The sequence below is a fragment of the Trachypithecus francoisi genome, unplaced genomic scaffold (assembly GCF_009764315.1).
Source record: "Trachypithecus francoisi isolate TF-2019V2 unplaced genomic scaffold, Tfra_2.0 Lachesis_group12, whole genome shotgun sequence".
NCBI lineage: Eukaryota > Metazoa > Chordata > Mammalia > Primates > Cercopithecidae > Trachypithecus > Trachypithecus francoisi.
This window is the reverse complement of record NW_022681457.1, coordinates 106,176,433-106,318,514: the sequence shown is the minus strand read 5'-3', so window position 1 is coordinate 106,318,514 and position 142,082 is coordinate 106,176,433. Positions and strand designations below refer to the sequence as shown.

General features: G+C 51.4%; 1 protein-coding gene across 4 annotated transcripts; it reads left to right on the top strand.

Moving 5' to 3' along the window:
• Window positions 1–21,920: 21,920 nt before the first annotated feature.
• PAX7 (paired box 7) lies at window positions 21,921–139,878 on the top strand. Of its 4 annotated transcripts, none has more exons than XM_033229351.1 (9): window positions 21,921–22,767; window positions 25,360–25,595; window positions 26,192–26,321; window positions 27,281–27,415; window positions 83,275–83,474; window positions 91,829–91,994; window positions 94,589–94,791; window positions 127,031–127,277; window positions 135,845–139,878. In XM_033229351.1, the coding sequence occupies exons 1-9, from the start codon at window positions 22,683–22,685 to the stop codon at window positions 135,958–135,960; spliced, it is 1,518 nt and encodes a 505-aa protein (XP_033085242.1). In that variant the 5' UTR covers window positions 21,921–22,682; the 3' UTR covers window positions 135,961–139,878. The 4 variants fall into 4 exon arrangements, with proteins under 4 accessions (XP_033085242.1, XP_033085245.1, XP_033085244.1 ...); XM_033229352.1 differs by having other exon boundaries at window positions 22,600–22,767; window positions 27,287–27,415; window positions 135,845–136,054; XM_033229354.1 differs by lacking the exon at window positions 135,845–139,878 and having other exon boundaries at window positions 27,287–27,415; window positions 127,031–127,529.
• The last annotated feature ends 2,204 nt before the right edge of the window (window positions 139,879–142,082 follow it).

Here is a 142,082-nt window from a genome sequence, read left to right as displayed (position 1 = left end):
TTTGGTGTGTGGTTTGCACTTTCTTTTGTAAGTTATTTTATCCTCTCAAAAGCCCCAAAAAACAAAAAAAGCATGTATGTAAAGAAACTGAGGCTCAGCTAGGTGATCCTGTGAGTAAATAATGAAGCTAGAACTTACAAAACAAGTGAAATGTCACAGACTAAATGAACCATATTAACCTGCTTAGATGGGCAGTAGTAATCATTCTTAATGTATTCATCTTAATTAACCAATTAATCCCTACAGCAACCTTTTAAAAACATAACACCATTTCCTTTTTAAAGATGAGAAAACCCAACATCCCCAGCCAACCTGGTTGACTAAATTAGATAGTCTCATCCAAAAGCCACTGGATTAATTCTGTCATCCACACAGACTAAATTATCCAGATGATTGGCACATGTGAGGTGGTCTCATTTTTCAGCAAGCCGTCATCAGGATGTCCCCTCCACTTGGCTGCTTGATGGATTACCAGACTCCAAGTGGCAGAAACAGATATATCCAGGCAATGGATAAAGGGAACAAAGCCACGAGAGGAACAAAGTACTCATTCATGCTACAACATGGAAGGGCCTTGCGAACATTACGCTGGGTGAAAGGAGCCGGCCACTAAAGGATACAGCCGGGCATGGTGGCTCACGCCTGTAATCCCAGCACTTTGGGAGGCCGAGGTGGGAGGATCATTTGAGGTCAGGAGTTCAAGACCAGCCTGGCCAACATGGTGAAACCCTGTCTCTACTAAAAATACAAAAATTAGCTGGGCGTGGTGGCAGGCATCTCTAGTCCCAGATACTCAGGAAGTTGAAACGAGAATCACTTGAACTCAGGAGGCAGAGGTTGCAGTGAGCCAAGACCGCGCCACTGCAGTCCAGCCTGAGTGACACAGTGAGACTCCATCTCAAAAAAAAAAAAAAAAAAAGAATATATATTGTATGATGCCATTAAATAAAATATGCAGAATAGGCAAATCTAGAGAGAAAGGAAGTGATTGCCCAGGGCTGGGGGCAGAATGAAGAAGGATTGCTGTGGGGCTGGGGCTTATTTCAGGGTGGATGAAAATGTTCTAGGGCTAGGCAGCAATGATGGCTGCACGACACGGTAAATGTACTCAATGCTGCTGAACCGTGCAGTTTAAAATGGTATATTTTATGTTATGTGTATTTTACCACAATAAAAAAAAGTGTAAAATAAGAAAGAAAGAAAAAAAGAAAAGGGCCAGGTAAGGTGGCTCACACCTGTAATCCCAACACTTTGGGAGGCCAAGGCAGGAGGATTGCTATAGGCCAGGAGTTTGAGACCAGCCTGGGCAACACAGTGAGATCCTGTTTCTACAAAATAAAAAATAGGCCAGGCATGACGGCTCACGTCTATAATCCCAGCACTTTGGGAGGCCGAGGCAGGTGGATCACTTAAGGTCAGAAGTTCAAGACCAGCCTGGTCAATATGGTGAAACCCTGTCTCTACTAAAAATATAAAAATTGGCTGGGTGTGGTGGCGCACACCTGTAGGTGTTGAAGCCATGAGAATTGCTTGAACCCGGGAGGTGGAGGTTGCAGTGCACTACAATCACGCCACTGCACTCCAGCCTGGGTGACAAAGTGAGACTCTATCTCAAAAAATATATATAAATAAATAAAATTTTAAAAAAACTTAGCCAGGAGTGGTGGTGCACTCCTGTGGTCCTAACTACTGGAGAGGCTGAGGCAGGAGGATCACTTGAGCCCGGGAGTTTGAGGCTGCAGTGCGCTATGAGCATGCCACTGCATTCCAGCCTGGGTGACAGAGTGAGACCCCATCTCTAAAAATGATAATAAATAAATAAAAATAAAAAATAAACAAAAGAAAGAAAAGGCACAGCCAATCTCCCTCTTCTGGGCCAGGAGACAACATGATCATCTTTTTCTTTCTTTTCTTTCTCTCTCTTTAATATTGAAATATTGTTGGCACAACAAACCAATCGAAAGAAGGAAGGAAGGAAGGAAGGAAGGAAGGAAGAGGGGAGAGAAGAGAGAGAGAGAGAGAGAAAGAAAGAAAGAAAGAAAGGAAGAAAGGAAGGAAGGAAGGAAGGAAGGAAGGAAGGAAGGAAGGAAGGAAGGAAGGAAAGAGCGAGCCAAGCCGAAACCGCTGGAGCAGCTGAAGTCTCGCTTCAGCTTGTGGAGCATCAACAGGTCCAAAGGGTGCTCCGATTGGTCCGTCAAAGGGTTATTTTGTCTACACAATACGGTGCAGCTGGTTCAAAGTTGGATTTTTGTTTTCATTTTCCCTCACTCTGGCTGGATGCTTTACCTCGGTGAATAAGCAATTTGAGAATGACTGGGGAAAAAATAATATTTTTACTCAAGTCCTGGTTTCCAAATTGCCCAATTAATAGAAGAAGGGGAAGTCCTTTCTTTGAAGGATCTGGCCTGAAGCATTTGGAGCCAAAGTGAGTTTTGGTCCCACCGCAAACGATGGGAAAATGACTCAACAGGAGGTCTGCCCTGCTTCACTCCTCCCTGGGGCCAAGAGAGGGAGTTTCTTATTTAGCAGGTGTACGGGGGGTTATTCATCCTATAGGAAGGGAAAAGCAACCTACAGAAATCCCAGTTGAGAACGGCTAATGAAACTGTGTAACTCCATACAAGAGAATATGATGTAGCTATTAAATACGCTGCCTGCAAAAATTAAAAAAAAAAAAAAACTAAAGACATGAAGAAGTATTTTCACATAGACTTGAGTGAAATAGCTCTTGAAACTATAGTACAATTGCAAATGTAGGGACAGGGGAAATACTAGAAGCAAACACACGAAAATGCAGGGCTGATTCCCTGGCCGGTCTTTATTTTGTTCTACATACGTTGCAAAGAGTGAGTGTGTTGCTTTTATAATCCAAAAGCATTTTTTTTTCCAAATATTTTCAGGGAATATCAAGGATCAGCCTTCCCTTTGAAATGGCTTCCAGCTTGCAAATAGCCTAAACTATTCTTCGCTTTCTGCCTGTAGCTGCAGCCGCGGTAGGGGAGATTGCAGATCACAGGCAGAGAAGCGGCTCGGCTGGGTTGCTCCTGGCCACCTCCCAAAGATGCTGCCTTTGCAGAGAGCCAGAGAGAAATCCGACCCTGGAGAGGCTTGGGTTGTGGGCTTCTGGGAACACATAGCCTCCCACCAGCACCAGAGCTCCTTTCTCACAGAGAATCCGAGGGTCATTTTAGATCAAAGTTGAGGCAATTCTTCCTGGAATCTTCTTTCTAATGCCCTCCATTTGTGCCTCCTCCCTCTTACTGGTTGTGCGTCCTTAGGCAAGTCATTTGTACCACTTGCCAGTAAAAAGAGCCAGTTGTTGGCTGGGCACAGTGGCTCATGCCTATAATCCCAACACTTTGGGAGGCCAAGGGGGGTGAATCACCTGAGGTCGGGAGTTTGAGACCAGCCTGGTCAACGTGGCAAAACCCCATCTCTACTAAAAATACAAAAATTAGCTGGGTGTGGTGGCAGGTGCCTGTAATCTCAGTTATTCGGGGGGCTGAGGCAGAAGTACAATTTGAACCCAGGAGGTGGAGATCGCACCAGTGCATTCCAGCCTGGGCAACAGAGCAAGATTCCATCTCAAAAAAATAAATAAAATAAGCCAGCCATGCTGGCTCACATCAGTAATCCCAGCACTTTGGGATGATGAGATGGGCAGATCACCTGAGGTCAGGAGTTCAAGACCAGCCTGTCCAACATGGAGAAACCCCGTCTCTACTAAAAATACAAAAAAATTAGTCAGGTGTGGTGGCAGGCGCCTATAATCCCAGCTACTTGGGAGGCTGAGGCAGGAGAATCACTTGAACCTGGGAGGCGGAGATTGCAGTGAGATGAGACTGCACAATTGCACTATTTATAAATAAATTAATTAATTTAATTTTTAAAAAAGTGAGTTGTTCCAGTGAGGTTCAAATAAGCAAGTCCTGGGGCTCCAACCCTGCCTGGGGTGTGAACCCTGTATCCTGGCCAGTCTGTTCTGGTTCTTCACCTCTCTGGATAGTCCTATAAGCCAGACGCTCTCTACCAAAGAGGAAATGGGATGGGCTCAAAGAGGTGAAGCCTCCCGCCCAAAGTCACAGAGCTAGAAAACTGCAGAGCCAGGATTCGAACCCAGATGCCTGGCCGCAGAGCCCAGGCTCTTTTGAATAGTTCCTCATTTTCATGTCCACATTGTCCCTCTGACTACACAGCAGCTTGAGGACTGACACCACATTTGGTTCAGTCAACATTTGTGACGAATCTCTAAAAAATGATAATAACACAGAGACACATATCGTAAGTCCGGGCATGGTGGCTGATGCCTGTAATCCCAGCACTTTGGGAGGCCAACGCGGGTGGATCATTGGCCAACGTGGTGAAACCCCATCTCTACTAAAAATATAAAAATTAGCTGGACATGGTGGCGGGCGCCTGTAGTCCCAGCTACTCAGGAGGCTAAGACAGGAGAATTGCTTGAACCCCGGGAGGTGGAGGTTACAGTGAGCCAAGATAGCACCACTGCACTCCAGCCTGGGTGACAAAGGGAGACTCCATCTGCTTTTCATACTTTGCTTCATTTAATCCTTTCATCAGTCCCTGAGAGGGAGCTATTATCATGCCCATTTGATAGATGGGCAGATGAAAACACAGAGAAGTAAACTGACTCACCCTACATCACACAGCTGTGGAGTCAGGAGGACATGAAGCCGAGGGTATCTGATATGGTTAAGATCATCAGCTTCACAGCTTGGGTATTGCAGTTGGTGTCTACATAGGACCAGGGATGTTAAATTCTACACTGACGGTTTACCCTGGGTGCTTTCAGCTAACAGAGTCACCATAAATCTTGATCCCTGCTTACAGCTGGGTGGCCATGCCCTGGGCCAGAGTGGTTGGCATGTTGAGTCTCCCCTACTAGACAGAGACTGTGAGAGCAGTGAGTCTGCCCAGCTGTGGCCAGTGGCCAAGAGCCAACTGTGGATTGGTGGACATCGTGGCCCAGCTGTAGATCAGCGGACACTACTCAGCTACAGGAGACAAGAGAAGATGCTCTTTTCCTTGCAGACCACGGATGTGGCCCACGGAGAAAGTGTAGGTGTTCACTTGCCAGCCTTCCATACATCATGGCGCACCCAGAAACTGATACGCTTAGAGACAGACAAGACCACTTGCAGCTGTAGGCACCTGGCACAGCCACCTGCTCCCACCAACACATTTCCGCCTCAGGTTCAGGGGATCTACATCTTGGCATAAGAAGTGGAAGGCTGGGTTCAGGGGGATCCCTCTCCCTTCCCAACCCTTTAGAATTTACTTTTCACTCTAAGGAAAAATAAATAATTTACCTCAGAAAGGCTTTTAAAGGAACTCCCAGTTCATCCCAAGGAAGTACTGTTTTAACGTAGATTCCCAGCTTCAATGTAAAGACATTGGTGCCCATGGGTAGATGAAAAAATGTGTGACTCTGCCATGAGTACATTTGAATGGCCCATAGCTTGCAACTTGCAGCAATCCAGTATCAGTCAACACTTTTTGTTAATGTATCTTTTAGAGAATAAAGAAAACTGATAAAACTGATAAAAGATAAAACATATCTCCATGAATCTTCTCAATAATGCCCAGCTCCAGAAATTCAGAACAGAATAGAATTTCCAGGTTTCAAATCATGGATGCAAGCTTAGGGACCATCTGACCTCATCATTAAACAGAGGAGCACACCGAGGCCCAGAGGGGAAGTGACTTATCCAAGGTCACAGAGCGAATTTGTGCTGGAGCCCAAGTGGGTACCCAGGCTCCCCGCGGTTCTCAGACCAGCACTGCCCAGAAAGGTACAAGAAATAAAAGTCATTGTCTACATTGCAAGGAGACAAATACAACTTCTCCATCCCCAAGGAGAGCGAATGGACGGAATCTTTACAAGCACAATTGCCACAAAAAGTTTTCAAAGACTTTCCTAGCCTAATATATGTAAAGAAATCTTTGGAGAGTCATTCCCCATTAATCAGCTGTCAGCAGTGTTCTGAGGGAGGGGAGGGGAGGGGAGTTGAGGATGGAGAACACTAACTCATTTCCCAGAGCCTGTCTTCAGGATTTCAAAAATGAGTTTAGCAGAGCCAGCCACTTTGGGGGCATCTGAGGAAATGAGAAATACTTCTAACACCCTCAAATGCTCTCAACCCACATAACGGTACCTGTGATTTAGTGACTCTCACACTTTAGCATGCATACAGATCTTCTGGAAGGTTTGTTAAAACAGATTGCTGGCAGGGTGCGGTGGCTCATGCCTGTGATCTCAACACTTTGGGAGGCCTAGGTAGGTGGATCGCTTGAGCCCAGGAGTTGGAGACTAGCCTGGGCAACATTGAGAGACCTTATCTTTACAAAAAATACAAAATTTAGCCGGGTGTGGTGGCTTGCACTTGTAGTCCCAGCTACCTGGGAGGCTGAGGTGGGAGGATCGCTTGAGCCTAGGAGGCAGAGGCTGCAGTCAGCGGAGATCGTGCCACTGCACTACAGCCTGCGTGACAGAGGCAGACCCTGTCTCAAAAAAAACGAAAACAAAACATAGACTGCTGCCCACACCTTCTCCATCCACCCAGAGTTTCTGATTCAGTAGGCATGGTGTGGGGCCTGAGAAGTTGCATTTCTATCAAGTTCCCAAATGAGGCTGATGCTGCTGGTCCATGGCCCACACTTCGAAAATCACTGTTTTTTGCTCTTGATGCTGTTTGGATGGCTCAGACAAAAGGGTAAAAAACAGTTTTACTAACCTGGGAGCAGAATCCCACAGAAGTTGGGCACAGAACTCAAAGTCAAGCAGACGTGGCTGGGACTGGAGGTCTGCTGTAGACTGCAGGAGTCCAGCCTGGTTGCTGTTCTTCCCTGGTGCTTGGCTCCGGGGCTGACACACTGTGGGTGTCCAATAAATGTGTGTTTCTGGGTGCTGTCTTTGCTTTTAGGTGGACGTAAATTACACCAGTGCCTCCCACTCCCTAAAAGGAAGGAAACGGAGAGATGACACAAGAGTCTGTGGAAACATCAAGAGTGGCCATGGCTCTCTTGGTTTTTCACTTTGACATTGGTTGAGGAGCAATTAGGTGCTGAAGCCCGAACGTGGATCCAAAGTCCATTTCTTTTCATTGTAATAATTTTCACATGGGTGTTCTTATTTTTTAAAGTTGTAACCCTCGGCCAGGCACAGTGGCTCACGTCTGTAATCCCAGCACTTTGGGAGGCCGAGGCGGGCAGATCACAAGGTCAGGAGATCGAGACCATCCTGGCTAACTCGGTGAAACCCTGTCTCTACTAAAAATACAAAAAATTAGCCAGGCATGGTGGCGGCGCCTGTAGTCCCAGCCACTCCGGAGGCTGAGGCAGGAGAATGGTGTGAACCCAGGAGGCAGAGCTTGCAGTGAGCCAAGATCGCACCACTGCACTCCAGCCTGGGCGACAGAGCGAGACTCCGTCCCAAAAAAAAAAAAAAAATTGTAACCCTCACCGGGTGTGGTGGCTCACGCCTGTAATACCACCATTTTGGGAGTCCAAGGTGGGTGGATCACAAGGTCAGGAGTTCAAGACCAGCCTGGCCAACACGGTGAAACCCCGTCTCTACCAGAAATACAAAAATTAGCCGGGTGTGGTGGTGAGCGTTACTGGAGAGGTTGAGGCACAAGAATCACTTGAACCCAGGAGGCAGACGTTCAGAGAGCCGAGCTCGCCACTGCACTCCAGCCTGGCAACAGAGCGATACTCCTTCTAAAAAAAATAAAAAATGAAAAATAAATAAATAATATATATATTTATATATATAATAAAATAAAATAAAATTGTGACCCTCATTATAGAAAATTTCCAAAATGTTTGGAGGCAAAAAGAAGAAAATAACTGGCCGGGCGCAGTGACTCAAGCCTGTAATCCCAGCACTTGGGAGGCCGAGACTGGCGGATCTCGAGGTCAGGAGATCGAGACCATCCTGGCTAACAAGGTGAAACCCCGTCTCTACTAAAAAATACAAAAAAAACTGGCGGGCGTCTGTAGTCCCAGCTACTCGGGAGGCTGAGGCAGGAGAATGGCGTAAACCCAGGAGGCGGAACTTGCAGTGAGCCGAGATCCAGCCACTGCACTGCAGCCTGGGCGACAGAGCGAGACTCCATCTCAAAAAAAAAAAAAAGAAGAAGAAAATAACTATCCAGCCTGGGCGACAGAGTGAGACTCCGTCTCAAAAAAAATAAATAAAAGAAGAAGAAAATAACTATCACCCATAACCTCACTCCTTAAGAGTACTTACTCATCATTTGGGAATACATTCTTTGGGTGCTATTTTTCCACACAGAAGTATTTTTTTTCTTAAGTAGAATCATGCTGCTTGGGAAGTTGCCTTTTTTTCACTCTATGTTCCATGAGTATTTTTGCAGGTCATGAAATTTTTCCAGGTACAAATTCCAAGGGGTAGGATATAGTTCCATTAAGAACATAGACTCAGCCAGGTACAGTGGCTGACGCCTGTAATCCCAGCAGTTTGGGAGGCTGAGGCAGGCGGATCGCTTGAGCCCAGGAATTCAAGACCAGCCTGGGCAACATGGTGAAACCATGACTTCTACAAAAAATGCAAGAGTTAGCTGGGCGTGGTGAGGCACATGTGTAGTCCCAGCTACTCAGGAGGCTGAGGTTGGGGGATCCCTTGAGCACAGCTAGGCGGAGGCTGCACTGCGCTGTGATTGCACCACTGCACTCCAGCCTGGGCGACAGAGTGAGACCCTGTATCAAAAAACAAAAATAAAAATAAAGAACAAGTATGTAGACTCTGAAGCCAAACTACCTAAATTCACATTGGCATCTGCCACTTACTAAATAAGGGAAGTTGGACAAGTTACGTAACTTCTCAGTGTCTCCGTTTCTTCACCAGTATAATTGGGATGATAGTATTTGTACTTATCACAACAGTTGCTAAGAGAATTCAATGAGCTAATCTATGTAAGGCATTTAGGATGGTTGCTAGCATGAAGCTGAATTTCTGGTGGAATATGGGTTATAGCCTAAAAACACCACACATTATTGCCTCTTATTATGTGTCCTTGTAATGGCCTGGAGTATTCCATTATATGGATGCTTCATAATATATCTGTCAATATCCTATTGTTAGGAATGTTTACTTTTTTCCAGCTTTCCCTTTTAGAAAAAAATATTGTGACGTACTTATATCTTGGCACATATGCGTGTAAATTCCTAGGCATACAAAGTGATGTACTGAGGATGGTTCTAAACATTTCTAGAGCTTTTGAAACATACTTGCTAAATTGCCCTTCAGAAAGCATAGCAATTTACTCTGCCACACAGTGTATGAGTCACACTTTCCAGACCTCTCAGTCATCCTGGTAGTACCATTCTCTCCTTCACAACTGCCACTTAGATGGGCGGGGCATGGTATCTCCTTGTTTTAATTTGCTTTTCTTTGAGGTTTCTGGTAAGCCAGACCATTTTTCATATACTACCAGCCTTCGAGTATGTCTTTCATAAAGTGCCTGTCTACGTCCTTTGCCCAGAGATTGTTCATCATCCTTATTGATTTGCAAGTGCTCTTTATATAGCAAAGATATTAACCCTTTGCAGCGGAGGCATTGAAAGCTTTTAATCTAGTTTGCCATTTGCTCTTAATGTTATTTTCAGTGTTTTTTTCTCCCCCTGTGTGTTACTTTGTTTGCCTCAGATCCCAGTCAGGGAAGCCATAGCCTCCTCCCCCTCAGCATCTTTCCTGCCCAGCTCCACCAGCCTGGGGCCCTTTTAAGTCTGCAGCCTGGGGCAGTCTCTTTGATTTACTGCCCCCTACATAATGAAAAACCCCAGATTGGAAAGTGGTCTATCAGGTCTTTCCAGAAGTCTAAGACGACCCCCAAATCCACTGGGTTCCTACCCCTGCTGGCTGCCTCATAAGGTCACAGGTCATAGGTCATCACGCCCCAATGACCCCCAAAAAGGGATAACTCAAGCCCCCTGGTGAAAACAGTTGATACCAGCCAACAGGTTTGGCTGCTTGCTTCTCTAAAGTTCCCTGATAATTTTCGGTGGAATGTAGGTTATAGCCTAGGACTGCAAGAGGAAAAGTAATATTCAATTTTTCCTACAGGATCCTTTTTTATCCTTTTTTCCAAGAGGATAAAAGATAAGAGATGCCCCTGACTGAGCCCTGCTAAGTGCCAGCTGCTCTACATGCATTACCTCTGCAGCAGTCCCCACAAGCTAAGTGTCACTGTGCTCGTTTCTTAAAAGAGGAAATGGAAGTTCAGAGAGGTTAAGTAACTTGCCCCAAGAAACCCAGCTCCTGAGAGTTGAAGCCAAGATTAAAATTTAGCTCGTCAGATTTCAAAACCTGTGTCCTCTTCCTGAGCCTTACTCACTGGACTTAACCCCTGTCTTTGCCACATGTTTGTTTTATGACACCAGAAAACCCGTTCACCACGTTAGTCCCCAGTTTTCCATCATCTGGGGATAATAACAGCTTGCCTCCATACCATGTAGTATCAAGACAAGAGCCAAGTTTTTTAAAAAAAACATAGACATGAAGACTCCATAACTGTAAAATGAAAGCTTACCTTTGTCAAAGGTACAAATGGCACCTTCGTAGATGAATTCTCGGAATATAGCTGTTAATTCACTTACAACCTTACAACTTGTATCAGTCATATATGGTCAGATATTTACATTTACAGAATGGATCACCAACCCCCCTTCCCATTCCCACAAATCATTTTCATTTATTCAACAGATATTCACAGTTTTCCAGGTCCTGTGGGAGAGAGGACTGTCTGTGACCTTAAGGAGTTCGCACCGATACACAGATGCACACACATACACATACATGCATTCTCCATTCTCACCTCCATTTGAGTTTTCCTTTACAGTGTTTTTTTTTGTTTTGTTTTGTTTTTAGACAGAATCTCGCTCTGTGGACCAGGTTGGAATGCAGTGGCACGATCACAGCTCACTACAACCTTTGCCTCCCAGGTCCAAACAATTCACCTGTCTCAGCCTCCCAAGTATCTGGGACTACAGGTGCATGCCACCACGCCCAGCTAATTTTTGTATTTTTAGTAGAGACAGGGTTTCACTATACTAGTCAGTTTGGTCTCGAACTCCTGAACTTAGGTGATCTACCTGCTTCAGACTCCCGAAGTGCTGGGATTAGAGGTGTGAGCCACCGTGCCCAGCTAGAGTATCTTTCTCTTCCATGGCTTGAAACCTCTTGACTCTCCAAGGTCTTAGAGACACAGAATCCCTGGGTTCACATGAAACTGGTTCCCTAATGAACCCGGCCTTCCTAACACATGGCAAACCTGTGTTCACCTGAGTCCCCGTACCTGGGGGTGCAGTCAGAGCAGGTGTGGCCCTACCCTTTCAGAACGTGGCAGCTAGCGGCCAAGTGCCAAGGCTCATGCCTGTAATCGTAACATTTTGGGAGTCCGAGGCGTGCGGATCACCTGAGGTCAGGAGTTCAAGACCAGCCTGGCCAACATGGTGAAACCCCTTCTCAACTAAAAATACAAAAGTTAGCTGGGTGTGGTGGCAGGCACCTGTAATCCCAGCTACTTGGGAGGCTGAGGCAGGAGAATCACTTGAACCTGGGAGGTGGAGGTTGTAATGGGCCAAGATTACACCATTGCACTCCGGCCTGGGCGACAGAGTGAGACTCCATCTCAAACAAACAAACAAACAAACAAAAGAACATGGCAGCCAGAGCCAACCCTGCATTTGCCCTGCAGATCCCATTCTGCAGACGCAACTCCAATCAATGTCCTTCAGGATCCAACTGTATCTGCCCAGCAAATGAGACTCTTTTTCTCTTTGAAACCAACATTACCTGAGTCCTTAAGGATAATCTCAAAAACATGATGTTGAGCAAGATAAGCTTCAGAATGGTGCCTAAAGTATACCATTACATAAACTGTAACAACTGTTTATTTTAATATACATATGTAGCAAAAAATATGGGCCAGGAGCAGTGGCTTTTGCTTGTAATCCCAGCAATTTGAAGACCAAAGCAGGAGGATTACTTTAGCCCAGGAGTTCAAAGCCAGCCTGGGCAACATAACAAGACCCCGTCTCTACAAAAAAATTTAAAAATTAGCCAGGTATGGTGGTGTGTGCCTGTAGTCCCAGTGATTTGAGAGGCTGAGGAGGGAGGATCGCTTAAGCCTGGGAGATGGTGGCTGCAGTGAGCTGTGTGCATGCCACTGCACTCCAGCCTGGGCGACAGAGACCCTGTCTCAAAAAAAAAAATTATAAAAGCATGTACATTAGTTTCCTGTGGCTGCTGTAACAAATTCCTACAAACCTGGTGACTAAAAATAACAGAAACTTACGCTCTTACGGTCTGGAGGTCAGAAGTCCTCAATTACTATCAAGGGGCTGAAATCAAGGTGTCAGGTCAGCAGAGGGCGCTCTCTCCGGATGCTGCGAAGAATCCCTCTCTTGCTTCTTCCAGCTTCCAGTGGCTGCCGGCATTCCTGGACTTATGGCCACATCACCCAGTCTCTGCCTCCATGGCCACATTACCGTCTCCTGTTCCATCTGTGTCAAAGCTCCCTTTTCTTCCCTCTTATAATGACACTTGTGATTGCATTTAGGGGCCGCCAAGAAAATCCAGGATAATCTCCCCATCTCATGATCTGTAACTTCATCACATCTGCAAAGACCTTTTTTCATTTGAAGGTAACAGTTACATGTTCCAGGGATTAAGACCTGATATTTCTAGGGGCCATTATCCAGGCTACTACAGAATGTAGAGAAACGACAGATGCCACCTTAGTGACTGTGCTTCCTTCCGGGGAGAGAAGAAAGGGACTGAGGCACGAAAGGGGTACTCGAGGGTGTTGACTGTGGCCCTAAATAGTTAATGGTAAACATTTATTAAAATAAATAAATAGCTTAAAATTTTAAATTTTAAGCCCTGCTTTCTCCTAGTTATGCAACCCTGGGCAATTTATTTCACATCTTGGGACCCTTATCTCATCTGTCATATAAGGATGCCGACTTGTATGAGAATTAAATAATATAATGAATGGAACATGCCTAATACAGTGTCCGGCTCACTGTGAGTACTGGGTTACCATTATGATTATTATTATTTTTTAAAGACAGGGTCTCACTCTTGTTGCCCAGGCTGGAGTGCAGTGGCATGATCATTGCTCACTGCAGCCTCTGTCTCCCAGATTCAAGGGATTCTCATGCTTCAGCCTCCCAAGTAGCTGGGATTACAGGTGTGTGGTATCACACCTGGCTCATTTTTGTATTTTTACTAGAGGCAGGGTTTCACCATGTTGGCCAGGCTGGACTAGAACTTCTTTTATTTTACTTATTTATTTTTTTGAGACGAAGTCTCACTCTGTCACCTAAGCTGGAGTGCAGTGGCACCATCTCAGCTCGCTGCAACCTCCGCTCCAGATTTCAAGAGATTCGCCTGCCTCAGCTTCCCGAGTAGCTGGGACTACAGGCTTGCACCACCACGCCCAGCTAATTTTTTATTTTTAGTACAGACGGGGTTTCACTATGTTGGCAAGGCTGGTCTTGAACTCCCGACCTCAGGTGATCCACTCGCCTCAGCCTGTCAAAGTTCTGGGATTACAGGAGTGAGTCACCGTGCCCGGCCAGGCTGGTCTAGAACTTCTGACCTCAAGTGATCCACCTGCCTTGGCCTCCCAAAGTGCTGGGATTACAGGTGTGAGCCACTGCACCTGGCCCATTATTATTATTATTGTGGTGGTGGTTCTACCTTTCTGAAATTGAGGAGCATTTTCTACAATGCATCTGTGGGTGCCAGCGTGTGCATATGGGCACACACACACACACACATGCAAGCACACAACCCTTTCTGAGCAAGAGAAATAAGTTTTTCTGCTCCAAGCCCTGGTTTCTGAAACTCAGCATTGGTACGGGGGTGGGTACTCAGGCAAGCTGGAAACTACAATGGTGGAAGCGGGGGGAGCCCTTTGCAAAGGTACTTTTTGATCTGCTCTAACTGCCACTATAGAGAATTAGATGGAATTCATTTTTATGATGAAGGAATTAATGGCTATGGAGAGAATCGGGTTCAGGTGGAAGACTTGAATCCAAAGGAGGGAATAAAGCCTTGAAATTCAAATGAAAAATTATTATATAAGCATAAAGGAAACCTATTTTACACCTGTAAGACTAAATGTATAAATATGAACCAACTGCTCCCTCTGGGAAATGGGGATTGTGCTTTTAATTCACCTAGACAAATATGCAGTGCATTCTCACTTCCACCTATACATTTCAATGAAGACTGGGCACCCGCCAGGGGCTCCTGAGTACCCCGAGACTGGCCACCTCCTTCCCCAGGCTAAGCACCTTCTGGCCCAGCAAAAGCCTCTCTGGCTTCCCCAGAACGCCCAGAAAGCAGGTGAGGCTCTCTAAGCTGCAAAATCCTTGAGCAAGGTCATCTCAAAGGCTCCCTCTTGGCAGTAACATTCTCTGATCCTACAGTCCCACACCCCCACCAGGACTCCCAAGGCAGTATCTAAAATCTCACAGTCATCAGAATGTTTCAGCTTCATTCATTCATTCATTCATTCATTCAATAATGCCTCTGAGCACCCACCACACTCCAGTCTCTGTGCTCAGTGCTGAAGATCATCTGGTTTACAAAAGAGAAACTGATGCTGCAAGAGAAGAACAGAAGCAAGAAAGAGCTTTGAAATCTAGGAGGCCTAAGTGAAAAATCTCTTCCTGGCCAGGCACAGTGGCTCACGCCGGTAATCCCAGCTACTTGGGAGGCTGAGGCAGGAGAATCACTTGAACCCGGGAGGCAGAGGTTGCAGTGAGCCGAGACTGCACCATTGCACGCTAGCCTGGGCAACAAGAACATAACTCCATCTAAAAAAAAAAAAGAAAAGAAAAGGAAAGAAAAATATCTTCCATACTATCTGATAACTCTTTGATCTTGGACTCATCTCTGAGCCTCCCTGAGTCTATTTCTTCCTCTGTAAAATAGAGATGCTGCTATCTTTTACTTGGGGTAGCTTTGAGATTAAGCAGACTCACTGTCAATTGTGTGGCACAGAGTGGGCATTCAAAAATTCTAATTGTGAACGTGAGTATCCAAGGTCAAAGAGTAACATAAGCATCCAACTTCAAGATCATTCAGCTCTTTACTGTGCACCATCTGTGTTCTTTCAGACACTGAGCTCCGTCCCAGAATTGCAGAGATAAATACAAAAAAAAAATCCCAGTGGCCAACTATCAAGGAAGTGGGAAACAAGGAGGCCAGCTTGCATTGAGTGCCAACCAACTGTAGACCAACTATGACACTAGGCGTTTTCACCCAACTCATCCGTGCTGCTTCCGACAGTACAGATGGCCATGTTTTGAGTTCTGTTGGAGCACTGTTCACCATGCATATATGGCCATGCACCCTAGTGGTGCTCCAAGGGACAAGTCTCCAGTTAACCTGTGAGGACACCTTAGCACACAGAGAGCAAGCCAAGGTTCAATGTACTAGGATCATTCATTCATCCATTCATTCACCCAATGACGTTTATTGAGCATCCATTATGGCACATAGGATACAGGGATGAACACACAGAACAAGTACTCTTGTCCTTGTGGAGCTTCCATAAGCTTCTACCAAGTCCATCCGTATGCTTCTCCTGCATGTGGGAGAGGAAAGACCCCTCCCCGTCGACTGAACCATGATAGGGGAAGGAGCACCCCAGGGAGAGAAGGAAGCAGGAGTCCTGCAAACCAAGCAGGAGACGTGCAAGCAAGAAAACTCAATTCCATCAGCTTCCTCTTCTCAACAAGCCAATCTAAGGTGGAATACAGGCAGCGTTTGATCTTTTCATCCTCATTTCCATCCTGCCTCAGCCCTGAGAAAGCCTGGGGGCCTGGAGGCAAAGTTCGCCTGGGCTCGTGGGCTTCCCTGGAACTTGTGCACAGCCCAGAGCGCCAGGCCAGCCAGCTCACTGGGCTCACCACTTCCCTTTGATTGTTTAATGAAAGTGCTTTGCAGGTCCTACAGATGCTCTGCTATGATAAGGTAATTGTCCAAGGGCAACGTCTACAACCCATTAATGCTGGACTTGGTGCAAATTGAACTTGGAGAAGGCACCTCGGCACCGTCTGACACTTGGTCTTTTGTTCCGGCAACTGGGAGTTTGGGAGGAGGCTTTCTTCCCGAGGCTTCCAAAGGGTGCTAAGAAAGAGAAATTCCTGTTACACATGCCCTACCTCACATCTCTACATGAGCATATGCACTTGTGTGTACACACATGCACACATGCATGTAAGTAAATATGTAGGCGCACTCACACTCTCTTGTGTACAGGCTCTTGTATACTCTTTTTTTTTTTTTTTTTTTAGACAGAGTCTCGCTCTGTCGCCCAGGCTGGAGTGCAGTGGCGCGATCTGGGCTCACTGCAAGCTCCGCCTCCCGGGTTCACGCCATTCTTCTGCCTCAGCCTCCTGAGTAGCTGGGACTACAGGCGCCCGCCACCGTGCCCGGCTAATTTTTTTGTATTTTTAGTAGAGATGGGGTTTCACCGTGTTAGCCAGGATGATCTCGATCTCCTGACCTTGTGATCCACCCACCTCCTCGGCCTCCCAAAGTGCTGGGATTACAGGCGTGAGCCACCGCGCCCGGCCAGCTCTTGTATACTCTTATATAGGTGCACACTTGCTCTCAGCCTCACATATTCATATGAACGTATCCCAATACACCTTCATCCTGATACATTCCCTTTAAACCACTGGGACTAGACTGGGGCAGGCTGGCAGGGGAGGAGGGGCATTCTCTTCTTCCTGGGTCTTTTTCCACTTCAGAAATGGAAAGGAAAGATGGATTCCCAGGCACGGGCAGAGAGGAAAAGGCTTTTACAGATATCAGGGACCACTCTGTAAAAATGGCTTTAACCACATCTCTGAAAGCCAATAGAAAAGCGTTAGTAGGAGAGGCAAGTGCAGAGAGAAGAAGGAAGAGGAGTAGGAGAAGCACCTTGGCCCATCCTGAGTCTCCTTCTAAGCTTCAGCCTCGCTTGTCTTTATTTCCAGAACCTCAAAAGGTAAAAGGCTCCCAGGACCAGCCTGACAAAGAGATGAAGGGAGAAGAAGGAAAAATGGAGGAAAAGAAAGCAGAGAGGAGGAGAAGAGGAAGAGAAGGAGGAAGGAGAAGAAGAAGAGAAGGAGAAAATAAGCAGACATGAGAAACAGGGAGAAGGAAGAATGGAGGAAGGAGAAGCAGGGAGAGGAAGAAGAGGAGGAAGAGGAGGGGAGGAAGGAGAACACGAGGAAGAGAAGGAAAAGAGATGAAGAGGGGCCGGGCACCATGCCCCACGTCTGTAATCCCAGCACTTTGGGAGGCTGATGGGGGTGGATCACCTGAGGTCAGGAGTTCGAAACCAGCCTGGTTAACATGGTGAAACCCTATCTCTACTAAAAATGCAAAAATTAGCTGGGCCTGGTGGTGAGTCCCTGTAATCCCAGCTACTCAGGAGGCTGAGATGGGAGAATTGCTTGAACCAGGAAGGTGGAGGCTACAGTGAGACAATATCACACCACGGCACTTCAGCCTGGGGGACAGAGTGAGAGCCCTGTCTCAGAAAAAAGAAAATAAAAAGAGGTGAAGAGGAGGAGAAGGCAAAAGAGGAGGAAGAGGAAGAAAAGGGAGGAGAAAGAGAAAATAGAAGAGGAAGGGAAGGAAGAGGAAGAGAAACGGCGAAGGAAGAGGAAGAGAAGGAGAGGAAGGAGGAAGACCAGGAAGAAGGAAAGGAGGAGGCTCACCCGAGAGCCCACTTAGCAGTAGACCTGGGAGAAGCCTGGTTATTATTACCGTTGTTGTATCTTTACTGATGCTGTTCTTGTCCAGTTCTTGAGAACTGGAATCCAATGCATACTATTCCGTTTTTCTGGGGAAAATGAAAATGTCAAGCAAGATTTCAACTTGGTTTCCTTTTCGTTCCTATTCACGTTTGGGCAGATTATTTCAAGGTCACCCCTAGAAGAGTCCCACTTCTTAAAAGAAAAGCACAATAATAAAAGGTCGGTGCTTCCTGGAAATGTAGTGCTGAGGAATTCCAGTCTCCGAAACCTGGAAGAAGCCTCCCGAGAGTCCTTTGTTCCTGGATGTTCAGTTTCCCTCCCCACCCCCACGCCCACCCCCTCCTCTGTCATTATCAAACATTTGAAGACTGAATAATTCCATTTGTTGATGTCTTTGGCCTCCTCTAGCAGAGCGGAGCAAGCTAGAGCCTCTGAAAATGCAAAAGGCCCCCAACGAAATCAAAACCCCTGGTTTTCAAGGTGGATTTATCACCCTTTAAAGGAATATTTATTGGGTAATCGCTTTCCAAAAGTGCTCATGACACAGGGGTCTGAAATAAAGAGCGTCCTCTCCCTTGGGCTGAGGGAAGAGGCTGTTGGCCACTTGGGTGCAGGGAGGAGGGAGCCCCTTTGTGGCCTATGTCTTGGGAGGGAGCAGCCAGAAACAGGCCAAGTTTCCCCAGCTGAACTCAAGCTGGGGTCTTGCTTCTGTACCCTGGGCCTACTTATTTCTCTCCCATTTCAATTGGGTTTGGAAGATGCCACTTGGAAACTTGGGAAGAATTCCTATTAGCATTGTTGTTGCCCTTAAGAAAAGGGAAAAGGAGGAATGCAGGGATTTCAGACCAGACAGGGTGAGCCAGAGATAGGAGACAATCATCCAAACCAAATCACACTAAGATGGGAATGCTTCCTGGGGGATTAGCAGGCTGGACTGGGCGGGAGATGCATCCCCAGACCAAGCAGAGAAGGAGCATCACTTCCCGAAGGTCTTTAGTCAACCTCATCCGGACCAAAGGATCTTCCCAGGGATGCAGGTCTGAGTTACAGCCCAGAGAGCAACGGAGGCCCATGCATACCTCAGGAAACCATGGAGATGGGAGAGGCGGTGACAAGACAGACAGTCCCAGAGAAAAGCCGCTGGGGTGACGCCAGAAAGGCAAGGAGGAAAAGAGAGAGACCAAAAGAACAAAACAGATGGAGGAGACCATAAGATAGACTGAGGGACACAGAGAGACAGGAAAAATGTTTGTGTGCGAGAGAGAGAGACAGAAAAAAAGACAGAGAGAAAGAGGGTGAAAGAGGGAGAGGAGAGAGAGGGACAGAAAGAGGGGTTCAAGGGCTAAAGGAAAACTTTCTGGAACAAGTCCTGCCCAGCCCACACACTCAGAAGCCCCTCACAGCCTCCCTCACAGCAGCAATTGGAGGTCTTAGGAGTTGATTAAGCCTGCATGGGGGTGACTTTTTCTAGACAAGGGGTTAAGCAAAGGGAAATGAGAGGAGGGGACGCTGCTCTCCCCCACCCCCCGCCACAGTTCCCAGGTGAACCCCCCTTTTCCCCTGCTGGATGTGAAATCGCCATTTCACCCTGCCACACTCCTTAATTGTTGCAAAAATCATTTGTGAAATTGGTCTCCAACAGGCAAGAACGGCCACACTCATTCCAACAGACAACACTCCCCTCAACCCTTCCCCCTGCAGGGGCCCGTGGAATCCCGGAGCTGCAGAAACGCTGGGGGTCTGTGTCGCTACTGGGCCTGCCACTGTTAGGTCTTCTGCGGGGAGGGTGAAGGACCACGCTGTGGGCGAGATAGCCCCAGTGCAGGACTCCTGAGGTTCTGAGGGTCCCTGGCAGCAGAGGTGTCCAGCTGTGCACTCGCCCCACTCGGCTCAAGATGCTACATGAGCACTGGCCAGAAGAGAGGGAGCCTCCCACCCTCGGCACGCCCTGGAGGTCTTTTCCCACTCTGAGAATTAACCTAAACACACACTCACACATTCCTGATGCACGCTTGGAGCCATACCCAGGCAACATGGAGGTGACCTCAAAGCAGAAATACAGACATGGACCCTCACTTAGAAACACACATTTATCGTGACCATCCTGGCTAATACAGTGAAACCCCGTCTCCACTAAAAAATACAAAAAATTAGCCGGGCGAGGTGGCGGGCGCCTGTAGTCCCAGCTACTCGGGAGGCTGAGGCGGGAGAATGGCTAAAACCTGGGAGGCGGAGCTTGCAGTGAGCTGAGATCCAGCCATTGAATTCCAGCCTGGGCGACAGAGCCACCTACACCCTGACACACAGATCCAGGCACAGGCCTATATTCACACGCAAGCACACTGGCATATTCCACAAATACAGGGAAGAAGTGCTTTCAAACCTTCCAGGCAAAGAGGACAACTAGTGACGAATGAATGGATGAATATGCAATACACCTAATACATATGTGTGTGTGTTATATGTGTGTATGCATAAGTGTATATGATACAAATATATGTATATATACACATAGAGAATATAGATTCACCTATGGAGGTCAAAGCAGGCCAGGTCCCCAGCAAGGCTGGTGATATAAGGGGTTGCCATCTTCCCTGGGCTTAAAGCTTGATCTCCCAATCTCTCCTGGGGGAGGGCCCCATAACTTGGGCCACGCAAAGTACCCCGGTGTCCCCCTTCCAATTCTAAAGTTACTTGGCATCTCCTTTCTCAATTAGAGACAGTGTGAACTTAACAAGTTTTTCAGCAAGGCCCCCATTCCCAGAAGGCCCCACCAAAACCTGATGAGCCCCTTGTGCTAGGAGAGTGGGGAGAGGAGGGAGATCTGTCACATGCTGAGAGGGGCAAAGGTCACAGGTGAGGCAAAGGAGAGGGATGGGGACACCCTGGGGCCAGCCAGCAGTGAGCCCCCCAGGCTAAGACAAGGCTGACCCCACTGCCAAGAGAGGGCTGGCAGGGGGCGAGTTTGAGGGCTGGGTTCATTTTATTGTATTTTGCCTCCAGCGTAGGGCCGGAGACGCTCTTTCCCCTGGGAGACAAAAGGCCTGCAGTTGTGGCGTCCTGCCCCGCTGGGAGGGCGTTTCGCCCCCAGGACTCCGTGTCCTGAGATTGAGGCTGCTGGTCACCCTGGCTTCAGAGAGTGAAGAATTCAGGAACCTCTGATCTCCCCACCCTGACTCCCGATCATTCAATTGGGTCGTCCCCACAAACCCACCAGCAGGGAGCTCAGAGTTGTACCAAGTCTTGACAAGCTCCCTCCCTCCCCTCTCCCACCTCTTTGGATCCCCAGATCCTCACACCAGCACCAACTCTCTGTAAACCCAACTACCTGCTGGAAAGGAGTTATGGGCCCGGCCTGGGGGCCTGAGGAGGACGGCAGCGGCTGGAGATGTCTGCACGAGGCGGGGCTGGAAGGGGAGGAAGAGACCTGTCCCTAACACTTGGCAGACCCACTTTTCCAAGCCTCGGAACCAGATACGGTTACTGGGGGCTTCTCAGAGCGGCAGGAAAGTAGAGTAAGAACCGGACACCGGGGCTCTGACATTACACAGAAAAAGTCAGAATTCCTCCCTTCAAGTCACCCTAGGCCGGTTCCAGGGGAGCCTCACTGGAGGAGTTTCAGAGGATATAAGACGGGGGAGAAGATGAGAAATAGGGCAGACTCTGCCCCTGGGAGGCCAGAGAAAAGACCAGACTCCAGAGAGGCGCCGGACCGGAGGCAGACATTCCCATAGAGCCGGGACTCCGAGAGCGACCGTGGGCGACCTGGGGGCCGGGGACTCGGCGGATCCGGACCATTCATCAAAGGAAGGCACTGGGACAAAGTTGGCCTCCTCCCCTTCTCCCCCAGCCCCCAACTTGCCGGGATCGGCTCCCTCTGTTTTCACGGCGGTTCAAATTCTCCCCCAAAACGAGGTCGAGCCGGGGATTAGAAAAGAGGGAAAAAAATATTCGTTGGCGATTTCTTTTCGTTATTGGTCCTCCGCTCCCTTGTGCCCTGGCCCCCTTCCCTCCTCATGAATAAAAGAAAAGTCCGAACCTATCAGATCGCGTTCACTGCCTCCTCCTCTCCTCCTCCTCCTCCTCCTCCTCCTCCTCGTACTTCGGTGAACACTTTTGCACAACTTACCCATCTGATCACTCGCGCCCCCTCGCTTTTCCATTTCTCTTTCCCCAACCCCGTCACCCCTGTCGCCTCCGTCCAGCCCCGAAACCCGAGGAGGCTCCTTCTTCCGTCTGTCCCCGGGTCTCCTAGGGGACTAGGGGTGTGAAAGCTGGTGTGAGGGAGAACCGAGTGTGGTCTGGAGAAAGAAGGCGTGGAGAAGAGGGAGGGAGCGAGAGCGAGAGAATAAATGTATAAATAAATACGAGAACGAAATCCACTCCGCAGTCTCCGGGCTCGGAAACTTTGGCCCCGGGCGCGAGAGCGCGAGAGCGCGAGAGCGCGGCGCTCGCCACTCCGAGGCTGGCGGCCCCGATTCCGGCCGCGTCCCCCAGGCCCCCCTCCGCCGTCGGGCCTCGTCTCTGGGTTCTGCCAGGCGCATCAGCCCGCACAACTTCTGGCCGAGCCTAGCCGGCAGAGGCGGACTTGGGGTTGGAGTGTTTGTTTGTTTGAACTTCCTCGTCGTCGCCACCTTCCCTCCCCCCAACCTCCGCCTCCACCTCACCCCCCTCCCCAGCTTCTGGACGCGTTTGACTGCAGCCAGGGGTGGGGGGTGGGGGTAGGGAGTGTGTGTGGAGGGGAGGGAGAAGAGGTTAAAAAAAAAAAAGAAGACGAAGAAGACGGAAAGAAAGAGATCGCAGCAGGGGTGAAGGGAGCGGACGGGAAGCGATTTTTGCCGACTTTGGATTCGTCCCTGGCGTGCGCAAGAATGGCGGCCCTTCCCGGCACGGTACCGAGAATGATGCGGCCGGCTCCGGGGCAGAACTACCCCCGCACGGGATTCCCTTTGGAAGGTAAGAACGCCCAGGCTGGCCTCGCCGCGACTCCGCCGCCCGGAACTCGGGTTCCTTGGAGAGGCTGCGGTCTCCAGGGGACGGTGGCGGCGCCGGCAGTAGCTGAGGGATCCCGTTCTCTTCTGGGTCCCAGTCCGGGCGCGGAACCCAGGAAGTTTCTGGGACTCATACTTGTCCGCTTCTACGTGGGTTTCACTGACCGGCGGCCTTCGCTTCGCAGGTCGCGAGCTGCCGGCCTTTACCCGCAGGGCTGAACTTATGGTAGATTTGGACTCCTAGTAAATATCAGGTCCTGGTGAATTTCAGCTCTTTCCACTATTTCCAGGCACTTCCCTGACAATTTCTCGGCTCTCCAGACTCTCTGGCTGCCGGCTTTCTACTCTTGAATTATTTTTTTTCCACCCCGGGATTGGTCTTCCAGTCCTTTTTATTTCGAACCACCTATCATGGGTGATACTTTATATGCCTCAACTACCACGGCTATTTCTTCCGAAGCCACACTCAAACACTCCTGCTTTTCCGCCTGGAAACCAACTAATTGGAAATAATAATTAGTAACGATTTTCCCCCTAAAACTTTTTACTTGGACTTCCGCACTCTGGAAATCTCCCGGGAGAGAACCTCTAAACGGCGAGGTTTAGAGAACTTCTCAACGGCGAGAGGGGCACGGCAATGTCCAAACCAGGGGAAAGATGATTTTGTAAAGCGTCCTTCCTAAACATCCAGCGCCCGCCCGGGGAGAGCTGAGAGGACGGGCGGCGGCGAACCGGTCCCGGCTGGAGAAAAGGCTGGGAGCGCACAGCCGAGAGACCCGCTCCTGTGTTTTTGTTTTCTTTTTAAAGTAATGGAAGGCCTCAACCTGTCACTGAGGGATCATTTGGCTTCTGAGAGTAGGTAGCCTAGAGTGTCACAGAGAAGTCGTTAGAAATACGTGCGACTTTTTTTTTTTTAATTACTCTTCTTGTAATCGTATGAGTCCCTGGCGCGTGAGGAAGGGGAGAGAAGGCAGGGAGGGGGTGGGCGGGCTGGCAGCCTGCGATCCGGTAGGAGCTCCCTTGGGCAGCGAGACGGCGCCGGGTCCCTGAATTAGACAGAGGCGAAGAGAGCGGCTCCGTGATCAAGTGCGCGCCGGCAGCCACGCAGGCGGGAGAGCGCGCAAACCCGGGGATTTGCAGCGGCACTCTCCTGTAGCGAATGCAAGTAAAACAGGCGGCTGAGGATGCGCGGCGGATTAGAACAATATTTGCCCAACATGACGCAGAATACTGAGGAGAGCCGAGTGCCGGTCGCTAAAGAGGCTCTTGAATATAAAGTTGGGCGCTCGAGAGCTCTTGAGCGCTAATGGCATATCCCGCCACGGAGACCGAGTGACTCTGACTTTGCGACGCACGATTTCTGATTAAATCCGAGGGTGGCTTCAGACACCGACTTTTACAAAAAGAGGTGGGGGGACCGGGAGAGCAAGGGAGGGGGCGGTAGGAACGGCCCAGCAGCGGAGCCTCTTCTCCCCTCCTCCCTTTCAATTACAGTCAGCTCCCTCCACTCCTGCGGCTGTGAAATCGTTCTAATCTTCCAGATCTCCGCAGCCGCTGAGTCCCCAAATTGGGGGGATCGAGGCCGGATTAGTGCGCTGGGTGTCCCCCCAACCTTCTGTGAGGAAATTGTGTAGACTTCGCATTAAGGCGACCAGGGCGTTCTCCCCTCCCCAGCACACACCAAGGATGCCTGTCTTCCCGGTTCCCAAAGTCACCCCCACCTGGGGACTGTGTCCCATCTGCCTACCAGCCTCGCAGAGCCTGCAGGCACGGTTCATGGATTTGTGAGGCCAAGTGAACTATTTAATTTAGGGGCTTTGGGGCAGTGGTGTCCTAAAATGGTCCCAAAACGAAATTAGGACTTCGAGGGTGGTTAGAAGCAAGGGGAGTCACCCAAGGGACAACCAGGTGCCCTTGGAGGCAGCAGCCAACAGCATATGTCACCAGTCCCTCGGCTGTGCCTCAGCTGTTCCCTGGGACAGTTCCACTGCTCTAGCCAGAGCTGTAAGTGTAGTAATCAGTCAGCCCTTTCTAGCCCCTGACAAACTGGATCATTCATGACTACCAGGAGTGTAGAACTGACCAGATGAGCCACATCACACCCGTTATTGGCCTCTCCAAGATGCAGGCCGGCCTGCATCCCAAGCTTCAGCCTGAGGGACAGAGAGTCGTTGGTCCCAAGATCTCTAAGGCTTTACCAGCCTGGTGGCTCTGCTGTCTCACCTCCGTCTCTCTCCCTCCCCTTCTGAGCAGCATTCGAATCCCCCAGGTGTGTCCTCATCCCTGGTAGTGTGGCAGGAGTTGGGGGTCACAGCATCTGGGGAGATTCTTGCAGCGGTGACTCCTCTATCCATCTCTGCAGGAGATTTCCTAGATTTACGACAGTTGTTTCTCAAACTACCTCCCTACCAAAGCCCCAATGTGAGGACCACCAGGATCGCTGTCTGAGGTCTTGGGGCTCAAACGAACAAAACTGGAGTCAGGGAATGAACTCAGTGTCTGCTCTCCATCCTCACCCTGCGCCTCTCTTATTCTGCATCTCCCCTCCCTTCTCCAGTGTCCACCCCGCTTGGCCAAGGCCGGGTCAATCAGCTGGGAGGGGTCTTCATCAACGGACGACCCCTGCCTAACCACATCCGCCACAAGATAGTGGAGATGGCCCACCATGGCATCCGGCCCTGTGTCATCTCCCGACAGCTGCGTGTCTCCCACGGCTGCGTCTCCAAGATTCTCTGCCGCTACCAAGAGACCGGGTCCATCCGGCCTGGGGCCATCGGCGGCAGCAAGCCCAGAGTGAGTGTCTTTGCCACAGAGGCTGGCAACTGGCTTCCCATGGTCCGGGGGTCCTGGTTGTGGCCCCTCTTACTACCTCGTGTCATCCAGTGGCACCAGGCTGTAGGAAAGTACAGCTGGAGAGTGTCTCCTACTCCCAGGTATCCTCCCATTGTTTTCCTATTATTTGAATTTCTCAGAGATGGAGCTAAGTAAGGTCTAGCTTGTCCAAGACCTTGAGGCCAATGAGCCATTCCTGGACTGTCCCCACATTTGCCTCAACCCCCGTCACCTTCCAAGACCAGAAGACATCTTCTCTCAGTCTTTCCTGAGATAATGACGGGGACCCTGGGGGTCCTAAGTAGAGTTTTTTATTGCCTATCCTTGTCTCACCCCCACCCACCCACACACACACACACCAGCAGACCCCCAGCTGCCTTCCTGGGAGCCAGGAACCGGTTTCTTGAAAGGATAAAGCCAGTCTCTTGGGGGATGGGGGGACACACGGTAACCAGAACCACCAGCCTGGTCTAGGGCTCTTAAGAGGTGATATTAAAAGTATTTCCCTCCCCCCATCCCATCTTTCCACTCCTACTCTCCCACCTCCACTTCTGAAGCAGGTGGCGACTCCGGATGTGGAGAAAAAGATTGAGGAGTACAAGAGGGAAAACCCGGGCATGTTCAGCTGGGAGATCCGGGACAGGCTGCTGAAGGACGGGCACTGTGACCGAAGCACTGTGCCCTCAGGTGAGAAGGCAGCTGAGCCGGCAGAGCTGGCCCAGAGTGTGGCCAGGGCTCCAATGTGGAGGGCTGGAGGTGGGAGAGAGGGGAGGGGAGATGATGGTTGACTGGGAACTTACTGAGAAGTTGGGAGGAAAAGAATACAGAAAGGCAGAGAGTTAAGGCATAGGAGTAAATCATAACAGAATAGAATAAGATGGAAAGAAGGAATAGGGAAAGAAAAAAAAGTTAAGAAAGAGGAGAGAGAAAGAAGAGAGAAAGGAAGGAAGGAAGGAAGGAAGGAAGGAAGGAAGGAAGGAAGGAAGGAAGGAAGGAAGGGGCAAAGAGTTAACCTAGAAAGTTGGATGATAAGAGAATCCCCCTGGAGGCTTTCTCAGAGAAAACGGCTTTAATAGATGGATCTGTCCTAGGAGGGTGGATGCCCATGGGCTTCCCTGGACCACCATCTCAGAACTATCATTTCTGCTCTGTCGCCAACACCAGCCATTTGAGTCCTAAATGTGGAGGTCCCAAACCATACTGCCTGTGAGAGAGAAAGTGATCTGGTGTGCGTGTGTGTGTGTTTGTACATGTGCATTCAGGCATGCAAGACCAGGATGCACACCTGAGTGTGGGAGTGACAGCAGGAGCTGGAGAGACTCCAGGGAAGCCCTGGGACCTCTCAGGGGTGTGGGTGAAGTGCACCTAGGCAGGTGTTAGTGTAAGGCACAAATGCTTGCAAGCATCTGCATAGGAATGCACAGTCTAACTACCCTGTGAGTGCCCGGGGTGTGAGTCAGGCTTCTCCAAGTGGGTGCTGGTTATGGAGTACGTGTCAATGCCTAAATGCCTGTGTGTGGAAGAGGGATGAATGGATATCTGTAAGGAAGCAGGAGGCTTCCTGACTTTCTCCCAGGGGCCCAGGCCACCGCTCGATCCTCTGCTCCAACAACTTATACTTGCTCTTTTGCCTTTGAATTTCTGAGGTTTAGTGAGTTCGATTAGCCGCGTTCTCAGAATCAAGTTCGGGAAGAAAGAGGAGGAGGATGAAGCGGACAAGAAGGAGGACGAGGGCGAAAAGAAGGCCAAACACAGCATCGACGGCATCCTGGGCGACAAAGGTAGGGAACTTCCCGGGACTGCGAGGCCCCAGCCTGGGTTTTCCCACGGTCGGGTGTGCGGGCCAGTGGTTCGCTCCCGCCGCCGGAGCAGGCGACCAGAACTCCAACGGGGAAACTCTCGGGCTGCGGGGCAGCCGGGAGCCGCTCAGGCTTTGCCGACAGCGCCCCCTCGGTGCGCACCCCCGATGCAGGCTAGATGCGAAGCCCGCGACTTCTTTGCGCTATGGAGGCCGGGCGCGGATGGCCTGTGAGTCCCGGGAGAGTCTGGCTGCGGGGCCGTGCGCCTAGTCTACCCGAGTACTGCGGGGAGTGCGTCCTCTCGCGCTGGCGTTTTGGCTGCTACTCTCGGCGTCGATCAATTATTTATAGGAAACTTGGGCAAGGGGGCGGGGGGCGGGGGGCAGGAAGGGGGGAACGAGGAAGGAGGAGCCGGCCCGCGGCTCCCTAAATGAATTTGTTAACCAGACCCGCACACGCTCTCTAAACGGTCCCTTGAAACCCCGCCTGACAGTTGACTGACCGCTGCAATCAATAAAAATTAGCTGGGGCCGCCGTTTGACTCAGCCCGGCGTTGCCAGGGCGGACTGTGGGACAGAGGGTGCCTTCCTCTGTGGCGTGCGCCGGCGGGGCTGGGAGTGGAGGCCAAGTTCCCAGATGCCCAGGGTCGGAGGATCGCTGTGGGGGAGATACTCAGGCTCCACACACCCTCTCCCCATTCTTAGCACGGCTTCCGCGGGCAGGCTGGAGTCTGAGCCCCGCGCCATGCTTTTTCTCAGGATCAGCTAAGGAAGGCGTTTAATTTTCAAGCGCCCGCAAGCCCGGGAAAGGGGATTGTGCTTTTGTCTCTTGACGGGAGGAGGTTTCGAGAGAAAGAAGGGAAAGTTCTTCCTCATTACTCTCTCCCCTTCCTAATTGCCCTCGTAGTTCCCCTAAGTCTCTTTGAGACTTGGTAAGTGCACGTTAAGGGGTGACAGGGAGATGGAACAGAAACAGAAATGGAAGACCCAGAGTCACAAAGACTGAGAGTTAAAAGAAAAGGCCCCAAACACACACTCAGGGAGGCGGCAGGCTGAGGGAATCGGAAAGACGGTGGCCATGGGAAACCGCAGACTGATTGCTTTGGAAAAAGTGGCCAGTGCCCTGGAACCTGAGAGCTTGCAAAGAGCCTGTGTTGTTCCAGTTTCCCTCCAGAGGTTTCTCCTAGCACCCCTCTCCTCACGACCCAAGCACTCCCAGCCCAGGTCTCTCTCCAGTTCTCAGAAGACCCTCGCAACCTTGAAGATGAACTTCACAGACAAAGCGGGCTTACTAAGACAACTCCCATCTAGGCCCAGCCCCCACAGGCGTGGTTCGAGGAGGAAGGATAGGGGGCCGGGCAGCCCTGTGCCAGAGCTGCCTAGGGTGAAGGGAAGGGGCGGGCTATTGACACACAGGGCCCCTAGTGATGCCGCAGTCCCGTCCCAGACAAAAGGGCGAGGGAAGAAAGGGAGTGAGCTGTGCCGGGCGCCCCGCTGTGCCAGGCCTGCCGAGGGGCCTCGGGTCTGCGGCGGGAGGCAGCCCTGCACTGTCAAGCGGTCCTTGGTTAGGCCAGTCAGCCCAGAGCCCTGGGACACCTGCCAGGGGACCCAATCTTTATTTCAGTTTCCACTGGAAGGAGACTAGATGGACTTTTTGTAGGCTGTGCAGGGGAGGCATGGAACTTGAATAATCTTTCCTGGACAAATAATCTTTCCTGCACAACAGACAACTCTTCTGAGAGTTATCCCAGGGAGAAGCAGAGGAGGTTTGGTTTTCCTTGGAGAGACTTTAAATGTGTTTGCACGCAGGGAGTATACTTAGTTCAATCTTCGAGGAAGCACAGATAGGTACATTTCCTCTGAGAAAGAAGGGAAGGGAAGGAAAGGAAGAGGATGGAAAGATCCTGCGGTGTGGAGGATTCCTCTGATTTCAGGAAATGCGGGGGCTTTCCGTGCTGGCCTGGGCTCACCACACCAGCTAACAAACCACTTCGCTGGACAGAGGTTTTCCCTGCAGCAGGAAGCACCACGTCTCCAAGGGTTTAAGCGGAACCTGTGCCAGACGCAGGAGGCTGAGGACACAGATGCTGAGTCTAGAGCAGCTGAAGAAATGAAACGATCTGATGCAGTGAGCCTGGTGTCCAGAAAGTCCCGCAGTTTTTGCGTGACGGTGGGTGTGCTGGGTGCAGTGATTGTGCACTGAATGGCTGTGTAAGCGCAAACATCTCTTGGTGTGACTGTTTACCCGTGGGCCTTTGGATCTGAATGCTGTAGGTCATATATCTGTGCAAGTGGAATTCAGCATAGGTGTGCAGGGAGCGTGTAGATGGGTGTGAATGGGCAATGTGATGGTGCAGATGAGAGACAGCCATCTATCCATCTGTGAACAAATTGTGTCCGTTTCCTATTTGAGTTCCTGGGTCAGTCAGCAGGCACCCCTGTGAACCCCTCATCTCTCTCCCAGGACCCAGACATCAGTTTCCTGGCCAAGTTAAAGGTGAAAAGACCTTCCAATCTCCATCCGAGTCATTCAGGTAGGGAGAGGCTGAGATGCCCCATGGCCAGAGCAGGGGATGTTGTGCACACACACAACTTTGTTTTGGCTTCTTGCTCTTGAAAAATGCTTTCTCTGGGGGAGTTGCCCCTCTCATGGCAGGGAGCCGCCAAAGAAGGGGTTTAAGAGCTCTCCTCTTTAAGCACTAAAGAGAGATCCCTCCCTGAGTCCGTTTTTTCCTATCGTCCGCTTGGCATTTAATAATGTTAAGACTTATTAGAGCTGGTAATGAAAACTGGGACTGCTGAATAGGAAACTGTGTTGGAGAGGGGTGTAATAGCTTCCAGGCATGGTAAGAAACTATTTATCCGCAATCAGTTCTCACTCTCAGAGTTTGAAGCACAAACGTTAAGTTGAAGGGTTTTAAAGCAGATTAAATTGAGCTTTTATTTCTGTGCACTTTCATCTCTGCACAGCTCACTCCTGCTCCCCTTGGGCTGATATTCATGAGGGCTGTTCGTTTTTTTTTTTTTTTTCTCTTATCCTTGTTAAGACTGAGTTATTAGGATTGTTGGTTGTGAGTATTCTCAGACCTCTGCCGATAGGTGCTTGCCCCAGCCAAACTCGGCTCACCTGGAGAGGGAAGTGGACAGTTCCTTGCCCCCATGCACTTAGACTCCCTCCTCTTCACCCCTTTCTCTGAGGATCAGGGGATAGACAGACCAGGGACCCAACAGGGAGGGGATTTGAGGAGAGAAGAGAAAGGAAAAGATTTTTCACAGAATCTGAGCTCAGAGAGATTCTTTTGGGGAATTTGGTAGGGGTTTGCAATGGGTCAAACCATTCCTCAGTGGGAGCTGAGGTAGTGAGTGTGAAGAAATAAGCAATAATATAAACAACAATAACAGCAGTGACAAACAGCAAGAACACCAAAGCTGCGTGCATCAGTGCACCAGTGCACCAGCGCACCAGCATCTGACAGTGCACCAGCCAAAACTGACTGGATCGGACGAGGGGCTCCACTTTGTTCTCCAGGATGGAAAGGCCAATGAGGTTACAATTAATATGAAATATAGGAAAAAGTTACAATGTGAGAAAAAAGAAGCAGTAGTAGTGGAGGCAGCATTTTTCTGGGGGTGGGGGGGGAACCCTGGGAGTGTCCAAGTCCAGCTGGAGAATGTGTAGACTTCCTGGGTGTGAAAGACCATCTGAGATGGGGGGAGGGTTGGCGAGGAGGGCATGTGAGGCAGATTTATTTCTCTGCATTTTTCCTTTATTTATTTTTAAGGCAGCAAACTTACAGGTGTGGAGTGGGAAATGACGGGGAAGGATCGGAAAGGAGGGGAGAGCCCGGAGTGTGGGTTTTAGACACTTGTAAAAGGAGGTGGGAAACAATTTAATTTGGCAGCAGCGATAGCTGCTAATGCGGTTTTCGGTCGTTTGCTACACTGGAGGAAGCTGTTTTGATTGTGTGTACAAGGACCTGCCAAATTTAATTAGGCTCCGGGGGAGCCAGTGAATAGGGGAAGGGGGGCACGGCTCCCCTCAGCCCACACCATTTTTTCGGCTTCACACCTGGAAGGGACATTGTTTACGGGATCTTCGAGAACCAGGAAGGGGCGGGGGCGGAGAGGGACAGGAGCCTTGGAAGAGGGGGCGAGGGAGGGGAGGAGGATAGTCCATTTATCACGAAACAATCTGCATTGATTTAAACCAACAAGTTCCCTCCTCTGTAAATGTGTGTTTAGAGAAAGGTAATTGACACTCCACCAAATCAAAGGATTACCCCGGGTTGGCAATCTAATCAAACAGAGTCCAGGCGGGATTTGAAGCTGTTCAGAGTGGGATCAGCTTCGCATAATGGGGGCTCGGAGGAAGACGGGAGGGTGTCAGGCAATTCCCGGCTTTAGACAGCGCTCGGCGGTGGATATCCAGTGCGACCAGAGGGAGAGAGGGAGGGGGCGCGGGAGGGGCGCTCCAGGCCGGGAGCTGGGGGGGGATGGGGCGAGCTGAGAGGGGAGTGCGGAGCTGGGAACGTCCCGGCGGAGGGGGCTCCCGGCGAGGGGCCGAGCCCACACTGGGCTGACAAGGCTCCCCTTTTCTTCCCTCCATCCCCCCAACCGAAGAAGAGGGGGGGAGGCGGGAGCAGAGACTAACAAGGAACAACAATGAGGAGATAACTATTACAAAGGCAAACACTGGCGCTCGCGCGCTCGCAGCCCCAGAACCCGCGGTAAATAAACAAAGTCTGCAAACTGTTTGCTAGATAAACTCGTGCCTAAATCGAGTGTGACGGGCAAGGAGAGAAGAGACAGAAGGAGATAAGGTTGGAGGGGGAATGAACGAGCATAATCTAATAGAAGACATTCAGAAAACAAACTTTAAACAAGGGAGAACAGGCGAGCGGAGGGCAATTATCCGCCCCAGAGAGCAGGGGAAGCCGTCGGAGGTCTGGGAAGGCGTGGAAGGGAGGGGACTGGGAGCTGCGGAAGAGCTGAGTGTTGGGGGTGCCTTTGGGACTCCGTGGGGAGCCAAGAGGGGCTCCCCAGGGCGCGCAAGAAAAGAGGCTCGGTTCCCGGATTGAGTGAGGTTCCCGCGCTCAGCCGGTCTTGGAACGCAGGCACGTCTAAACCGGGTGGGGTCCCCCGCTGCGAGGGCGTGCGGGTTTTGTGTTCCCCTCGGGGCACGCACCGCCACACATCGGCTGTTTCAAGGCGTTTGTACCTAAAAGGCTAGTGTGCACGAGGCAGCGGTTAAAGGAATTAGATATTTACCAGTTTGAAATAAGCCTGGCTAAGAAGAAGAGAGAAGAGAGAGACATTGAAAAGATGAGGCTGAGGGAAGACTTCAAACGAATTCATCATTTGGAATGGTGGAGGGGAGATTTACTAGACAGTATTGGGAAGTTATTTAGATATTAATAACACATTTTCCTGAGGCGCGACCACGGCAGCCATCTGCGCTGCTCTCGGAGCTATTTGGCTGGGTAAAATATGGGCGTCTCAAATGTTGGGAAGAGATAACGCAATCAGGCTAACCCTGGTCCTAAGACTGCATCGCAGCGTTAAACCCGGATTAACCTCCCCCCCAACTCCCGCGGCCCCCTCCCCTTTCACAGCTTTCCAAATTTTCAGTGGAATTTACATGGAGGGATTTAAAAGCACATATAACAGTAGCCTTAAAGCAGTAAGGTGATTATTTGGGCTTTTTTTTTTTTTAAGAACGTCTTTCTGAAAATGATAGTTGTCACACATTACATTATATATAAATAATATTATATAAAAACATATTTTTATACAGGAAAAGAGGGCTGAGCAAATGAGATTTCCTTCCAGGTTACCTCTTCGGAGTTTCTATTTGCCATCATTCTATCATCATCAATAAAGTTGATGAGGCTTCATTCTGTACTGTTGGGCAAGAGCGCCTAAGGACATAAATGCAGTGTACAAGGTCCTGGCTCTGGCCCTGGAAGCTCAGAGTCTAAGACCAGACAGAACTCACAGCCCTGAAAAGACAGTGCCTCCTTGAGGGAAGGGTTTCTGCACAGAGGAGAGACCCCCCCAAACAAAGCTTCTCCAGAGGCTGTGGGGCCTTGAAGGCTATGACTAAGGAGGGGGGGCACATTCCAGAAATTCCAGAAAAAATATCTCTTCTCTCCCTTCCATTGCAGACTAAAGGGGTAATTAGGAAACTCAGGATGAGGGTAAGAGGCGCTTGGAAGACTGGTACGCCCCCCTCAGTTTTTGCTGTCCGGGGCCTTCCGTCTTCTTTTCCCCTTCCCCCAACTCTGCCTGAAAGAGGAAAAGGTGGAAATGGGGTCAGCGCTTTCTGACCTGCTCTGGAGCGATTGGCCCCGGCTGGGGTCGGACAGGGGGAGGGAGGGAGGGAACTCGCGTTCCCAAATCGAATCAAGGCAGAACGGTGACCTAAGGGGGAAACTTCGCCATTAGTAGATAGATCTCTCCAAAACTTCAAACGAAGTGGGGTGGGGGAGAGGTGAGGCAGGGAAGGAGTCCAGAAGAGCGCAGGGGGAACTACCAGCATGCGAAGGGGAGGGGCCTGGAGGAGGAAGAGATGGGGTCGAGGGCAAAGGGGAGGCGGGGGCCAAAGGAAGGGGTGTGGGTAAGGGGATGCGAAGAGAGGGGGTCGGCTGCACTTGGAACTTCAACCCCTGGGAGAGGAAAAGCCTCTGCGGGTCCCTGCAGCCTCGGGAGGGGTGAGGGGAAATTGCGTGTGCCCCAAGTCCAGCTCCGAAGAGGCCCCGAGGGCATTACAGGGCGCCTTGGGCACGCGTGCCAGGCCCCGGTTTGGCAGCCGAGCTGAGCGAGGGTGGATTGTGAGGAGCACTGGGGCCGCCGCGGGGCTCTGCGTGTCGGCTGCCAGGGAATTGGCCGATTTCCCCAGTCTGAGGGTCAGCGAATGGACCTTTCCATGGCTTGGTCGCCCTGGTCCTGGAGGTGCGCTGGGCCTGAGCTCCGGTGGAGACCACGGGAGGGGTGGGGAGAGGCAGCGGAGACAGAGAGCCACAGAGGAGGAGAGAGCTAGAAAATTCAGAGTGAGAAAGGCTGAGCGCAGCAGAAGAGAATCTTGCGTACAGTTTGAGGACGCTGAAAAATGCGGAGGGGCCGAGGGAGGCGCGGAGCAGCAGGAAGAAAGACAAAGAGATGCAGAGTCACCGAGAGGCTGGCCCTGGGACGGGCGGATCAGGAGAGCCCGCGGAACCTAGAGACAGACAGAGCCCGCGGGAGAGCATTGGCGGAGAGGGCGAGCGCGCAAAGCCGGGCAGCGGCGAGGGGAAGGCGGGAGGCGGGCGAGCCTCAGCCGCCCTTTTGATCCTTCGCGACTTCCCCTTATCAGAAGCGCTTTCGGTGACATCGGTACAAAGGCAGTTCATCATATTACAGCACGTCCCGGCGGCTCGCTGAGATCCTGCCGCTTAATTAGAGGCGAGCGAGCTGGGCTGGCGGGGCGGGAGGCAGGCCGACCCGGAGGTGGGGGCCCGGGTTCCGTGCTCCAACCCGGGGCGCTGGGCAGGGGCCAGCCCGCGTGCCTGGCGGTGTTGGGATGTGGAGTGAGGGGGAGGCCAGGAACTGCATTCAGAGCGTCGCTAAATTAACAGGATGGCCCGGGCTTCACTGCCCGGAGAGTGAAGCTCGCCGCCTTCCAATTTAGCTGCCGCCCCTTCTAAGTTGTCGGCCTTGGAAAGGGATGGCGCTCTGGCCACTTTCCCCGCTCCCAGGCTGTGAACGCTGAGGACTGGAGGGCGAGTAAGGGGGAGGGAGCCCAGGGCGAGCTGAAGGCTCAGTGCAACTCTGGGTCCAGGTCGCACCCACCGGCCCCCGGCGGCTGTGTTCCATCCCCTCCTCCGACCGCTTTGCTCTCCATCCGAACCCAGGTGTGCGAGGCTGGAGCAATTGAGAGGGGCAAAGTGCATCGTGGTCGAGGTTCTAGTGTCCATCCCGCCCGCAACTCACTAGCGATATCACCCTAGACAACCCACTAAACCACTTTGGGCCTCAGTTTCCTTCCATGAAAAAAGAGAATTAGCTAAGACAAATGTTGTTATCCTTTTAGGGGATCCTGGATCCTTTTAAGAATAAGCTAAAACCGAAAAATAATTTTAAAACTTTGCCATTTACATACTTACGTACTTTCATACAGGCATAATTTTTCGTCTGGTATAAAGGGGTCTTTGGGGCTTCTGGAGGCCACACCCCATTCAGAACCTTACATCTGCCTGCTTCCTGATGACTCCAGTATTCTCCAGGGAGCTTCTGATTCCAGGATCAGGAAGCTTAAAATGAGGAGATGGGGAGAAGGGGCACTGAGATCCTGCCCTTGGTCTGGTCCTTGCTACTTCCTCCCCTCTCCAAAACAGAGAGGAGAGCTTCTCCCCCACCCCACTTGGTTACTGGGAGGGTCCTTTGGGAAGCGTTTATATGCTGATGTAAGCACGTGTGCTATGCTCCCCTTTTACCTATACCACCCAAAAGAGAAATTTTCCTCTGGAGTGTATGTGTGTGAATGTCTTCCTTCATTCTGCAAAAATTTTGTTGAGCACCTACTAGGTGCCAGGCGTTGTATTAAGTGACCTCAAGAAGGTCCCTGCCCTCATGGAGTTCTGAGCCAGGCTGTGCAGACAGAAAATAAGCCCACAAATAAACAGATGTGTATCGTGGATGTATTTGTTGTGTGTTTACCTGGATATCTTTGTGGGCTTCCCTCTTTGCAAGGCTGTCTTGTGTCTGGGTGTTTGTGCATGGTTTGTGTGTGTGTGCGCACGTGCATGACAGCAGAGTGTGTTTGTGGGGCTGGGGCAGAATTTGGCAGGCAGCCCCCAACTGACCTCTGGAGTGGCCCGCGTCGGGGGACTGGGCCTTGCTTCGCCACCGTTGGAGGGAGAGGCGGAGGGAGGAGCGGCTGGACTAAGGAGCCTCTTGCCGTCACTGCACTCTTTGTCTGACACCAGGAAAAGACCGAAGATCAAAGAGGCCCCCGGGCCGGACAGAAAAAGGGGTGGGGTGGCGGACACGATAAGTAGCTCAGAAAACTCCGCCCTCAACTTTTCTGGGTCCTTTCCATGGGACCCAGAGCCTCCAGAACCTCATACTGGGTGAGTGGGCAGTGGGCGATGGGTTTTCTACAGTCCTAAGCCTCAGCGAGGGCGACAGGTGGAGAGGGACAGCTACGGCTCCAGGCTCCAATTCAGACCTAGGTCTTTAGGTGACTGGAGAAGGGGGAAAGAGAGCAACATTCAGAAGTTTTGTGAGGTGTGTGTGTGTGTGTTTGTGCTGTGTGTTCTGTACACATTTGCAGGGAGATTGTGGGTCCGGATCAAGCCTCCTGGTTTCCTGAAAACTTGTCTTAAAGTCTGCTCTGGCTTTACCTGGGCTGCAGACTTGGGAGTTGGAAGGAGTCAGGAGGAGTCCTAAGGAAGCTTCTGGAACCTCTTGTTCTCAGTGGAAACCTGCAGAAGCGCCTCCCTCTCCCGCACTTACTTGTAACCACAGATCTAACTCAGGAAGCTGGTCTCTAGGCCACCTGGCAAGGTGCTTTCCAGACTTCTCGCGTTCCCTCACTCTGCAGCTCTCCTTCCCGACTGGACTTCTTGAGTTTGAATTCACCCTTCCGAGGGTCTAAAGATACTGTAGAAAAAGAAAGTCCAATTTGGGGGCATATACCCCATCTTCCATTCTCCTGCCTCCCGCTGCCTGCAAATGCCAAAATTCAAAGTGCCCACCCCTCCCGCCTTTTCGATGGGGGAAGATTCTGAAAGACTGAAGAATCCCAACATCTCTGGGATTTGTTAGAGGTCCTCGGAATGAGCCCTAAGAAAAGAGGCCTTGGAACTTCCTTTAATAAATGGGGCTGAACCTCCTTCTCTCTTCAAATTGGGTTCTGGTTGGGACTTTTTCTCTGGTGGCTTGGTGGCCCACAGAGGGGACACAGAGAGGTTCGCCCAGAGCTGCCTGTTACAGGAGATCACTGCTGTAAATGGCCCCCTTTGCGTCGACCCTCCTTCCCAAAGACCCGGTCTTTTCCGTTTCGGCGGTGCCTGAGCCTCAGTTTCCCTCTCTGATTAGTGAGGCTAAGAGCCGCTCCTGGTCTCCCCAGGCAGCAGGAAATTAGGGCCGGGAAAGCGGTTTGGAAACTGGTCAGCGGGTGCAGGCGGGGAAAGGGTGGGAGGCGCCAGGAGTTTGTCCTCCTCCCGGGCCGCCCCCTCCCCGCCGCCCTCTCGGCGCAGTCCCCGCTCGCGCCTCAATGGCCACTTTAGAAATACAAACAACTTTAGAAATAAAGTAACCAAACCCCCGAAAGGGGCTTTGAAGGGGCGAATGCCTGGTGGCGCTTTACTATGGTGTGGGCCGAGGCCCCGGCCTAATCCTGCTTTCATTTCCACCGACGGCCGCGGGGGAAGCGCTCCCGGCCTCCCGGCCCCTCAGGAGGCTGATTAGGCCACAAAGAGCCCCCATTATCCCGAGAAGAAAACCGGGGGGCGGCGCGGGGCGGCGCGGCGCGGGGGGAGCGGCCCGCCCGCGCCGGGCTATTGACTTAGTGGATGAAGTCAAGAGCGGGCACGCTGGAAGCCCGGGGATGGGGGGCGGGGGAGGGCTGGGGCCTTGGGCGGGGGATCCCGGAGGTAGGATGGGGGGAGGGCTGGAGGGGGAGGGGCGGCCCGCGCGGGAAGGGGCGGGTGACGGAACAAAACAGGACGCACAAAACCCACAACAAAACCAAGCTCCGGGCGAGGGGAGCCGGGCCCTGGTGCGGGGCCTCGTCTGCTGAGCTTGGCTGGGTCGGCTGCCCGCGCCGGCCAGCGGAGGGGAGGGGGGCAGAGGACCTGGGCCCCGCCGCCCCTGCCGCCTGGGCTGAGTTGCTTACTTGGGATGGGGTGGTGGAGGAAAGGAGAAAGTTGCAGCCGTTGGACGGTCTGTCGCTAAGTGCTACATGGCTTGGGCACGCGGCTCTGCGGCTCAGGCTCTCTCTTCCTCTTCTGTGACCCCAGGGAGCTGGGTACAGAGGTCTCCAAAAGTCACCCCCACTGTGGCGGCCTGCAAATCTGTGATCACAGCTATGGAGGATGCTGTAGAGGAGATTCCTGAATTGGGGTAGCAGGGAGGGGGGAAGGAGGCAGGGGATTGAAGGAGAAAGACCAGTACCCTGGATTCTGAAAGATCTGGGTAACTGAGTGAAGCATTCTAAGAGCCTTGATGTCCTCTTCTGCAAAATGGGTTCATGGACACAACCTCAAAGTAGGCTAGGAAGTGTAAGTGCTATAATTACATAAAGTACAGGGTAAACTGAGAGGCTGGAGAAATATCACTCCCCCATCCTCTTCTGCCTCGTTGTTTCCTCCAGGGCTTCTTTCAATCACTCACCTATGACTTGAGAAATAATAGGGGGCTTGGAAGAAATGGGCTGTGAATCCGTAAGTGATCACCAAATGTGGGCACAGGTGGGGTGGGGGCAGATGCTCAGCCAAGTGCAAATAAATAGTATCCCTCCTGGTCTACGGTTCTATACAGGAGACATACGCCTGCTCTGTGGGCAGCTCCTCATTCAGCAGAAGGTCAAGAGAAGAAGGTAGAAACAGAGCCAGTTCCTGGACCCCAATAGACACTGTTCTGTGTGTGGAGGGACTTCCCTTCCGGATGGCTTCTGTCCCCACAGGCAGAGGCTAGGCAGCCTTGACTGACAGGGTAGGGAGGTGGGGGTGAGTGCTCTGGTTTGAGGAGATAGTGAAAACATCCTCCAGGTATAAAGGAGGCAAGTGAGGGTATGTGACACAGGCTTCTACCTGACTGGCCCCCAGTCACCTCCCCTCCCCAACCAGAGCTGTTTTCCCCACCCCCAGCCATCTCCCAGAAACAGGTCCTTACTCCAATGATTTGGAAGTTCTTTGAAGGCAACATCACTCTTCATGTATTCACTCTACTACTTTATTTTTGTCTTTTTCTTTTTCTTTCTTTCTTTCTTTCTTTCTTTTTTTTTTTTTTTTTTTTTTGAGACTGGGTCTTGCTCTGTCACCCAGGCTGGAATGCAGTGGTGTGATCACTGCTCAGTGTAGCCTCAACCTCCCAGGCTCAAGCGATTCTCCCACTTCTGCCTCCCGAGTAGCTGGGACTACAGGTACGCACCACCATGCCTGGCTAGTTTTTGTATCTTTTTGTAGAAACAGGATTTTGCCATGTTGCCCAGGCTGGTCTGGAACTCTTGGACTCAAGTGATCCTCCCACGTTGGCCTCCCCAAGTGCTGGGATTATGGTGATGAGCCACCATGCCCAACCATTCCACTACTATTTATCAAGCCCTAGATAGTGCGGGATGTGGAGGAGTGATGGACTCACCGAGCCAAGAATGTACCAGAAGGTGTGGAGATACCAGCTAGGAGGTCAGAGCTGTGGGAAAGGAACAGAGAGGTACAGAGGGGCTGGAGAGCAGAGGATGCAAGAAGACATGGTTAGGAGAGGGCTGCCCCAGCTGGAGATGGAAGAGGAGGAAAGCAGCCCATTCCCAGACTCCCCTGACTCATGCCCAGGGGTACTGAGCCTGTTACTGGCTCCTAGGTTAGTTCAAGGGAACTTGGAATTCCTCTGCAGGCTGAGATTACAAAGGGTGGAGTCAGACTCAAACAGGCCTTAGAGGTCATCTGGGCATTTTACAGATGGAAAAGCTGAGGTCCAGAGGGAGGGATGTGAAGGAGGCCAAAGGAGGGAAAGGCCACTCTGGTCTGCTGGCAGTTACATGCAGGTACAGGAGCAAAACAAACTGGCAGCAGCTTTGCCCCCAGGAATTAGGAAGGCATGGAATAAGGACAACCACAGGAAATGTGGCCTTTCCCCATCCCGGCAGTTCATCACCCTTTGTGTTTAATGTGACACATGCCTTAAAGTTCTAATTCACAGAGGGGGAGACTGAGGCACAGAGATTTGATTAGCCCAAGGAAGTAAGGGGAGGAGGGTTCCCTTCTAACAGGCTCTGCAGGACTCTGACACCTTTGCCCTAAGAAACCTGAAGGGCAGCAAGAAGCTCCTCTTCTTACCCCATCTGGACAATTGCAGCCCCTAGTCCCATCCCCCGTTCTTCAAAAACCCCAGATTCTCAGGTCCAAGGGAGACTGTGGTTCAAGCCATTACCACTTCCACCCCACCCCACTACCACCCACACTCCCAGCACCCATAAGCACCTACTGGGATCTTGAGCCCTGCTAGATGCCACAAACTTGGCCTGCTGAAGGTTGGTCTGTCTGCCATGCTGGGAACAGTCCTTTTCAACAGCAAGGGAAAATGAAGCTCAGAGGGAAAAGAATCACAGATTGTGGTTAGGGTTGAAATTCAGATCCTCATGTAAACGGCCCCATGCAGAGGCCCTAGCCTGAGTACTAACTGCTGTGTCATTCTGGAAGAATCGCTTCGCTTCGTGTCTCTGACCCGTGGTCCTTTTGTCTGAACAATGGGCAAGGCAGGATCTGCTTAGTGGTTTTCAAACTGTGTTCCATGGAGACAGGATTCTCAGCCTCAGGGACCAACCTTTGAGCTGTAATACTCTGGGCATGTGTTCAGTGGAGGGGGAGCAGTGAAAAAACAGCCTGGCTCCCTATGGATAGAGGAAACTCCAGGGAGGCAGGGCTTTGTCCTGGGAAGAGCAAGGACCACTTCGCATCCAAGGCTACTCTGGAGGAAGGTGAGGGGAAGAAGCTCTGTATACTCCTGGAATCAGAGCCCTCAGGCTGTGGTTATTGGTCTTCAGAGATAAGGTGATAACTGCTTATCTGGTGACAAATGATTATCCTCCTCTTCGACTCCTCTGATTAGGGAACTTTCTCTCCTGGCTGGGCGGTCTCTTTGGAAGAAGGGCAGAGCTGGTCAAGAGACACTGACATCTGCCTCTTCAGTCCCTGCCCGGCTTGCTGTGTGACCAGAAAGCAGTTACACACTCTGTGCTTCATTTTGGGGCCTGGTGGAGCAGTTGGGTTGCAATGCTATCCTAGGATGGTGCTGGAAGGATTCAGTGCAGTCTGTGGGGGGTGGAAGGAGCAGGAGGGCAGAGGGCAGAGGGCTGTGCCCCAGAGTCACGCAGGTACTTTTGCAAGGCATGCACACCTGGGTACTTTCTTGATTTGGAACATCTGAGCACAGTGGCTTTGGAGCAGTCTGTCCCAATCATTCTGACAGCCTCCCCAGCAAGAGCCACTGGTCTCATGCAACTCCTTTTTTTTACAGATGGAGAAACTGAAGCCCAGAGAGGGGAAGGGATTTGTTACCTGTTGCATAGCAAACAGAGAGGAGTCAGAAGAGAGACCCAGTCCCCAAACTATTAAGCCAGGCACCATGAGGGGAACATTCTTCCAAAGTTGCTGGGTCCCTCATGTTTTGTTATGGTCACCTGCCCCCAGAGGATCCCATCTGCCAAGATACCATGCTGAGAACAATGGGACTGGCATGGCAAGACCTCTGCTCTGTCTGTCCCATCGTCCCCCAACTCCTGCCTGTGTCATAGATGGTCTCCCAGACACTCACTGTCATCTCAGCTCTGGGCTCTGAGCCCTTGTATCCATAGGCAGCTTCCGTGCATGGAAGACCCCCTGGACTTGGAATCAGCAAGACCCAGGTTCCTCCCCATTGCTGCCCCCACCATGTCCCCTGAGCTGTGGCTTCCCCTCTCTCAGCCTTAGTTTTCTCATCCAGGCAATGGGAGCAAATGCATTAAAACACAGAAAGGCTATGTGATGCATAGGAAGTACATGCTTAAAATGAGATAAAAGACCTGAAAATGATTTGTGTGAAATAGATGATCCCTAAAGATCTATACGCTGAGAATTTCCTAAGTCAAAAGCACATTGTTTCATCAGTGGTTCTAAAATGTATATGCATATATTTTTATAGGTTTTTGAAAGATGTATTACAAAAGTAATATGTACTTGTAAAATTTCACATCGTAAAAAAGTATATAAAATAAAAATTAAGGATCCTTCTCTATCCCTAGCAACAGCTTTGTTGAGTTGGGATATAACTGTCTAGATTTATACAGCGATGTATAGATCTGTCTCTCTATCTAGATCTACCTATCCATCTATCTGTTTAGATGCAGATATATATTTGGAGGAAAGTGGTGTCACATCAGCTTAACTTGGGGGCAATATAGGCTTCAAGGGGTGACTGTGAATCCCCAGAATTAATTTATCAGTGGTGGGTATGTGTCCGGAGAGAGATTCCAAGTGTTCCAGAGCTCAGGGTCCCCCAAAGGTTAAGCATCCTGAGTTGGAAGATTTGCAGGTGTTTGTTCTTTCAAAGATCCCTCCCTCCCCCGCACCCTCCCTCCAGGCCTCACAGTGCCTCCCCACTGCCAGCTCTCTCTCCACCTCCCCACCCCCCCCACCCCCGCCCACCGCCTCCTCATGCACCTGCTGAGGCTTCCGGCCTCCACTGCTTCAAAGAGGCAGGCTGGGCTTTACCTGCCTGCCTCAGAGAAAAACAGCCTGGTTTGAAAGGGGAAGTGGCATTTCAGGCACTTAATTAGACCCGGGACAAGAATGGAAGTTGGCTCTCAGGTCAGGCCAGGGGGAATTGTTGGGGGATTAACACCCAGGTAAACCCATCAAGGCTCACCGGCCCCCTGGCAGGAGGCAGCAAGAGAATCCCGGGCAGCAGCGGAAAGGCTGGGCTGGCTGGGCCCACAGCCTGGGAATCACATTCCAAAGTGGGGTTGGGGGGGTGTGCATAGCTGGTAGAAGGTGAGAGGGAAAGGGAGGGCCACTGGCTGCCTCCACCCTTAACCTCAACCAGCCCTCTTCTCCTCCCACCCCTCGCCCCCATTGCCTCAGGAAGATAGAGTTAGGACTACCATTTTATTCCCACAGCAAAATGTATTGAGAACCCACTATGTGCCAGGCGCTATTCCTAGGAGCACAGCCGGCAATGGCGCAAGGTCCCGGCTGCACAGAGCTCACACACTGGGGGTAGATAGGCGAGGAGCAGGTTCACCAATAAGGAAAGGTTTTCAGAAGGTAGATAAAGGCTTGAAGAATATAAAGCAGAATTGTGATAGAAAGGGACTGACAGGGAGTGATGTTTATTAATACTCAGACTATCAGGGAGACCTGCCACCAGAAGAGGTAATATTTGACCTGAAACCTGGATGGCAGGAAAGAGGTAGCCATTTATTGAAAATATCTACTACTTAGGACAATGGCCAGTTGAGAGCTGACTGCATGCGTTAAGTGCTTTACATTAATGAATTCATCAGATCCTCCCAAGAATACCTCGAAGGAGAGATTATTAATTAAGAAATCCGTTTGTAGATACAGAAATTGAGGCACACAGAGAGATGCCTCAGCTCTTTGGATCCACATGGGCAGGGCCATCTTGCTGGACGCCTGTGCTCTCCACCTGCCCATCTCTTGCTACGTGCCAGGAACTGTGCCAGGTGCTCTATACACCTCCCTTAACTCCCCACCCATGCCCCGTGGGTATTTATTTTCCCAATTTTATAGATGAAAGCACAGCTCAGAGAGGTTTACTCAGTTGCTTGGAGTCACACAGCCAACAAGTGTAGAGCCAGTAATTGAATCCAGTACAACAAACTGTTCCTGCTGCAACACCTGTGCTTTTGCAGGCATTGACTTTGGAATACCCTCAGCTAACTCACAGAGTCCTTTGTCCCTGGGGAATGGCCTTCTCTGTCTCCTTCAGGGAAAGGGTTTCATCCTTCAGGGAAGATTCATTGAATCAGGATTTGCTGGGTTATTTTTGTTGTTTTTTTTTTAAATGAATGGGCTTCCTGGCCTGCATTTTGTTTTGCACTTGGGTTTATGAATTGAGGAATCAGTCAGCCTTGGAAATTAGTTGCAAGATAAACATTGCAGTCCTGGTTAAGGACTTAAGAATTGTTACTTGTGTGTGTATATTGTTGTTGTTATTGTCATTGTTGTTGTTGCAACGGTGCTGTGTACACATGGTTAGTGTGGATCAAATTTGGGGAGTTAGGAAGGAAGTGGAGTTGGTTTGTGGTTAGACTTGGGGGAAGTGTTGCTTTCAGTTGTTGGTGTGCTGATGGCTGTGTCTCTGTGATATGGAGGGTCCTGTCTGAGTGAGAATGTGTTCAGGAGTCTGTGGTTGTATGGATATGGGTGTGTAGCTGCTGATGACATGGATGGAAGGATGTATTTGGGTGTGTTTCTGCAGAACAAGTGATACCTGAACCATGTGACTTTGTCAATTCCACCATGTCCAGGCGCAGGTTAGGGGGTTTGTTCATCTCTCTGAATGTTATCTGCCCCCATTTTACAGATAGGAAACCAAGACTTAGAGAGATCAAGTCATCTGCTTGAAGTCATCTAGCTGAGAAGTGGCTAGGCCTGGAAGGGAAACCAGAGCTGCCTTCAGAGTCCAGCCTCTTTTCCCTGCTCCCCAGGAAAGGTTTAAGTGACAACAAAAGGTTTAAATGCCAGCATGCAGCGACGCCAGCATCGGTCACGGGGCCTGGCAGACGTGCATGCGGTCACATGCATGTCCCCTTTCCCGTTCTGGTATCTCAGCTCCTGCCCATTCCATGGGCCCCCAGCCCAGCCCTGTCGCAGGAGGGCCTTTCTTTCTCGGGATTGCAAATACACCAAAGATGAACGCTGCCCGCAGCTGGCTGCAGTCCTGAACAATGGCAAGACCTAGGAAGTGAAGACATTGCCCGAGGAGCACAGCAGCCCAGTCCAGAGAGGCAGTTCACAGAGTCTGCCTGCTGGCTCTGGCTCGAGTGGAGTGAGCCCTCCCCACACCCGCCAGCTCCACACTCCCCGCTGGAAGGATAAACAGTCTGTAAAGAAATTCTCCCTAGAAAGAACACTTCACTCAAGTGCAAGTCCACCGCCTTAGAACAGTGATTAGGGGAAAGTTAAAGAAGTAGGGGTGTCCCCTCCCAGGGGGAAATATGCGATAAATAATCACAGGTGGGAGAGTGTGAGGGCGGGGGCTGGAATCCCAGCTCCAACACTGTTCTCCAGAATGGATGACAAAATGCAACACCATAAAACAAACCTGGTGCTCATGTGCAATGCCTTCCTCCTTCCTAAATCTCCACTCACCTACTTCTTCCCAGCGAGTGGCAAGGTGGCAGATGCCATCTGAGAACTACCCAGGGTAGCAGAGGAAAAAACCACAACATCGGGTGGGCTGCAAGATAGCTTGTTCAAATTTGCCAGGCTGTAATAATTACAGATGAACAGAGCATCCTCATGTCCGGCTGGGAGGGAGCTCTGGAAAGCAAACTTGGAATTCTGGAGGATTTACCATGAGCCAGACCCAGCTCCTTTAATTAGCAGATCCCTATGAACGTCACAGGTTTTACTAATCCCATTTTACAGAAGAGGGAACCGAGACTCAGTGAGGTAAAGTCACTTGCCTGAGATCACAGGGCTAAGGAAAGAGGCAAGAGGAGGCATTTGAATCCAGGCCTTTCAGGCTTTGGGCCTGGGGCCTCATATCACCCCTAGGGTGGCAAGGGAGGAGCCGATCAAAGGAAGAACTAATCTTGCTTGGCACGTGCCTACAATGCCACCGTGATATTAGTTCTTGGGCCAGAACCATATATGCATTCCTTTAATTTGGGCATCATTGTTATCGTTTAATTTTAATTCTGCTTACTTTTGTCTGGAGCTAGTCAGGTTTGCACAAACTCCTTCCCAATTCATCTCATTACTGCAAAAAATAAAGACTGTTATTTTCAATGAAGACAATGTGACTCCTTCCTAGCGGCCAGAAGCTGGTCTCCCTGGATTCCAGTTTCCACGGTCAGAAACAAGGGCTGCGGCCTGTCCCAGCCCATGACTACAGAGCTTAGAAATGCAGGTGGCACGTCCCCTCCATAGATGAAGCCACTTAATTACCACGCAATCAATATGCAAACAAGTGCCAAACTGGGTTTGAATCAAATTTCTCATTGGGGACTCAGTGGGGGAGGAAAGTCCAGCCGAAGGGAGGCCAAGCAGGATGGGCTGGCAGGGAGGGGGCTGCAGGATGAAGAGATGGGCTTCGGCTGGGACCCAAGCACCTGAGGGCTGCTCAGAGACCCTCCAGAGTCCCCAGTGTCTGGCATGGGGCCCGGCTCCCATTGAGGGGAGCCGGGCCTGTGGCTCAGGGCTGCAGTCGGTGGGAGGGTTTCCAGGCCTGTCAGCTGAAGTCTGGCGGCCTCCGCTAATTCATTTGACTCGGAAATCTCGACTTGACCAGGTTCCCCCTCCCTTCTTTAAAACAAACTCATTAAACTTGTCAACACTCATTAGGCCTGTAAAACATTGAACTAGAGCCACTGGGGAGACTTGGAGAGGGTGTGTGTGTGTGTGTGTGTGTGTGTGTGTGTGTATCTGGGAGTGTACGCTCCAAAGCTGAATCAGGCCCTGGGAGACCCATCTCCGAGGCTTGGCAGGGGCAGAAGTCACCTTGGTTTGTTCGTCTACTTCCTTCCTTCCTGCATCTGTGTTTTATCAAAGGCAGAACAGCGTGGGGATTTGCAGCATCAGACTTGAGCTGGAATCGGCCTTTACCCTCCTGGCACTCCAATGCAGGCCTCTCCTTAGCCTTGCCAGTGTGTTAGTTTACCCAATCTGTGATATGGGTATTACCATAACGAACCCATCTCACTGGGCTGTTGGGAAAATAATGCGTCTAAAGCACTTATAACAATGCCTGCTACATTTGACTGGTAGCTAGCACAATGACTGGTAGCTATTATTCTTGTTGTTGTGATTGATGATCAAAAATGTAAGAGGCAAGTCCAGGCTCAGTGGCTCACACCTGTAATCCCAGCACTTGGGGAGGCCGAGGCGGGTGAATCACTTGAGGTCAGGAGTTCAAGACGAGCCTGGACAACATGGTGAAACCCTGTCTCTACTAAAAATACAAAAAAGTTAACCAGGTGAGGTGTTGTGCACCTGTAATCCCAGCTATTAGGGAGACTGAGGCACGAGAATCGCTTAAACCTGGGAGGGCAGAGGTTGCAGTGAGCTGAGACACTGCCACTTCTCTGCAGCCTGGGTGACAGAGTGACACTGTCTCAAACAAATAAATAAATAAAATGTAAGAGGCGGCTTCATTTAGCACTTTGAAATTTGGATTTGGAAAGATTCAAGTTTGAATTTCAGTGTCCTGGTGTGAGGCTGTAGATCAGGGACCATTTCCCTGAGTTTCAGTTTCCCAAAGTAAAATGAGTAAAATAAAATGCATGCAAAAAAAAAAAAAGGATAATGAGGCAAGATGTGGTGGCTCATGCCTGTCATCCCAGCACTTTGGGAGGCTGAGGCACTGAGGCAGGAGGATTGTGTGAGCACAGGAGTTAGAGAGCAGCCTGGGCAACACGAACCCTCTCTCTACAAAAAAAGTCAAAAAATTAGCCAGGCATGGTGGGGCACGCCTGTGGTCATAGCTACTCGGGAGGCTCAGGAGGGAAGATTGCCTGAGCCTGGGAGGTCAAGGTTGCAGTGAGCCGTGATCACACCACTGCACTGCAGTCTTGACAACAGAGCAAAACCCTGTCTCAAAAAATAAAACAAAAATAGAATCATGGCAAGAAGTGAGTTAACACCTACGGAATCAAAACTAGTGTGGTGTCTGTTGCTGTAGGAATATTACGAATGTTCTTTTCTCTTTGTTTCCCTCCCTATTCAACCCATACCCCCCACCTTACTAGGCAGCGCAGAATCAGGAGGACAGGTTGAGATCCCATTGCTTTGGCATAGAGCATGGGGGTGATCAGAGGCTATACCTTCCTGTGACCTAATCCAAAAGTGAGGCAGATATGTACTGCTAGGAGAGGGGCTGCGGGTTGAAACTCCACCCCCAGCCTAAGGGTGGAGGTCCCTATGATCTGAGAAGCAGAAGCCCCGTGTGGAGGGGAAAAGTACTTAGAGGAGACAAAGCTGGTCCCATCGCCTCCACCTTCTGCGAAAAAAACACCTGCAGTTTTTAAAAACTGCCTGATGGCAAAGAGACCAAATGACCCCAGATCTAGAAAGAGAAGCCAGAGGAAGGGTTCCTGGCTGCTCTTGCTTTCTGTCACACTTTCCTCCCAAGAAGCTCCTCTTCTCAGCCCGCACTCTCTGAGCTAGGGACCTGGTCTCCTCCGCCTCCTCCAGGCTGCCAGCAGGACCCAGCTCCACCAGGCCCAGGGACACTTACAGGGAGGCAGAATTCAGGAGCCCGATGAATAGCGGTTTTGTCTGGGCTGCCTTTTAGGGTCTGCAACTGTAGTGGTGGTGTGTTCTTTTTCCCTTGAAAGCGGGGTGTCTGCAGGCTCGCTCTCTCTCTCTCCCCTTCCCCTTCTTATTGAGAATGCCCCCTAAAAAAAAAAAAAGACGCCAGCCTTCTGCTATTTTTCTTCTCTCTCTGAAAATGAGAACATCAGCTATTGAAGCGGATTGATGAACTCTTCCCAAAAGTTTATTAAGGGAAAGGTTAGACAAAGGCCCAGGGCCCGCAGGCGACTGAGCAGTCAGTATATATACTGGGCCCTTTTGTCCCCCCAGGGCCGACGCATGAATACCTCTCAATGGCCCTCTTTAGAGTGACAAGATCAAGCCAGACAACGGCTTGTTAAAAGGAACTGCGAGCTGTTTCTCTTTTTCCAGCCCAAAGCTCCGTCCCCCACTTCTTCTGCATTAATGTACATCTGCAGCGGGAGGAATAATCGGCTGGAATTCTGTCGGTTTTGTGTGGGTTTTTCTTTTTTCTTAAACACACCCTTCCTCCTCCTCTTCCCTGCCCCCACCTGCCCCTCCCCGCTCCTGCCCTCCCCCTCCCCCGACAAAGGTCCTGGAGCCATATGTTACTGAACACATCCTGGCTGTGTCTTCAAGGGACTCCAGGGTGGGTATTTTCGGAAGACAGCGAGAGAAGGGGGTTCTGAAGCTTCTGTTCCTTCCAGTCCATGCTTATAATAATCACCCCGTTTCCAAACACTTACTGCGTAGCAGGGGCCGGACTAGGGACCCAGGTGTGCTATCACCTCTGCAGACTTTTCCATCAAGATAGACGTTATTGGCCCCCACGTGATGGAAGGGAAAATGAGGCAGGAGAGAAGTAACTTTCTGAGGGAATCATCTCGGATGCAACTCCAGGCCTGTCCCACTCTTGGGGGGCTCACCCTGATTTTCAGCTGCTGCATTTGGGACAGGGGTTAAAGCCAAAAGCAAATCTTAGCCCCCGTTCTACAGCAGGCTTCTGCCCTGGCTGACTATGGCTCAGGCAGCTCAGAGAAAATGTGTTCTGCAAGGAAGGTTTGTTGGTAGAAGCCTGACCCCAAAGACACGTGGCTGGGCAAGGCTGTAGGAGAGCTGGTTGGGGTTGACAGTTCATAAACATGAAGGTGCCTTGGGAGAAACCTTTCCTCATTATCAGTGTTAAGGGAACTCTTGCTCAAACAAGCCAGGGTTATGCACACATCCAGAATTTCCTTCATTTGGGCTGGAGAGTGTGTGTGCCTATGTGTGTGTGCATGCATGTATGTGTGTGTATACACATATGTGTGTGTGTTGTGTGTGTGTGCATGCATGTGTAATGTGTGCATGCCTGAATGTATATGTGTGTGCATATGTATTTGTGTGCATGCATGTGGCTGTGTGCACATGACCACATGTGTGACGTGTGTGTCTGTGTGTGTGTGTGCTGCAGATTCACTGTCCTAGTGAGTTTTGTTCTGTGTTTGCAGCTCCTGCGCCAGATTAGGTCCTTCTTTGAGAGCAAGGACCAGTTAACTACATTTTATTCTGCTTTGAGCTCACCTATTTAGTGCCAGTGCAATGCCATATGCAGAACAGGTGCTCAATAAATGCTCCCTAACTCGATAATTTCTCTGAGACACTTGAGCAGGAAAGGGGAGGGGACAGCCAGTCCTCCACTGAGGATTGAGGGCAAGCCTTCCCCTCCCCCTCCTTTCCACTTCTCTTCCTCCCTCTCTCCCAATCCCACATCTGTCTTAATTTGGGTGCTACTGAGGGGGCCTGAGAAGGGAGTGTCCCTAATGATCATGGTTTAGAGAATTCCACCCAGGTCATTCACCTTCACCTTCTAAGGAGCTTACCTGCTAGCAGGGCCAGGAAGGGCATTTGAACTCACCTTCCCTGGTGGTTTTTTCCCCTGGGGAAACAGAGTGGAAAGGAAAGGACCTTAGGCAAGCAGCCAGGTGGAGGGAAAACTGCTCTTGCCTAAGAGGTGGGAACCCTGCCTCTGAGTCCCGGTAGGCAGGCAACTGTCCCATTTGGCCTGGGACTTTCCTGGTTTGACTGAGGGTCCCACATTCCAGAAAAGCCCTCAGTCCCACACAGACTGAGATGTTTGCTCACCCTACCCCCTGGGGTGTAAGGATCAGTCTCGTAGGTCCATGGGGGCTCAGGTACCTGTCACATGGAGTGGCCTGAACCTCCTCCCACCTTTGTTAAGGAATGGGTGGGAAGAGAAGAGTGATTGGAAAAGAATTGGGAAAAGCCCAGTGGGCCATGTACTCGAGGGCCTTACCCTTCGGCATCTGCGCCTTGTGTCGGGTGGTTGAGGGGAAGCATGGATGTGGGAGGTAGGAATTCGTCCATGCTCGTGGGTGGAATTGGAGCCTGGGGTGTCCTCCTTATCAACGCTCCCAAATTGGAGCCTCCATCAGGGAAGGGGCCACTAGGATAGGGCCAAATGGACCTCCCATTTGGAACTTGGCTCTTTGACTTAGACCAACTCAAGTTCGAATCCTGGCTCTGCCACTTGCTGGCTGGGAGGTTTTGGCCAAGTCATCCCCCCACCTGTGGAAGAGAGGTGATACCACTCCAACCCAACTCTGCCCAGGACAGAGCAGGCCTCCAACACATGCCACGTTCTTTTCTTCCTTTCTGTTCTGCTCTTCCCCCAGACACCTTATATTTTCTTGCTTAAGGACAGAATTGGGAGGGAGGAAAACGGAAAATCCAGATGCCAAGTCCTTCCAGGGAGACCAAAGCGGGGGCTGAGTGAGGCCTGGGAGGTGGAGGGAGGGTTGTCGTGGAGTCATCATAATTTAAGAAATCTGCCTCCCTTCCATGCCCCAAGTTGAGCATTACTATTTCATGGATGATTCAAGTCTAACTTCCCCCAAGGAAGGGCTGTGACCCCTGACCCCTGTAACCTGTGTTTACCACGTTCAAAAGCCCCTACTAGCCCCAGAGAGCTGACCTGAGCTGGGACCAAGGCACCAGGGCCAGCAGGGCTATAAACAAGCCTGGCTCCTTGGGCTCAGGAATCCTGAGCGAAAAAACAGAAGGGGGCTCAGAGGTGGGGCCCAGTCCTGGCCTGTGAGCCAGTGGCTAAAGGGAAGGGGGAGAGGATTCACAGGGGTGGGGGACCTGGAGGATGAGTTAGGGGAGAAATGGGCAAATAAGGAGCTATTGCCTCCCCTTGACCCTCGGTTTTCTTGGCTGTAAAATGGAGCAAAAGCTACTTTGCTCGTAGGAGTTTTGTAAGGCTGAAGTAAATAGTGAGTATGAGGGCTTCAGAGTGCTAGAGGGGAAAGTGAGAAAGCAAACGTGTGCTAGAGCAGGGGGCACAGAATGGGGAGGGGGCCAGAGGATGGAGGATTAGACAGTTGACACGTGGTTGTTAGATGATCGGTAAATCTCTGTTGAGAAATAAATACCCAGAGCTTGGCTGAAACAGAACAACGTGGACCCGTCCCTGCCCTCAGAGGCCCCCTTGCTTAGGGTAGACAGGCAAACAGATATCCTTCCCTTCAGCGTAAGGGGTGCCATGGGGAGTAGGGGGCACAGGGGCTGTGGGAGAGTCTGGCTTTGGGGTCCATGAGGTGGAAATGAATTCGTCTTTATTTTTTCAGACTCACATTTCCTGTGCATCTTTGCAGAAACTTTCTGATCTCTTCTCCCACCCCAAACCTGCCTTTGGTGTGTCCACATCTCTTGGATTAGACTTTAATCCTCCTCCAGCTCCTTGATGGGCATGCAGAGGCTGAGAGAATAGAAAGGGCCTTTCCCAGAGCTTGCTCCAGGACTATCTGGAAGCCTGCACCCTAACTCAGCCCTTTGCCCTGCCCTGTAACTGCAGATGAGAAATGACCTCCATGAACCTCAGTCTTCTCATCTGTAAAATAGGGCTAACGACACCCACCTCACAGCGTCGGACAAAGCCACACGTGGAGCCTGGCACACAGCAGGTGCTCAGAGTGTGGGCCTGGAGCCCATGCTGACTTTCTGGCTGCAGCGCACAAGAGCTGGGGCTCCCTCGGCCAACTGGGCCTGGCCTTTGAAGCTTAGTGCGGCTTCTTATTATGGCAATTAATTACCCAGGGACAATGGAGCACAGCCCTGCCCTCTGCCCGCGCCTTCCAGTGGCAGGGGGTGGGCGGAGGGCGCCGGGAGGGGGAGGTTAATCGGCTGCCTGTTTGTTTATGGGCACAGGAAGTTTTATTGGTTTCACACTCCAGCCTGTTCTGAAATCAAAGACCATTTCCAGGGAGGGGGTGGGAGTCAGCCACTTGGACCTCAGAGAATGGCTTTGTTTATTTTGGGGGCCCTGACTGAGCACAACCTGGTCTCTGCCTGCACCAGTGTCCTAGAGACCTGCTCTGGGGTTGGTGCTTCGCTGGGGGTAGGGTGGGTGCTGGGGTGTTGCAGGGATTGCGGGGGAGTGGGGTGGGGGGCAAGAAGGCAGCTCCTCCTGCAGGCCTGGGAGGAAAGGGAGCTTTGGTTTCCCAAAGCCTGGGGTGAGTGCTGCCGAAGTTATGTGACCCGGCCTTGGCCAAAGCCACTCCTGCTCTCTGAGCTTTGGTGATGTTGCCTTCAAAACAGGCCTAAAGATGACGACCCCTGCCCCAGCAGTCTTGGAGGATGCTCCGGGTAAGGCTCATTGGTGTGGTTCCATGAGTCGACCTTTCCACAGTCCAGGAATTTGCACTGCTCCTTTGTTCCTTCTTTAGTTCATTCATTCATTCAGTCACTCATTCTCTCATCCTGTAAGAGAGCCTGTAGCTCCACACCAGACTTCTGCTTGCAATTAGAGAAAAGAAAGTTGGTTTCTCAAATTCAAAAACACCGTATTAGTTTTAGTTTTTTGTTTGTTTTGTTTTGTTTTTGTTTTGAGACAGAGTCTCACTCTGTCACCCAGGCTGAAGTGCAGTGGCACAATCTCGGCTCACCGCAGCCTCTGCCTCCCAAGTTCAAGCAATTCTCCTACCTCAGCCTCCTGAGTAGCTGGGACTACAGGCACACGCCATCATGCCCAGCTTTTTTTTTTTTTTTTTTTTGTATTTTTAGTACAGACGGGGTTTCACCATGTTGGCCAGGCTGGTCTCGAATTTCTGACCTCAGATGACCTACCTGCCTCAGACTCCCAAAGTGCTGGGATTATAGGCATGAGCCACCATACCTGGCCTATTAGTTTTTTATATTGAAGGAATCACATATTATTGTGAAAAAACAAAACAAAAAAAACCCCTCGAACACTTAAAGAATATAGAAAGTAAAAAAGTTTGTCAGCCTCTGCTTCCTACTCTCCAGAGTTAAATATGATGAATAACTTGGAAGTCTGATCTTCTAGATGCTTCTCCACAGAGAAACGGGCACATCTATACGTATGTTTATTTTGACAAAGTGGGATTGTGCAACAGACACTGTTCTGGACTTAATCAGTTAATAATGTGTCCAGGACATCATTTTCCGGAGGCTGGTTCCTTCTCGACACCCTGCCAGTGATGGGTTTTATCGATTGTTTTAGTCACCTTCAACCTGATGATAGCTCAGAACGGATATGTCTAGCCTTGGGCTCATCACTTTCACCTGTTAACTGAAGAGCCATAACTGTGCCCATTGTATAGATGATAAGACCAGGGGCCAGAGAAGCTGGATGATTTCTTCAGTTCTCCTAGAAAGCAGCTGAACTGGAATTTGTGGGGTTTGTTTTGTTTTGTTCTGTGTTTCTTGTTTTTTTGTTTGTTTGTTTGTTTTTGTTTCTTGAGACTGAGTCTCACTCTGTCGCCCAGGAGTTTCACCGTGTTAACCAGGATGGTCTCGATCTCCTGACCTCGTGATCCACCCACCTCAACCTCCCAAAGTGCTAGGATTACAGGCGCCCATGTTTCGTTTTGTTTTTGAGACAGAGTCTTGCTCTGTTCCCCAGGCTGGAGTGCAGTGGCATGATCTCAGCTCACTGCAACCTCTGCCTCCCATGTTCAAATGATTCTTGTGCCTCAGCCTCTCGAGTAGCGGGATTACAGCCATGTGCCACCACGTCCAGCTAATTTTTGTATTTTCAATAGAGGTGGGGTTTCGTCATGTTGACCAGGCTGGTCTCAAACTCCTGGCCTCAAGTGATCCACTCATCTCTGCCTCCCAAAGTGCTGGGCTTACAGGCATGAGCCACCACATCCAGCCTGAACTGGAATTTGAATTTGGGTTTTCTGACTATCAGTCCTCTAGGATAATTTGGGGTAGGTGGAGGAACTGGCCCTATCCTAAGTGCAGAGACAGACTCCAGATAAGAAGTGTAACAGCCTGTGGTGAAAGATACGTGGTATTGACATCTCCCCACAGGTCAGGAACAGTTACGACTTTAACAAAGCCTTGAAGTTCAGGCCAGCTGCTACCAGCCCATGCCAAAGAGCTTCTTAGTGTCACAGTCTTCCCTTTTCCCTCCCAGCAAGAAAGCACAGAGGTGAAATGGGGGCTTAGAAAGCCCCCACCCCACCCACTGGCCTTAATAAGGTGGGATTCCAAGGCTGCAGTTCACTTTCCAATCCAGGATCTTGAAACTCACAGCTCTCCTAGATTGTTGTACCAAGATTGGGATCTGGAGCTGAAAAGAGCTTCTCCAACAGACACTCCTCAGATGTCAGCTCTGGAAGCATCCAGTCTGACCCTCTCACTTTCACAGATGGAGGGGCAGAGGCCCCAGGAAGGTTAAGTGACTTGCCCAAGGTCACACAGCTAATCAGTGGCAAAGCTGGGACTGATTCCCTTTTGCTGGAAAGACGATCTCATGTCTCTGAGGCGGTGGTGACCTCTTTCCTGGACCCTGACAGCCTATGGCCACGTCTGAGTTTTTCCTTCCCAACTGTTGAAAGTCTTCCAAACCTCGGGGAGACTGGGAGGCATAACAAATCGGGAGCTGGTGACCTGGAAGAGGGAACACCATGCCTGGGGAAGGGGAGGGAGGAGGGTGAGGCAGCCTCGCGAAAGTCCAGTTACCAGGCTGTCACAGCCCTCTCATTTGGCCAGCACTTGGACAACATGAATGTTTATGAAGCTTGTCCCAAGCTGTGATCCCTACAGCCCTCTATGAACTAGCCTCGTCACCCCTATTTTCCACATGAGGAAATCGAGAGGCTCAGAGGATGACATCTATTGCTCAGAGTCCCACAGTAAGTGATGGAACGTCACATCTGGGGTGAGGCAGGGGCAGCTTGGGACCATCTAGTCCTATCCCCCCATTTTACAGATCAGGAAGGTGAGTCCCTGAAAGAGGGGAGGCTAGGAGCTCCCTGTTGTAATGCTCATTTCTGTAGACATATGCTGGCCTCCTGGGCATATCATGGCGAACCCCAAATCCTGAAGGGAGACAGGATCATGTGTTCCCTTTCCAGGGAACGTGCTTCTTGACAGGGCCCAGCAGGAGACACTACCCTTTGGTTCCAGTGATTCTAAACCTGGCAGTGTAGTGTGGTGGCTAATCTTGAGTCAACTGGACCCAAGCTCCAGTCCAGACTCTGCTGTGTGTCCTTAGGAAGATGGCATCATCTCTTTGTGCCTCAGTCTCCTCAAGTGCAATCTAGAGCTCCATTATACGGTGGTCGAGAGGGTTAGATGACGTGATGTGTGCACACAGCTTAGCAGCGAGCCTGGACACAGTAAGTGCTCAGTAAAGGTTAGTAGCTTACTATTATTTCTTAAATCAGGGTCTAGTGAGAGGGGTGGAGGGTGTCCCAGCTCTCAACCTCAATGTCCTTAACAACACACCCATGGCACATGACCGTCACAGGTCTCTAGTCAACCTGTGAAGCTGAGCAGTGAGGCGGGCTTGTGCCTGGAACTAGAGAGATGCGGCATGAGTGGGCTCGGGTGGCATTGCTTTTTTTTTTTTTTTTTTTTTTTTTGAGACAGTGTCTCACTCTGTCACCAGGCTGATCTCAGCACTGCAACCTCCACCTCCCTGGTTCAAGCAATTCTCCTGCCTTGGCTTCCCGAGTAGCTGGGACTACAGGCACACGCCACCACGCTCAGCTAATTTTTGTATTTTTAGTAGAGATGGGGTTTCACCATGTTGGCCAGGGTGGTCTTAATCTCTTGACCTCGTGATCCGCCTGCCTCGGCCTCCCAAAGTGCTGGGATTACAGGCGTGAGCCACCGCACCCAGCATTATTTTTTTTTGAAACAGAGTCTTGCTTTGTTGCCCAGGCTGGAGTGCAGTGGCATAATCTTGGTTCACTGCATACTCTGCCTCCCATGTTCAAGAGCTTCTCCTGCCTCAGCCTCCCCAGTAGCTGGGGCTACAGGCATGTACCACCATGCCCGGCTGATTTTCTGTATTTTCAGTAGAAATGAAGTTTCACCATGTTGTCCAGGCTGGTCTCAAACCCCTGACCTCTGGTGATCTGCCTGCTTCAGCCTCCCAAAGTGCTGGGAATACAGGCGTGAGCCACCATGCCCAGTTTGGGCGACATTTCAGCTGCAGAAATGGTGAAGTTTTGCTGTAGAAAAACAAAAGAGGCTGGGCATCATGGCTTCAGCCTGTAATCCTAGCACTTCGGGAGACTGAGGCAGGAGGATCACTTGGGCCCAGGAGTTTGAAACCAGTCTGGGCAGCATAGCCCCGTCTCAATAAAATAAGACCCCGTCTCAATAAAAATAAAAGAAAGGTGGTGGTTCATTTGCACTTCCTTTCCCCAGGCTGTGTCCATCTAATTCATTCTGTTTCAAAATCATCATTGAATTTAGAGGGGAAAAAATACCTCTGCAGACCAGGGCTGACGGCCAGCTCCAAACCTTGGGTCTGTCCCCCACACCTTTGCACTTAGTGGCCTGGCTGTGGTCTAGGGGAGGCCCTGAGCTTGCTCTGACCTGTGGGGACCTCATAGGCTCTCCAAAGAAGTTGTCAGGGAAGGAGGTGGCATAGTCTCTGTCACAAGCCTCAGAAAGGCTGACGGCACAGATGAACGTACCTGCAAATATCCCAGTCTTCCTAATAGCTGCCCAGCAACATTTTTAGGGATGCTGAGGGCCTGCGGTCAGCCCTGATCCTCTTAGTTCCCAGTCTGAGTAAAGGTGATGCCAGTCAGTGATTATGGCCAAAGGCTTTGGGGTGGAGGAAGGTGTTGGTGGGGCCCAGAGGGTGACTGAGGGAGGCATCTGGCCAATCACAGAGCCCCGACACCACCCCATTCCCCAGCAAAGTCCCTGGGGTTCAACCCTTCACCTAGGTGCTGTGTGGCAGCGCTCTACCTGGAGACAGGCTTTGAAAGTCAACTATTTGAAACTGAGGAAGCCAAGGCCTCACAGGCCTCTCAGCATTCTCAGAGCAAACAAACTTTTGGCAAGTTCAGAGAAAAGGAAGCAGGATTTAATTTCCTCTTCGACTGACCCGGGGAAAAAAATTCAGACTGCTTGGTGGTGGGGCCATCAGGGACCTTGGCTCCAGGATAGGCTGAGGGAGCGGGGGTCCTTTGGGGTCATTGAGAAAGGTCCCTGAGATGCTCTGTAGCTTCTCCATAGCAGCTGGTTCTAGAGCTAAGGGCTACCAAGTTTGGATAGTTCTTCCTTCGGTCTGATTTCATTCCCTCCTGCTGCAGATCAAAAAAGACAGCTTCCCCCTTGCTCACCAGCTGAGTTGAGGAATCAAGTTCAAGTCCTGACCCTAGCTGTGTGTGCTGTCAGATAAGCTGCTTTACCTCTCTGTGCCTTTCCTCATCTATAAATTGGGGAAAATAATAATTGCCCCCTCAGAAGTTCCAGGCCAAGTGAAAAATCTTACAAGAAGGGAAGAGATGGGGAGAAGTTTGTTCAGTGGTTGGGTTTTGCCTGCATCCTTCAGACAGTGGAAGGAAAGAAGGAAGGGAGGGAGGGAGGGAGGAAGGAAGGAAGGAAGGAGGGAGGGAGGGAGGGAGGGAAGAAGGAAGGAAAGAAGGAAGAAAGAAGGAAGGGAGGGAGGGAGGGAAGGAAGGAAGGAAGGAGGGAAGAAGGAAGGAAAGAAGGAAGGGAGGGAGGGAGGGAAGGAAGGAAGGAGGGAAGAAGGGAGGAAAGAAGGAAGGAAAGGAAGGAAGGAGGAAGGGAGGAAGGGAGGAAGGGAAGGAAGGAGCTTTGGTCTGCACACACCCTGGAGCAGCAGCCCCATAAAAGCGGATGTTTCCCCATGAAGCCAGATTCTCGTAAAACATTGGAGCGCCAGGAGGACAAATCACAGAACGTAGATGCTGGAGGATGCGGTGGAGGAATTGAGATTAGACGTAAGGAAACACAAACCTGTTAGTATCTACAGGTCATGGAATCCTGGGTTGAGGGGTTGGAAATTTGAGGACCATTGGAAAAAACTCTACAAATGTGGTAGAGGCAGGGAGATGGTGTCAATGACCTTCCCACTCCACACCCAGGAACTCTGGCCCACCTGTCTACTTATGTGAGATCCCTGTTCCTAAGCCAGTCTAACCAGCACTGGGAGTTGAGGAAGGTCCAAGCTTTGCCAAGCCAAGGCCAGTGGGACACATGCCCTCTGCCCAGGTCCCAATCCTCCCTTTTCTCTGAAGAATTAGCTACATGCCTCCCAGCTGAGCTATCAAAAGATGCTTCCTCCACATCCCAGTCTCCTAACCATGCTGCCTCTGGAACCGAGTAGAATATGGCAAAATTCCAAACAAAACCCAGGAGCCCAGGGGCAGAGGTCCTCAGCCTTGGCTGCACACAAGATTCATATGAGGCAGCTTTTGCAAATCCCAGTGCCCAAGGTGCACCACAGCCCCATTAAATCAAAATGGACAGAGGGTAGAGCAGTATTTTTTAAAGCTCCTTGAGCAATTCCAAGGAGTAGCCCAGGCTGAGAACTTCTGGCCCAGCGTCAGAGCTGTGGATATTCCAGCCACATTAGGTGCCTGAGTCACACCCTCTGAATTTCAACATCCTGGCCCACACAAAGCAGGCACTGTCAGGATCATCTCACAGACCTGTAAGGCAGACAAGAGAAACCAGTGTGAGACAGCAGTGCCTGGCACCTAGTAGGTGCTCAGTAAATGCTTGTTAAAAATAATGATGGCCAGGTGTGGTGACTCACACCTGTAATCCCAGCACTTTGGAAGGCCAAGGCAGCCAAACTGCTTGAGGTTAGGAGTTAGAGACCAGCCCTAGCAACATAGTGAGACTCCATCTTTACAAAACATTAAACAAAATTAGCTGGGCATGGTGGCATGTACTTGTGGCCCCAGCTACTCAGGAGGCTAAGGTGGGAGGATGCCTTAAGCCTGGGAGGTCGGGGCTGCAGTGAGCCTAGATCTTGACACTGCACTGCAGCCTGGGCATCAGAGTGAGACTCTGTTTCAAAATAATAATAATAATAATAATGACATAACAAAAATATTAACAGCTCCCATTTTTGCAGCACCTACCTGGTACCAGATACTTTGCGTGCATTCACATAAACTTTTCTCTGGACCTGAATGACTCCTGGGACTGGCACCACTTTTCCCAAGAGGAGGGCTGCCTTTGTGCTGGCTTGAGGCAGGTGGGTGTGTCTGGAAGCCCTGGAACAGGACCCTGGCTGGTTCTTGTTTGAACACATCTTAGGTAACTTTTGGCAAACAGTGACTCAGCCGCCTTGGCTGTAGATGAGTTCTTCCTAGGCCAGGCCTGGCTTCCTCAAGTTTCCTCCTGCAACATGTCAGGGCCCAGGAGGACGCAGTAAGCACCTGTGTCAGTTTTCCTCGGGGACCCTTAGGAGGGATCGGGGGCCAAGGGACAGGGGTCTCTCTTTTCCTTCTCCTTTCTGATGTGTTTGTTTTGCTGGAGCATCCTCCTGCCTCCTAGATGCTGGGCTCAGAGAGGCAGAGTGAGCAGCCCAAGGGCACCAGGATTCAAACCTAGTTCTCAGTCTCTAAAGCCATATTCTGCTGGCAGCAGCCTCTGGTTCCACAGAGCAGGGGAGCAGACGAGGAATCCGTAGCCTCTTTAGAGCTCCAGAGCTGGTGTCCCAAGTCAGTGGCCTTAGGACTTAGCAAAAACAGTGACCGTAGGGTGGCACCCTCAGGAGATATGCTGTTGGCCACCCCTTCACCTCTTACGGATACACCCCCAGGGTGTCTGAGAACCAGTCCCAGCTCTCTAACTGACTGCTGTGTGACCTCTAGCAAGTCACATTCCCTCTCTGGGCTCAGTATTCACTTCCGGAAGACAACCAGTTGGGACTAGGTTGTCTCTCAGGTTGCTCCCAGCTTGAACCGACTCTTTTGATGCAGAAAGGATGTCCCAGGCTTTGGAGACAAAGTCTGTACTGGGAGGCAGTCCCAAAAGGGAAGGCTGGTGCTTGCCCCAGACCTCAGTACAATCCCATACTCTGCTGCTTAGAAGCTTTGAGACGTGGACAGCAGCTTGGCCTCTCTGAGCTCTGGCTTCTTTATCTGCAAATGGAATGATAATGGTTGCAACATAGTTGTCATGGATAAAGGAGCTAATCCACAAAAAGCCCTTAACAGGGAGGCTGAGGTGGGCGGATCATGAGGTCAGGAGTTCGAGACCAGTCTGGCCAACATGTTGAAACCCCATCTGTACTAAAAATACAAAAATTAGCTGGGCATGGTGGCACGCACCTGTAGGCCAGCTACTCGGGAGGCTGAGGCAGGAGACTCACTTGAACCCAGGAGGCAGAGGTTGCAATGAGCCAAGATCGTGCCACTGCACTCCAGTCTGCGTGACAGAGCGAGGCTCCGTCTCAAAAGAAAAGAAAAGAAAAGAAAAGAAAAGGGCCCTTAATATCTCCTGGTACATAGGAAGCGCTTTCTATGAGCTGAAATGATCACTGATGAGGATTTCTCTGCATCTTAGACCCCCTGCCTATAAAATAGTACCTACCTCGTGGAGCCATGGCAAGGCTAAAATGCAACAGTGAGTGCCCGTAGCTTGGTGTCCAGCAAATGATCCCAACTATTGTAAAATCAATTATTTGCATGGGTGTGGCTGAGTCTCCTGTTTCCAACCCACATCATGAGAGCAGCAACTGAGGAGTGGAGCATTGCAGGGCAGTGTGGAGGTGGCTTTTGTTTGCCCTACCCAGAGTACCAAAGACATTCTGTTCCCAAAGTCCTGAGTGCCCAGGCCCAGGGAACCTGCCTGCGCCCCTCACACCTCCTCAGCTGTGGCCCCACCAGCCCTAGCCCAGGCCTAGTTCTCCACTAAGCACCCCTCCACTCTTGCTTTCCCTCAGGCCTGAGCTCTTAACCCCTAATTCGTGAAACCTGTTGACTCAGGGCCCAGACCTGCAGCCCCAGGCATCTGTCCATCAGTCTATCTGTCCATCCGTCACACCGGAAACTTTGCTGGCCTCTCTTCAGGGCCTGACCAGAGAGTGCCAGCCAGGCGGCAAGGACTGCAGGCCATAGAGGCGACAGCCCGGGCTGGTGTGGGTCCCTCCACCTGGCTCCTTGTCCCATCAGGCACCACTTAAGAGGAGGTACTGTTACATGTAGAGCGCGAAGGCAGGGCTGGAGACGCCTTTAGAAATGGAAATTGGACCCATTTGTTTATAATTTACTCTCTGACACTTAACAGGAACCGGAGGGGACCAATAAAGGCTCAGAACTCACCCAACTCCTGCCTCAAAAGTGCTGGAGTCAGTCCAGTTCTCTGGAGGCAAACACATCTCAAAGCCGGGCAAGCCGCTTGGCTCCCAGCACCCCATACCCCCTCGCTCCCTCCCTCCTCGCTAAACTTCTGAAAGACCCCTCGCTGTTCCCTAGCTCAGTGAGCCTGCCAGCCTTTCCAAGCTGTGGGGCAGGAAGGCAGCAGGACTTGCTTTCGAGGTAGAGAGGGGCCTAGAAGGCAATTCGGGAGAGGACTAGATATTCTGGGCACAAGGTAGGCAAAGACAGGGGGCCAGTGATGGAGGAGGAATCCAGTTTTCAATTTTCCTCAACAGAAAAATGAGTGCATGAGAGACAGAATAATTTTCCACTGTGCAGGCCCTAAGTGAAACCTCCTTGAGACATTGTGAGTTATTAAAGAGGAGTAAAGAAAAGAAATGGTAAAATCAGTTTGCCTTTAGCAGAACTGTACAATGCACTCTTATTTCCAGGGGAATCTAATTAGAGGGCAGACAGCCGAGCCTGGAAGGGGAAGAAAGCCAGAGGTTGGGGCTGGGAGGCCCCAGTGGGCCAGGTGGGAGGAGGGTGTGATAGTGGAGGTTGGGCCCTGGGAGAATGACCTTGGAGAGACATATTCCCTCCCAGCATCTCGGAGGGCTCAGCAGGCCCGGATTCAAATCCTGAATCTTGACCCTGCCTTATATCTTTGGGTTGCTGGCTTAACCAGAACCTCCACTTTCTTCATTTTAAAATGGGAACAGGCCAGGCGTGGCGGCTCATACCTGTAACCCCAGTGCTTTGGGAGACTGAAGCAGGAGGATCACTCGGGGCCAGGAGCTGGCATAGCAAGACCCTAACTCTAAAAAAAAAAATTAAAAGTGAGCCAGGCATGGTGGTTCCCTAGCTGCTTGGGAGGCTGAGGCAGGAGGATCACTTAAGCCCAGGAGTTCGAGGCTGCACTGAGCTAAAATTGCACTACTGCACTTCAGCCTGGGTGACAGAACAAGACCCTGTCTCTTAAAACAAAAAAGCAAATAAATAACTAAATAGAATAGGAAGAATAAAGTTCCTGTCGGTGTAGTTGTCAAGATGAAATGAGGGAATGTCTGAGCAGAGCTTGGCACATACGGGGCACTCCGTGAGTCTTTGTTTCTGTCCCTCCTCATTCACCAAGGTGCTCAGTCTGATATCCAACCCTAACAGCTTCCTCTTCCCACGCACCCTTGATAACACCCTTGACTTTCCAGAATCTCCCTTTGCCATCTCCTCTTCTTTCACCACTGCCCCTCTGAATCTAGCCACAAGGTCCCCTGGCATCCTGGTATTACAGGTCTAGCTTAGCCTCTGAGGCCACCAAGATATCCCCTTCCCCTGTCTCTTACAGAATACATAAGAGTCTTATAATAAAATATCAATTTTTTTTGTTTGTTAAGAAAGATATAATAGGAAATCAATGTCCTCAGGATTGTAAGGATGCACCATGCACCCACCCAGCAGAACCATGGCTGGCAGGAAGTGTGTGTCCTTCCACATCAATTTCAGGAAGCACAGGATGCAGCATCTTCCCAGGATACGCATTCCTATCTCAGATGCAGCGTCCCCTCCTGCCAAATGCAGCCCCAGACTGGACAGCACTGTTTTTGTTTTGTTTTATTTTGAGATTGAGTCTTGCTCTGTGGCCCAGGCTGGAGTGCAAAGTAACCTCTAACGATCTTGGCTCACTGCAACCTCCGCCTCCCATGTCCAAGCAATTCTCCTGCCTCAGCCTCCCGAGTAGCTGGGATTATAGGTGTACGCTACCACACCTGGCTAATTTTTGTAGCTTTGGTAGAGAGGGGATTTTCACCATGTTGGCCAGGCTAGTCTTGAACTCCTGACCTCAGGTGATCTGCCCTCCTCAGCCTCCCAAAATGCTGGGATTACAGGAGTGAGCCACCGCACCCGGCCAGAGCACTGGTCTTTCATGCAGCCTCTATCAGGACTATTTAGAGCAAGACAGCATGGCGCTGATGCGGGGAAGAGGAGGTAAAAGAGTGTGGATGCAGCAGCACTGGCACATGCAGAGCTGCAATTTCCAAGGCCTCCTCACTGCCCTCCCTTAGTGAAACGGAGATGGAGTGGCAAGGGGTCTGTAGCACGGGTTCTGACTCCTGACGGACCTGGGTTAAAGTCCTGACCCAGCCACATATAGCTGTGTGACCTTGGATAAATCACTGCCCCTCTCAGAGGCTTTTCCTTAGGACTGGTTTCATATTGATGCCTACCATCTCTGAGTGCTTGGAATAATGCCAATTATGAATACAAAGCTTAGTACCTGGCATAAGGCAAGAGCATCATGGACACCCGTTACCACTGTTTTATCCCCATGGAGAGGACCACGTGCTCTTCAGAACTACGAAGCCCAATCCCACACTGTCAGCTCCTTAAATGAACACATTTTGTCCACCCCCAAATATCTAGAAGCATGACTTTGTGCCCTCTCAGAAGCAGTGCGTCTTCAGATTCTACCACCTCCCTGCTAGTTTAATGTAACTAACCTATGGCTGGCAACACTTTTGGAAAATAACATTGTTTATTTGATCAAGATTCAGTAAACTGGGCTCAGAGCAATAATTGCCCCAGGGTGCGAGTAACAGATTTTATTTTTATTGATCAGAAAAATGTTTTTTATCTAAAACACATCAAACTTTTAAAAGGCGTAAACAGCAGGATCAAATTGAATTTTAACTCCTTTAAAAAGTGTCTCCTTCAGGAACCCATTCCAAAGATGTCCGACTCTTTGCAGTGAGATACTCAACCCCCAGGGTGGATGAGGGATTCCACAGGCAGGGGAGGTTGTTTTGGAGCTATAATGAAGACACTGCATTTGCATTTGGTGGCCCTCTGAGTGGCTGAGACATCTGGAAGCAAAAGGGGGAATTTGATAGAGTACCTGTGTTGGTTTAGAGTGTCATTCCTCAACCTCTTGGAACCGTTCAGCTGGCTTAGCTGGGGCTTCCAGCACGGGGCCAGGTATCTGCTGTTGCGTAAATATATCTCTAATGAAATTATTGTACAAAACAATCCCAACATACTCACCAACAATCATGTTGGCTTGAAGAGCAAACTGTTTGGAACATTGCACCTTATTGCACAGATCTGGTCATATAAGAGGACGCAATTCTTTCATTCCTTCAACAAATGTCTGTTGAGCAATTACCATAGGCCAGGCCCTCTTCCGGGCACTGAGGATAAAGCAATGAATAAAACAGATAAAAATCCTTATCTTCATGGAGCGGAAACATGGTTCCTCCAAGTAATTCAAGAGGGGAGGCTGGAAGGCAGCTCATGGAAGAGGTAGGTGTCAGGTGTGGTTCCTGACTTCAGCCTTTTAAAGGCCACTCTCCTGATACTATGACAGCTCTTTACCTCTTTACCAATGACACACCTGATTGCTGAAAACAAAGGGAAAGATGGTGAGGAGAAAAGGGACTTAGGGAAAGAGCCAGGATGGATAGAAGGGGTGAAAAGAGGTGATTCCAGAGCCCGGAGCAGGCAGGGAGGCAGGCTTCCAGGCTGTGGTCTGTCAAGAATCTGATGACACAGCCACCATGGCAAGTTGCAGGAGCAGGCACAGAGAAAGAAGATCCCCCTCCAAGCTGGCCCCTTGGCATCATCTCCACCCTTTCCACATGAAAAAGATCCAGGGCTTTGAGAGCCATGAGGGGCTAGGACTTGGCACTGCTGTCTGTCCCTCTGTTTCCACTGTGGTGATGGGGGAGAGGGGTTATTTGTTTCTCCCTATGCTCTTGTTCCCTTTCACAGGGCAGCAGGGTCCTGCTTATTTGCTGTTGCTAGTTTTCTCTGCATTTCTATGGAACACTGGTTCTCAAATTGTGAACCACCCCCACCCCCACCCCCACCAACAGCAGTGGCGGCATCATCTGGGAACTTGCTGGGAACGAGACTTCCTGAGCTCCCTCATGGGGCCCGACAACCTGTGTTTCCAGAGGTCCTCTAGGTGATTCTGATGCTGCTGACACTTGACAGCTCGTCTAGAAGATGTAGGGGAGGTGGCTTGCTTTACTCAAAATGCGTTCATTGGCTTTGGTGTCTGCCCCACCTGGGTTTGAAAGGAGACTTTGCTACTTAGCATCTGAGCAAGTCTCCACATCTTTCCGAGTGTTTGAAAGAGTCATCTTCCCATGAGATGATTGCGAAGATTCTATGAAAGGATGCAGTGCCCACTGACTTCCTGGGACATAGTAGACCCTCAGTAGCCCCCTTCTTTCCTCTGTGGCTGCCTTACCTGACACACACCAACCATGAAAAGAAGCCGAAAGTGTCCAATAGGCACGTGCCGATGGCCTTCGAAAAATCGATCTCACCAACTCTGACAGCAACAGAACCATAGCATCTTAGAATCACAGAATCTTAAGATGTTCGAACCAAAAAGGGACTATTTAGCCCCACCCAGCCCACCCAGTTTTATGGGTGAAGGAACAGAGGCTCAGAGAGGCCACCTACTTGGCCAAGGTGACATAGCATGTCAGGGCATCTCTCCTGTCCCCAGCCCGACTGTATGCCGGTGCTGTCCTGGGCTCTGGAGGTGGGGTAATGAATACATCAGATACAGCCCAGGCCCCCTTCTCGGGCTGCCCCTCCCACCTGCTGTCCTGCTCTCTGAATAGCTTTGCAGAGACTCCCAGCCAGGAAGCCAGAATGAGCCCCCGGCTGCTTTTTGTAAACAGCTTTTGAAGTCTCATTTTCTGTCACAGCTCTCATAACTAGCTCAGAACCGGGCTCATCCCTGTGTTCAACCCTGATGTGTTGAGTGAATTCATATCTTGGAGGCGTGGCTCTAAGTTCGAGTCTTTCTTTCACTTCTTCTCTTGGTGGTGTTTCGGGGGACAGGAGTCTGGGCAGTGGGGAGATGAAGCAGACCCCAGGATCGCTCCCCTGATCAGGGCAGGTGACGGCCCTCACTTAGCCTCCCATCTGCCCACCAGCATCCCTGCACCAGGAGCTGGTTCCAAGCCAGGTCCGCTCAGGACCAAGTTTTCCAGGGTTGGGGCATCCGCCTGACATAATACGTAACAGTAATTAAGAAATAAGCCACCTCACCCAGCTTCACAGCAATCATTTGGCTAAGTAACTACCATGGTCCAGTGCCTCAAAAATCACCATTAGAGTACGCTCCTTATGGCCATAAAATTTCTCGTTTTCTGCCTTTCACCAGCCTCCCCCTGCCATCTTCGCCTTGCTTTATTTATACATTCGTCCTCAAACAATGGCAATAAACTCTTTCCCAGAGTGTTGCAAATCAGAAATTTGTCCACATTTTTCCACCACCTTCCACTGTGGACCTGCTCTGCCTGGGAACGGCCCAGCCAGGCCAGCTGGAGAGGGCTGGGTTGCTGTAGATTGATGGGGGCACGACAGGATGGGGTTGCTGGGGAGAGAGGGTGGGGAGGGGGCCAGCGGGAGAATGCACCGTGAAAGGCCTCTCGCTGCCCAGCGACCAGCCGGAGACACAAGGGGCCCATGAGTGGCTGGAGGAGGGGAGGGGAAGTTGGGGGAGGAGAGGGGAAGGGAAGGATAAGGCGTCCCCACCCCCTTCTCCTAAGAGGAAAAGAGGGGGATTGGGGGATCCCAGGAGGCAGGGCAGGCCCCAGGCCGAATGGAAGGGTGATGAAATTGGTCCTTCCCCTCCCCCACAGGAAGCAGATGATCTCAGGGCGTCCTGTCACTTGTGCTGCACACCACATAGCTTAGGATCCTTAGGATCGTACCCCTTTCCGAAACTCCTCATCACCCCCACCAAACAATGATCCTTTCTCCAGCAACAGGCATTGTTGAAAGCCAGCCACACTGTATGCCCAGCACTGTCCTGAACCCTGGAGATGGGACTTATCCATCAGATACAGCCCATGCCCCTTCTCAGGCTGTTCTTTGAGATCCAGGAAGACCCCTCGGTTTTAGGGGTAGGGAAAATGCGACTTAGAGAGGGGTTTAGACTCAGCAAAGGTCACACAGCAAGTTGGAGGTAAAGTCAGGGACAAACTTCAGGGTTTCAACCCCAATCCCCCTCGTCTTTACAACCAGCCCACAGGCTCCTCTGGGCAATGTGAAGAGTCCTCTCATCTAAATGGGGCATGCTGGTTGACTGCAGGTGATTTGGGGGACACTTCTGCCATGATAACTCGTGTTTTAATCTGGCGTTCCTGGAGGCAGTAACAGGGGAAATAACCAAGTTGATGGCTTTGGTGTTGGTGTTCCAGAGCACCGGTGAAGTCTGTTTCATTGGGTGGGCTTCTCAGGTGGAGATTTTGTTTCTAAGGGGGGCGGCATGGCCTCCATTGTAGCAACTGCCCCAGTGGTGGGCGTGTTGGGCTTATGTTTCCAGCGATCCTGCTTGACTTTCTCATCAGCACTCCAGGACCGGCGCACAGCATGCCCATCTTTCGGAGAGCGCATCTCTTTCACGATGGCAGGATCCTGAGATCCCTAGTTCGCGTCGCGATGAACATTAACTGCTGTAGCTTTTGTTAGTGTGGTTTATGAGGCACCGCTGGATGCTTAGTAAACACCTGTGGGGCACATGCTTCTCTGTACACCTTGCTAGGTGCACAGAATGTTAGGTTTCAGAGTTTTCCTGGGAGGCCTATTTGAAGGAAGATAGAAGTGTGGGGATAGACGGGAAACGGGAAGGATAGAAATAACTCCAGAGGGAAAGGAAACTGGCACAGAGTCCTGGGGGAGAAGCTCTGACTTTGGAGAAGCTTAATCAGTTCTCCTCGCTGTGCTTGTGATGACGAGGGTGGCTTCTTTATTTAACTGATGGCTACAGTTCCTATAGACTGTGATTAAAAGCATTCTAGCCGGGCACAATGGCTCACGCCTGTAATCCCAGCACTTTGGGAGGCTGAGGTGGGCAGATCACGAAGTCGAGAGTTCAAGACCAGCCTGACCAATATGGTGAAACCCTGTCTCTACTAAGCATACAAGAATTAGCCAGCCGTGGTGGCATTCGCCTATACTCCCAGCTACTCGGGAGGCTGAGGCAGGAGAAACGCTTGAACCCAGGAGGTGGAGGTTCATTGAGCCAAGATCACGCCACTGCACTCCAGCCTGGGTGACAGAGTGAGACTCCATCTCAAAAAAGAAAAAAAGAAAAAGAAAAAGAAAGACAAGTAAAGAAAAGAATCATTTAACCAGGCACAGTGCCTCACGCCTGTAATCCCAGCACTTTAGGAGGCCAAAGCAGGTGGATCATCTGAGGTTGAGAATTCAAGACCCGCCTGACCAACATGGAGAAACCCCTTTTCTACTAAAAATACAAAATTAGCCAGGCATGGTGGTGCATGCCTGTAATCCCAGCTACTCGGGAGGCTGAGGCAGGAGAATTGCTTGAACCTGGGAGGTGGAGGTTGCAGTGAGCCGAGATCGTGCCATTGCACTCCAGCTTGGGCAACAAGAGCAAAACTCTGTCTCAAAAAAGAAAAAAAAAAAAATTCTAGAATGATAGGAACCGCAGAGATGTCCTTAGTCACTCTGCCCTCGAGCAATGCCCGGTATAATAAAAAATAGAGTTTCCACCCTCGAGGAACTCCCAGTCTTATTATAAAGGCACATCTCTACCCTGGGCTGTCCTCAGTTTGATGGGAAGATGGACTTTCCACACATACCCACATATCCACTGAAAGCTAATTATTAGTCTCTAGCAGGAGTTGATACCAAGGGCTGAGAGGACAGCACGGGCAGCAAATGCCACAGGGATTCAAGCAGAGTTCTCTGGATGTGGCAGTCTTGGAGAGTTTCATGGACTATGTGGCCTTCGTGTCCAGACTGGGAGGATGGTGGGGTTAGACAACAGGGACTAATTTGAAGGTAACATCCCAGGGCACAAGCCGGTATGGAGGCTGGAAGTGGCTCTGCAGGGTGGGCATGTTTGAGCCGGTGCAGAGGACCTGGCACAGCAGGCTCAGAAGTGCCACCTCGATGGTTAAGAGGGCACTGGGACCAGCTGCCTGGCCTTCACTGTCATTCTGCCATTGAGTTACTTGACCCCTTTGAGCCTCAGTTTCCTCACTTGACCCCTTTGAGCCTCAGTTTCCTCACCTGTAAAATGGGGCTAATAGAAGTACTGGTGAGCATTGTAGTGAGGTGATGTGACTTGCTACAGGAAAGGTGCTTCGTAAGGTCAAAGCACACTAGCAGTGGTTTGAATGCTTCTTCCCCTGTGGCCTTCACACCCAGCCCCACTGGAGGACACTGCATGGGTTCACAGAGCCCCGTCTTCAGGGTAGAGTGAGCCCCAGGTTTAAGTCCTTCTTCATGGCTGAGCCCAGAAGCAGGGAGTTACAGGGGCAGAGGGAGGAGGCTGAAAGCCATTTTCCATCTCCACCTCCGAACAACTTTCCAACTGGACACAGCCCCTCTGTCTCCCAGGGCTCCAGTACTGAGGAGGGGCGAGGGCGTAGGGAGGGGGAGAAGGAGGGTCCCGCAGGCTTGGCCTCTCAGGCATGTGGTCCTTTCACAGCCGCTCTGTGGAGCGCGGATGGGTGATCGGGGCTGCCTTTTCCTCGCCATGTCGGGCAGCTTCATCTGGCCACTGGAGCCCCAGCTACTGCTCTTTCGCCTCTGCTGATTTTGAGACCTCTCCTTAGGCTTCCCCTGCTCCAGCTTCCTGGGTGTCTGTCTTCCTCTGGCCCCTTAGTGCCTCCAGCATTTATGCTACAGCTGAATCACTTACCTGAGACCACCTGGCACCTTCTACTCTGTAGGTACATTTTGCATCCAGGACAGATTTCTGAGGAAAGGATGGGATGGGATGGACGTGGGGTCTGTGGGCATGGCTTGGGGTGTGCAAAGCCTCCACCATGGAAGAATAAGGAAAGGATGACAAACGCGTGTTCATTCATTCAGTCATTTGCTCATTCATTCATCTGTGCATTCATTCCTTTGTGTTTTGTGCCAGGCAAATGTGCTTGCCTCTGAGGGACACAGAAGTAAAATAGGTCCACGCTACATGGAGGGGCCAATAATAACAATAGCAGCAATAATAACAGCTAACATGGATTGGGTGCTTACTGAGTACCTGGAACTGTTCTTGCCTGGCAGTAATTCCTTTCTTCTTTGTGCATGACAAGTCTATGGGGTTGGTACTATTCTTGTCCTCATTTTACAGATGAGGAAATTGAGTCCCAGAAGAATTAAGTCACTTTCCTAGGTTAGTGGGGGTAGTCGTATCAAGGGTACCCCATTCTGTGTGTTTCTCTAGGTTCCCTCCCCTGGAGCCACACCAGTACCTTGGGGAGTAGACAGGGTGACAGCTCTTATTCCCAGGGGATGGATAAGCAGATGGAGATTCCAAGAGGACAAGTGACAAGTGACATGCTCAGGGTCACACTGTAGGTCATGGATGAGCCCAGAGTGCCAGCTCTCCATCTGCCAGGCTTCCGTTTTGAAGGAGAGGAGAGACTAGGTCTGGGAGTGGTGGCTGGCAGGCTGGCCAGCCCAGAAGTGCCCATCATGCACAAGGCTGGGAGCTCAGCCTCCGTCCAATTTTCCTCACCTCCCCTCCTCCTTTCTGTCTCCCATCACTCTCGCCCTTTAGAGATAAGAAGAATAAGGCTCAGGACTTAAACATACCCAGGAGTTATGGCTGGTGGGAGGCAGATTCCAAACTCGAACCCAGGTCCGTCTGACCCCACTGCCTCTACTCTTCTCACCTCTCCCCCAGTGCCAACCGTTGCTACCTCCACCACACTCTGTAAGACAGGACCAAGTGGGCAAGCCCTTCAGGAGCAGCATAGTGACCTCTGCTCTGCCCAGCACAATTGTTGCTCTCCCTACTGCTTAAATAACTTGGGTGAGTAAATGATTGAAATAACCCATAAGAGAAGTGAATGAGAACTAGCGAGTAATTTGAAGATGGACTTAAAGTCACAGGAAGAGTGTAAAAGATTTTGAGCTGGGTGTGGAGGCTCACGCCTGTAATCCCAGCACTTTGGGAGGCTGAGGTGGGCAGATCACTTGAGGTCAGGAGTTTGAGACCAGCCTGACCAACATGGAGAAACCCAGTCTCTACTAAAAATATGAAGTTAGCCGGGTATGGTGGTGCATGCCTGTAATCCCAGCTACTCCGGAGGCTGAGGCAGGAGAACTGCTTGAACCCAGGAGGCGGAGTTTGTGGTGAGCTGAGATTGTGCCATTGCACTCCAGCCTGGGCAACAAAGCAGGACTCCGTCTCAAAAAAAAAAAAAACAAAAAACAAAAAAAAAAGATTTGGAGCTGAGCTCCTCTTAGAGTGGGCCTGCCCCTGCCCACCAAAGTGCCCTCTTAAAATGTCCCACCTCGTCCTCCTCACTAATCCACAGCTGCCACCCCTTCCAAAACTCCATATTAGCTGCACAGGACACCAGCATGATAAAGAGACCGAGTTGGAAGGGTCCTTATGACATCTTCAGCTTCAGCCTCTTGCCTCATCTCCCATATGTGCTTTGTGCTTGGTACACAGCTTGGTGCAGAAGAAAGAGCTCTGGGTCTGCCACGAGAATACAGGGCTCTGAATTCTGTCCGGGCAACTACACAGTACCATTTCAAGCAGTACTACTTCCTTCTTCCTAGAAAGACTTCTTCCTGGCAGGAATGTATACACAGTGCCCTCTAGTGTCTAAGGACAGTACCATGCTGCTAGCACAGAGCCAGGATCAGAGAATGCCCAACTGCAGTTTCCCCTTGCATCAGATTTTGTGGTGCAAATCATCTACCTAGGGCTTAGAATTTTATTTTATTTTATTTTATTTATTTTATTTTTTGATGCGGAGTTTCATTCTTGTTGCCTGGGCTGGAGTGCAATGGTGCAATCTCTGCTTACTGCAACCTCCACTTCCCGGATTCAAGTGATTCTTCTGCCTCAGCCTCCAGAATAGCTAGGATTACAGGCATGCACCACCATGTATAACTAATTTTGTATTTTTAGTGGAGACGGGGTTTCACTATGTTGGTCAGGCTGGTTTCGAATTCCTGACCTCAGATGATCCACCCGCCTGGGCCTCCCAAAGTGCTGGGATTACAGGTGTGGGCCACTAGGCCCAGCTGGGCTTAGAATTTTAAATCCGGCCTGGTGGGGTTGGATGGGAGCTCCCTGGAGAAGAAAAAGTTTTGTCAAGTTTTGTGAACAAGGGGAGAGTCCAACTGTGGCTTTCCTAAAGACACTCTCCTCTCTCCCTCCTCTCCTTGAGTTGGGAGAGTGAAATTGAACCTGTGGGCTTCTCTCAGTCACTGGGAGACAGCGTAGGATCTGGAGTCAGACAGAGCCTATTTGGATCCTCGTGTTGCCAATGCTTCCCGGCCCCCAGGAGGCCTCTGGGGCAGCCAGAGGACCTGGCCACGGAGCCTGAGGCCTGGGTTCTGGTTAGGGGCCGGCGGCACCCTTCAGATGTCAGCATGGAGGGGTCTCGCCCTTTGCCTGCTGTTGGGCCCCATGGAGGGGGAGGAGCCATGTCGCCCCCTTTCTAGAATCCCCTTCGAGAAGAAGCAAGAAGTGTTCCCAACTGAATCAATGCCACCTCACCCTGTCTTCTTCCCAGTAGAGAATTGGGGGTGTGGGGAGCAGCCTGAAGTGGGTGGGACTCCAGCCCTGGAAAACCCCCCATTAGAATCCCCACCCTGCCACCTTCTGCACAGTGGCCCTGGGCAAGTCCCTGAGACCCAGCTCCTGTCCCCTCCTCTGGGACCAGCAACTTGGCTATGTAGCCTTGGTCCAAGGTTGGAGATAATGGACTCCCCAGATGTGCTGTGGCCTTAAGACATACCTGGCCCCTCCTGGGCCTGCCTGGGAAGGGGAGAGAGGAGGCACTGCCGGGCTGTGGGCTGGGGTAGGCAGGGCCTGGGGAGTTGATGGAGATCCCATCTGTCAAGGATGGGTCTCAAGGGGAAGGTGCAGAGCCCCCTGTCTACTCCTGTACCCTCACTCAATCCCCTTCTCCACCTGTCCCTGCACTACTGCCCAGCTGTCTGGATGGGGCAGGGCACCTGGCTGGGGTCCCTGCTCACCAGGACAGGGGAGTACATGTATGGGGGAAGAGGCTGGGGGTAAGGAGAGTGGTCGGGTACAGCCAGAAACCAGAGCAGGGCTAACTGGTCAGGTGGTTGACTCAGTGGCTCCATCCAGGACCTGACCTCCCCTCCACCCATCTCCCCTGCACCGCTAGAGTAGAGCTGGGTTGATTTCACCTTTGAACTCCCAGATACTGGGACTGAGTGAGTACACAGACACATTTGAAATGAATCAAGCGTGGATAGTTTTGCTCTGTCCCAGCAATGAAAATGCAGCTATGGGCCGGGCGTGGTGGCTCAAGCCTGTAATCCCAGCACTTTGGGAGGCCGAGACGGGCGGATCACGAGGTCAGGAGATCGAGACCATCCTGGCTAACATGGTGAAACCCCGTCTCTACTAAAAAATACAAAAAACTAGCTGGGCGCGGTGGCGGGCGCCTGTAGTCCCAGCTACTCGGGAGGCTGAGGTAGGAGAATGGCGTGAACCTGGGAGGCGGAGCTTGCAGTGAGCTGAGATCCGGCCACTGCACTCCAGCCTGGGCGACAGAGCAAGACTCCGTCTCAAAAAAAAAAAAAAAAAAGAAAATGCAGCTATGGATACCTTAGACCCAGAGGGAAGAGAGCACCGAGGAAGGCTTACCTGTCAACACTGTTGTTTTTCTACATTTCATTTTCTTTGAACATTCAGTTGTTACCAACTCAGCACTACTTTATGTGCTGTAAGATACCAACTCATTTTATCATCCATTCATTCATGCAACAAATATTTGAGTGCCCACTTTGTGCCGAGCATTGGAGATTCAGCAACGAACAAAAGGACAGTCAAGAATGCCCATTGGCCGGGTGCGGTGGCTCACACCTGTAATCCCAGCACTGTGGGAGACTGAGGTGGGTGGATCATCTGAGGTCAGGAGTTTGAGACCAGCCTGGCCAACATGACAAAACCCTGTCTCTGCTAAAAATACAAAAATTAGCCAGGTGTGGTGGCAGGTGCCTATAATCCCAGCTACTTGGGCGGCTAAGGCATAAGAATGACCTGAGCCTGGGAGGCAGAGGTTGCAGTGAGCTGAGATCAAGCCACCGCACTCAAGCATGGGCAACACAGGGAGACTGTCTCAAATAATAATAATAATAATAATAATAATAATAATGTCCATCCTTGTGGAGTATGCAGTGGGTGGTGGACGGGTGCTGGGGACAGATGATGAAACAGAATACATAGCACATCTGTCATATGTGCTGAGGGAGAGTTGGGGGTGTCTCTGTTATTATCTGTGTTTTGCATATGTGGGGGCCACAGAATCCAGCCAGACTGAGCCCGGAGCCTGTGCTCCTCAGTGCTCGCTCTCCTTGGCCTGACCAGCTGCAAACTGCAGCAGTTCACCAGGCCATGAGGAGGGCAGGAGGGGACGTAGGCAGAGGGCACAGCTTGTGCGAAGGCCTGCCATTGCTAGGGGAGAAGGTGGTGGCTGGAGTCCAGGAAGAGATGGGGTGGGCAGATACAGGACAGGTTCCAAGCTAACAGGGACTCAGGATCTCCTGGCCTCAGTGCTGGGCTGGCTGCATGGGAGCCATGAAGGGAGAAAAGCAGAGATTAAGGACAGTGCTGGCTGGGTGTGGTGCCCAACACTGAGATGAGCACCCAAAAGGAGTGTGAGCAGAAGAGGTGGACTGTAGTGGGACACTTCATCCTCTGCTGGGCCCCTAGGGAGGTTTAACTTGGAGTCCAAGCCCCTGCCTCTCGGTCCGATCCCCCCTCGCCTTGTCCTTGTGTGCGGTCTGACTCCGGCAGCCATGCCCAAGCCCGATGCACTGTGCACCGGTTACAGCTGAGTGGTTCCCTCAGAGGGGCAGGGAGGGTTCCTGCCATGGCCCCAGCTTGCTGGGCCCCCAGCTGAGCTGTAAATGACTTTTCCATTTTCTGAGACCTGCGCCCAGGCCTGTTTGGTATTCAGGGAGGCCTGGCCTACTCTCGCCAGCTCTCAGCTCTGCCCGAATTACTTGATTAAAACGCATATCAACTATTATGTGATTCATTTCTCTGCCACAGCTCCATGCCGGGGCCTATGTTAAACTGTAATAAAAGCTGGGTTGGGAGTCTGCTGGAGAGGGGAGCACAGGAGCACGGGTGGGAGGGTTTCTGGGGTGTATGAGGGAGGCTGAGAGAGGGACCCCAAACCTCAGGATCACTGCCGGCCTCCACTGATCTGGAGTGGGTGATTTAGAGATGGGTCAGCTGCTTCCTGGTCCTCTGTGAGCTGGGTAGGTCCAGAGATTGTGGCCACTTTAGTTCAAGGCTTTTCCTCTGGCAAAAGATGGAGGAGGGAAAGGGTGGGGATGGAAGAGAGAAGCCACACTGGTTTTCGGGATCAGAAATGGAATTTTCCATCACCCGGGAACTTGCTGTAGCCAAATTGGCCTTCTCTGGACTGGACTGGGAGTCCCGAGTCCTGGGTTTACTTTGCAGCCTCACTGCCCTGGGACTCCACTGAGTATCTGTAAAATGGGGATAACACTGCCTGCCTTCCCCTGCCCTTATTGGGAGAGACTATACTGGGACAACAAAAGGCCTTGTAAACTGTAGAGCGCTGTGCACAAGTGCAGGGGGGTGACTGCTGCAATGTGTCAGAGTTCAAGAGGAACGTTGTGATCGCTCTGCCTAGCTCTATTCATTCAAGAGGCCTTTACTGAGCATGTGCTGTGTCCCAGGCGTAGTCCCTGCCACACTCAAGGATCTCCCAGCCCAGTGAGACTCACAGACCCATAAATGATTGAGTTCAGTGTCTCCTGATGAGCTTTGAGAACCCCAAGGGGGGGGGGACTGAAATCACCTTGGATGGGCCCAGGAAGCCCTGCTGGGGGAGGTGACCCAAGAGCTGGATGGTGCTGGATGAGCACTCTCAGGAAGAGGGAAGGTGCTCTGAGCAGAGGAACCTCGTGTTCAAAGGCATCAAGGCAAGACCCACCTGGCTCACGCGCTCACAGAAGCTGTGAGTGACTGGACAGGGAACTGCATGGGATGGTGCGGTGAATGGGGACACATGGGTAGGGCCCATGGTGGTTGAGGCCTTGCTGGCATGGCGGAGGCTTCCTGGCACACGCTGGCAGTCAGTGATGGCTTCCAGAGGTCAGTGGCTGTGAAAGGAGGCTTTGAAGGGAGAGGCAAAGGCTGGGGGAGAGATGACGAGAGCTGCCCCCAGCAACCTTCCATCCATCACCATCACCATCACCATCACCTCAGCCTGGGCTTGACTCTGCCTGGAGCTGAACTTGCTCCTGCTCACCCCAAAGCTTTGACAACGCAGACAGCTCCCAGCACCTCCCGCCCCTCATTCTGTCCCGAGGCTCTGCTGCTCTAACGAGTCACACGCTGCCTTGATGTTTTACGTCTGTCCTGTGCCCTGATTCATCTGGCAGTGTTTCCTCCACTGGACTGGAAAATCTCCAGGACAGGGGTGATACCTCCTCTATCAGACTGGGAGCTTCCTAAAACAGAGGCTGTTTCTCCCCCATGAGATTGGGAGGTCTCTCAGGTAGGAGCTGCAATTCTCCTTTGCTCAGTATGGACTGCCCCACATCCATAATTAGAGACAGGATCCAGAAACCCAGAGAGAGCGTCTCTCCCTGTATCCTTCTCTTTTGGTACAATCTCCAGACCAGCACTCCCTGGGACCATCCATTCCTTAGCTATTTGAGAGTGTGAGGGCAGGAGCCGAGGCTGGCCATGAGGCTGCTCCCCTACTGCACACCCCGAATCTGGCTGCCGTTTAATGAATGCATTCCCATGTTCACTCCCCCCACATCCCTCTCCCCGAACCAGCTGCTCAGGCTTCACCAAGGTACCAGCTTTTGGTGCACAGAAGTCTCAGCCCAGCCAGCAGGGCCTCTGTGGCCAATTCCACCTAATCCTGTTGATTAACTCTGAGGCTAAACAGTTTCCAGGGGTGGGGAGCGGGAAGGGCACCCCAAGAAATTGGGGGTGCAGGAAGCTGAAGTGAGGTTGATGTGGTGGCAGTGGGGCTCTTTGTGTCCCTTCTCATGCTGCTTTGGCCCTGTACTCCCCACTCTGTTTCCTTTTCTGTCATCACCACTGTCGTTGTCCTCATCATCAACAATAGTAATAGCCTTCATGGGTCCTTGAAGTTGCAAATTACTCCCATCATCTTTATTTTATTTTATTTCATTATTATTTTTTATTTTTATTTTTTGAGACAGAGTCTTGCTCTGTTGTCCTGGATGAAGTGCAGTGGCATGATCTCAGCTAACTGCAACCTCCACCTCCTGGATTGAAGTGATTCTCCTATCTCAGCCTCTCAAGTAACTGGGATTACAGGCGCACACCATCACGCCTGGCTAATTTTCATCTTTTTAGTAGAGACGGGGTTTCACTGTTGCCCAGGATGGTCTTGAACTCCTGACCCCCACACCAGGCCCCATCATCTTTATTTCACTCCATTGTCAAAGCCATCCAGGGAGGTAAAAAGGATATATTGTTATCTTCATTTTTATAGCTGAGAAAACCAAGGTCCTGAGAAGGGGAGTGACTTGTCCAAGACCACACAGCTAGGGAAAGACAGAGCCCACAAGCCAGGTCTCAGGCTGCCGAGACCAGGACTCCTGATTAGGCCAGGGCTGTCCCAGAGGACCCTCAAACTCCCTCCCAATGTGTCCCTTCCCACCAATTCCTCTCCAGGGCTTACTGGTTGTGTGTCCTCCATCCAAGTGACTGAACCTCTCTGAGCCTCGGTATACCTGTTTGTAAAAGAGTCAGTAGTCCCAGCTTCACAGACCTATGAAGGCTGGCACAGAATTTCTAAAATGGGGGTCTCTTCCCCTGAGCTTGGCCAAGGCGGGTGGTGGAAGCTCTTTTTCAGGGATTGAAGTCGCAAACAAAGTGCAATTCTGTTTTCTGGAGATCTCTCTGGATCTCAGTGGACAGCAAGACAGAGCTCTGCCCTCCCCACTTAGTGTCCAGAGGGTTGTTATGGCAACCTCCAACATCCGAGAGGATCATGCCAGATCCTCTTGGACAAGAGAGACCCGTGGGCCCTGCTTGGCCTTCCCCAGTCTGGGCTTCGGTCTGGGCATCTCTCTGGATCCACGGAGTTCCCCAAATCCCTGCAGAATGAGGAGTGGGAAGGACAAGGAGACAGGAAGGAATTAGACCTAGAACTCCATGGTGAGTCTAGAAAGCTGCAGGTGACTTGCAGGACTGAGGGATCAGCTGACGCATGAGAGGGCACTGAGGCCGGGGCTTGGCAGAAGCACCTTGAATTTTATCCATCAGTGGCATAAAGCAAATGTTGGTCTTTTGCTAACTGCAGTCATGATTTTGGTCACAACTCTATATCTTGTCCTATTATTTCCTTAATATTTTACTATATCCAAAAGCACCTTTAAAAACCAAATTCAAGGGTACTAATGCTCTTATAAATGGAAAATGAGTATCGTTTCCTATAAATAGATGGGAACCATAAAAACCATAAATAGCATAAAAACAAGCAACGTTGTTAAATTCTACCTAGAGACTTGCACATGGGAAGCTGTGAGCTTGGGGCCTGCCCTCTCTTTGTTAAGAAGAGAGGAAAACTGTGTTAATGACTGTCTCAGACTGTGCTGGCCTCAGTGGGGCCACCAGCCACGCGTGACTATGTGAATTTGAATTAAAATTAAATACAATGAAAGATGAAATTCTTCAGTTGCAGTAGGGAAGTTTCAGATGCTGAAAACCCCATGTAGCTAGTACTGCCACATTGAACACTGTGAATCTAGAACGTTTCCATCATCGCAGAAACTCTTATTGGACAGCGCTGCTCTAGAACTGAATGCAGACTCCGTCAGATTAGTATTTCCAGGCCAGGCGCGGTGGCTCACGCCTGTAATCCCAGCAATTTGGGAGGCCTAGGCTGGTGGATCACCTGAGGTCAGGAGTTCAAGACCAGAGTTGGAGACCAGCCTGGTCAACATGGCGAAACCCCATCTCTGCTAAAAATACAAAAATTAGCCAGCCATGGTGGCAAGTGCCTGTAGTCCTAGCTACTCGGGAGGGTGAGGCACAAGAATCATTTGAACCCAGGAGGCGGAGGTTGCAGTGAGCAGAGATGGCGCCACTGCACTCCAGCCTGGTTGACAGAGCAAAACTCCGTCTCAAAATAAAAAATAAAAAATAAAAAAGACTAGGATTTCCCCCAGGACAAGCCTGTGCCTCCTCCATCAGACTGGGGCTTTCCAAGGATAGGGCCTGTGTCTGCCCTCTGACCTCTGTGAGGTCAGACCTCACAGCTCTGAGGACAGTCTCTGCCCAGAGATTGCACTCCCTACAACTCTGGTCTCCATCCCTCTCAGCTCCTGTCTGAGCTCAAGTGTCCTCACTGTTGAACTGAATCTGGTGCCGCATTCCCCATCCACGGGCTGGCCTCCCTGCCTGCCCAACAAATGCCTGCTTCCTTCTTCTGAAGCCCCAAGGGCTGGCTTTCTCAGTCACCATCAGAACACTGAGGTTATGCAGTGTATTTCAGGAATTGAATCCTTGGTGTTAGTTGTATTTGGCTCTGAGCCCCAGACATGGTGGGGAAGGGCCCCCAGGATGGCAGCTGTGCCCACCGTGGTCTCCCCACAGTGACGGGGGGGCTGGGTAGCTGGCAGCCCCAGCAGGAAAGGCAAGGGCAGAGGTGGGGGTTAGATCTGACCCCAGATCTCTACCCTTGGGGATGAGGCAGGCCACGATGAAGGCAGGACTCCCTTGCAATCCGTTCCTTCGCTGTGTGGCATGGCGTCATAGTCAGAGACCACCTGGCACTGGCCAACAAAAAGCAAGGATAACCTCCCAACGGACAAGATAGCAGGATGGAAGCAAGTGGGCCCAGGGCAGAGAGGCATTGCCAAGACGGATGACCCTCCAGGCTCATGACCTCCCACACCCCCAGGCCACACCCACCAGCTTCCTGGCTGTGAATGTGGCCCCATGATTAAATTACCCAGCATGCCTTTTGACACACCAGGCCTTTGCATGTGCTCTCCCCTCTGCCTGCAGTGCCTTTCCCTTCACCTCCACTTAATATCTAAGGCTGTACTAGTTTCTCTTTTTGTTTTTGTTGAGGGGAGGAGGGGGTTGTCCCTTGGGGGAGGGGTCTAGGCCTATTCATGTAATTAACACTTGAAGCGATTGGGAGGAAGGGATCTTTGTATTGGTGGAAGGGGTCAGGGCGGGGAGCAGTGTTTGAGTGCACCTCACATTACCTTTCTGGGACTCAGTTTCTCCCACCTCTGATGCAAGCACGAGGTCTCCCAGGCTCTTCTAGCTTGACTCAGGCTGAGTGCTCCAAGCCCAGGGCTCAGGTCCTACCTTGCCCACTGCATACCTGGCCTCTTCAGGTGCATAGCAAATACTCAATAAATGCTTTGGGGGAGGGAATGAATGAGTCAATGACAAAAAATAAAAGTGCTTCCAGGAATACCAGAGATGGAGAAGGAGAGGAAAGGGGAGAAAGAAATGAAGGCAAAAGAGAAAAAGGAGGAAGAGGAGTGGGGAGGAAGGAAGGTAGCCTTTGAGTGTCCGCTCTCTTCTCCATCTTCCTTTCTGCTTCCTCTTCTCCATGCTCCCCATGGCTCCCCAGGGGCTGCTGAGGGGCAGCTTCAGAACCCTAGCTGGGAGATGCCCTGCTAGCATCCCCTCTGCTGGGTCAGAGATGGGCAGGAGCCACAGGATTGATGGGGACAGGGAGCTGGTTCCTGGGTATCTCAGTCCCAACAGCTAAGGAGGCTGAGCAGGGGCTTCCTGCAGCCTCCCTAACTTGGGCCCAGGGCTGAAGCAGATTCCTGGCCTGATACCCCCAACCAGTCCTGGGAAGTGAGCTGGCTCCAACCTTCTGGGCTCTCCAGGCCCAGGAAGCAAAAGGCCTTCACCCACCCGCAGTCTCCATGGTGGAAATTAGTGGGGATGATGGGATGGGGTCCATGGCCTTGACCAAGGTCATTCAGGTGAGGGCTCCTCTAGCCTAGGGGGATCCCTCACAAGACCCTGGGACATCCGAGAGAGAGCTTGTCAGTGGAAGTCACCTAATCCAAACCCTTCATGTCACAAATGGGGAAAGTGAGGCCCGAGGAGGGGAGGTGGCCTTCCCAGGGTCACTGGCATTTAGGAGCAGAGTCAGGCCTGTAATCTAAGCTTCTTGATGGGCAGCTCTGGACGCATGCACTTTTTCTCTTTTTGAGACAGGGTCTTGCTCTCTTGCCCAGGCTGAAGTATGGTGGTGTGATTGGCTTACTATAACCTGGAACTCATGGGCTTGAGTGATTCTCCCACCTCAGCCTCTTGAGTATCTGGGACTACAGGCATGCACGTCCACACCAAGCTAATTTTCTTACTTTTTTTCTGGAGGTGGGGTCTTGCTATGTTGTCCAGGCTGGTCTTGAACTCCTGGGCTCAAGACCTGGGCTCAAATAATCCTCCTGCCTCAGCCTCCTGGGCTCTAGCAATCCTCCTACCTCAGCCTCCCAACATGCTGGGATTACAGGCATGAGCCACCATACCTGGATGCCTTTTTCTTAAAGTCAGGATTATTGAGGTATAGTAATATACAGTAAAAGTCTGCCCTTTTAATTGAGAATATAGTTCTATGGATTTTGTCAAATGTGTCTCACCATGAAACCATCCCTTGAGTCTTATGTCATGGACATCCTTGCATGTCAGTGGAAATAAACAAAATGCCCAACCAGAGGGGACTGTTTTGTTGTTGTTGCTTGTTTGTTTGTTTGTTTTTCCCTAAAGGGAAAGATTTTGCAAGAAAGTATTTAAGCAATACTCTAGGGTTGGGCATGGAGGTTGTGTCCCATCCTTCACATTGATAAACAATGCTAGGGTGAACATCCTTCTATCTTGTGCTTGGGAGGAGTCTGATCCTCAGTGCAGTGATGGCTCTTAGGTGGGCAGGAGTGTGCCTGGTGCTCTCCTCCCAGACCCGGGCACCCTTCCATCTCTCTAAGCCCCTGCCCTCTCCCTCCCTCTCCTCCCACTGCAGGGAACCGGCTGGATGAGGGCTCGGATGTGGAGTCGGAACCTGACCTCCCACTGAAGCGCAAGCAGCGCCGCAGTCGGACCACATTCACGGCCGAGCAGCTGGAGGAGCTGGAGAAGGCCTTTGAGAGGACCCACTACCCAGACATCTACACCCGCGAGGAGCTGGCGCAGAGGACCAAGCTGACCGAGGCGCGTGTACAGGTGAGGAGGCACCTGCGGTGTTGGTGCTGCAGGTATACTCCAGAGATTCAGAAGTTTGGGATGGCCAAGGTCAGTGGGTTTAATGGGACGTCTCAGGGGGGTTTACAACAGGTTCAGGGGGTTGTGTAGACAAGTAATGCCACTAGTGCAGAGTTAGTAGGCAGTAAATGTTGATTGACTGAGAGCTGGACAGCCCAAAGAGGAGGGAAGAATGGAGGAAGAGATAGAGGGAAGGGGGGAAGAAAAGGAAGAAGGAGGAAGGGCAAGAAGGATGAAAGAAGGAATGAAAGAAGGGAGGGAAGCCAGGTGTGGTGGCTCACACCTGTAATTCCAGCACTTTGGGAGGCTGAGGTGGGCGGATCACTTGAGGTCAGGAGTTCAAGACCTGCCTGGCCAACATGGCGAAACCCCATCTCTACTAAAAATACAAAAATTAGCTGGGCGTGGTGACGGGCACCTGTAATCCCAGCTACTCAGGAGGCTGAGGCAGGAGAGTCACTTGAACCTGGGAGGCGGAGGTTGCAGTGAGCCAACATCACACCACTGTACTCCAGCTTGGGCAACAGAGCAAGACTCCGTCTCACATAAAGAAGGAAAGGAGGGAAGGAGGGCATTAGTTCAGCCAGAAGAAAGGGTTTGGGGAGTATAAAAATCTCCAAATCTCTGATGAGCAGAGGAAGTGATCAGGAGGAAGATTTCCAAACAAGCCTAGCTTCCTCTGATGGGTGATGAGTGTCCCGTTACCGGAAGCATGCAAGTAGGCTGGGCAGGCCAGTTCCTGGCAGGTTAGATGCATCAGGGCAGGATGGGCAGCCCCTGAAGACCCTGAACATCCCCTCCATGGCCTCCGTGTGTGGGAAGGAAGAGGGGAGAAGAGCAAGAGCCTCCTGACAGCTCGAGGACTGCCCTGCCTGCTCTCTGTCAGTGGGTTGAGGGGCAAAGGCCTGCTGCAGGGGGCCTGGGGGCATTGCCTCAACTCCCCAGGCCAAACTCTGAGATTTCAGGAGGCCTAGAGTTATTATCCAAGTGCAGGAGCCTCTCTGGGGGCCTGGCTGGAGAGGGCTGAGGCTAGAGGATTGCGAATGGAGGAGGAAGAGCCGGGACAAGTCGTGATGAACGGCTCTTGTGGGAATCCATTCCCCAGCTGTCTTCTCCATGGATGGGGAGGCATTGAGAGAGGGGAAGGATCCCCATTACCAGAATCTAAGCAGTGCTCAGAGAGTCAGAGCAGCCTGCAGAGAGGCCACCCCAAACTGCTGACGGCGGGCATTTCCACCCAAGAGGAGCCAGCCTTTGGCCGGCACCCACTTAGCCAGTGGCGTTGCTGGGGCTGCTTCTCAAACGTAACCTAGTGGAAGCTCAGACCACCTTGTTGGGTCAGCATGGTCACCTCCTGCAAGCCACGGGTGCAGAAACTGGAAGTTCAGAGAAGCAACATGCCCAGGGGCAAAAGCTGGATGGGGGCTGAGCCAGGCCCAGCTGCTGGCAAAACCCACGTCATTTCCATCCAGGGAAAGGAACAAGCTGAGTCACAAGCTGAAATTTGAAAGCAACTGGGACAATCCTAGAAGCAAGGGACCTTTCAGCACTCCAGGACCCAGCGGACACCCCGCCACCCCCGTCCCCACTCCCAGATTAGAGGCCCTTCGCTTCCTTTGAGGGAGACCCCAAGGGGAAGGAGGCAGGAGGCAGCAGCCAGCTCATCTCATTCCCTCCCCTCCTGGCCGAGGTGATATCCGAGCTGGCCCCAGGCCTCCCTCCCGCTCTGATCCTCCTGCAGCTGTTCTCCTGGGCACATTCCTGGGCGCTTTCTCGTTCCCACGTCTGGCGGCCAGGGCGGCTTCCCACCACCTTGAAGCCTGACTGCTCCTTGTAAAATTTCCTGGCTGTCAGAGCAGTGCTTTTATTGGCCCAGGGGACTCAGAAACAGGTGTCACTCAAGGTCCACGGAGGGAGGGGGTCTGGGAATGGAGAGGCAGCCAGAGCCCAGGCAAAGCCATCCTGAGGGGGCGGGGCCTGCCTCCTGCTTCTTGTTGACTTCCTGTCATGCTCTATGCTTCCCCAGCGCAGGGAGCTCCCTCTGGGTCAGGGCAGGGACTCCTCATTAGACCAGAATCTCTCCCAGGGCAGGGCTGGATCTCCCCACTTGGCCTGAGAACTTTCTCAGAGAAGAGGGAACAAAAAATGTTGAGTTTTTAAAGAATAAATGGCCAGGCATAGTGGCTCACTCCTGTAATCCCAGCCCTTTGGGAGGCCGAGGCAGGTGGATCACCTGAGATCAGGAGTTTGAGACCAGCCTGACCAACATGGAGAAACCCCATCTCTATTAAAAATTAGACCAGTGTGGTGGCGCATGCCAGCTACTCGGGAGACTGAGGCAGGAGAATCGCTTGAACCCGGGAGGCAGAGGTTGCAGTGAGCTGAGATCATGCCATTGCACTCCAGCCTGGGCAACAAGAGCAAAACTCTGTCTCAAAAAATAAATAAAATAAAATAAATAAAATGGAATAAAATAAAATACATTTAGCCTGGAGAAGTGGAGACTTGAAGGGCACAGCTGCTCTGAGAGTCCCCAAAGGGTAAGCCCAGGGCCAGGGTCAAGAGAGGAGCATCTAAAGTCCAATACGAAGGTCTGCAGGAAAGAGCTCAGGACTGAGAGCTCGGGGTTCCTGCCTTTGGTCAGCTGTGCCAACTTCACCAGGTCAGTTTCCTTTCCTGAGACTTCATTTCCTATCTGCTAATAAGGGGATGGAACTCAACAATCACTAAGACCCTGGCATTTCTAGGATCCTTACTTAGTGACAATCAGGGATGCTTTGTGAGGTGATGAGATTCCCATTACCAGAAGTGTTCAAACAAAAACACAATGTCCAGTCAATCAGGGACCCTGAGGTCTTTGAGTTATGATCTCAAAGTCCCCTGAGTACTGCTTAGATTATATGGCTTCATACATTTTAGGTCTTGGTCTTTGATTCTAAAGGTTTGTGGTTCTGGGATTTTGCAATCCTATAATATCTCATCTCAGTGGACCTGGGAGATGGGTGGGTTGGTAGATTGGATCAGGGCAGGCTTGGAGCCAAATACCTAGATGTGGATTCCAGCTCCATCTCTTACCCTCTCCACCGTCCACCCATCTCTCACCTGCAAGATGATGATAATAATGTCTACCGTGCTCTGAGGATTAAATGATTACACATAAAAAAAAAAAAGAGGAAGTGCTTGCACACAGAAGTGCCATAAATGGGAGTTGTTCTTACTAAAACGCTGCCTGTTCTTGGCAGCTCCAATACGAGCCACCTTTGCAGCTCCAGGTACATTCACCCAGCAGTCATTTATGGAGTCTTTGCTGTATGCCAGGCACGGTTCTAGGCATTGGGGATTCACTGGGCAAAAAGCTCTGCCGACTTGAAGCTGGCTTTCTCATAAACACGTGCGCAGGTAAACATGATGTCAGGCGGGGATCTGGTCACCAAAGAGTGGCCTGTTTTCCTTTCTGGCTCCCTCAAGCCCTGCTTCACTGCAGGGGCTGGGAGCCTCTGCTTGAAGCCTGCTAGATGTTACCAGTGCCTGTAACACCTCTGCCTCAGCCAGGAGAAAGCCAGAGCCACATGAAGGGCAGCCAAGGGGGTGTCAGGCAGGAGAACCCATGCCTGGAGACCCATTACTCCTTTCTCTGGAATGACGCATATATCTTCCTTAGAGGTGAACAGATCCATTTTTTCCAGGGTGCCACAACCCTGAGCCTGTGAATTTCTTCTAGAAACAGAGGCTATAGGGCTGATAGGTCCCAAGATCACCCCATGGCCTTTCCCACGGCTGCCTGTGATGACTTCCCATCCTTCAGATGATCAGCACCAGGAAACTAAGGCTGTGTGCAGCACCTTTTTACTTTACGGTCCTTGGAACCCTGCTCTTTGCTTGGGGTTGGGGTGGGATGTTCTGAACAGAAATCCCATCGTGGAGGCACTACAGGAGATTCACTAATTAACAACTTACATTGAATCTCTTAATAACACGAGGTAGCATTCATGGTGCATTTCTTTTTTTTTTTTTTCCTTTTTTTATTATTATTATTTTTTATTTTGAGACAGAGTTTCACTCTCTCACCCAGGCTGGAGTGCAATGGCACAGTCTCGGCTCACTGCAACCTCCGCCTCCCAGTTTCAAACGATTCTCCTGCCTCAGCCTCCCAAGTAGCTGGGATTACAGGTGTCCGCCACCACTCCTGGCTAATTTTTTTGTATTTTTAATAGAGACAGGGTTTTGCCATGTTGACCAGGCTGGTCTTGAACTCCTGACCTCAGGTGATCCGCCTACCTCAGCCTCCCAAAGTGCTAGGCTTACAGGCGTGAGCCACTGTACCCGGCCTTCATGGTGCATTTCTTATGTGCCAGGCAGGATGGCTCACCAGCCTACATATGTTATCTTTATTAATTCTCACCATGACCCTGCAGGGTACGTGTGATTCTTCTCTCCATTTTGCAGATGAGAAAACTGAGATTTAGCTAAGGAAAGTAACTTCCTGAAGCACAGTTATACATACACACAGTGAGTACTATGCAGTCATAAAAAAGAATGAGATCCTGTCCTTTTCAACAACATGGATGGAACTGGAGGTCATTATGTTCAGTGAAATAAGTCAGGCACAGAAAGACAAACTTCACACGTTCTCATTTATTTGTGAGAGCTAAAAATTAAGGCAATTGAACTTATGGAGATAGAGAGTAGAAGGATGGTTACCAGAGGCTGGGGCAGGTAGTGGGAGGTGGGGGGAGACGTGAGGATGGTTAATGGGTTCAAAAAAGGAATAAGGATGAAGAAGATGTATTTGTATTTGATAACACAATAGGGTGACTATAGTCAATAATAATTTCATTGTACCTTTAAAAATAACTAAACGAGTATAATTGGACTGTTTGTAACACAAAGGGTAAATGCTTGAGGTGATGGATACCCCATTTACCCCTGATGTGATTATTGTATGTTGTAGGCCTATATCAAAGAACCCGTCTATCCTATAAATATGCATGCCTACTATGTAGCCACAAAAACTAAAAATTAAAAAAAAGATACAGTTCAAAGTGACTGTGCTGGACCCAAGTCTATCTGCTCAGGTTCGTTTCCTCTGTGCTACATAAAGAGAAGGGCCAGATGGAATATTAGACTCAGTACGCAGATGGCATCCACTCTACCCTACTGCCAGTGCAGGGTATTGAGAGAAGGATCAGAAATGAAGAATAAAACCCAGCCCCTGCTTTCAAAGAACTCAGTCTTGAGCAGAGATTCTGGGTAGGGGGCTGGGGCTGTCACTGTCCCTCTTAGAGCGTTTATTTCCCCCTCTGTAAATGGGCAGCTCACACGAGACGCTGGCGGAGATCCTTCCAGCTCAGGCATCCCAGAGGGTCTCCCGCAGAATGATACTTACCTGTGGCTGACGCTATTCTAAGCATGTTGCCTGTGCTAACTCATTTGAGGTCCAGACCCACCTAGGAGGTGGCTGTTATTAGCCCCATTTTGTGAAGAAACTGAGGCACAGAGGGATAACAAAAATTTTCCCATCTTAGGAGTTAGAGGCAGAAGTCCATCCCAGGCAGTTGACTCCAGAATCCCTGCTCTCAACCATCCTGTTACACTTAGTGAGAAGGGAGGTGTCTACTGGGAGGGATGTGTATCTAGGGACATAGGACAATGAAGGAAGATGAGATGACAGAATTGGCAACAAAGGCATGCTCTCTCCTCCGGGAAGTCCTCCTGGATTCTGAGAGGCAAAGTTGGAAGCCCCTTCTCTGAGCTCCTTATCCAGCCTTGCATGTCACCCCATCTGAGTTTACTGCACTGAAAAGCAGCTGCTGTTTGACTCGTGCCCAGGCAAAGGGCAGCTTGAGGGCTGGGACTGGGTCCTGTCCATCTCTCTAGCCTGTCTTGCTTGGCACAGACAGGAGTCCTAGTAAAAGTTTGAGATGGGAAGATGGGAAGTAAAGAAGGAAGGGAAGAGTAGGAAAAGAAAGGGAAGGGAAGGGAAGGAGGAAGAATGCATCCATCCAACTTTACTCAGCATTCTTTTTTTGAGGAAAAGACAAGTGGCACCTAAGGACCAGCTGCTACACAACAAACTAGAGTGGCGCATCCCAAACGCCCGTCATTATCCCACCCACCCAAGATGTTCACCACGTTCACATATTATCTATATTGTTATTTACTTTTCAACGAAATCAGTGTGTTTTAAAATAAAAATGCACAACACTCCCATGAAGGGAAGATGATTGTTAAAACACACACATACACACACACACACACACACACACACACACACACAACGGAAAACAAAACAATGTGATTAAAGCCTTTCAGGAAAATGTCACCTGCAAACGCCTGCTCTCCCTGTGTTCAGAAGGGAGATTAACACAGGTTAGAAAGGCGCTGAGGATGCATTAGCACCAAACTGAGACCCCTTTTCCCCTCTTCTCCATGCCCAGGAGGCCTGGGACAGAAGTGGAAGGAATAACTTTTCCATCCTCATGTCCAGGTTATTGAATCCTGTTTCTCCAACAGGGGGCCGTGGCAGGAGGCCCACTCTTTGGGAAACACTGAATTAGTACAAAGACCTCCCCACACTCTTCCTGCAGAGCCTGGGAGCTCAGAGGCAAGGCCCATTCCTTGCAGCGTTCCCTCTCCGGCATCCTTCCCACCCCAGGGTGCCCTGGGGAAGCCCTCAGCACCCTCCGGAAGTGGGGAGAAGCCAGGGCTTTGAATCCTTTGGGAGCCAGTCGTTTTCCCTTCAGGCTTGGCTGCCTCCTCTCCTTTCTCTGTGAAATCTAAACAGGTCAGAGCCGGCAACTCTTGTTTATCCAGCCTGCGAAGCTGAACACTGCTTTTCCCACCTGGGAGGGATGACTCTAGGGGCACATAAGCGCCCTCCACCCAGCTGCACTCCCGTCCCCCATCTCGGCAAGAGATGGTACAGAGATTTGGGGATCTTAGGTGATCAGGTGACAGGGGAGGTTGCGGCCTTCACTCCCCATCAGGATGGGACACCAACCAAGCCTGTGGCCCCAGTCCCAGCAAAGACACCCCAGAGCTAATCCTGCCTCCCCTTGTCCATTCATTCATCATTCACTCCTTCATTCATTCAGGAAGTATTCCTTGAACACTTACTGAACTCCAGGCATTGGGCAAGGAACGCATGGCCTCTGCCCCATGGAGCTTGGGCCCAAGGGGGACATTAGGAGCAGCACAGCCAAGAAACAGGCACACAGAATCATTGCTCCTGTGGGGAAGCACACAGGCAGGAGGCCCCCTGAGAGAAGCAGAGAACCTACCGGAACCCACCTTAGATGCAGCGATTAAGGAGTTGGAGTAGGAAGAAGCATTTCAGCTGAGCTCTGAAGGCCAAAGAGCCAGCTGCAGGAAGAGTGTTCAGGTGAGAGGGAACAGCATGTGCAAAACTCAGGTTGGAAAAGAACCCCCTCAAAGCAGCCCCAGTGTGCGCCCTCATTCTCCTCCTTCTCTGACCTGTCCCAGGAAACTGGCAGATCCAGATAACTGAGCTCTAGAAAGCCAGACTGATTGTAAGTTTGAATCGCAGCTCCAACACAGACCAGCTAGGTGGACTTGGGCAAGCAATTTGACCTCTGTGAGCCTTGGTTTCCCCTTCTGTAAAATGGGAATAGGAGAATACATCTCATGGATCTGTGTATGGGTTGACACGCGAAGCGCCAGCACAGGAAAGGGAGACAAAGGTGTTGGGTTGTTATCCTACTAATGTTTGATAAATCTGCGTGTGTGTGGTGTGTGTGTGTGTGTGTGTGTGTCCTATTTCAAGGAGGCCCAGGGTATGTAAGCAAAGTAGGGCCTCAGTCTCCAGACAAAGAACCTGGCTTGCACATCTGGGTCTGAAGTGCAGGTCTCACTCAGGTGGGTTGCAGATGTGTGACTTCCTCCTGGGGGGCTTCCTGGAGGAGGTGGTCAAGCAGGGCACCAGCATCCCTCCAGGAAGGAGCAGCTGTAGAGGAAAGAGTACTGGCCTGAGAGCCACACAGGACTGGCTGGGCCACTGACTCAACCTGGCCCATGGACAAGTCACCCACTTTCTCTGGGTCTCAGTTTCCTCATCTGTAAAATGGGGATAATATAGAACCCCCTCACTGGTGGTTGTGAGGGCAGAATGGGGTCATACCTAGGAAAACACTTTGCAAACGGTCCCATGCTGCACAACGCTGGAGATTCCCCTCCCTGCAGGAGGATGCTGGCTGGATCAGAGGGTGATGGCTTGGGTAACTGGGTCTAGATGTGTTGCAGCTCTCAGCCAGGAACCTGGCCGAGGGGGTCTCCATTCTGTGCTCTCCATCCCCCAGGTCTGGTTCAGTAACCGCCGCGCCCGTTGGCGTAAGCAGGCAGGAGCCAACCAGCTGGCGGCATTCAACCACCTTCTGCCAGGAGGCTTCCCACCCACTGGCATGCCCACGCTTCCCCCCTACCAGCTGCCGGACTCCACCTACCCCACCACCACCATCTCCCAAGGTGAGTATCCCAGCCCCATCCTGCCATCTCAGTGGTACCCCTTCCCTTCTTTCTTTACTTTCACTTACAAAGACTCTTTTTTAATGACCATTTCTTACTTTCACATAAGCAAGCTATTAAGAGAAAAAAGATGCAATCCTGCCCTTGAAATTCTTGGCCCTAACACAGAGCAGCCAGGTGGGGTCCCCCAGGCAGCCCCTGTGCACCTGTTTAGAACTGAGCTTCTCAAATGGTACCATGGATCTCCCAGGGTTGTTACTAAAATGCTGGTCTGGGTGGGGCCCAAGATTCTGCACTTCTAAAAATCCTCCTGGAGATGCCCAGGCTGGTGGGGCATGGACCAGGCTTTGAGCAGCGAGGATTTGGAGCACAGGACACTGGGCTGACCTGCTTTGGAAGGAAAGGGCCAATTCTCCAGGGACTTTGGGACCATGCATAGTCACAGTCTTTGAGTTTTTAAAATGAGAGTGACATGAGTACATGTGTGCGTGTGAATGGGTGCATAAGTGTGTGTGTGAGTGTGTGTATGAGTGTGTGCGTGTGTGTGCATGAGTGTGTGCATGTGAGTGCGTATCACTGTGTACATGTGACTGCGTGCATGAGTGTGTGCGTGTGCGTGCCTGAGTGTGTGCATGAGTGTGTGCGTGTGAGGGTGTGCATGAGTATGTGCGTGTCAGTGCATGCATGAGTGTGTGCGTGTGTGCATACATGAGTGTGGGTGTGTGTGCATGAGTGTGTGTGTGTCAGTGCATGCATGAGTGTGTGCATGTGTGCATACATGAGTGTGGGTGTGTGTGCATGAGTCTGTGCATGTGAGTGCGTGCATGAGTGTGTGTGTGTGTGTGTACCTGAGTGTGTGCATGACTGCGTGCGAGTGCATGCATGAGTGTGTGCGTGTGTACATACATGAGTGTGGGTGTGTGTGCATGAGTGTGTGCATGTGAGAGTGTGTGCATGAATGCATGTGTGTGCACGTACGTGTGTGTACTTGTTGGGAGGATGTTGGAATCATGTTGGAATCATTTTCTTTTTTAGATTATGTTGGTCTCCAACCTATTACAAAAAAAAATGTACAAAGGGGCTTACATAATTTGCTGGGACCTTATTTTCTTGCCTCTCTCTCAAAAGATCCATTTTCAGAGATGGAATAAAGGTCAGGGTCTCCTTTGAGGACCGAGAAAGCTCCCTCTGAGGGATTCCCCCTACTCTGGGGTGAACAGCCCTAGGCCTGGCTGGGCTGAGCGGGGTCAGAACCCTGAGATCTGCCTGGGAAAGAGGCCTCACTTGGGCCCAGTTCTCCCAGTGGCTTGAAGTATAAGATTCCCTGCTAGGCTTGGAAAGGAGTAGGCAGAGGGAAGAAGGTGAGTGGGTGGGAGAGGCTAAGGTATCAGAGGGGCCTTGGGAGAGGAAAGGAAAGGCTGGGTCCCAGGAGAGAAGGTGAGCCTTGTAGGGTAAGAAGGGTTCCCTCCCCCCAACTCACCGAACCTTGCTCATTCTGTCACCCCCCATGCCCCGTCCCAGCACACACCAGGAATACCACTACTTGATATTGGCCTCATGGGCCGGGCGCAGTGGCTCAGAACTGCAATCCCAGCACTTGGGGAGGCCAAGGCAGGCAGATCTCTTGAGGCCAGGAGTTGGAGACCAGCCTGGCCAACATGTGAAACTCCATCTCTACTAAAAATACAAAAAAAAAAAAAAAATTAGCTGGGCATAGTGGCATACATCTGTAATCCCAGCTACTCGGGAGGCTGAGGCAGGAGAATTGCTTGAACCCAGGAGGCAGAGGTTGCAGTGAGCCCAGATCACACTCCAGCCTGGGTGACAAAGCAAGACTCCATCTCCAAAAAAAAATTTAAAAAAAGATAGCCACCTCATAAAGCCTCCTTTTAAATGACTGGCAGGCTGGGGTTCTGGAGGCCAAGGAGAGAGTTAAAGAGCCTCCTCCACCACCACTGTGACTTGGTAAGATAAATTGAACCAGTGCTGAGGGTCCCAGTCCCGGCAAAGCTGCACAGAGGGGCTCAGAGAGAGCTGAATAATATCCTAGCAGCAATGAACAGAGATGGCTCCGAATTTAGGCCATTCAAATCCTGGTCCCATCATTCACTAGCGTGGTCATCTTGTGTGAGTGCCCCAAGCCCACCAAGCCTTGGTTTCTTCATCTGTAAAATGGGATTTATAGTCTTGCTTCACACCCTTAGGCAGCATTTGTAATAGCACCTGGCAAGTGGTTGATGCTCACAAAACAAAACAGACCGGGTAGATTAACAGAGTCCTCATCAAGGTTTGGCTTTCAGCCCAGCTGGTATTTATTGAGTACCTACTGTGTGCCAAGCACCAAGCAACAGGAGCTAGTGTGCATCTGTCTAGGGGTTGTCTGGAATGTTGGGTTGTCAGTCAAGACCTGGCCAGTGCCCAGTGCCCTGCCCAGGAGCTAGCTTGTCTCATCCCAGGTAGCATGAGAGGGTGGTCCCTTCCCTCCAAGGAATGGAGACTGGGAGGAGGAGGCTCATGGCTTGCCTTCTGCTCTCGGAGGCCCAGGGTCCAGGATGAGGTCACTTGCTTAGGACCTCTCTTGGGTCTCTCTACAGATGGGGGCAGCACTGTGCACCGGCCCCAGCCCCTGCCACCGTCCACCATGCACCAGGGCGGGCTGGCTGCAGCGGCTGCAGCTGCCGACACTAGCTCTGCCTACGGAGCCCGCCACAGCTTCTCCAGCTACTCCGACAGCTTCATGAATCCGGCGGCGCCCTCCAACCACATGAACCCGGTCAGCAACGGCCTGTCTCCTCAGGTAGGTGGCCTCAGCCCAGCACCCAGGGTCCCACCGCCACTAAAAAGTCAGACATTTGCAGACAGCACGTGGGTGGAAGCCTTGCGCTCTTTCCTGTAGGAGGCTGACTGTGGTCGGGGTTTTTGCTCTAGAACCAGGAATCCTCGCTGGATTCTGTCTTGTGCTCTTGGCTTTTCACCAGGACTGACCAATTCCTGAAAGGCAGGACCATGTCCTATTGGTGGAGAGAATTGTGGATGGGATTCTGGGCCGGTAACTCTACCCTGATTGGTCATTGGAATTCTGTTTGCTCCTGTGTGATTGGCAGCACCACTGCCTCGGGGTGCTGGTAGAAGTCACAGGACCTGCTTTGGATGAAATCAGAGAGATAATGTGGGCGTTGATGGTGGTTATAGGTGAATTTGGGGAACAGGACTTGATGATGCCAGAAGTCCCAATGAACTTGAGGAACTCATGGGCTCATTTTTTTGTAGCTTCAGCAGGCTCCCAAATAGCCGTGGGGGAAGGGATGAAGTGTCCCCTGCCACATGTCTGTGGTGAGAATCCGCTGCACGTGATGCAAACTGATCTGAAGAGCCATAGTGTGGCTCTTCAGATCAGGGAAGGCTGTGGCGTGGGTCTAAATCCCAGCTCTACTCCTCAGGGGGCTCTGAGGCAAGTCAGCATTTGTGAGCCTTAGTTTAACCCCTGTTAAACACAGCCTGTAACTACCCTCTCAACAAGGGGTGCTTGCCGCATTCAGTATGCTAACAGGTCAAAGCACCTAGCCTAGAGCCTGGCACGAAATCAGTGCCAAGTAAATGTTAGTTCTCTGGCCCTCCCAGTGCCAGGACAATGTAATTAATATGGGAAATCCATTACCTAGAAGGAAAATAAAAAGAAATTTAAAGAAGGCCAGCAAGCTACATCCTGCAGGCCACGTCCGTCCAGCTCGCTGTTTTTTGTAAATAAAGTTTTATTGAAATACAGCCATGTCCATCTATTTATGGTGGCTTTTGTGCCACTACAGCAGAATTGAGTAGTTTTAAAAGAGATCATATAAGGCCAAGGGCGGTGGCTCACACCTGTAATGCCAACACTTTGGGAAGCTGAGGCAGGTGGATCACCTGAGGTCAGGAGTTCGAGAGCAGCGTGGCCAACATGGTGAAACTCCGTCTCTACGAAAATACAAAAATTAGCCAGGCATGATGACAGGTGCCTGTAATTTTAGCTACTTGGAAGGCTGAGGCGGGAGAATTGCTTGAACCCGGGAGGCAGAGGTTGCAGTGAGCCAAGATGGCACCATTACACTCCAGTCTGGGCGACAGAGTGAGACTATGTCTCAAATTAATAAATAAAAAAAGAGCTCATGTGGCCCACAAAGTCTAAAATGTTTGCTGTCAGGCCCTTACAGTAAATTTTAAAAAAAGAAAAGAAAAAAAACCTTGGTCTGAAACATTCCCAAGAATGTTAATTTTCTGCTTGTCTGGATTCATTTCTGTTTGCCTCCATTAATTTGTGTAGTTGAGGGTTAATTGCATTTCAGCTCCATCATTTATTTATGGGGAAACCCTTGAGTAAGTCCCTTCCCCTTTCTATGCCTCAATTTTCTCATCAATGAAATGGAGATAATCCCAGTATTTGCCTCCCAAGGTTGCTGAGGATTGAATGAGATGATCTGTGGAAGGCACTCAGCTCAGGTCCAGCACAGCGTGAGTGCCCAGTACCCGTAGACAGTTGCCTGCAGAGCTCCTAATGGTGACGCATCAAGCCCTCTCAGGGTCCGCAGTATGAAGGGTGATGCCACTTACTTGGGTGACCTTGTCCTCACCAGGCCATCCCACTCTCTTGCTGGGATCCCAGGTGAACTAAACCCTGCACGTGGAATACAGCCTGTCAGCCAGAATGTCTTCCCTGGGGACCCCAGTTGGCCTCTTTGGGGTTCAAGGTTATGGCCTCCATATCATTAGTGCTAACCTTCCAGAGCCCTTGAGTAAGTTCCAGAGCCCTTGAGATGAGTCACAACAGGATCCCTGAGCTGGCTGGGGAAGGACACCGCAGAGATCCAAGGTGTCCACACCCAAGAATGGGGTCCAGGCGCAGCTTGGTGGTACAGAACAAATTTGGAGGAGTGTCCTTAGAAAGCTGAAGAGGGTCTTTGGGGTTCTGTGCGCGGCTGTCTTGCTTTGGAGATAGAGGGCCCCGGTACACATTGGCCTGGCCAGGGTTGAGAATCTGGGGCACCTGACTCCGTGACCACTGCTTTTCCCAGCCCTCCTTGTCTCACTATGGGCTGAGGTTTATCCCCAACACAGGACTGTCACAGGACAAAAGAGAGACTTAGCAAATAAGGGGCCCCAGGCCTCCAGAGTGTGGGTCAGGGATGGGAAACCGACCCACTGGTGTGACCAGTGGGTCAAGGGGGAGCATCTCCCCCATGGCTAGGAGGCTTCAGAGTTGGATGAGGTGTTTTTCACCCTTTCCTGGAAGTTCCTAAGTTGGAACCCCAGCCCTCCACCCAGCCCAGAATTTCACTGAAGCTAAAGGCGAGAGACTCTCAGGAGGCCTCCAGCCCATTCCTCAGGGCCAGGAGACTGACATGATGAATTGAAGAAGCTCAGAGGCTCCCATCAAAGGTGTGAAGACAGATGGAGGGTCTGACAGGGGCAGAGGGGACCAGGAGGTGAACAGCTGCTGGAGGAGGGTGGGTGCAGGGGCAGCAGGGCAGGCCGTGTGTGCTTCTGTGCATGGGAACTGCAGAGGCTAAACTGGAAGCACTTCCTGAAGGACGGAGGCAGTGAGCGGGGCGGAGTTTCTGGGTCTTGTACAAAAGCTCCTGGGCTTGCTAGGCTCCGACTCCCACTGCCCTCCTGCCTCAAGTCTGGGCAGGCGGACTTGACACCATCAGCACATCGCTGTGGTCCTGGGGCCAGGAATCCTCTGTGCATAAGGATCTATAGGGAGAAGCCCTGTAAGGACAGATCTGCCTCCTGCATCCTCTCTTCCCAACAGGACTGGCTTCTCTATAGCTCACCTGGGCAGGAGGGACAGGCTAGGCTTCCCCGCTGGGCTGTGGGGTTGGCACACTGTCCCTTCCTTTCCCCAGGACGGCAGGTCTCTGACACATTGCCCAGATATCTGTGGACCTCAAAACTGGAAGGATATTTTTTCTTTTCTTTTCTCTCTCTCTCTCTCTTTTTTTTTTTTTTAAACAGAGTCTTACTCTGTTGCCCAGGCTGGAGTGCAGTGGCATGATATTGGCTCACTGCAACCTCCACCTCCCGTGTTCAAGCAATTCTCCTGTCTTAGCCTCCTGAGTAGCTGGGATTACAGGTGCCCGCCACCACGTCTGACTAATTTTTGTATATTTAGTAGAGACGGGGTTTTGCCATGTTGGCCAGGCTGGTCTCGAACTCCTGAACTCAGGTGATCCGTCCACCTTGGCCTCCCAAAGTGCTGGTATTACAGGTGTGAGCCACTGCGCCCGGCCGGAATTTTTGTTCTTACAGAAGCCAAAGGGGCTTACACTGGAGGATGAAGTTGTGGCTCTACCGAGCACCTGGGCAGACCCGGATAAGCTAGCTGTGCATCACGCTGGCCAGCTTGCTACTACTGTGAGGAAGCTGTGCCTCCTCCAGTGGCTTGACCCGAGTCCCTTGTCTCAAACCCAGCCTGGGAAGTGGGAACCACGGAACATCAGGGACTCCATGCAGAGTCTCAAGGAAAGGCCATTTACTCATCTCATCTCTGCACGTGCCCCCTGGCTTGGAAGGGGGTCACTAACATAATGAATATTTGTAGAGTACCTGCTACATGCCAGGCACTGTTCTAGGCACTTGGGATGAATCAGTGAACGTGAGAGGAAGACCCTCATATTGTCCCAGTGGAGGTGACAGTACAACAGGGTCAGACAGACAGAAAATATAAGTTTAAAAGGCATGCAGTATGTTTAATACCAGTGTTGACAAGGACAGCTGAATTTTCTGGAGTCCTTCTAACCTTCAGATCCTGCTCTCGGTGTTTTACACGTATTAATCCACTTAAAGGGTAGAGCCAGGATTCAAACCCATGTCTTTAGAGCCTGAAATCTTTTTCTTTTGTTTCCTTTTCTTTTTTTTTTCTTTTTTTCTTTCTTTCTTCCTTTTTTTTTTTTCTTTTTTTTTTTTTTTTTGAGATAGGATTTCACTCTGTCGCCCAGGCTGGAGTGCAATGGCGTGATCTTGGCTCGTTGCAACCTCTGCTTCCTCCCAGGTTCAAGCAGTTTTCCTGCCTCGGCCTCCAGAGTAGCTGGGACTACAGGCATGCGCCACCATGCCCAGCTAATTTTTTTGTATTTTTAGTAGAGACGGGATTTCACCATATTGGCCAGGCTAGTCTTGAACTCCTGACCTCAAGTGATCCACCCACCTCAGCCTCCCAAAGTGTTAGGATTACAGGTGTGAGCCACTGCGCCAGACCTAGAGCTTGAATCTTAGTTACTTGTTCTGTCTTCCTGCCTCTCAGAAATGCCCACACTTGCACTCTTTTAGAGATTGGCTGGTGCAAGAAGAAACCACCTAGGGAAGCCACCCCCATCTAGGAAAGCCACCCCCTTCAGCTTGGTGGAGGAAAGAGCTCATTCGACTCACGTGGTGGATGAGAAAACTGAGGCCAATGACCTCAGGTTAGGGACCAATGGGCAGAGCTGAGTTATACGGGCAAATGCCTTTCAAGAAGTTTAGATACCCTTGAGGCTTGGTTCCCTCATCATCTCCCCTACTCGCCCAAGCCCTGGCCTAAAAGGATTAGGGATTAGGTACTCAGCACATGGATGTCCCTGGCTTTGTGCACTGGGTCCTTCTGAAGAGATGTAGGGAAAAGGAATCCTGCTTGTGAGACCTCATTCCTGATGAGGTTCATCTGGGGTTAGGATCATAGACCACCCGCAATCCCCAGCCTACTCTCTCCCCTTTGCTCTGGGCTGAGGGCCAGTTACTTGGACAATGACTGTTAGAAAACCACTTAGAGGTGGGGCGCCGTGGCTCACGCCTGTAATCCCAGCACTTTGGGAGGCCAAGGTGGGAGGATCACTTGAGGTCAGGAGATCAAGACCAGCCTGAGCAACAGAGCGAAACCTAGTCGCTGCAAAAAAATTTTAAAAATTAGCCAGATATGGTGGGGCGAGCCTGTGGTCCCAGCTACTAAGGAGGCTGAGGTGGGAGGATCGATTGACCCTGGGAGGTTGAGGCTGCAGTGAGCTGTGATTGTGCCACTGGGTGCTAGCCTGGGTGACAGAGCGAGACTCTGTCTCAAAATTAATTACTTAATTAATTAAAAACATAAAACAACTTAGGACAAAAGGAACCTTTTGTAATGTGACTGACTTTGAATAATGTGCCACCTGCAGATTGATCCCTTCATACCAGCCCCTGTCTGGGAATCCCAAGCAGGCCAGGCTCTTAGGGGCAGTGGCCACAGGTAGAAAGGAGAACACAAGGCAGGCCCTTCAGGGGTCTCCAGTCTGGTGGGGAAGACACAGCCCGTCTTCAGGAGCTCATAGTCTGATGGAAGAGACAAACCCCTCATCCTTAGATGCTCCAGTCTGATGGGGAAGACACAGCCCCTGTCCTCAGGAGTTCATAGTCTGATGGAAGAGACAAAACCCTCATCCTTAGATGCCTTAGTCTGATGGTGGAAGCACAGCTCCAAGAGACAGGTCGGGGAGACAGGCATCAGAAAGTCATTCAGAGCTGCAGTTCTTGGCAGGCTGAGATCCCAAGCAAAGAACCAGGAGAAAAGTTCTGCCAGTTTCGAGGGTCCTTTGGGTTGAAGGCTGCAGGCAGGGTGCCTTGGGCTGGAGGTTTCCTCAGGGCCCACATGGTATGTGCCAGGTGGGGCTGGGAGGTGTGGTTAGCTGGAACTTCCTCATGTCCCAACCTTTTTAAGATGCCGACTATATCAGAGTAGGAAGTGGAAACTGAGGCCTAGAGAGGGCCCAGTCTCCCCCAGATTTTGTGAAAATCACACCATTGGGTTAGCGGCACCCTTGGCGGGGGTCTGGAGGGCTCCTGCCATGGCCTTGTGGAAGGCGCATTGGTCTTGCCAGCACCGCTCCTGGTGCTCTTTCGTAATGTCCCACACTCATCGTCTCCTTTGTTCCTTTCTGGAGCTTAAAATGAAGGAACCCATAAAGGGATTTACATATTTACAATTCCCCCACACGCCGAGCCAATGAAGAATATTCTCTAAGCATGCAGTTAACCACACGACCACAATCACAACCAACCAGCCTCTCTGTCCTTTCCTGTTTCTCAATACCCTTCTCTCCTGTCCAGCCTGTGCCTTTAGTAATCACGGCGACAGCAATGGTGGAGATCATACTTACAGCAGGCCAGGTCCCGATGCGCCTGAATGCTGCCCCACTTGCCCTCCTTGACTCTTGGCTATTATCTTGTGATCCTCGTTTTAGAGATGAGGAAACCTTCCTTGTCCGGGGTCCCCATCCTTCCAACCACATAACACACATTTACGGAGCCTCTCCCAAGTGCCAGGTTGTGTGCTAGGATCTGGCAAGTGGCAGAGCTAGGATTCCAGCAGTGGCTCCAGAACCCACTATGCTACTGTGTTGTATCTGCCTGGTGAGGTTGGTCTGCAGGTCCGTCCAGGGAAGCTGAGGTCCCAGGTCCCAGGGGCAATTAATGGCAGAGCCAGGTTCAGAGTCACTGTCCCCAAACGCCAAGCTACCTCTTTCCTCCTGAGACCCACAGAAATCAAGCTCAAGTCTTTACCTTTATTTATTTGTGAATGGGGTCTCCTGGGTGCGTCTTAACAGCACATGCCTAGTACTACCCTCCTGGCATTGTCTGAGGTCTCTGGGCCACCAGTTCAGCAGAAAAGACATTCCATCAATGGCACACTTACTGGACGTCAGATCCCATGTAAGTACTTGCCTATTTGAAGTCATTCCAGCCCCATGGCAACCCTACTCTTGGGGAAATAGGCTCAGAGAGGTCAAGTCACTTGCTGAAGGCCACAGAGCAGGTGAGTGATGGAGATGGGGTTCTAATTCTGGTCTGCCGGACCCAGGAACCTCACCACCACTTGACTCTCAGCAAGACACGACCAAGACAGTCCACTTACCCTAGAGAACTGGGCAGTGCCACTCACACAGTGGGCACTGGAGATTCCCTACCTCTCTCTCCTATCACTTCCTCTTCATGCCCCCGCCCCTTTATTGGCCACACTGCGTTTATAATATGCATTTAAAATGAGTCTTGCTGGACCAGGGACGAGGAAGGAGGAGGGAGCGAGAGATTTGTAGGCAGGAAGATGGGGAGGGGGATTGTGGGGTGTTAAATAGCCCAGAATTTTTAAAAAACTGATGCAAATCACTGGTAGAAGAGGAAATTATGTGCAATTACGTCCTGATATTGGAAGGTTTTGCCTGGCCCAGGCAACAAGATCTCATTAACAAGCAGAAAATAAGATTGAAATGGTGTGTAAAAGAGCTGAAAAATGAATTTGAATGCTGCGTTTGTCCACAATTACCCCCTCCTTCACACATATTTTATTGCAATTTTTTTATTATTCTTAATCTCTCCATTCCTCAAAGCAGATTGGGGACATCCTGGCATTACCGGGGCGTCAGGAGGAGGTGTGGAGGATTGCCTGCCCCCCTGAAAGGAGACCCTTCTCTCGCACATTTTCCAAGGTTGGGTTTTGGAGGGATCAGAATTCATTTCTCCGGCTTAGCGGGTTGTAGGAACATGGGGCTTTAACCCCGGCTGCGCGCTCCTCTGCGCCCCGCCCAGCCCTTCCTTCTCCTCCCTTCCTGGGCGATTCTCCTGCTGCCCGCTTACTCCCTTTGCCTTCTCGGGGTCTATTTCAGGCCTCTGCTTTCTCAGGAGGCCTCTCCCTCAGGCCCCATGGGTAGAAGGAAGCCTGGAGCGGGAGAAACTGCGTGGCCTGTGCCAACAAGCAGCCCTGAGTTGGAGCTCTGTTCCTACCATTTACTAAATTGCTGTGTGACCCTGGCACCACTTGCTTAACCTCTCTGGGCTTCCTTTTCCTCATCAGGAAACAGGGGTGATCATTGCTACCTCTCAGGGGTTGCTGTGAGAACTAAGGGAAAATTCAAATTAGGCACCTGGCACAAGTAGGCGCTCACTAAATGTGCACTCATCACATACCCCTCACCTGTGCCCTGGCCTCCACCTCTGCCTCACTGCCATCCCTTCTGTTCCCTTCCCTCTGTTCCCTTCTTTTACTTCCCTGCTCTCCTTGAGCCCCTTCAGTTAGCTGGACAATGCTCGCGTCGGTCTCCTATCTGGAGCAATGTAAGGTGTTCTGCCGACCTAAGTCTGGGGAGGAGAAGGTGCAGGGGGTTCCCTCTCTGCAGAAAGCAGGGGAAAGGCTGTCCCCTGCTCCTCCCTCGGGCCCCTGGGGAAGGACCGGCTGATGGAGGAGTGCTTGGCTTAAGTTGGAAGGACATGGGCTCTGAGTGGTTTTTCCCAGGATTAGGGGAAAGCTAACTGAGTCATCCTCCCACCCTCCAACACACATCCCCACAGCCCTCTTTCCCTTTCTCTTCATGACCAGTGGTGATGGTATGGAGTCAGGGGTCAGTTTGTGGAGTGGGCCAGGAGTCTGTGGCTGGATTTTCTTGGACCTGAAGCCGAATGACATTTTTCAGTATCTGCCCTCCCCAAGTGGCTTTCTGTACCCAGGAAGAGCCCAGATCCCAGAGACTGCCCCTCCGCTCCCCACCCAAACCACATCCACCAGCCTCTGGTCACAGCATCAGGCTAACAGTTAGGCTGCCCGTCCACTCTGCTCATCAGGCAGCCCCCAACCCCCCAGGGCTTTTTCCCCCGGCTCTTTTGGCAAGGCCGGCCCCAGGGTAGGGATGAACTGCAAGGCTCAGGTAAGCAGCCACGGCGGAAGTGTGAACTGATGGTCAGTGTGAATTGGTGGTCAGTGTGAACTGACAGTCGCTTTAGTCCCGGCCCTGGGCATCCTCAGCCCTTCCAGAACCTGGGGAGACAGACCCGGCCAAGACCCTGCTCTCACATCCAGCTCTGTCTTTGTCCACAGTTAACCCACCACAGTGAGAAAAGCTGAGTTATTTCCCCGCTGGCGGCTCCTCACCAAACAAAACCACCTGCTCACATCCATCAGAGGCCTCAGCTCCAGCCACAAGGGAGCGGCCTGGGCAGAGCCTCTTCTCCTGTGAAAATAGACTCGTGTTTATGTCTCTGCCTTTCCCACCCTTTTTTCCTGGGTGGAGGGGAATGAGGAGGCAGGGGAGAAGGAGGAAACCCCTCCCAGAAACAAAGGCCAAACCGGGATCAAGAACTTTCCCAACTGCTGCTGAGGGGAGTGGAGCATGCCTATGAGGAGGCTCTGCTAGGAGCTGGGAGGCCTGGCATATTGCTTGGCTTTCGGGGTGACGTTAGAGCCTTTGGATCATTGAGGGAGAAGTGGGAGAGCAACCCTGACCTTGCCTCCTTTCTTAGAGAACTGGGTGGGATTCTGGGAAAATACTGGGTCTTCAGCCACCGTATCTGAGTCCGAACAAGAGGTGGATGGAGGGTAGACTTCAAGGGCCACTCTGGGGCCAGGTGTGGTGACTCACGCCTGTAATCCCAGCACTTTGGGAGACTGAGGCGGGCGGATCACTTGAGGTCAGGAGTCTGAGACCAGCCTGGGCAACATGGTGAAACCCCGTCTCTACTAAAAATACAAAAATTAACTGGGTGTGGTGGCGCATGCCTGTAATCCCAGCTACCTGGGAGGCTGGGGGAGGGAGGATCACTTGAACCCAGGAGGCGGAGGTTGCAGTGAGCTGAGGTAACACTACTGCCCTCAAGCCAGGGCGACAGACCAAGACTCCATCTTGAGAAAAAAAAAGGGGAGGGGCACTCTGGGCCTCTTTTGTGCCCACCAGCAAAACATCGGCTTCCATCCAAACTCCACACCTCCAGAGGATGTGGGCAGGAGCTGACCTCTGCCCCTTTGCACAGGTGGAGTAGAGGCCTGGTATAAACAAGTGGAGAAGGGGAAAGTAGCCTGCTTGGAACCCCTAGATGTTTCCACACATCACTGTTGTCAGGAACCATGGTCTTCAGTAGGACCACAGGCAGCATGGCAGTACTTGGCACACAAAATCTTACTGTGACACTTGTGTTATAACTAGGTGTCTGGTAGGTAATGGACCACCACCAACTGTTGGGCAACCCCAGGGCATACAGCAGGCCTGGTGAGACACAGCTGCAGTCTGTTCTCAAGAGGATTTGGAGGCAGCTGATCACGTGGTTTGCCCTTGAATATCATTACATATGATTCTCTTCAAATTCATTTCTCTAACTCCCCTTAATAACAGCATAGAGGGAGGCTCAAGAAAGAAACGTGCATGGCTGTCTCTGCTCTTATACTTTGGAGAGACAATACTCATCCCTCCCCAGAGATAAATTAAAGTATTCATTGTGGACAGTGTAGTGTGATTTCTAGTCAGACAAGAAGACCAGAGGAAGTCTAGAGAAGGGAGGGCATAGTCAGAGAAGGCTTCCTGGAAGAGGAGTCCCAGTGGGAAGACAGGATTTGCTCAGGGATAAATAAAGGAAGGGGTAGGAGGTTGGTGCTGACCAGACAGCAGCAAATGATATGGCAGATATTAAAACAGCCACTAATTTAGGCACATCGTGGACACAGTGGAATGATCATACAGACCAGGGCTCAAATGCTAGCTCCACAGCCGGGTGCAGTGGCTCATGCCTGTAATCCCAGCACTTTGGGAGGCCGAGGTGGGCGGATCACTTGAGGCTAGGAGTTCGAGACCAGCCTGGCCAGCATGGTGAAACCCTGTCTCTACTAAAAATACAAAAATTAGCTGGGCATGGTGTTGCGTGCCTGTAGTCCTAGCTACTCGGCTGAGGCAGGAGAATCGCTTGAACCCCAGAGGCGGAGGTTGCCGTGAGCCGAGATCTAGTCACTGTACTTCAGCCTGGGTGACAGAATGAGATTTCGTCTCAAATAAATAAAAAAAATTAATCAAAATACAAAAACAAATTCTAGCTCTCCTACTTATTTGCTGTGTGATCACAGACAAGTCATATGAGCTCTCAGAGCCTCAGTTTACTCATCTGTGAAATGGGGCCTCTGCCACTCACCTTGCAGGCTTATGAGAATTAAATGAGATTGTTCGTGTGAAACACTTAGTTCCATACTTGGCATCTAGTAAGAGCTTAAGACAATGTTCCCCTTTCTGCTTCTCCTTGCCCTGAACAGAAATTGAACTCCAGAAGTCTTGCTGGGTTTCTCTACCCAGGCAATTTCCTTTCTGGGCCTGGTCACAGGTTGGAAACTCAGGAGATCCAAGTTTCCTCTAGGCTCTGCCTCCGAACCACCATGTGATCTTGAGACAGGCCTTACTGCTGTGGGCCTCAGTTTCCCCATCTGTGCAATGAAAGAGATGGACCATCTGCTAGCAGGGAACCTGTCTGCTCAGAATCAGTGATTCTGTGGGTTACTTGTACATCCACAGGAGTCACAGCCTCCAGATCTGTGGGCAGGGCTGGCCCACCTCTCAGTCATACATCTGCACCTCCTTCCTGCCTCCTGGGAAGCCCAGCAGGCCCGAGGTTTAGCCTTCCAGAGCTGCCTGGCTCGGTGGGAAAGAATGCAAATATTGGATTTGTCCTTCTTTCTGATTAGCACAGGGACTGGGGACGAGACAGTACAGCAGACAGAAGGAAAGAAAATGAGGGAGATTAGCAATTAATACAGTGGGCAGACTTAGAGTTTCACAGGCCTGTCCCTGGGGTCCCCTGCGGGGGGGAGGCCGCCGGGATGGTTGGGCAGTCGGGCCTGGGAGGCCAGGCAAGATCGCAGGTAGGAGAGATGGGGGTGACTTTGAGGGTCCCCAAAGGAGACCCGTGCTCTCCTCTGCCTCCAAACCTTTGTAGCTGCTGCTCCCTTGGCCTGGAACACCTTCTTCAGCACCCCATTGTCATCTCGAGCCCACCCCTACTTCTTTTTTAAGACTTGGCTCCCTTCCACAAAGCCTTCCTTCACCATACCCCCGGCACGGTGGGTTAGCTGTGCTTTCCCTATGCGGTTACCACATTTTATCAGTACATTAAAAGTATATGTTGATATAAGTAATACAGTATGTCTGTAGTGCTACACAAATATTATTAAATAGTAATAAGTAAAATGTTTTAGCACTTACCACAAGCCAGATGCTGTGCTAAGTCAGTTACATGAATTATCTCATTTAATCATTATAACATCCCCGTGGAGGAAGTGCTGGAATGATTATTTCTGTCCTACAGATATAGGGACAGAGGCATGGAGCAGTTTAAATAATTTGTCTAGGGTAAGTTGCTTATTAGGGCGGGAGAGCAGGGGGTCAAGATGCGTGCCAGAATCCCAGTGCCTGGGCTCAATTCCCAGCACTGTCACTTCCTACCTGTGTGACCCCAAACAGGCTCTTCCCTGCCTGTTTCCCCTTCTGTAAGGTGAGGCTAATAATCATTCCTGTTTTATAGAGCTAGCCTGAGATGTGTTCATATATGCAAAGCATGCAGGAGAACAGCTAGTATAATATGAGGTAGCTATTTGCAGATGGGGTCTGAGGCTCCAGCAGGTGCCACCAGGGGCCAAGGTCACAGTGAGTTAGCTCAGGGCCAGGACGCAGACCTCCTGTTGCAGAATTCATGTTCCCTCAGCACCTTTGCAGCTGTCTCTTCCACACTCATTTCCCATCTTCTTTCCATCAGCTTTTTCCATCCTGATCCCCCGCTCCTTTTTGCCCCTCACTCTAGGTTCCTGCCCCGCCCCCACCTCAGCCCCAGGGTTCCCTAACCATCCCCACCGGCCCTTCTCTCTCCTGGCCTTCTCCCTGGCTGTGAACGCATTTCTCCAACACCTTTTTCAGTGGGGACATGTGTCCTTGGCCACCAGGGGAGTTCTGCTAAGGGCAAGGGAGGCTCCTCCCTTGGAGCTTCGGAGAGCATCAGAAATCTGGATCGGGTCCCCCAGGACATTGCTGGAGGCCTTTGGAAGGATGGTCCTGAGTGCGCCCTAATGCCTGTGCACCTCAGCCCTGTCACTCCCCCACTCCGTGGCTCTGTCGCCCACTGAGTGATAAGGGCCTGCACTTTCTTATGAGGGTGGACAGACTCCCCCACCCCTTAGCCCAGCCAGGCCTGCCTTCCACTTTCTCCTTCAGCCTTTCTTGCCTCCCTGTCCCCTCCCAGCCCAGAACTTTCTCTTGGGTTCAGCTGATGGGAAATCCACGTCTGTTTTGTTTTTTGTTTTTTGTTTTTTTCACACACTCTCTGCTTCCTATTTCTCTCCTTTCCCCATTTCCTCTTTTCTCCCTTCGCGCCCCATTTCCCTTCACCCTTTGTGCACCACCCCCTTGCTCACTGTCTCCCTGTCCGCGTCATAACCCTGAGAATACCTCCAGCCTGAGTCCTCTCTCCACACACCCCCTTCTCTCGGAACCTCATTTCCCTCTCTCCCTGTCTCCTCCCGTAACCAACCTTGCCTCCACCTGTTCTCTTCCCCCTAATCTCTCTCATTCTCCTCTCCTCTCTTATTCCGCACCCAACAAATGCCTCTTCCCCCTCCATCTTCAGACCTGCGCACCCGCCTTGCCGTCTCCTCCGCCCGGTGTCCCCTTTCCGAATTCCTCCGCCTCTAGTGGGTTCAGAGTCAGGGGCCGGGCGGGGGCTCCCGAGGCCGGGCGGACCCGGGTCCGGGGCGAGGGTTGGGGCGGCGGCGTGGAGGGGGGATCGGGTCGGGGGGGATCCGCGCGGCCGCCCCTCCCCGCGCTCCGCCGCCGCCGCCGCGCCTTTGATCCATGGCCCGAGGCCGCCTGACAGTGGAAAATGCGGAGAGACAAAACCACTCAGTCAAAGTGATTCCCAACAACTGTCTCCCCGAGATAAGGACGCCCTCGGGCTCGGCGGCCTGCTTAATTCCCGCTGCCCGGGCCTGGGATCCCGAGCAGCCGCTCGCCTGGCCGCCCCCGAGACTGCAGAGCCGCCGCTCGCTCGTCCAGTCTTGGTCGCAGGGTCTCGGCCGTCTCGGGAAGGGGCAGGCGGCGAAGGGACGGGCAGCAGGTAAGCAAGACCCTTGCTACCTGCTGGAGAGAGAGGCTGAGAGGCTCCCACGGGAGCTCCTGGTTCCCCATCCGTTCATTAGGGCCTTTTCCACCAATGCACTTGCCCTTCCCTCCACCTAGAACCTTCTCGCCCCCGCTCTCCTCGCTTAGCCAGCCCTGCTCATCTCTCAGGTCTCAGTTCAGAGGTCGTTTCCTCCAGAAGTTTGCCCTGACCTGGCTCTGGTGGCCAGGCCCCCTCCCATGTCCCTTGTATTCCCCTGGGTAGCAGCTTTGCCTCTGGTTTCTGACTTTTTGGATAGCGCGCTCTCCCTCCAATGCAAGGACCCTAGGCTCTTGGCCTGTGTCCCCAGCACAAAGCCTGGCACGGAGTAGGTGCCCAATAAACAGCTGTGAGAATGCCCTGGGCTCTCCTGTGGGTCTATTCTGTGCCCCATTCTGTGCACAGAGGATGCCAGGTGAGCTAAAGCTGGCCTCTGCCCTCAAGAACCTTCCAGTTAGTCCACCCACAGACAAGCAAGCAGACAAACGGTGAGCCAGAAGCCTCCAAAGAGGAGGGAGGCCTGGGAAGGGTCCTGGGAAGGGTCTGCCGGCCCCTGGTAGTGAGGGAAATACCGTCTTGAGGGCCAGCTGGCCCAACTCACTGGACAGACCACCTGGAGCCCCGGCTCTGCTGTCTGACCACCCTCCTTGGCAAACTATGGTTCGACATTGTGGAGATTCCAGAGGGACAGGAGATGAGATTATGTAAAGTGAGGCCAAAAGGGAGCCATCATGATCCCACCTGAACCTCCATGGGGGTGTCAGGGACAGGAGAACCAGCATGTTGGGGATGATGGCTGGAGGCACATGTCCTGTGGAGGCAGAATTCAGCTGAACTGAGTTCACTCGGAGCTGGCCAGGGATGGAAGGGGTAACTTTGGAAAGCAGGGAGCGTCCCATCTCTGCTCAGAGTGGGGTGCAAGCAGAATCCAGGCCATACCTGCCAAACTGGTTGGAGGGTGAGTCCTTGCAGGGTGGGGCGATTGAGCTAGAGTCAGTGGTTCCTAAACCCGAGCCTCAAAATGATCTGGGAGACCTGTTAAAAATCTTAATTCGCAGACTCCACCCTGAGAGGCTGTTATAGTTGGTCCATGGTGGGACTGGGGAAATGTGTATTTTTTAAAAAGGTATAGTGCAAGGCAGCCAGTCCCAGGCCTAGCACATCCAAAGCATGGATTAGCGAGCTTCCACCTTGTCAACCTCACATGGGGATCTGTCGAAGGCCTCCCTAACCTCAGTGCACCTGAGGGTCCCCATGCTCCCCAGTGGTATCCACGCCTTGACCCTCCCTCCTTCCCTCCTTCCCTCCCTCCCTTCCTTCCTTCCTTCCTTCCTTTTTTTTGAGACGGAGTCTGGCTCTGTTGCCCAGGCTGGAGTGCAGTGGCTCGATCTCGGCTCACTACAACCTCCGCCTCTCAGGTTCAAGCGATTCTCCTGCCTCAGCCTCCCGAGTAGCTGGGATTACAGGCATGCGCCACCACGCCCGGCTAATGTTTGCATTTTTAGTAGAGACGGGGTTTCACCATGTTGGCCAGGCTGGTCTTGAGCTCCTGATCCTCCCGCCTCAGCCTCCCAAAGTGCTGGGATTACAGGCATGAGCCACCACACTCAGCCAACCCTTCTTTTCTTAGAAAACAAGTTGGAAGGAGTGTCTGCTTGAAATGAACTGAGATCCCCCTCCCCAGCAATCTCAGAGCTAGAAGACACCTAGAAAGAGTTAACTGGCTGTCTCATTTTGCAAATAGAGAGACTCACAATGCTCCTGCACACATTCACCGTCCAAAAAGACTCAGGAATTAGCAGGGCTTTCCGAGGGCACAGTGGGTGCAGCAATGGCCTTATTGCAAGAGGTTGATTTTCAGCATGTGCGGTCATCCGTGCCTCTGTTCCCAGTGGCTTAGGTGACTTCTGCTTTGACACAGAGCCCTGGGGAATCTTTTCAAGCATCCAAAAGAGGCAACCCGTGTGGGTGAATGAGTCCTGGATGAGGAGACAGGAGACCTGGGTGGGGCTTTTGAGGGAGATCCGCCCCTGCCCTACTCCTGTCCCGCTCCTGTCCCTCCATCCTGCTGCGTGAGGACTGGGGCTTTGGAGGACAGGAGACAGTGTACACTCTCAGAACCCAGCCCCCAGGCCCTGGGGACTGCCAGTGGAACTGGCCTGAGGCCAAATGAATGTGACCCTCTCACCAGCCCAGGGGTCTCTGACCAGCGGCATCGGAGGATTAAGGTCCCATGAGAGTCCTGGCAAATGTCTTATCACAAAGGGGACACGTCCAGGCTGAAATTGAGACATGATGCCCAGGGGCAGAAGTTCCAGAGCCTCCCCCGCAAGGGGCTCCCTTCCCTTCTTGGGCATATATACTGCCCTCCTCCGGCCCTGGAACTCCACAGCATCCTTCCCTGAGCCCCCTGGGTTGTGGCTCCAACCCCAGCCAACCTCATTCTCCTTGTCTAGGTCTCTGGGGTGAAACAGCTGTCCCAACTGGAGTCATACTCTGCTTTGACCCCCAAAGAAGTGGAGTTGGCATCCCGGCATGGTTACTGATCTCAGTAGCAGTCATGCCACACTACATTGGTTTGGCAGTTGGCAAAGGCGCCTCTACTCATATTAGCTATTTGGTCCTCCCTGAGCCCTAAGGGCTTGGAATCATTGTACCCATTTTGCAGACTCAGAGAGGTGAACTCCATGGTCAGCAGCAAGGGACAATGTTGGAACCAAAACTCCTGGTTTATCCAAATACTCAATTCTCTCCTCCAAGCTGGGCTGCTAGAACAGGCAGAGTCTGGAGCAGACCCTTGCTACTCCAAGTCTGTTCTGCACTTTAACGAGGTCCCTCCGAGGCTTTCCGTGCCTGTGGATGTTTGAGAAGCACTAAAGGATGACCTCTCATGCCTTCCCCTCCTCCCAGCTGTCAGATGCTCCATAAGCTTCCTGCGATGACTCAAAGTGGACGACCCTGAACAGCAGAGGACAGAGGAAGGAAGGGGCCTGGGAGGGAACCCCAAATCCTTCCGAGGCCCAGAGGAAGAGGCAGGAGAACAAGGGAAGTGGCTGCGGTTCTGTACTCAACCAATACCCAGCTAGAGCAGGGTATGGGCCTGGCACCCTGGCATGACAGCTTAACCCTGGGCACATCAAGCTCCTGGGCTGAGTTGGCAGGTGACTCTAGCAGGGAGGTATGCAGTGGGCAAGGAAGTGGTCAGAGAAGACAGACCCAGAGAGAGCCAGGGCATGAGGTGCTGATGGAGAGAAGGGAGGTGGGTGTGGATGGACCCATGGAGAGAGGGGAGGTGGATGCGGACAGACCCACTGAAGCATCATGGAAAGGGAGGGATGTATAGGGGTGGAGGTTGGGGGGAGAGAGAGAGAGAGAGGTAGAGAGACACCTAGAGACCGAGAGACAGAAACAGGAGCAAGAAAACCTAGGACAGAGCAATGCAGAGGCGGGGGCATATACAGGGGTGAGGCCGGGAGAGGAAGAGACACAGGGAGAGGGATGAATCAAGAAGGCCAGGGATGATGGAGGGGGGACCCCAGAACTGGAGGGAGGAAGGTGCAGAGAAAGGGCTTGCGGGATCGGAGGAGAGGGACACAGACAGCTCTGCCATCAGAGGAACCCGCATTTGAATTCCAGGCCCACCACCTGCTCCCCCATGTCCATCCATGGGAGCAGCAGCAGCCAGCGGGTCCCTTTCTCTCCCAGCCTAGTGACCTGCCAGAGCCAGCATCTCTCCACACTCCCTCCAGCCTCTTCTCCCACTCCCAGTCCAGGTGTCCATGGCGAGGACCTTTTCGCATGCATGGGGCCTGCCCAGGCCTGAACCCCAGGTGCCCTGGCCTCCCAGTGTGGCGGTGGTGGGTCTCAGAGCCCTCAGAGCCCAGGGTGAGAAGTCCTGCCCTTTTGCCAAGTGTTTTCCTTTAGTTCCAGATGCCACCCTGACAGGTGCTACCCTGTGATTAATGTCCCCACCTCCAAGGCCTGGGACCAGCCCCTCCTCCCCAAGCTAGAGGTGGCGGTGGGTGGGCAGTGCAGGGACTGAGCTTCTAGAATCCCTTCCTGGTTCCTCCCTCTCCCTGGACCCCCTGTAGCCACCAGCAGCAGAGAGCAGACCCTTCCTCAAAGACCCTCTCAGATGAGCCACATGGCCGTGGCTGAGTTTCCCTTTAAGCCTCAGTTTCCCTGGCTCTCTGAAGGTGGCAGTAGTCCTGCTGCTGTGCTCAGGAGGCCATGCCAGCAGAGAACCCATGGCTCCCTGGGGCAAAGCAGAGAGGCTGCTGGGGGCCTCTGAGGAGCCCCACACAGTCTTGATACCAGAGCTGCTAATGGTGGATGTGGGGGTAAAAAGAGCCATTTCTGCTGTGTCAGTGACGCAGGGAGGAGAACCTGGCAGTTGTCGGACCATGTCTGGAAACACAGCCTTCGGCAACTTGAAGGCCCTGTGCAGAGTGGCAGAGAAGCAGACCATGGTTACTTCAAAGGAGAGTCATGATTAGGGGCGTTGCATGGTTTGGGGGACTGCTGTTAGAGATGGGGATCAAGGTTGGAGTTAGAATTGGTTGTGTTAAATTGGAGAATATTATCTAAGTTGGTGGCAATGGTTACCAGCTGTGTGATCTTGGGCAAGTGACTTGACCTCTCTGTGCCTCCATTTGCTCATCTATCAAATGTGGATGACACAGGGTTGGGCCTGCTTCCCAGGGCTGTTGTGAGGAGTAAATGGGTTAATTCACTGAAATGCTTAGAATACTACCTGACGTGGAGACAGCATTAAAGAAATATTAGCTTAGGATTATGGATGGCTGGCCTTGGAAGTGTGGTCAGCACCAGGGTCATGGAGTAGGGTCGTAATCAGAGCAGAGGCCCCTGGTTGAAGTTGGGGTGCATGCAGTATAGGATAAGGCGGGGACTCCATTTGCCCAACCCCTTCCCCGTATAACCCGCGGCATCGCCTTCCCAGCCTGCATCGCCAGCAAAAAAGCCACTATCTCCTCCCGCATCTCTTAGGGCCCAGGGACTGAAATGAGACAACATCTCTCTGCCACTGTCCCCAGTCTCTTGTTTGTTTGGTACGTGGATGCCGTGGGCACGTTTTTGCTAATTTTGTAGCTGCCTTTATCAAATGGGGATTCACAAGCGCTTTATCCTCGATAAGTGGATTAGTCGGTGAGCTAAACAAGAAGGTGTGGGACGCGGGGGCTGCTCCGGAGAAGATATTTGTTTTGCAAAGAATGGAGCCTGCGTTCCCTGCCCTGTGTGGGTGAGGCGGCAGGGCGTCAACGTAGCTGGAAGGGCTGTCTGTGTTCCTTCTCCCAGGGCCCCGGAAGCTCTAACTCGTGGGAACTTTCTACAGTGCAAGCAGGGAGCAGGAGGGTGGCTGGATCTCTGCCGAAAGAGCTCCTGGGTCCATCTGGGCAGGGGAGGGAAACTCTAAATCAGACCCGGGTAAATAGGTATACCGGGGCTCATTTTGAGTTGTGTCACCTTCCTGGGCTGCAGCTTTTTCCTTTCCATCTTCTGTCTTTGTCCACCTTTCCTTTCCTTCTTACCCTTCACCTCCTTTTTTTTATCTCCCTTCTTCCTCCCTCAAACCCCTCCAAGGGCCTTTTGCTAAGAACTGTAAATTCAGGCACTGATAAGACATGGTTTCTGCTCTTGCAGGCTTCATAGTCCAGTTGGACAAAACCAAGACAACAAATTAATGGGCCCCCAAATGTGGCAGCGAGAGGTGAATCTGGTTGGAAACCCTAGAATGCTTCCAGCTGCTTCCTTAGCCTTGATGCTGTCTAAGGAATGGCCATCTGGTGCTCACAGGGCTTCTCAAACTTCTCTTCAAACACCCGGGATAATAGTTGAGTATGTTCCCCCTGAGGCCCTGGGGGTAGGGTGTAACATAGAGTTTCATGTATTCTCTTTGAGATGCATTCTTTGCCACTGCGGAGCCATGTAAGTTGGGTCATAATAATGGAATAAGTTGGCATCATGTCAAGTTGACTCCTCTCCAGGAAGTTGCGCCATGTTCAGCTTGTGACTTTGCATGGCACATGATGGACAACTGAGTATGGGTACTGAGAGGGAATCAAAGATGACTGGGATGTCTGAAGTCTGAGTGACCAAGAAGGTGAGGCATCGTAGACAGAAACAGGGAATGCAGGAGGAGGACCTGGGTCAGAGGTAGCTCTTTGTAGGTCAAGACCAGGAGACAGCCACAAACGTGTCCAGGACAGAGGTTGGGCAGAGATGTGGATTTCAGAGACATCTCTCAGCAGAGACCTGGAGATGGAATAAGATGCACAGGGATAGAAGAGAGAAAGACTGGGAGGTTTCATTGCACCCGTAGAGGGTAGGGGACCAAAATGCTTTCTTTTTCTCTTCCATTTTTAATATGCACAGCCAGGATCTTGAGGTCCTTGCTCTGTGTTGCAGCAAGAGCCTGGTTGAAGGGGAGAGAGGGAGCAGAGACTCCAAGAAGGAAGAAAAAGAGTGGAGCAAAGCATTCGGGTCCCCAGCTGGTCCTTAGCAGCGTCTGTCCGCCCCAAGCTGCCTCCAGCTGAGTGTGATTTTGCTATTTATTTACATGTAATTATTGCTATGAGGTGCAGATATTAACGCTGTCAAGAGCAATTTGCTCTGACATTTTTCACTCGCTCAGTGCCCCCGCCACTCTCGATGGGGCCCAGGGTTCTCCCGGCTCAGGCCGCTGCGCGCTCGGTGGCCCGGCCGGGAACCACCCAGCCGGCAAGGAGTGGCGTCAGCGGGCTCACCCGGCTTCTCTGCAAACTCATTAAGCTTCGAAATTGAATTTGGTCTGGGAGAGGGCTGACTGGGCCCCACTCCACCAGCCGAGGCTGGCTCAAGGCCTCCCTGCTCTGCCTTCCACAGGGAAGACTGGGCAGAGCCAAGCTCGCTGGGGGATAGGCCAGTGGCTAAGGCTGGCAGTGGGTTGCAGAGGCAGCTGGTGAAGGCAGTGGAGGGTCATGGTCAGAGAGGTGAGATGTACACAGCCACCATCAGCAGAGCTCCAACATGGCCATGGCATGGTGCGGGCATGGTAGCTCAAACCCTCTCTGTATGCTCCGTTACCAGGTCACCCAAGAAACCAGTCCCTGACTTTGAGGGACAGCACTGCAATTGACAGGTGCACCCACTTAACAACAGACTGTCCCATGAAGCCAGTCAAACACCTTAGTCATCCTTCAGAGGACGGTACCATGGGGGTAGGAAGAGGTACTGAGCTGGCCCTGCAGCAAGGCCCCTAGGTGGACACTGGGAAGAGAATTGACTTTCTGTTTACAACTTTTGAGTTCAAGTCCAAATCCCAGTGCTTACTAATTGTGGAGACTGGGGCAAATTATTTAGCTTTCTAGAGCCTCCATTTCCTGATTTTGAAAATGGAACAGCCATTTTTCATTATATTTCATATTTCATTGAATCTAAGACATCTGATGCTGGCCCTTCCTTGACCCTATCAGAAGGTGGGAACAAAAGCTTTCCACACAGCTACGCAGCCCACATAGCCACAGCGAGGCAGTGATGAAGGCAATACGCATCCTGATTTCAGAGAGGTGAAAATGTACATCTTCGACCTGATGTGGGGAGGAGGGGCTGGCGGCCCACCTGCACCTAGTAGGTGATGCACATAGTAGGTGCTTAAGGCTATGATCCTTTTTCCATGTGAGCCTATCACCAGGGGCCATTTTACAAATGGGGAAACTGAGGCTTATTTGTTCACTCATTCCACTGAAGGGATTTTGTTCCTGGGAGGGAGCAAGCTGGGCCTGAGCTATCACAGCCCTGAGTCCTTAACACATTGTGATATGTGCCAGCTTGTCTGCCCAGGTACTAACGAGGCCTCCCTGCCACTGCTCAGTCCCTGCCACAGCCAATCTGCATCCTCGTCTCCACCAATTACCGAGGTGGAGACGCCCCCCCGCCCCAACTCCGCCACGCCAGGGGAGCCTGAGAGCCCAGACCTCTTCCTTTTCCAACCTGGGCAGGGGACCAGAGTCAAGGAGGCCCTCCTCCCCCCCTCCTTCCTCCTGCCTGCCCCTCCTCCCCTCAGCTCGGCCAATTAGGCCCCTGACACCTGGAGCCGCTGACAAACTGTTTCTGTCACTTGCTCTCTGTCTTTCATTAGGACTGCAGAGGAGGGGGAGCAGGGAAGGGAGGGGAGCAGGGAAGGGAGGGGGAGGAGATGGGATCTTTCATGCTTAGTAAGGCCAGATACATTAATTACAAAACGGCCATTTGCCGCGTGAAAGTGTGCTAATTAAATTTATGCAATCATTATCTTTAAATAGTCATATCTTTCCCAGCGATCGGCCCCTTCCCCCCAGCCCCGCCGCTCCGAGCAGAGTCGCTCTAATCCCTCGTCCGCCATTTATCGAGCCATCAGAGATGGTTTCTGAATCTCACTACACCCTTTTAGCACCAGTGCCCACCAGGGACCCTGAGCCCTTGGATCCATCCTGGCATGGGCACCTTCAGACTCAGGCCGACCCAAAGATCTGCCCTGGATGAGGGGCAAAGCCTTCATCTGGTGTTTCCAGATATTTCTAGATGTTTCCAGATATTTGGAGATTGACATTGGAAGAATGTGTGTCTGTGTGTGTGTGTGTGTGTGTGTCTTTGACTTCTTGGACAATGAGTGGAAAGCCATTCTGTTCCTCTCTCCACTCCCACCTCACCTCTAGACATCTTATAAAACAGACATTGGAAGAGTGTGTGTGTGTTTGCATGTGTGTGTGTGTGTGTGTCTTTGACTTCTTGGACAATGAGTGGAGAGCCATTCTGTTCCTCCCTCCACCCCCACCTCACCTCTAGACAGTCCTTAACTAAAAGCCTCCAAGGACCCCTGGGATGGGGAGGGGCTCTTAGAAACCCACTGGGTTGGTGGATGTTTGCCATATGACCCCTCAATTTATTCTTTTCCTTCAACCAACTCTGTGCTCGGGGTAAAAAGATAAATTTGTTTCTTCATTCATGAATTTCCTCACTTAGCAAATGTTTGTTGGGTGCCTTCTGTGTCCCAAGCACTGGGAATAAGACGCCAAGTCTGTCCCCAGGCAGCTCCTGCCAAATCCAGGCACATCATGGCCACAAGAAAACAACAAACAGGGTGAGGCTCAGTCTGTTCCCAGGCAGAGGGTTGGGCCTTAGTGAGACTGAAAGTTTCCGCGGGGTAAGGCTTGAACACAGGAACCTCACAGCCTCTTTTGGCTGCACCTCCCAAGGTCTCTCCCTCACACAGTAGAAGATTCTTACCAAAGTCTCAGTTGGATGTCTTCTGCTGCAGTTTCACAAATTACCCCCTGCGCTTTCCTCTTCACTCAGACAGAGCCAGCCTCATGAGTCTTTCCAAGTCTGTGTATCAAACTGCACATGGGAGGAGGAGAGACCGCTACAGGGTTGTGGGTGGGTAGCCCCTACCCTGGTCAGAGATGGCAATGACCCGATGTTCACCATGTATCCTCTGAGCTTCCAAGGTCCCCAAGCTTCAGCCTGTACTCTGGGTTGGGGCACACAGGATCTGTGCCCCATACATGTGCAGTGCTCACATGCACACACACGCAGGCAACACTCACACATGCACACACAGTAGTAGCTACTGTGTGCACGTACAATAATTATGCACACACAATGCTCATGCACACAATACTCACACAAGCACACATACAAAATTCACACATACACACACAAGTACTTGCACATGCACACAAAAATTCTACACATGCATGTACAATACTCCCATGCACATATAACACACAGGCACATGCAAAGACACAATGCTCACACATCACACAATGACTTAGAAGCATCCATACAACACACACACAGTACTTCCATGTGCACAAGCATGCATGAACACACAGTACTCACACGTGCACACACAGTATTCACACATGCACACACTCTCTCTCCCTCTCTCTCTCTCACACAGACACATACACACAAACACACACACACTGAGTTAACACTCAGTTAATAAATGACCCTAAGCCACCTATGGTAAATGAAGGCCACAGCCAGGCACAAGGCAATCGCCTTTTAGCATCAGACCAGAAGTCAAGAGTCAAGGGTCCTTGCCCCGATCCTGCCACTCATCCCCCAGGGGATTCTGGGTGAGCTGCTAAGCCTCAGTCTTCCCATATGAAAAAGGGAGTAACAGTGCTTCCTAGAGTCGTTGTAAGGCTTAAAGGGAAATACTTCACAAACTGTAAAGTGCTGTGCTTGTGCAAGAGAATGCCATCAGGCAGGCTTAGAAAAGCGTTCATGGAAGGCTTCGAGGGTGAAAATGAGAGGGAACCAGGAGTCAGGGGGCTGGGTTGGGGGAGGGAAAGGGAGCCTCTTGTCCACACAGCAGGTGCAGGGCTTCGGTGTGGGATGCTGGTAGTGGAGGGGGTGGGGTGTGGAGGCCATAAGCAGAGATGGACGCTGAAGTGGAAGGTGGGGGACAGGGAGACCTGCAGGAAATCTTGTTTGGAAGCTCCAAGTCAGCACCCGAAGCCCATTATCGCTGTCCACAGGGGGGAAGGAGAGGGAGGGTCCAGATCCTCTTAGTGGAGAATTGAGAGGAGAGGGAGCGAGGGTGAGCAGCTGCCGGGGTAGGTGATTTCTGGTTTGCACTAATCTCAGTGTGGGGCTGGGGACAGGCGGCCGCCAGCAGGGGCATGCGTGTGTCTGAGTGTCCCCTGGGGGCTGGAGGAGGGTGAAGGGGCACACAGGTTTGTGTGAGTGAGCTGGCGAAGGCGGAGTTGTGGGGTGGCAGTGTGTGGGTGCATGAGGGTCTGTGTACCTCTGTGTGTGTGTGTCGGGGAGGCCAGTGGATCTGTGGCCAGCGGGGCGTGTGTGTGTGTGGGTTTTCATGGATGTCATTCTCTGGGTGTTCGTGTTGGTGCATCTGTAATGTGTGTGTCTTCCTGCGTGGGTGTCTGGGTGTGTTTTGTGTGCATCCCATATCTTCGCCTGTATGAATATAGATGTGTCATGGTATTACGTGTGTGTAGCAATTCACAGTGATGTCTTGAGACTAGTGGCTCCCAAACTTGGCTGCTCATTAGAATCACCCGGGAGCTTAAAAAACTCCTGACCTGGCCGAGCGCTGTGGCTCACGCCTGTAATCCCAGCACTGTGGGAGGCCAAGGCAGCTGGATCACCTGAGGTCAGGAGTTCGAGACCAGCCTGACCAACATGGAGAAACCCCATCTCTACTAAAAAAAAAAAAAGTTAGCCAGGCGTGTAATCCCAGCACATGCCTGTAATCCCAGCTACTTGGGGAGCTGAGCCAGGAGAATCCTGGTAGGTGGAGGTTGCGGTGAGCCAAGATTGCACCACTGCACTCCAGCCTGGGCAACAAGAGTGAAACTCCGTCTCAAAAAAACAAAATAAAACAAAACAAAACAAAAAAACTCCTGACCCCCCCAGACTCCCCAGTGATTCCAGTGGACAGTCAAGATGGAGAACCAGTGATGGAGCAGACAGACCCAGGGGAGCCGCCCGCCCGTCCCTCTTGCCCAGTCCTCAGCCTGCTCTGACAGGATCTGCTTGGAGGTAGAGGTGGATTCCAGGCCCCAGACCCTTAGGAACCAAGGCAAGTTGTGAGCTGGGCTGCCCCAGGTCATCTCCCGGTCTGGGGACAGTTCTTGGTCCATAGAGACACTTCCATGCAATTCAGACAAACGCCTTCTACTCCTGGCAAGCTGTGTTCTGACAACGGGAACAGATGGCTCTGAAAATATTTCCTCTTCTCACCTCTTGTGGAAGTCTAAACGGTGAGCCGGGGCTGGAGGTGGACCTGAGGCTTGGAGATCAAAGTGCTCTGTGGGTCAAGCCAGCAGATGCTTTTGGAACCACACCCAAGACTGGGGGTAGGAGGGAGTGGCAGTAATCCCTGGGGTGCCAAGTCACTCCCCCTCTTTGAGCCTCAGTTTCCGCATCTATGAACATGCAGCAAACTCCAGGTTGCCTCCCACGTTTCATGTGCATATTTGAGTGTATTTACATGCAAGTGTGTGCGTGTGTAAGTGTGTTGGATGAGTTTGAGAAAGTGGGCGTGCAAATGGGAAAAATGATGCTGCTGGTTAACTGGGGCTCTGATGAAAGGCTGCTTGACGATCAGGACCAGAGATATTTTCAATGAACTCATCATCCTGCATTCAGTGTGGTGTGGGCTGCCCTGTGCAGTGTGTGTGTTGTGGATTTGTGTGGATTCTAGGCCTTGCTCAGCTGAGACTGGGAGACTCCAAGGATTTGTACTTCAGTGGTTCCTTCTTTCTACAGGGGAGCACATTCAGGCCAGAGTGGGGTGCACCTTGTCAAAGCCACACACTCCTGGCTCCCTTTCCAGTGTGCGGGCCCCAGCTTCTGCGTGGGGACGGAACAGTTCTAAGGGGGCAGAGCAATGCTTCATTCAGAAAGCACCCATTGGGTGGTGGCCCCCATGGCAGAAAAAGATGGAAAACTGCATGGCCCCTAACTGAGAGGTGTTCCCAGAGTCTGCTTCCAAGTGCTCATTTCCATCTCAGGCGAGGTCCCTGAGCCGCCTGCCTCTTCCCTTCTAATCCAGGCAGAAGAGATATCAGGGAGGTGAAAAAGGAAGGGGAGGAGGACAGCTGATATTTACCAGGAGCTAACAATGCAGCAGGCATGGCACATCCAGTGTACATTTACTCACTTAATCCTTAAAATAACTCTCTAGGTAGCTACGATTATCATCATACCCATTTTATAGATGAGAAAACAGAGGCACAGAAGGTTAAAGAAATGGCCCAGGGTCACAGCTAGTCAGGGCAGATATTCTGGCCCCCATGCTGCAGGAAAGCCCTTCTGAGCACTGACTGGCCCAGGCCCAGTGCCCTCAGGGAAACTCTTGTCCCTCTTAGAGCCTCAGCGTCCCTCTTAGTGCAGAGGTGGGGCTCCGTGACCTGCCGCTGGTCCCTGCAGCCTTGACCTGATTCCTGACCCCCACCCCTATCCTGACCTTCAGTCTGTGGGCCCTGTGCCTCCCTCTCCCTCTGCACCCTGCTGCGGCCCCCACCCACCCACCACAAACCCTGCCATGGAGCCCCAGTGATGACGATCGCCCCTTCTAATTGCAGCCGCACTCCCAAAGCCACGTTCGGTTATCACAGAGGGTGCAGATCTCGCAGCTCAGCCTCCTCAGTCCCAGGCCCTCGGGGCCAGCTCAGGAACGGAGGGAATTAATTACATTTTTCCCATCCCCTTCTTTTAAAGTAGGGGAACGGGCCGGCACGTCCCGGGGGAGGGGACGGTAAGCAGAGGCTGCGGAAGGGGGGCCCCCACCCCCAAACCAGCAAGCCTCTCCCCAGCGGGCGGAAGGGAGGGTGAGGCTGGCCTCTTATTGATTTAGTCTGGTCGAGGCTGGGACTGATTTGGAGCAGAGGGAGAGGAAGGGGTTGGGGGCGGGGTAGAGGCCATGGCAGGTTGGGGGAAATGGAGGAGGAAGGAAGAGGAAGGGACGGCTGTCTGTCAGCCTGATGGACAGCCCTGAGATTTGCCTTCAGATAAAACCTTACAGATGTGGAGGTCGGTATTGATTTTGAGTTAGTAACGGTAACGTACCAAGAAGTAATACATTAGTGAAAGCAAGGTCACCGGGAAAAAAGTAAAACCCACCCGGGGAGAGGCCTTAGCATTCTTGAGGGGGGTGGATGACTGCATCAGACCTGAACTTCCTCAAGTTGAAAAGTTTGCAGGCTCCGGACCTCAGCTGGGCTCCTAACTGTGGGCCAATGCTTCCTGCTTCTGCAGGCCAAGAGGGAGCCCTAGAGGTCCCCGGGAAGCCAGAGACCAGCGAGGGTCATTTAGGCCCGTAGGGCTCTGTGCAGTGAGGTTGCCAAACCTCTCCTTGTGTGCTCTCCAGCACAGTTGGTGGCAGGGAAAGAGCACAGCTAGGGACCCGGGAGGCCTGGGTGCAAATCCCAGCTCTGCCACTTACCAGTTGTGTGGTTGCGGGTGAGTCCTTTTGCTTCCCCGTGTCTCAATTTCCCCATCTGCATAATGGGAGTAATGATACCCCATCTGCTTGAGGAGTCCATGAACTGACCAATATATGACTCAGGCCCTGTGGTCTTCATCGGCGAGTGTTCTCCCCTCCCGCCGCTCTCCAGTTGGGTCCTGTCCCATTAGCTTAGATGCTGCCCTGCCTGGAGACAGGGGGTTGGATGAAATGGAAGCCCTTTGATCCACAGACCCCCAGGGACTCTGGAAGAGAGTGAGCCACAGCAGCGCATCTTCCATTCACACCTTCCCCAGATGTGGATTTGATTTGCTGTTCCAGGGCAAATCCCATTGAGCAAATCCCATTATGGGAAAGTGAGCTGTCTGTTCACGGCCCAGGGTCCAAGGCCTCCTGAGCCACCGGACACCACCCAAGCCCCTTCTGAGAAAGGACTGTACAAGCCCTTGCAGCTCCTGGAATTTTCACTCTCCACCTTCACCTTCTTGATATTTCCTAAACCTGCTGAGTGTATCTCGTGGTTCAGCCCCCTCAGCCCCAGGGACCTCGGGGCCTTTGCACTTGCTGATTTCTCTGCCTGGAAGGCTCCCCTGCCTCGTCTTCTTCTCAAGGCTGTTCTTTCTGGTCTTGCTGGATATCACATCTTTGGGGAGGTCCTGCCTGACTATCCCACATAGCCCCTTATTTTTCCTCCATAGCATTTATCAGTATCATAAATTATATTATTTGTTCACTTGTTTATTGTCGACTTCGTTCCTTAGGCTGACACCACCAGGAAGGCATGGGATTGGCATTTTTCATGGCTGTGTCCCCAGTGCCTGGCTCAGTGTCTGGTATATAATAGGTGCTCAGTGAATGTTTTTAAAGGAATATGTATGAATTCAGCAGAGGTTTTCTGAGCTCAGAATATGTAGCAAGCACCACGTAGGCACTGGGGCTACAGAGATTAACAAAACGCAGTTTATCCTGCTCTCAAAGAGCTCATAGTCCAGCACTAGCTCCAGACTGGCCCATAATAGCACTCTATGAAATGCTTGTTGGATGAATACATGAATGAATGAAGGATATCTTCAAGAAATAACACATTGTTTGGGATAGCTGGGATGTAAAGTGCAAAGTAGAAAGGGGTGAAAGGAGTTGGGACAGGCAGCTAGAGGTCTGGTCACTAGGAGTTTTTGATGAGAGGTAATGGGGAGCCCTTGATAATTCTTGAGTGATATTGTCAGATTGGGCGGCAGTTCTGTGTAGGTCTCTGTCTTAGAGGATGAGTACTGGGTCTACACATAGCTCTCAGCCTGTCTCAAAGCATCCTCGTCCTCTTCCTAACCATCCCCCCACCCCTCCTTTCCCATCATTCCGCCTGAACTTGGCATCTTGGGAACGGGCAGGCGGGAAGGAAGGATCAGACTGGAATCTCACGGGAGCTGACAAACCCTCCCAGGAGTCTCCCAGCCCCCGACGACTGTCCTGAAAGAAGGAATCTGGAGCCTGCGTGTTTTTTCTGAGCCTCTAAGTCTATTCTTGGAGTCCAGGCCTCCTTTGAGCAGGGAGCAGGGTCCGTGTTTGTGTTGGGCCAGAAAGGAGATGGGTAGGAAAAGGTCTAGACTGAGAACCCCAGGGCAGAGTTAGATTCCTGAGTTTGCCCTGGGACCTTGCTCTCCTCCCCAAGCCCCTAGACACTCTTCAAGCTAAGGAGATCCCATCTTGACAGACAGAAAGCAACAAATACAGCCCCGAGTGTCAGACACCCTCACATACTCCTACCCCAACACCCTACTGTTGACCTGACCACAACAAAGACCTCAGAAGCACATTGAACACAGCGTGAGCTAGGAAGACCTCAGCTCCCTAAAGTAGTGCTAGTGTCCAAAGGACTCCAGACACTCCCCAGCCAAGCCTCCTGCCTCCCAGGCAGATTTTCTCTCTCCTTCTTGCAAACCCATCCCAGTGTGTCTTTGCCATCTTGATGAAGTTGACACACCCCTATGTCCCACCCAAATCTCCCCAGCTGCGTGGAGATGAAGACTAGACAGTTGATAACCCCAGCTGGTCTGAGCTCTGAGGTCTGAGCTCTGGCTCAGAGGGAAAAGGTGGAGGAGGGGAGACCCCCCAGGGCTGAGGGCATGGGGGAAAGAATCAGGCATAGGCTCTGCTCAAGACATTTCAGAGGACCTAAGCTTCCCCCAGAGTAAGGGACCCCACCCCACTCACCCCCCATTAGCTGCCCGGGAAACAAACTACTGCTGGTCCTTGGATTGAGACCCTCTAAAGTAATCAGATGCCTCAACCTCATTCTTTCTTGAGAGTTGAACTTGATATTTTGCAGGTGAGCCAGGGTCAGGTGAACTGAGCCCTGGGCCTGCTGTGAGATCTAGGGAAGCCACGCCCCCTTTGCAGGCCTCAGTTTTTTCATCTGAGAAATGGGCATCCTAGCTTTGCCTCACACATCTCTGTGGGGTTTTGGCTTGGGAGGGTCAAATGAGTTAACTGCTCAGGGATACTCCTGAGGTTACACAGCTGATAAACGGAAGAGCTTGGTGTCTGTCCCTGGCCCGAAGAATCCATCGATGCCCTCGACTGTGGCCAGGCCTCAATGTCTGTGGCACAAGCCAGTAATAAAGGCAAAGGTAAAAATCTTCAGAAGGTGTCTAGTCGGTAAAATGATCACTGCTCGAATGCCCGCAGCCTACTTTCTTACCCTGGAGGGGGAGTTAGGGAACTCAACTGTGTGCCCAGCAGGGATTGCCACGTGGTTCTCCATCTCGGTGCTGGGCAGATTATCAGTAAAGCCGTCCCCAACTCATACTCAGGGTCTTCCTCCCATAAAGGGTGGCATCACCAGAAGGTCATCAGGGGCCTGGGCCCTGCAGGTCAAGTTCACGAGGGCCTGCCTCTCCCTCCTGCCCTCTCCCCTGCCCTCCTCTGGACTGACTGGGACACGGTGCCCTCTCCCTCCTGCCCTCTCCCCTTCTCTGCTCCGAACTGACTTGTACACTGTGCCCGCTCACTCTCCAGGGGCTCCTGCTGTGCCCCCCCCCAGCCCCGCCCAGGGAAAGCACTGCTTTTCCCGCCCCCTTTCCTGGAGAGCTGGACAGCAGGTTCCACCTCCCCCAGATTTCCTGGACTGCCAGGGATGACTGGACGCCCTCCTCTGTGTCCTTTGATAGATACGATGCCTGGATCACAACTCCATGTCTCTGTGATCTTTGCTAGTAGCTTCCCTCACCAGACCCAGACCCTTTCTCCTCCTCTCCCACCACCGAGGGCAGGGACCATGGCTGTTTCTCCTCTGAAGTCTCAGAACCTTCAGCTCTCAGCCTGGAGCCAGAGTCACCATCCATGCCTGTTTGTGGAGTAAATAAGTGAACATCCCAGTAAGTGAACACCTGGACCTCCATCCAGGTCCCCTAAGCTGAGTTTCTAGAGACAAGCTTCCCCTGGTAGTCTGTGTTGCCAGCACTGACAGTGAGTTCCTATTTGTGGAACCCGGCCAGGCAGGGAAGGAGGGGATGGCCACAGACCTCAGGAGCTGGTAGAATCAAAGGAAGGGGCCTGCAAGCCTCTGTGAAAGCATTGGCTGTGGGCTTTGGTGTCGAAGGGACAGGAAGCTCGGAGTCCAGAAAAGTGGCAGGCAGAGCAAGCCACGCACAGTGACCCAGACAGATCAGAGTCCTGCTGTAACGTTCGTGTTAGAAGATGGGACCATCCCAGTCTGATGGGGGAGGCACAGTTCTCTGAGCTTGGAGAACTCCCTGACTGATGGGAGAGGCCTCATTAGCCAGTTCGTTCATTCATGCATTCATTCACGCATTTATTCATTCCATAGACAGGCCCAGAGTGCCCCTTAGAGCCAGGCCCTGGAGCTAGAGAGGCGAGTAAGGCCCTGCTGAGCTCTCAGTGGAAGGAGGATCCCTGGGTCAGGACCCTCCTTCGAGAGAAACACCAAAGACCAGCAGCCATCCCATGCATGAGGGCACGCAATTCAGGTAAACTGAGGACCTCGAAGCAACAGAGATTTCAAGGGAACAACTCCGGCAAAGAGCATTCCAGGGCCAGCCTGGCATTGTGCCAGTGTGCTCATGTCTCTGGGGTCTGTCCGGTGAGCCTGGCACTAATGGCCTTTTCCCCACAGGTGATGAGCATCTTGAGCAACCCCAGCGCGGTGCCCCCGCAGCCACAGGCTGACTTCTCCATCTCCCCGCTGCATGGCGGCCTGGACTCGGCCACCTCCATCTCAGCCAGCTGCAGCCAGCGGGCCGACTCCATCAAGCCGGGAGATAGCCTGCCCACCTCCCAGGCCTACTGCCCACCCACCTACAGCACCACCGGCTACAGCGTGGACCCCGTGGCCAGCTATCAGTACGGCCAGTACGGCCAGAGTGAGTGCCTGGTGCCCTGGGCATCCCCCGTCCCCATTCCTTCTCCCACCCCCAGGGCCTCCTGCTTGTTTGTGGAGAGCTACAAGGTGGTGTCGGGGTGGGGACTGTCCATTTTACAGATGGAAAAATCGAAGTCCAGCAAGACAGAACAGTTCACCTAAAATGACACTGAATTGGGCAAAATCCAGGACATCTCCTGGCTAAGCCCCTGCTGTGGTGCCAACAGAAATATAATACACAACACAAATATCACTTAACATTTCTAGTGGCCACATTTTAAAACATAAGAAGAAACAGGCCAGGAGTGGTGGCTCATGCCTGTAATCCCAGCACTTTGGAAGGCTGAGGCAAATGAATCACTTGAGCCCAGGAGATCGAGACCAGCCTGGTCAACATGGTGAAACTCTGTCTCTACTAAAAATACAAAAATTAACCAGGCATGGTGGCACGTACCTGTAATCCCAGCCACTCCAGTAGGTGAGGCACAAGAATCACCTGAACCCAGGAGGCGGAGGTTGCAGTGAGCCGAGATCACGCCACTGTACTCCAGGCTGCGTGACAGAGCAAGACTGTCTCAAAAAAAGAAAAGAAAAAAAAAATTAAGGAGAAGAAACAATGGAATTATTTTTACTAATATTTTATTTAACCCAGTATATCCAAAACAGTATCATTTCAAAATGCAATTCATATATAATTATTGAGATATTTTACATTCTCTTTTTCATGCTATATCTTTGACATCCTGTGTGTGTTTTACACTTACAGCCCATTTTAACTCGGACACTGAATTTTCAACAGAAATATTTGATCTGTATTTAAATTTCATATAGTTTACAATTGAGAAAATAGACTTACACACCCAAAGTGTTCCAAATTGTAAGTTTTCCAACCACTAAATAACCCAGTTGAAGACTGGTTTTTGACTTTAAATTAGTTCAAGTGAAATCGACATTTGAAATTCGGTTTCCCGGTTGCACTAGCTGCAGTTCAAGTGCTCGGTAGCCATGGGCTGCTGGTGGCCACCGTGCTGGACAGCTCAGTGGGAGACCCTGCCCTTTCTGCCACAGGGCATGGGAAAGCTGTGTTTCCAGCTCTCTCCTCCACTCCAAACTCTGCAGTGGTCCCATGCACCCATCCCAGCTGCTATCCCCTTTGTGCCTTGCCTTGAGACCAAAGGCTGGAAAACGCAGGTCTGAACACAGCCTCCGCCACCTGGCAAGGCCAGCAGTAGGGCAGGCCCAGATGGCACAGGGAGCCAGAGATCACCAGTCACTCTTCCTGCCGCACCTCCCTGCAAAGGCCTCACCTGCTGGTGTCAAACTAATCAGAAGGGCGTGTGGCAAGAGGGTGAGGCCCCATCCCTGAGGGCATCCTCTCCCCCAGCCCAGCCCTGGGCCAGCCTTTCTGACCTCTGCTTCCTGCCCACCCCTCGAACCCGCTCCTCCTCACGTGGCGTTGGCCTCCACTGCCAAATGAGGGCCAGCTGTGTTGGCCTCCACCTCCCAGCTGTGTTCACAGTCCTTCCTGTGTGTATACATGTTTGCGTCTGTGTATGTAGACATGTGTATATGGGTGTTTGTGAGTACATATGTTGGGACATGTTACAATTCGTGTGTGTGTGTGCATGTGATGCATCTGAGTATTTCAGCACCCATGTGTTACTGCATGCATATTTGCATATACGTGAATACACGTATGTGTCATTGGGCACGTGTGAGCATATGTGTATATGACTTCACATGCGTGCACATCAATGAGCATATTGTGCACACGTGATGTGCACATGTTTGTGTGTATGAACACATATGTGCACACATATATGTAAGTATATGTGTCTGCTTAAACATGTTTAAATGTGCATTCAAGTCTGTACATATGGTTGAGTGTGTCTTTATGTGTGCCTGCATGTTTGGCATAGGTATGCATGTGTCATTTGTAGATATGTATAATCAACATGTATGCGTGTGTATAGGTGCATATGAGTGTGTAAATGTGTGACTGTGCATGTGTATAGCCATGCATTGAGACATGTACACATGCTTCAGTGTGTCTGTGATTGTGCGTTTGGGAGTACCTGTGTGTGGACACACATACTGTGTGTGCAGTGTGTAAACAGGGGTGAGGGTATGAGTGCATGTTTGGGTATGTCATAGGTGTGACTGTGTGTACGTGTGTATGGATGTACATCTGGGTGTAGACATATACCGTGTATAACTGTGTGTGTGTGAATGTGTGCGTGGGGGTCTGCATGTATATTTGAGAGCAGGGTGCACGCATGTGCATGGGAGAATTTCCGGAGGGTCCCAGGGTGACCTCCTGACCCAGCCCATGTTCCTGGGCATGGAGCAGGGCACACATGCTCTTGATAAATATTTTAGAGTGACCTCAGCGGCAGCAGCAGCACTGGCCTGGGGCGGGGGTTAGTCACACCTAAGCTCGGTGCCCTGCTCCAGGGGTGCCTGCTCAATTCGGAAATAAAATTAACCCCAAAGTCAGCATGGGGGTGGCAGGGGAGGGGATCAAAAGGGAAGGGCCCTAGAAGGCGAGAAAGGAGGGTTTGTTCTCTTGCTTGGGCAAAGCCAGCCAGAGCAGCTTCCTCCTCCCCCACCTCCCCCAACTCCATTCTTCTCTTTTCCATCCTCTCCTTCCACTCCCTTCTCCTCCTCCTCTCACTGCCCTTCCAGCTCCACCCCTGCTGCCCTGGCTTCTCCAGGAATAGCTCAGAGCTCCTCTTGGCCACATTCTCCAGCCCTCCCCAAAAGGAGCCCCGCACAGACCCCACCTCACCCCACAGAGACTCCAGGCTTGAGCTGAGAGGGAAGGACTGGAGGAAAAGTCCCCTCCTCTGCCACCAATTAGTGTGGGCCAGCCACACCCTTGCCTCTCTGAGCCTCAGTCTTCCCATCTGTGAAATGGAGGCCACAGATTAGACTCAGCCATCTCAGAGTGTTTCCACTGCACCACCTCCCTCTCCTTTGGCATTTTGGAGGCCCCGAGACACATCGTGTTCCCACTAACCACTTGCCCCACATCCCTGGGCAACTTAATCCATCTATGGCTGGGATGCCCCGGAGTGTGTGCAACAGTCCCATGTCCCGGACTGTGCCCGTGTATGCCCAGGTCCACCTGTCATCCCTTGACGCCTGTCCTCTGCCCAAGTTCATCCCACAGGGCCCTGGGCAAAATGCGTGCTCCTCATTCATGTCATTCTCTAAGTTATTTGTCCCCAGGTTGCAGGTGCAAAAACGAGGCTCAGAGAGGCTAGGCAGCTTCTCCAAAATCCCACAGCATGGCAATGGTGGACCCAAAGTCCCCTAACTTCAAATCACAGATTTGAGGAGGCCACTCAGCAGCGATACACACCTGAGCCCACCCACGCGTGGATTCACGTCCACGGCTTCACATGCACCTGCATATGGACAGATGCACACTCAGAGAGAGGGATACATGTGAGTGTTCACTAATGTATAGACACACAGCTTTAAGATATAAATATACAAAATGTGCATGTGTAAAGGAAGGAGGAATGGCCGTTTATTGAGCATCTGCTATGGGTCTGGCATTTCATCCTCATGCCACCCTATGCAGTGCACGTGGTTATTCCCATTGGACGGATGAGGAACTGGGATCCAGAGAGGCTATTTGCCCAAGGCCTCCCGACAGGCCATACCAGTATGTACACAGCCACACCTGCACCCTGGTCCCTGGAGAACCACCTTCAGGTGTGCATTGAGCGAGCATACACATGGGCCAAACCGTTAGGCCCCAGAGTCCTCCTCCTCCTCTCTGTGGGCTTCTCATCTTCCCAGGGACACCTTCACTCCTTTTCCTGCTCTGGCCATTGTCCATCTACCTGTCTGTCTTCCCTCGTCTCTGGAGGGGTGGGGGCAGGGGCCCAGGGATGGGCACACGGCAGATTAATATGACCCTGGTGTTCCCAGAGGCCAGGGCCGTACTAATGATGGGGCTGATAGAACGCAGAAGTGTGAAAAGAATTTTAATAGATCTGACAAGTCTAATAAGAATTTGTGTCTAGAAGGGTCCTCCTCTGGGGCTGCGAGCTGACGAGGCGCTAAGGGCTGAGATTGTTTACCGGTTGGCATCACCACCACATCTCCTGCCAACTCCCAATTAATCTAATTTGAGACATTTAGAGCCCAGGCATGGGCACGAGGCAGAGGAGGGGAGATGCGTAAAGACAGAGGGACAGGGAGGGCCGTTGACGGAGGCCATAATAAAAAATGTCACAGCCCTGCCCTCGCTGGCCCTTCGGCTCCACCCCAGGGAGAGGCAGGCTCTGCAGCCTGTTGGGTGCCCTTGAAGTTGGCAGGGTCGTCAGGAAAGTTTGGCTTCCTGGCGTTTCCTTGGCTACCTAGACAGGGCCTGGCAAGCTCCTACTGCGTGCTGGACCATGGGCTGGTCGCTGGGAGAGGCTGACAAGGATAAGGCACACGGAGTGGCCAGAGGCACAGGCAGGACCAATGCAGGCTCCTCCATGGCACACGCTGCATGTGACTCTGGGACAGTGACCTCTGTGCCTCAGTTTCCACATTTATAGAAGGAGAACACTCATACCTAAAGCACGGGGCAGTTGAAAGAAATAGGTGTGGTCATGCCTGCCAGCACACAGTAGGTGGTCCACAAGTGAGGGTGCTCGCTTTGTTGTTCTCATTATTATCCAAAACCAGCGAAAATTAGAACGACCATATTTACCCAAAGGATAGGAATCAGTGTATCAAAGGGATACCTGCACTCCCATGTTGATTGCAACACTATTCACAATAGCCAAGATATGAAATCGACGTAAGTATCCATCAGCGGATAAATGGATAAAGAACATATAGTATATATACCCAGTGGAATACTATTCAACCATAAGAAAGAATAAAATCCTGTCATCCGCAGCAACATAGGTGGAACTGCAGGTCATTTTACCAAGTAACATAAGCCAGGCACAGAGAGACAAACATCACATGTTCTCATACGTGGGAGCTAAGAAGGTTGACCTCATGGAGACAGAGTCAAATGATGGCTACTAGAGGCAGGGAAGCAGGGAGGGGGATGAAGGGAGGTGGGTTAATGGGTGCAAACATACAGTTAGATAGAAGGAGTAAGTTCTAGTGTTTGATAACAGAGTAGGGTGACTACAGCTAACAACAATGTATTGTATATTTCAAAATAGCTAGAAGAGAGGACTTGAAATGTACCCAATACATAGAAATGATAAATACTGGGCCAGGCTCAGTGGCTCACACCTGTAATCCCAGCACTTTGGAAGGTCGAGGTGGGCGGATCACCTGAGGTCAGGAGTTTGAGACCAGCCCGGCCAACACGGCACTGTCTAAAAACTACAAAAATTAGCCAGGTGTACTGATGGGCATCTGTAATCCCAACTACTTGGGAGACTGAGGCAGGAGAATTGCTTGAACCCAGGAGGTGGAGGTTGCAGTGAGCCGAGACTGCGCCATTGAACTCCAGCCTGGGAGACAGAGTGAGACTCCATCTCAAAACAAAACAAAACAAAACAAAAAACAGAAAAAATAAATCCTGAAGGTGATGGATGCCCTAAACAGCTTGACTTGATCATTACACATTCTATGCATGTAGCAAAACATCACAGATACCCCAATAAATATGTGCAAATATTATGTATCAATTGTTTAAAAAGCCAGAGCTCTGAGCCCACCCACAGGAATAGCTGGAGAGGTTGGTGCAAGAGGCTGGCATGGTGTGAGGTAAGGAGGGGAGGTAATGGATGCTGTGACTCAGGGAAACTGTCACCTGCCTTGGCGGCATGCCCTTGGACAGATCACTTATATTGCCTGGAGCAGAACATGGGATCAATGTAGAATTTGGGGTGTAGAGCACCTCGTGCACTCTAAAATGCTGTGTATGTACAAAGGGTTATTCTCTAGGAGTCTGCAGGGGTGGCTGGGAGCTAGGCTCAGACTGCCTGGGTTTGAATCCTGGCTCCGCAGCTTATGAACTGTGTGATCTTTGAAGTGGTACAGTCTCTCAGAGCCTCAGTCCCATCATCTGTAAGATGCAGATACCACCACTACCAGCCTCATAGAGTTGTTGTGAGAGTTAAATGGAAAATGAGCACAAAATGCTTAGAACAGGACCAGGATAGAACAAGCTCTCTGTAAACACTGGCTCTTCCTCTTTCTATTCCTACTGTCCCTCTAAGAATGAGGCTTCTTAACGGGATGGACCCTGGAGTCCGAGTAAGGCAGGCTCCCAGTAGTAGAGTTGGTGTGGCCAGGGCTGCAGGGTCCCCCCAAGGCCAGAGATGGGAATGGCCCTACCCTCACACAGAGGAAGGGGCAGACCCAAGGCAGGGCCAGGCTGGCTGCCACCAACTTTGCTCTACCAACTGGGAGCCTGGAGGCCAAGTGACTTCAGAGGAAGGCTGGCAGTCCCCCGGGGCTCAGCTCAGACCCTAGGCAGACTTAACTTCCCTCTCATCACCCACCCTGGAGCCTGGTAAGCAGAGGGGCACAGGGTTCAGACACTCCAGAGAGACCCCAGGGCATTTGCACATCCTTTGGGTATGTCGAGGGCCAAGCCCCTGCGTGCTCTGTAACCACCATCTTAAAGAACACCGTCTCACTTCATCCTTATAGCAGCAGCCCTGGAAGAGGCTGGACTTTGTTTTCCCCATTCTACAGACAAGGAAGCAGGTCTAGAGAGGTCAGGTGATGTGCCCAGGGCCACAGGAGTGGGAGGTAACTGGGACTGCAGCCACCTCATCTGCTGCTCCATCTCCTGCTGCATCAAAGGCCATGTTTGCTTACTAAATCCCAATCCTAGTCTTCCGCTGCTTCCAAACCCACATCCCTCGAGCTCACAATGTGCCAGGCACAGTACTAGCTAGCCACTTTGTACGCATTTCTCCTTTAACCTTCATAACAGCTCCTCAGATAGGTGCTGTCACGATCCCCAATTTACAGACAAGGAAACTGAGGTTTGAATAGATGAGGTGGGATGCGCCAGATCACACGTTAAAAGTTGGCATGTGCAGGATTTGAACCTCCGTCATTTGAGCCACTAGGCAATACGGCCTCCCATGGCTCAATGATTGGCACTGCCCACCTGGCCTCCCTGGCCTCGTCCTCAGGCCATGCCTATCACCTTTTGGCTCCACCCACCTGCCCTAGGCAGAAACCTCCAACCTTGGGGAAGCATGTAGAGTGCTAAGGGTCCGCTGTGGGCAGGTGACAGAACAAGTGTTGAGCCAGGCCTCGTAATTCCTAATGCAGTATTCTTTCCATCTTCCTCTTGCTTCTGGATCCTACAGATCCCAGGGGTTTGGACTGGCCACAGCCACAGATCCCAGCTTGGGAGGCAGCATCCCTGTGCCTCTGGAGGCCTTGGCCACACCCCAGCCAAATCATTTGGTCAAGGCTGATTTCTGTTGTAGCCTCAGAAAGGCAGAATTAGTACAGTCAAGACAGAACACATGTACATGCAGGTCAAGGGTCATCCCTGCACATACACACATGTAGAGGCAGGTACCTGGCTCAGTTGGAACTCACCTGTACACAGTGTCTGCACGTGCACTGGCATTCCCAAAGTTCATCTATTCACAAAGGTGCATACAACTCACACGTGCACGTGTGTGTGCAAATGTTGCTCTTGTGTGGACATTCATGTGCAGGCCAATTATTCAAGGAAATTCTTGTTTCTGTTGTTCACACACACAAGTATGCGCCACTCTCAGGCACATACACCCTCAGACACTCATCTGTCTCCTCTGGCTGACCAGATAGACAGAGCTACAAATCTCAGCTCCCTGCATATCTGTGTCCTGGCTCCTTCTGCATGGATCCCTCAGCTCACCCATAGCCACTCTGGCCTTGCAGCAAAGGTCTTGCTTTGCCTTATCTGTAAGCTGGGCACAGATAGAAAAGGCAGAGAGACCTTGCCCTCATCATTATCTGCACTCAGGGATTCACAGGGCCTTATCCATAGCAGGTGTATGTAGTGGGCTTATTGAGGGGTGGTTAATTCTTTTCTCAGCAACATGGATAATCTTCTGTGCCTCCCTAGGAACTTACCAGAGAGCTGGGCACACAATGCATTAAATAAATATTTGCTGAATGATTAGAGAGGTGGTGAAAGAGCTTTATGAGGAGATGGATAGATGGAAGGATGGATGGATGGACAGATGGATGATGGATGAGTGGATGAGGTATGGATAGAGGATGGATAGAGGGATGGATGGATGAAGGATGAGTGGATAGAAGGATGGATGGATGGATAGATGGATAGATAGATGGATAATGGATGGATGGAAGGACAGAGAATGGATAAATGAATGAATGGGTGGATGGATGGATGGATGGATGGACAGAATGGATGGGTGGATAGATGCATGGATATGGCTGGATGGATGAGAGGATGAGTGGATAGAAGGTGGAAGGATGATGGATGGATGAAAGAAAAGATGGGTAGACATGGATGGATGGATGGATGGATGGATGGATGGATGGATGTAAATAGAGTGAATGGAAGAATAAACAAAAAGAACCTCGATTTCTAGGAGAGTCTCTTCTTTTTTCCAGCTGCTGTTGATTATCTGGCCAAAAACGTGAGCCTCTCCACCCAGCGTCGCATGAAGCTCGGGGAGCACTCCGCTGTGCTGGGACTCCTGCCTGTGGAAACTGGCCAGGCCTACTAGGGCCCCCGGGGCGACTTGCCCCAGCCCAATTCCCAGCCCAACCCTGACTGACCCCTGAACCTCCCAGCCTTGCCTCCTCATCCCCCTGGAGTCCTAGGGGACCAAGAAAGGAACCCACCTGCTTCTCATTACCGGCCCCCTGGAGGTAGACAGCCAGCTTGTCACTCAGCTGTGGTTAGGGATCCAGAGTGATGCCCTTGGAGTCTGCTCCCCACTTTCGCCAAGGAGGGTTTCTGGTCAGCCTGAAGTCCTCCCCTGTCAAATCCCATGGTGGCCTCTGTGCCATCTCAGGCATGGAGATCAAGGCCCACCTTGAACACCTTGGGCACCCAGAGGAGGATGATGCCTGAGAGGAAGTCCTGCAGCCCTTTAGACCCAACTCCAGCAGGTGCCGTAGCTAGAGGTGGAGGTGAAGTGTTCAGGGCTACTCTCAGCTGGATGTACTGGGAGCCAGCCCTCCAAGGAGGTTCTCTGGCTCAATGTCAGACCGGCAGCCCTTTTCTCCTCTAGACATTGGGACTCCAGCAGAGAGGGGACCCTGGCTTTGGGGTCTTCCCAGGGGAGTCAGCAGAGGGGCAGTCTCACCCCCACCCAGGAATTTGAAGGACTTCAGAACCCTCCCCAGACACCTCTACTAGGTGTATGGGGAAATCTAGCACAGCCAGGGAGACTGGGGAGACTAGGAAGAGGCTTAACCAGAGGGTAAGGGCACGTGGGGGTGGGGCTTGTCAGCCATGGGCCTGCCCAGGATACAAGGACCCAACTCAGGCTTCTGGAAGCAGAGGGCTCTTAGCCTGAAGCCCAAGTTCCCACCATGTTTGGGGCCTGGGGAGCCCAAAGAACTTTTCAGTTTCCTGCATTAGCTGAATCAGATGAGATGGGGAGGGGATAAAGTCTTGAGGATACATGAGTAGAGGAGCATGAAGTGGGCTCAGAAGGGACTTTCACAACCAAGTCCCTTTGTCTGTGGGAGGGCAAGCCTTTGTTGCCCAAGGCTTCAGCTCTCTGCCTGCAAGTCCACACCCCAGGGAGCTGAGATTTTGCCCAAAGCCTTCCGCAGAGGCCCGAGCCCGTCCTTACCATGCCCCATCCTCTAGGAAGAGGCCTCCATCTTCCCCAGACCCCTTTCAGTTTCTGGGGATGCAGAGAGCTACCCTCAGAGATTTGGAGGAGGGTTCTAGACTGGACAGGGATTGTTTGCCTCACAGACAAGACGATTCCCCCTGGCATGTTGTTAGGGGCATATTGTTGCCCTGCCCAGAGTGGCATCTTTGAATGTTGCCTCTGTCTTAGCCAAGAGGTCCCTGCCTCCTGATCTGGCACAGCTGAGCTGAGGCAGATGTAACTAGTTTCCAAGCCACCACCCCTGAGCAGAGGGAGATGTCAACAATTCCAGAGGAGAGGGAAGAGGCACCTTCCTTGACCACGCCAGTGGCCTCCTGAAGTTCCATTCTCTTAAGAGCTGGGACCTTGAGGGGATGATTCAAACCCCTGATTCCTCCTTCCTGGGAACTTTTTCTCACCTTTACCTATTTATCAAAATCATCACACCTATTTACCATCACTGTCGCTGTAATCTACATTCCATCACCTTTATCAGGTGCTGCTGAGTACAGAGTACTTGGGATGGGAGACACAGCACTGAATTCACAAACATTGGACCAAACTGCTTGTCCTCACCTGGGTTCATGAGGCCACCTCTTTGCTCAATCCATGCCTCTTGCCCTCAGCCAACAAGACATTCCTAGAGGGAAAGGGCTGCTTCTCTGGGAGTCAACCTGAGTTCCTCCCTCCTGGGGAGCTGGGTTGGCAAGATTCTAGGACAGTCTCCTACATGGACGTCACCTCTGTGACAAATGTTCACCTGGTTCTCATCTTCAGACTTGGTGATATCAAGCCTGTCCTGGACCATGGCCAGGCTGGCTCATATCTCTGGTTTAGAGAAACCAACGAATAACTGGAGACAAATAGACTCTTTCGTAGCGGCGGACACATGTGACCCATCAAGGTCAACCAAGTTTGCAACTGGAGCGTCCGCTGCAGGAGACTTTTGGTTCTTCACCTTTGGGGCAAAAAAGAAGACTCTGTTGTCCCTTGGTTTTGTAGCTATCACAGCAGAAAGCAGCTCTTCCTGAAGACCACTCTTCATCCACATTCCTTGAATGGCCAATCCTTCCACCTGGAGGCCTGGCTCAGAAAGTGTCTGAGTCTCCTGACACCCTCTGTGACTCAGGAGCAGGGATCTCAGGCAGGTGACATCAAAACCACCCAGCCCCATCCCCAGGAAGCGACAGTCCAATGCTAGGACCAATCCCAGATGTCTAATCCCAATGGTGAAATGGAACCAAGACCTGCTTGGGAATAAACCAAATGATTTCTCATAACGTTGAACATAAGTTCTCCCAAGCCATCATCTTGGTAGAAAATGGGACTTATTCCTTGAGGGGTCCCACCCGCTTCAGAAAGAGGCCCCTGATCCTGATAGGTTCTCTCTAAAACCCGTATATTAACGTGTCTGGCCAACTTGGGTCATAAAATTCAGCCTTGTGTTGGCAGCTCGAAACATCACCAGAGAGGTGATGTTGAATGAGAGACACAAGGCCTCCATCTCTTTGGGGTTGACCACAGCCTGAGAAAGAAGGCCTGGGTTCCAGCGGCCAGGCCATCCCAGATACAACCCCCCTCCATCCCTGTAAATAGAGTCTGTAGCAAAATAAGAGCTGCTTTCTCCAACTTATCACAAGTCGCTGTTGGTCGTCTCTAAGGGGGCTCTCTTTTGAGTTCATTGTACAATAGTTGGAAAACGTGGTGATGTGCTGTTCGTTTGTAGAAAGTTGACTTTTTATAAATATATATATATATATACTAAAAAAGGAAAGAAATCCCCCACAGTGCGTGTCGTGCTAGTGCCAGAGACCATCTGTAGGGATTTATCTTCATATTGTGTGTTTCAAATTATGCATTCCAGGCTCTAGTGGGTTCTTTCATTCTTGTTCCTTTATTTTTTTCATTTGGTATTTCTCTCTTGCTATATAAAGAAAAAAAGAAGTGATGTGTAAGAACCAAGCTATGCTTTTGTACTTCCATTTTATACTTGATTTACCTTTGATGGTCTTTTGCTAGAGGAACACGAAAGGGCAGAGCAAACAGAGAACTAGGGGGATAAGAGAGAAGGAAAGAAGAATGGAGAGAGAGGTTTGCCCAGAAGGACAAGGAAGAGTCAGATTGAAATCTGACTCTGGCTTGAGAACAGGACAGATCCCAGAGTTTGACCACTCTGCCAGAATCCAATGTTTTAACATGGAGTTGGTGAAGTATCCAAGATTTTGTATCCTGGGACTCAGTGAAACTCCATCACCCAACTAAAAATATGTTCTCTGGGACCTCTCTCAGGCTGATGTTCTTCTCGTCAAGCTCCCAAATGTGTCTCGCACTGTTGGACACTTTTTTGGGGGGTACACAGCTCTTCTCTCCTCCCCTCCTGCAGAGGCACCAAAACCAAGACCAAATGGGGGTTCTCTAGCCGGCAACTGGAAACGCTCCGAGACTTCCGTGTATTTGATGTTTCTTCAAGTCAACTCTGACATGGCCAACTCCCTGACCTGGGAAATATCCACATAGTACTCTAGATCATTCCTTCTTCCCAGTAACTGCAACTTTGTTGCTTCCGTGTTTGACTCACAGCCATTTTCCCCCATGCAGAAGTGAGTGGGTGTACGTGAGGGTGTGAGTGGGGTGTGTGCCTGGGAGTGTGGGCGTGAGGTGTGTGTTTAAATATAATCACACCATAATTTATTCAGCTATATGGAGTAGTAGATTAGAAAGAGAAACTGGTATTTGCTTTAACTACCTGCTGCTTGTAAGCGCTTCCTCTGTAACTCAGGCGTAACTGTTACACATTAAAAGAAATTAAAAGCATTTTGAAGGTTTCGTGTACTCAATTGATTGTCATTATGCAGCTGCTCCAAAAGGGACTCTGAGGGGTGTCCAAGAAGCCTTTGGACCTAATTTAGAGGATCAGGGTAGAAAGTGTGTTTCTCTTGCTCCCCACTGTGTCCTCTAGTGCCAAGCAGCTGCGAGATTTCTAGTGAATGCCTAATCAATATTTGATCAATGGATGCTGTTGCTTTAAGCCTCTCTGTGAGCTCACAGAAACAGCACAGTGTCAAAGAATAAGGTGAAACTTTAGTTCTCTTCACCAAAACAAACTTTTCCTGCTGCTAAGCTTAGAACCCTTGGTGGCTCTCTCCTGTTACAAGGGATTTGGGAGGTAGAAGACAGCTTAGAAACTTACATGTTGTTTGGAAGCATACGGGGATTCTCGGGCAATTTTCTGGTTTTGTTCTTTTTTAGAGATGGGATCTTGCTATGTTGCCCAGGATGGAGTGCAAGGCTATTCACAGGTGTGATCATAGCACACTGAAGCCTTGAACTCCTGGGCTCAAGTGATCTTCCTGTCAGCATCCTGAGTCGCTGGGACTACCAGTATGCCTGGCTCTTTTTGAATTACTGATGGCGAGATCTCCAGAGAAAGCTGTAAGGGAATGAAGGAAGCAAGATGGGACAAGTGGAGAAGCTGAGCAAAGAAGTGGTTTTACCTGGCGTCCAGCTTCAACCTGATGCCACAAGGAGCTCTGGAGTGTGGATTGTAGTACCAGAGTAGTCCCACCTTGAGGCCAGGGGCTGGCCTTTTGTACTGTATCAGTCAGTCATTGACTGCTGGCTGTCCCGGTGATGTGGGTGGGTGGGTGATGTGTAAGTGATATATAAAATATCTGCCCAAGCATCTCTAAAGTGGCTCTTATGGGTTGCAAGCACTTCTGCAGAGAAACTAAGCCAAAGGTTTGTTGTCATGCAGGCAGCTCAAAGAGTGCCTGCATCGCTTGGAGGTGTCCATCACAAGTGCTGGGAAAGCAACACAACACATGAGGTGCTGAGTGCATGAGGCCAAGGAGCTCCACAACATAGCCTGCCCTTGGAGACCCTCCACTTAGGGAGCTTTCCTAGAAGCACCCCCTGCCCCCAGAGACCTTTGTGTACATCCCAAGGAAAGCTGAGGAATGTAGTTTTCTACCCAGGCACATGACTGCCCAGAATAAAATCAGGTTTCTGTATATAAAAGAAAAGAGGAGATGGATATTGGACAGACAAGTGTATCAGTCAGCTACTGCCACAATAATGCTGCATAACAAAGCAGTCTCTCTTCCTGGTTTCATTAATCTGCACACCTTATGGTGAATGAGTTTCAAAGCCTTTCCTTGGACAAAACTTGCTAGTGAGGGAAAGGAGTTCCTTAGATAAATGAAGCCACTGAGGTGGGAGGGACACACAGGACAGGGAGACCAAGTGCAATTGCACCTGCTGTGTGGCTGAATCTAGAATATCTGGTCCTCCTGAGGGTACAGATTCCACAGCTCCACCACTCCCCTCCCTAGGCTGCCACTGACTTACTCTGAACAGAGATCATTTTCCTACTCCTGACAATGTAAACAGCTACAGTGGGCAGTGGGAACTCATTTCCCAAAGGCAGCAGGTTGAGGGGCATTCAGAGCTCTAGTCACCTTAGCTCTTAGCACCTTAGTTCAGAGCTCCAGTCACCTTAGCCACTTTTTGGAAGAACTAAAAAGTGCTTCCTTAGGTAAAGCCCCACCCCTTGCTACCCTCTGTGTAACCATAGGAAAGTCACTTCCCCTCTGCTGTCTTGTCTTTCAAATGGAGGTAGTCTGTCCCACTGTGTCAGCATAGTCTACAGTAACCAACAACCCCAAAGGTTGGTGGCTTAAAACACCAAAGTTTGCTTTCTTTTCATCCATATTCACGACCACTACTCATCCTAGTCAGCCTGATGGAGACAGGCATCCCCTTGAGCATGCTGGCCTCAAGTACCCAAGGAAAGATAGAGCAAGTGGATCAGGTACTGGCTTTTAAAGCTTCCACTCAAAACACAGGACACATCTGCTCACATGCCATTGGCCAGAGCAAGTCACATGGCCACACTGCACTTCAAAGGGAGCAGGGAGGTGTAATCTACCACTTGCCTGGGAAGTGGGAAGGGAGACTACACCCGCTTCCCAGAGGGTTTTTTTGAGGATCAGGAGGACAAGCAAACACCTTCCTGAAGC

Excerpts from the sequence above, each read along its gene's own strand:
- PAX7 (XM_033229353.1), top strand. The coding sequence starts at position 22,683 with ATGGCGGCCCTTCCCGGCACGGTACCGAGAATGATGCGGCCGGCTCCG. Across the intron at positions 83,475-91,828 it reads TGACCGAGGCGCGTGTACAG|GTCTGGTTCAGTAACCGCCG; the intron begins GTGAGGAGGCAC and ends TCCATCCCCCAG. Across the intron at positions 91,995-94,588 it reads CACCACCACCATCTCCCAAG|ATGGGGGCAGCACTGTGCAC; the intron begins GTGAGTATCCCA and ends GTCTCTCTACAG.